The sequence below is a fragment of the Toxorhynchites rutilus genome, chromosome 2 (assembly GCF_029784135.1).
Source record: "Toxorhynchites rutilus septentrionalis strain SRP chromosome 2, ASM2978413v1, whole genome shotgun sequence".
Lineage (NCBI taxonomy): Eukaryota > Metazoa > Arthropoda > Insecta > Diptera > Culicidae > Toxorhynchites > Toxorhynchites rutilus.
Window position 1 is genome coordinate 226,226,130 of NC_073745.1, and position 123,955 is coordinate 226,350,084.

The 123,955-nt window shown below is 39.6% G+C and overlaps 6 protein-coding genes, 1 long non-coding RNA gene and 1 pseudogene across 11 annotated transcripts; 4 read left to right on the top strand and 4 right to left on the bottom strand.

The window, feature by feature from the left end:
* Positions 1 to 10,835: 10,835 nt before the first annotated feature.
* On the bottom strand, positions 10,836 to 11,991 carry LOC129768853 (uncharacterized). Of its 2 annotated transcripts, none has more exons than XR_008741745.1 (4): positions 11,860 to 11,991; positions 11,692 to 11,802; positions 11,346 to 11,630; positions 10,836 to 11,290 (listed from the first exon to the last, which is right to left on the bottom strand). XR_008741745.1 is itself a non-coding variant. In XM_055770791.1 (4 exons), the coding sequence occupies exons 3-4, from the start codon at positions 11,504 to 11,506 to the stop codon at positions 10,872 to 10,874; spliced, it is 576 nt and encodes a 191-aa protein (XP_055626766.1). In that variant the 5' UTR covers positions 11,507 to 11,630; positions 11,692 to 11,802; positions 11,860 to 11,991; the 3' UTR covers positions 10,836 to 10,871. The 2 variants fall into 2 exon arrangements, 1 of the variants encoding a protein (XP_055626766.1); XM_055770791.1 differs by having other exon boundaries at positions 11,350 to 11,630.
* A 7,840-nt stretch (positions 11,992 to 19,831) lies between these two features.
* On the top strand, positions 19,832 to 23,167 carry LOC129766709 (uncharacterized protein K02A2.6-like). Its single transcript, XM_055767308.1, has one exon. It carries the CDS (start codon positions 19,832 to 19,834, stop codon positions 23,165 to 23,167), a length of 3,336 nt encoding a protein of 1,111 aa, XP_055623283.1.
* An 18,017-nt stretch (positions 23,168 to 41,184) lies between these two features.
* On the top strand, positions 41,185 to 43,536 carry LOC129769654 (mitochondrial thiamine pyrophosphate carrier-like). Its single transcript, XM_055772039.1, has 4 exons — positions 41,185 to 41,415; positions 41,520 to 41,676; positions 41,747 to 42,825; positions 42,884 to 43,536. Exon 3 carries the CDS (start codon positions 41,894 to 41,896, stop codon positions 42,815 to 42,817), a length of 924 nt encoding a protein of 307 aa, XP_055628014.1. The 5' UTR covers positions 41,185 to 41,415; positions 41,520 to 41,676; positions 41,747 to 41,893; the 3' UTR covers positions 42,818 to 42,825; positions 42,884 to 43,536.
* Positions 43,425 to 54,798, bottom strand: LOC129769655 (calcium and integrin-binding family member 2-like). Of its 2 annotated transcripts, none has more exons than XM_055772041.1 (3): positions 54,535 to 54,798; positions 43,727 to 43,927; positions 43,425 to 43,667 (listed from the first exon to the last, which is right to left on the bottom strand). In XM_055772041.1, the coding sequence occupies exons 1-3, from the start codon at positions 54,721 to 54,723 to the stop codon at positions 43,557 to 43,559; spliced, it is 501 nt and encodes a 166-aa protein (XP_055628016.1). In that variant the 5' UTR covers positions 54,724 to 54,798; the 3' UTR covers positions 43,425 to 43,556. The 2 variants fall into 2 exon arrangements, with proteins under 2 accessions (XP_055628016.1, XP_055628015.1); XM_055772040.1 differs by having other exon boundaries at positions 43,727 to 43,984; positions 54,535 to 54,792.
* A 12,136-nt stretch (positions 54,799 to 66,934) lies between these two features.
* LOC129769382 (ATP synthase subunit alpha, mitochondrial) lies at positions 66,935 to 69,811 on the bottom strand. The gene is made up of 4 exons (XM_055771623.1): positions 69,572 to 69,811; positions 68,733 to 68,969; positions 68,336 to 68,676; positions 66,935 to 68,277 (listed from the first exon to the last, which is right to left on the bottom strand). The coding sequence occupies exons 1-4, from the start codon at positions 69,635 to 69,637 to the stop codon at positions 67,266 to 67,268; spliced, it is 1,656 nt and encodes a 551-aa protein (XP_055627598.1). The 5' UTR covers positions 69,638 to 69,811; the 3' UTR covers positions 66,935 to 67,265.
* A 6,225-nt stretch (positions 69,812 to 76,036) lies between these two features.
* On the top strand, positions 76,037 to 111,107 carry LOC129765061 (protein tamozhennic). Of its 3 annotated transcripts, none has more exons than XM_055764894.1 (8): positions 76,037 to 76,442; positions 76,790 to 77,023; positions 97,601 to 97,679; positions 97,741 to 97,861; positions 97,923 to 98,102; positions 98,165 to 98,252; positions 98,320 to 98,400; positions 108,801 to 111,107. In XM_055764894.1, exons 2-8 carry the CDS (start codon positions 76,900 to 76,902, stop codon positions 110,813 to 110,815), a joined length of 2,688 nt encoding a protein of 895 aa, XP_055620869.1. In that variant the 5' UTR covers positions 76,037 to 76,442; positions 76,790 to 76,899; the 3' UTR covers positions 110,816 to 111,107. The 3 variants fall into 3 exon arrangements, with proteins under 3 accessions (XP_055620869.1, XP_055620870.1, XP_055620871.1); XM_055764895.1 differs by having other exon boundaries at positions 108,804 to 111,107; XM_055764896.1 differs by having other exon boundaries at positions 109,248 to 111,107.
* An 830-nt stretch (positions 111,108 to 111,937) lies between these two features.
* Positions 111,938 to 112,611, bottom strand: LOC129765062 (uncharacterized). The gene is made up of 2 exons (XR_008741345.1): positions 112,487 to 112,611; positions 111,938 to 112,431 (listed from the first exon to the last, which is right to left on the bottom strand). It is a non-coding gene; the product is annotated as an uncharacterized LOC129765062 (long non-coding RNA).
* Positions 112,612 to 116,007: 3,396 nt separating this feature from the next.
* LOC129772273 (U4 spliceosomal RNA) lies at positions 116,008 to 116,088 on the top strand (annotated as a pseudogene).
* Positions 116,089 to 123,955: the final 7,867 nt, after the last annotated feature.

The window sequence follows — 123,955 nt, forward strand, 5'->3', positions numbered from 1 at the left end:
CTTGGACAGCTGACAACTTCCAGAAATAGTTATATGGGTCTACCCCAAGGCTCATGTCTCAGCCCCCTTCTTTATAATTTTTATGTGAAAGATATTGACAGTTGTTTGGCAGAACAATGCACGCTAAGACAACTTGCAGATGATGGTGTGGTGTCCGTCAGAGGTCCCCATGCCTAAAACTTGCAAAGACCATTGCAAAATTCCCTAGATAACTTGTCTTCTTGGGCAAGGAACTTAGGGATAGAATTCTTGCCGCAGAAAACAGAATTGGTAGTGTTTACTCGAAAGCGGTCCCCAGCCCAATTGCAACTTAAGCTTTTGGGGAGAAACATTACCCAATCATTGACCTTCAAGTACCTTGGTGTCTGGTTTGATTCAAAATGCACTTGGAATACCCACATTACGTATTTGAAGCAAAAATGTCAAAAAAGAGTCAACTTTCTCCGCTCGATTTGCGGCACGTGGTGGGGAGCTCATCCGGGAGATCTCATAACGCTTTATAAAACAACTATTCTATCTATTCTGGAGTATGGCTCTTTCTGCTTTCTCTCAGCAGCTAAAAGTCACCTTCTAAAATTGGAACGAATTCAATATCATTGTCTGCGTATAGCTCTCGGCTGTATGCACTCAACGCATAACATGAGTCTCGAGGTTCTGGCAGGAGTAACTCCTCTACAGAACCGATTCTGGGAACTTTCTCTCAGAATACTGGTGAAATGCGGTATCACGAACACACTTGTGATTGAAAACTTTGATAAAATGCTTCATCTAAATATACAATCTCGGTTTATGAGAATTTATCATCACTATATTTCATCAGATATTTGTCTTCCATCGTTTACTCCAGACCGTGCTCACTTCACCATCAGCAGTTCCTCAATTGAATACGATCTGTCGATGAAACAAGCAATACTTGGGATTTCAGATCAGCTTCGACCAACTTTCATTCCCCGTATTTTTAACCGAAAGTACCAAAAAGTCAATTGCATGAAAAGATACTTCACTGATGGGTCTCGCCTCAATGGATCCACTGGCTTCGGTGTTTTCAATGAAAATTCAAGCGCCTTCCGTAAACTGCAGGAACCTTGTTCCGTTTATGTTGCTGAGCTGGCAGCAATCGACTTCGCATTGGGGATGATCTCCAACAAGCCTGCAGACCATTACTTCATTTTCTCGGATAGTCTCAGTTCGCTTGAGGCTCTCCAGTCGATGAAAACTAGTAGGCACCCATCTTATTTCCTCACAAAAGTGAGACAGCAGATGAGTGCACTGATCGAAAGATCTTATAAGTTAACCTTTGTTTGGGTCCCCTCTCATTGCTCAATTCCTGGCAATGAGAAGGCGGACACTCTCGCAAAGGTGGGTGCCCAGGAAGGCGAATTGTTTGATAGACAGATTTCATACGATGAATTTTTCCAATTACTGCGTCAGAGTTCCCTCTTGAGTTGGCAAACCGATTGGGACACTGGAAGTCTTGGGCGGTGGTTATATTCAATTATTCCAAAGGTTTCTTCGAGAGCGTGGTTCAAAGGTTTGGACTTAAGTCGTGACTTCATTCGTGTAATGAGTAGACTTATGTCCAACCACTACTCGCTAGATGTGCATCTCCACAGAATAAATCTTGTTCAAAGCAACGTCTGTCGGTGTGGAAACGGTTACGATGACATCGATCACGCAGTTTGCCAATGTACGGATAATTACGCAGCCAGAGAGTACCTTTTGAATGCCCTTGAGGTCCAAGGAAGACAACCCTATGTTCCTGTTAGAGACGTGTTGGGAACTCGCGACATCTGCTATATGCAGTTGATCTATATGTTTGTGAAACGGTCTAGTATAAGTATTTAATGCTTTTGTGTTTTTCTTTTTCGTTATTAGTTTGTTTGTCTTGTCCTCCCATCTCACCGTCGCCCACCCTCGACAGCTAGTCGAACACCAGATGCTATCCCTGGTCATTATGCACAATGCTACAGTGCGTGCGGCAACCCTCGGTTGAGACAACGATACCTCATATCCATATCCCCAACCTGACCCGTCCCACAAAAATGTTGCCCTTTTAACCTCGAGTAAACCGCGAGTATTCGGTCGAATCCTACTAAACATAGAAATTAGTTGAAACTTTGTATAAACAAACCTTGAATTAGCGGCTCCGCAAAGCTTATGCGATTGAGCCTTACAAATAAATGAACTGGATAAAAAAAAATAGTATTAGGTGTTGATAGTCCAATTAAAATTCGCATTGGGTTGAATGAACACTCAGAAAGTAAAAACTATAAAACAAAATTAATATTTCCATTTCAGATATGTTTTCTCTATATTAAAGTAACATGTTTTTACTAATGAGAAAAATTGATAATTGTGTTCGGTATTGGTAATTATATTATATTACATTGGTGAGCTTTTTTTTCTTTATTTCATCTATACATAACACAGGAGGCATCTCGTACATGGTCACAGAGGGCGGTTTTCATCATATCTCATTCTACTTCGGCTTCTTCTATCTGATACGCATCACCCAACGACTGTTTATCATCCTTCTGTCATCATCACTCGGTAAACACTGGTGGAGTGAACAAACAATACCCAACAACCAAACAAAATTGCCCTTTTCAGGGTCACCAAATCATTATCAATGAGTTTAACGATGAAATTCTTCAAACATATCCCAAATCAACAGATAGCCTAACAGAATCCTACGTCAACTTTGCGGTCGTGTCCCGGACACAACCCTCCTGTGACTTTTTTCGTTATATCTTTTATGCTTTTTCATGCTGTGTTTTCTTGGTTTCAGAATTTCGTCATGGTTACCCTTCTTATAATCATCCCTTTGTTTCCCTTCACTATTATTCTTAGATCTTTTAGATGACAACCCAACGATCTTCGAAGCCTCCCGCGTATTCAATTTAGCTTCTATATAAAATCGAAAATACAAATGAATCAATCTCGTTTTGAACGGGGGCAAATCAACTCGTTTGGTTTTATTATTCTCTAATTTATATTGTATTTCGGCAATTTTTTCTTTTAATTTCAGATATTCATTCCCGCATTCTTCCTGAGAATTACACATAGTTACTTCAAACTCATTAGATTGCCTCTGTTCTTTCAGAATTGTTCGCAGTTTTCTTTTCTTCACATCACGGGATTCAGCTTCAGTGAATGGAACCTGACGCACTTGTAGCTCATGCTCAATTTCATCGACTAGCAAATGATCCACATTCATCGATCGATATTGCAGTAAATACTCGGAATTCATTATAACACTCAATTAGAACTTGATCAGCAATAGAATTAAATTAGAATAAAAATAATTTCAACACATTTATATAAAAATTCAAAATTATAGGACACTATTACGTCACAAACATTTACCAGCACAAAACATTTTCAAAAACGCGATTATATAAATTAATCAAAAATATGTATTATATACAATCACTAGTTTTAAGTCTGAATAGTTTTAGTTGTTGTCGTGAATTAAAATGGAGTTTGGCTGTTCTTGTGTTTCAATGGCTTTTCAGATTTTCAGCGATCAATTGTCGAATTATTTCTTCCTATTATGCTTTTGTGTCGGTCGGTTGTTCTTTGAACAAAATTTAACTGCTTTGTTCCGTGCTTTTTCACAATAGTTTTTCTTTCGCACTTTCATGAACCGATTAAAATTCAGCAATTGTCTCTTAAGTTCTTTGAAAGTAATTACTCGACACTGATTGATGAAGAACAATGTCGGGAACTTGCACAATTGGATGAAATCCGATTGTGCACTCTCCCGCCGCCTGGAACTAAAATCGTTAGATTTTTATGCTACTCGATCCTCCAATTACCTTTCGTGTGTTATTGTTGGGCGCCAAATGTTACTGAACTACTGTCTGTGTCCCGGAAAGTCTCAGTAGCAAGAGACCCCTCGAACTGTGTCTCAGGATCGGCTTACTACTGGGTAATTGGAGGGGCTTCGCGGATCAAATAAATGATTTTCTCACCTTCTTTTACCTTTTTTTATACATCTTACAGTTCTGGTTTTTGGCGAGCAGTTCCTTGGTGGCGAGAGGGTAGCGGGTTGATATCTAGTCTTCAAAAATGGGTCTTCTATTTTGTCCGTCAGTCTCTAAAGTCCACGGCCAGTCGTCACGTGGAAGGTTGACCTGTGACCGGCGTCTTCCCTCTTTGACACAATCGACAGGCCCAGGACGATACCGGAAAGACACTGCCGAGAGGGACCCTCCTTTATGATTATGGCCAATCTAGCCAAAGGGTGAATCGCTCCTTAGCGATTGGGCGTAGCTCGGTCCCGCTAGCCAATGTGTGCGATGGTCAACCACGAGGTTCGTCGATTCAAACTTTCGACCGAACTTCGGACAAACGTCCGTTACACACCACGCCTGGATTCAAAAAGCCTCGAGCTTCATGGCGGATGCTCTCAACAGCATTTTTCATTTTCCACTCTCTTGTGCCTCCATCATATTGCTGACCCTCTCTTCATAAAATCTTCTGCTATACCGACTCGCCGTTTCGCCTTATTTTTACATACAAGTTTATCATACACATTAATTCGATTTATTCCCTACTTGACATTAATGATTCCCTACTTCATAATATTAAAAAGGTGACAATTCTTAAATACACAAATTTAAATTAAAAACAGGAAGTGGGTTATATCTATGGTATACCCGCAAGGGTGACGTAGGACTATCGTTGATTTAGAGATCATTTGTATGAAGTTGAATCTGAATTCATTCTGAATGAATGAATATTTGGAGAACTTCGAAAACGAGAGCGTTACGTTGGAGGCACAAGGTTTTATGCATCCAATATTGGATACGGAAATATCCTACTGATGGGGAAGAATAATCTTCAGAAGCTATCCTGTTGATTGCAATTGATTGAAAAACCACAAAACCAAATGTATTTGGTCACAGTGTTACATGGATAGAAAACATTCAATTAAACTCTTTCACATGAATATATTTTGAAAATTCCCAAAGGAACTGGCAGATTATTTTCAGTAACGATCAGATATTTCCACATTTTCCTCGATACTGGAAGCCTACCAGTGGTTAATGCCAACTCGATAACCACCTGTTAATAGCACTTGATTGAAACATATTTGGTCACAGTGTTACATGGATAGAAAACATTCAATTAAACTCTTTCACATGAATATATTTTGAAAATTCCCAGAGGAACTGGCAGATTATTTTCAGTAACGATTAGTTATTTCCACATTTTCCTCGATACTGGAAGCCCACCAGTGGTTAATACCAACTCGATAACCACCTGTTAATAGCACTTGATTGAAACATATTTGGTCACAGTGTTACATGGATAGAAAACATTCAATTAAACTCTTTCACATGAATATATTTTGAAAATTCCCAAAGGAACTGGCAGATTATTCTCCAGCAATGATTAGATCTTTCCGGAACTTTCTCGATGCTGAATGGCATCCTAACGGAAATAGTTCTGCGCGTGTATGTGTCGATCCTTCGCCGTCCACCTCCTCCAGCACGTTAGGCAACGATGTTGTCTTGTCGATGTCCTCACGAAAAATGAATGTGTCTCACCACCAGAATATCGCTTAAGTATGCTTTTTGTGTGTGATTGAATCGAGAGAAGGTGTGGTTTATGATGGCAATTTGGAAGGCAAACTAGAGGGGAAAGAACTTTCTCGGAACATTCGGCGACTGAGCAATAATCGATTGCGGGCGCATACAATATTGGATACGGAAATATCCTACTGATGGGGAAGAATAATCTTCAGAAGCTATCCTGTTAATTGCGATTGATTGAAAAACCACAAAACCAAATGTATTTGGTCACAGTGTTACATGGATAGAAAACATTCAAATAAACTCTTTCACATGAATGTAATTTTAAATTCCCAGAGGAACTGGCAGATTATTTTCAGTAACGATCCACATTTTCCTCGATACTGGAAGCCCACCAGTGGTTAATGCCAACTCGATAACCACCTGTTAATAGCACTTGATTGAAACATATTTGGTCACAGTGTAACATGGATAGAAAACATTCAATTAAACTCTTTCACATGAATATATTTTGAAAATTCCCAGAGGAACTGGCAGATTATTTTCAGTAACAATTAGATATTTCCACATTTTCCTCGATACTGGAAGCCCACCAGTGGTTAATGCCAACTCGATAACCACCTGTTAATAGCCGCGTGTGTATGTGTGTGTAGCGATGTCTTCCCAGGGAACCGTTTGTGGCATCACTCTCCTCCTGATAGATTCCCTTCTGGCCTAGGGTGCACAAACAGGCTCTTGGTGACACCGTTCATCCGCGCTTTCATGATAAATAAAGAGCTTCACCGCAACAGCGACAACATGCTCCAATCGCTGTTCAATTAGAACTGAGAGGATTTCCGAGCGCCGCTCGCTTATATACCGATTGGTGATTTCAATAGCCTGTTTTGAAAGCAATTTTAAGACTATTGAAACAAGTTTTTGGATCAAAAAGTAACAAGTATATAACGCGTAGACATTTTATCTTTCGAATGAAGTGTTTATCATACCATTTCGTTCAGTTGTTTAGGAGCTATTAACGCTCAAAATCTCGGTCTCCGGCGTAACGCTTTCGTTTTCGAAACTTTGATTTTACACCCTGGTATAGAAATGAAAGACGTAGTCCTACATCAAAACTGTAACCGGTAGTTCCAAAATAGAGCGTGTGACTCTGTCACACTTTTTTATAGGACACTTGAAGGACGACCAAAATCTAACTCTCCGCACGATGTTCAGTTTCCCGCACCTTCTAGTCTCTCACTTCATCACTCACTCTCGGCGTATGACAGTTGCCGTTCACCCGAGAAGGTCTTCCATGGATCGGGTAGGGATGAAGGCACTCGCGAGTAGGATCCAACACATAAATACCGAAAAGCTCGGGTTTTCTAGATTAATAAGGTTGATTGTCGACCTCTTGCTCGGCGTGTTAGCAGGAGTCAACGGAGTTCTATCCTGACTACACTAGAGAGCAGTTAGTGCGCGCCATGATTAAATTGGGTAAGTGGCCGAAAGGGCCAAGAGAAGTAAAAAGTGATTTTTACTAACGTCATGCCTGGTTTCTTCCGTAGGTTGACGGTGAGGAAAAGAACCACTTTTGGACGAATGAAAACTGTGTGTTAGTAGGTTTGATATTCGCTTTATAACTATCTCAAAGTGTGCAACGTACAGTCACACTTTATGTGAGAAAAAGGTAAATCTTTGAATATATTCATATACATATGTAGGATTGTGAAAAAGCGGGAAGATGCGGTCCGTTGCGGTTTCGGGGCACCACAATGTGGCGATTGTGACTAATCATGGCGGTTAGGTCCAACAAAGGGCCTTTTTCTTTGTATTACATACAGTTATTCGCCAGGATCAAAGACGCCATTGTGTTCCTCGGCGCGATCAGGATTGAATAACCAACAATAGAACTGGTGTTGTAGAAAGTCTCCGTGGCTAAGCAATCTGGAAATATACTATACCACATCCATCCAAGGGAAACAGTCGCACCTCCACTCTCAGCAGTCGAGAAAGGTGCGTGTTGTCTGTCGGTGCTCTGCAGATTGAGGAGAGGTTGCAGGTTGCACGGTTGGAAGGAAACTGCATGAACCAGAAACAGAATTGAAATCATCGTACCACTCGCACCGCAGATATCACGTCATCGCCACCCACCCTGATCCGTCGCCGTGAGCCACATAAACCTTATAAACTTCATAAAACCGCAAGTAGAAGCATGTGACGTCACATTTAGATTTAAAATAAGTATACAGAAGAACCTTACATAGGATAGTTAATTTATTCCAAAAGATTATTATATTGTTGTTTGTTGTTCCAAGTAAAGATGTTAAGAATGAGAATAGTTTGAAGCCGTTCATGGTGTTGAAAAATCACTACATTTCACTATTTGTTGCGTTTTTCGGACACGAAAGGTGTCTTCATGCCTCCCTCACTGTGCGGTTCGGCATAGAACAGTTGACCCTGTGGCCTTTGAGCATTAGAAACCTTAATCCGCTCGCAGTTTTAACCTCCTTGTTCGGTTCAGGATTGTTGCCAGATCCTATGTGAATTACATCTGACAGAATAATATGGATAAGTGTGAGACCTTTGTTCTTATTTACGACCCTGTAGATCCTAGTTTCCACTGAGCAGTAGGCGAAGGGTTATAAAACCTAACGCTTCTGTAACAAACGTAACACATATATATATATATATATATATATATATATATATATATATATATATATATATATATATATATATATATATATATATATATATATATATGAATAAATGAATAAATGAAGAGAGAGAGAGAGAGAGAGATTGTTCTTCTGACCGACGCTGCTGACCAGTTTCTGTTTTAATAATTGAATCAAACTTCAGGTCCCATATATATCAACGTACACGAGAATGGGAAGGATAACAAGATTAAACTTCAATATCCCCTACGGGAGTAGCACAAATTTGTAGAAATGGTTCTTAAAAAATTATTCTAACCTTGACCTACACTAAATACTTCTCACTATTCAAACGAGTGAGACAGAGCTAAGAACAAGAGTATGTGAGATGTCGATTGTTAAACCTAATAGTCATGTTTTACCTCTAGAGTAATTTATGGAAAGAGAAAATAAAATTACATTCCCATATGTTGAACAACTACATTATTCACGAACAATCAAGTATTCCTCCTCATCTTTGAACTAGCATTTCATTCAGAAAACTATCGCACCAAGCAAATGAATCATGGGTGAGTCCTAAAAGTTGGCATTGAGATACTGAATCATCGAGATATAATAGCAAACTTGTCATTCTAAAACATACGCTAAATCAAATGAAATATTCTCTGAAACACTGTATTAATTTTACCTACATAACGTTTAAACGTCCGAAATTATGCTACCGACATAACGTTCAAACGCCCGAAATTATGCAACCGACATGTCTCTTATAAACTGGAATGAACTCTTTCACTTCACGCATTTGTCCGTGATAATTAAAAAATATAAAAGATTAAGTGAAGTGTAAGTGACGTGATAGCGTATGTGGCAGTTATGTTCGTGATCAAGCCCTATGTCTTCTATGCCGGAATATGGATAACTGTTCGATACTGTTACCACAATAATGGTGTATGGTCCATGTGGTGATTCGAAACCTTTATCGCCTTGCATGGTAGATGGAATATGTATAAAGCGTTTTCCTAGAGATTTCACCAACGACACGATCGCAAGCGTAGCGAATATCTAAAGGCCGTTTTATATTATCAGGCACGTAGCGTAAACGGCACGTACCGACACCGGCAGACAAATACATGATGTATTCATATCATCAGGCCTAGCAACTTCTCTGTACGGACCGGCAGCGCAGACGGAGCGGAGAAATGCTACTGGTGATTGAACCGATGTCGTACCGAAGAGCGACGAACGCACCCACACCACGAACTTCGACGTTGGGTTTGTATGTATGGTGCTACTCGCCCATGTAGTTCGTGCCCGGCACCGGTAAAATATTCTTTTCGAGAATTCCTTCATGCATTTGTCTGAAGCGTGCTGTGTATGCCCGGAGCCGTTCCGCTATATATACGCATACACATTTGAAACACACGCAATAATATTTGTCTTGCATGAAACGTGCCGTGCCGGTTACGCTACGTACCTGATAATATAATATTACCTTAATACTTATGACAGACATACAGCTGTACTTGCGTTGTACCAAGATGCTAAACTATAGGTGTTTCGTTCTTGACACTTTCATGACAATACCTGAGACGAGTAGCGAGACGTAGCTTTCTGAATTATTTACTTTTTGTTTGGTTGTGTGGTTATGGTTTCATATCAACTCGCTGAGGAAAACAACTGAAGGAAGAAATAAACAAATATATATTCGTGAAAAATAGTGTACTATAGCTGCAATAAGGTATTTATATTATATATTATAACCGCTCCATGTAATGTAATTAAACATACACATACTCTTTACAGATACACAGGTCGAAGGCCACTGATCATTTAACAAGAGCCAAAGGTTGTACCGCTCATGGCAACTCTACACGAGTTGAAGATTGTACCGTCCAGTGACCATTCTACCCTGGATTCCTCGAGTCAAGAGAGACGCACCACGATTGATATGAGGTACAGATTAGGGGGGTGTCGCTGATCAATGGTCAGTTATACTCCAATAGGAAGTATCCCGTGTCGGCCACACATACATAGTACTGGAGACTGCAACATCCCAATTATGAGATCTATGTAATACTAACCTCGAGCCAACCGCGAGTAATCGGTTACATATTACTAACACAGTTGTAAGACAAAAATAGTTAAAATATTGGACTCCCGGCCCCGTCAAGCTACGTGCCTTAATAAAATATATATTTTGGGAAAAAAAAATTATATATTATTCAATATTTTTGGGGGACAGTGAGGATTTGATGAGCTTGTGAATGTGATAAAAGTGCTATAAGTCTAAGAAATCTGTTGTCCAACTCCTCCACAGATAATCGTTCATCTCGCGGTTCTCTATCATGCCAAAATTATATTGTGAATATTTTATTTACTTCAGATGCCGTATTATTGTGCAGTAAAAGGATGTGGAAACAAGGTTCTCATAACGAAAAATAACCCGGACATTGTTTACCACACTTTTCTCCGAGATGGAGATAAAAATCAAAAATCAAATCATATGCTCACGTCATTTCCATAGAAGCAGTTACGATGACCGACATCAAATGCGCCCTGAACTTAATGGTACGAGGAAATATAGGATGTTGAATTCCAAAGTTAAACCTTTTTTCTGCCTTATATGTATCAGCCATTCCATGTCTAACCGATATAGTGGTTCTCCGATTTTCGTGGAAAGTGGTAGATTTGTTCTTTATTGTAAAATATTAGACCCGTCTTTTCTTGTTTTTTTTATTAGGGCTGTGTGGTATACGTTGCAAATCGTGAATATTGTCACCGGATTAAGGGGATTGTAGTGATGTAGAACGTTGAACTTTTGACTAGTCTGAAATCGATCCACCGCCGCAACAATAAGAAATTTCTCACCGTGCAATTTTTCGAAATGACTGGTATACTCATCGGCAGTGCGGAAATACTCTCGGCATACAAAGCAGCAGCGCAAAGAGGGGTCCAAATTGTGTTTCAGCATACGTTCCACCGTAGTCACATAACGAATTTCCGATAGAAGTCGATTCGCCGCTACCATCTCTTTAATTTCCTTCAAAACTTTGTCGTTTTGTAAAATTGCATCCAGCATACGCAGGAATTTGTTTTGCTTTTTGGAAGTTAACTCTGAAAAATCAACAAATATAATCATTCTTTAGCGGAATAAATATATCAAACCGACCTACCAGCGTGATTGTTCTGTTCTTGCTGCTCCAGTAGGTTTCGCAACCGCTCCATGTTCAATTTAAAATGATTTGGTCCATTACCATTGGCATGCTGTTGGATTGGCTCATTACGTGTTATCAAATTGTGGTTCATCAGCACCCAGCCCAACTCGTCCATTTTGACACGAGTGTTGCGGCGCAGTTTTATTTTTCGCGTAGTTTCCGTTTGATGATGCCTCCGTCCTTGATCAGATTGTGCCGATAAATTCGTACCACGTACGATTCTATTTCATGCTTTTGCCCTGGTGATAAAACAAAAAAAAAATTAACACTCTCTTTTAAATGCTCAATAAAACCACATACGAAAAACGCTGCTTGCTTGGAAAGAAAAGCATTGATTGCGCGGCTAGAAGGTAAAATATACTCAAAACATCCTTCTGCACTGTTTTTAATTCGACCGCTGATTGTAGATATCTGAAAAAGTAGAAGCAATTATGAGAAATTGTTATACGAAAAAATCCAGAAAATTACCTGCCTACAGTGAAGCGCGAGCAGCTATTTTGCCTACGAATGCATTTGTCACCAAAAGATATGATTTGCTTTGTAAACAAATTTGTTTTTTCACGAGCAATGGCCGAACAGCAATTTTGACATTGCGGTCCACCTTTAGTATAACGACTTGCGTTGTACTTCGAAAATTGTATGTCTGTCACCATGTACAGCGCTAGAACCATGCAAGCAACTCGGTACAATCGCTGTACCTGTACCGACCTGTTTTACCGCTGTACATGGCTACAGTTGTACTGTGCGCAGCGCCATAGACGGTTAGTGGTGGGTAGCATGAACAAAACGAATCAAAACATTTGGTATACATTCTTTTCAATGACTTTCTCTTGAGTTAATAACTCAGATTGGATACATATTTGTTGTGTTCGATAGTTTAGACGCTAAATAAAAACCTTTTTCATTGAAATATTGGTGAAAATACAATGCAATAAATTCAAACTTCTGATTGTCAGTCTGACATGCGGTACAATGTACAACTAAAGTATGTGTGTCATGCTATCGTGGTACCTGTACAACGCTGTACACGTACAGCGCTAGTACAGTTGTATGTCTGTCCATGGTATAATATATCAACGAATAAATACTGATAATATCATTCAAAAATATCAACAACGCAGACATTGAAATTGAAAATCGTAGAGTAGTACCATATTCGCCTCAGCTGAGCAAAGAGCAATTAATACATTTGCAAGTATTAATTGGAAGTGGCAATATGGCTGTGGTTCTGAAATAGAATACTGCTGTGAATGCTCCTCGATTGAATGACCACAACGAAGTAATGCGGTTCCAAATAAGAACGATACATCAGCTCCATTGTTGTCTGTCGTATCGTTGGTTTCCCTATTCATAAACGAGACCCAGCAGTTATAAATTCAGCCGTGCATATTGAAAAAAAGAATCGCGTTTTTTCCTCCAACGAGACAGCATTTGAACGATATGAAACCCCGAACCAACCGCGAGTAATCGGTAACATATTACTAACATAGTCATAAGGCAAAAATTGTCGAAATATTGAACTCCTGGCCCCGTGAGGCTAATGCCATATGAGCTTTAATAAAAATATATATTTTGGAAAAAAAAACATAACAGTTACATTGTTGAAATACATCATGAAACATCATACTAACTTCCGTTGAAATCGTTTCATTCGTTTTTTAATTGATCACATTCGAATAATTTTATAGATCGTTGAAACATTGAAATTCGCTTAAAATACATCAGTTATGTTTTTAACACTTAAAATATTCTCTAGAAATAATTTAAATGGCAGAACAACGTTTGCCGGGTCAGCTAGTTTTTCTTCTATTTTTTTCCTTCAATATTAATGAAAAAAACCTGCGAAAACATAATCTAATACATTTTTTAATTAATTTCCTCATGGAGAAATTGGAAATTTTGTGCGGCCAAATTCTAAAGAGAACGGACTTTATGCATCTGATTAACTCTAATTCTTGGCTTCACCTCAGGTTTTTCGTTCAACTTAAGGGGGTAGTACAACATGAACATCATAAAAAGTATGTGATTTTTGCGATTTTTTTCAACGAGAAAATTAATTACTATGCTTAATCTGATACCATAGTTTTATTAGGTATATATTACTTAACAAACAAAAAAATTATTGATGTCAATTGGACTGTCCCCTGAATAGCCACAATCGGTTTGTTGACCCCTTGCAGCCAAAACCTTGTAAACTGGTGGGATTTTTTTTCTAGTGGACCGATTTCAACCGATGATATTTTTACGTAATCTTGGATATATTTCCTGTCATCCTACGTAGGATTTTTTCAAAATATTGATTTTTGACGAAATAGCGACATTTTTTTTGTAAAAAAATTGCCTTTTTGCCTCTAAAATCGAGACAAAAATATTCACCAAAAATTTTATTTTTCAAAATATCAAAAACATCTTACGTACGATGACAGGAAATTTAGTGGAGAATCTGGGAGAAACTTTTGACGTAGGACTACGTCTTTCATTTCTATACCGGGGTGTAAAATCAAAGTTTCGAAAACGAAAGCGTTACGCCGGAGACCGAGATTTTGAGCGTTAATAGCTCCTAAACAACTGAACGAAATGGTATGATAAACACTTCATTCGAAAGATAAAATGTCTACGCGTTATATACTTGTTACTTTTTGATCCAAAAACTTGTTTCAATAGTCTTAAAATTGCTTTCAAAACAGGCTATTGAAATCACCAATCGGTATATAAGCGAGCGGCGCTCGGAAATCCACTCAGTTCTAATTGAACAGCGATTGGAGCATGTTGTCGCTGTTGCGGTGAAGCTCTTTATTTATCATGAAAGCGCGGATGAACGGTGTCACCAAGAGCCTGTTTGTGCACCCTAGGCCAGAAGGGAATCTATCAGGAGGAGAGTGATGCCACAAACGGTTCCCTGGGAAGACATCGCTACACACACATACACGCGCGGCTATTAACAGGTGGTTATCGAGTTGGCATTAACCACTGGTGGGCTTCCAGTATCGAGGAAAATGTGGAAATATCTAATCGTTACTGAAAATAATTTGCCAGTTCCTTTGGGAATTTTCAAAATATATTCATGTGAAAGAGTTTAATTGAATGTTTTCTATCCATGTAACACTGTGACCAAATATGTTTCAATCAAGTGCTATTAACAGGTGGTTATCGAGTTGGCATTAACCACTGGTGGGCTTCCAGTATCGAGGAAAATATGGAAATATCTAATCGTTACTGAAAATAATCTGCCAGTTCCTTTGGGAATTTTCAAAATATATTCATGTGAAAGAGTTTAATTGAATGTTTTCTATCCATGTAACACTGTGACCAAATACATTTGGTTTTGTGGTTTTTCAATCAATCGCAATTAACAGGATAGCTTCAGAAGATTATTCTTCCCCATCAGTAGGATATTTCCGTATCCAATATTGTATGCGCCCGCAATCGATTATTGCTCAGTCGCCGAAAGTTCCAAGCTCAGAGAGTTCATTCCCCTCTAGTTTGCCTTCCAAATTGCCATCGTAAACCACACCTTCTCTCGATTCAATCACACACAAAAAGCATACTTAAGCGATATTCTGGTGGTGAGACACATTCATTTTTCGTGAGGACATCGACAAGACAACATCGTTGCCTAACGTGCTGGAGGAGGTGGACGGCGAAGGATCGACACACACACGCGCAGAACTCTTTCCGTTAGGATGCCATTCAGCATCGAGAAAGTTCCGGAAAGATCTAATCATTGCTGGAAAATAATCTGGCAGTTCCTTTGGGAATTTTCAAAATATATTCATGTGAAAGAGTTTAATTGAAGTTTTCTATCCATGTTACACTGTGACCAAATATGTTTCAATCAAGTGCTATTAACAGGTGGTTATCGAGTTGGCATTAACCACTGGTGGGCTTCCAGTATCGAGGAAAATGTGGAAATATCTAATCGTTACTGAATATAATCTGCCAGTTCCTTTGGGAATTTTCAAAATATATTCATGTGAAAGAGTTTAATTGAATGTTTTCTATCCATGTTACACTGTGACCAAATATGTTTCAATCAAGTGCTATTAACAGGTGGTTATCGAGTTAGCATTAACCACTGGTGGGCTTCCAGTATCGAGGAAAATGTGGAAATAACTAATCGTTACTGAAAATAATCTGCCAGTTCCTTTGGGAATTTTCAAAATATATTCATGTGAAAGAGTTTAATTGAATGTTTTCTATCCATGTAACACTGTGACCAAATACATTTGGTTTTGTGGTTTTTCAATCAATCGCAATTAACAGGATAGCTTCAGAAGATTATTCTTCCCCATCAGTAGGATATTTCCGTATCCAATATTGTATGCGCCCGCAATCGATTATTGCTCAGTCGCCGAAAGTTCCGAGCTCAGAGAGTTCATTCCCCTCTAGTTTGCCTTCCAAATTGCCATCGTAAACCACACCTTCTCTCGATTCAATCACACACAAGAAGCATACTGAGGCGATATTCTGGTGGTGAGACACATTCATTTTTCGTGAGGACATCGACAAGACAACATCGTTGCCTAACGTGCTGGAGGAGGTGGACGGCGAAGGATCGACACATAAACGCGCAGAACTCTTTCCGTTAGGATGCCATTCAGCATCGGAAAAGTTCCGGAAAGATCTAATCATTGCTGGAAAATAATCTGCCAGTTCCTCTGGGAATTTTCAAAATATATTCATGTGAAAGAGTTTAATTGAATGTTTTCTATCCATGTTACACTGTGACCAAATATGTTTCAATCAAGTGCTATTAACAGGTGGTTATCGAGTTGGCATTAACCACTGGTATCCTGGTATAACTGGTTAACCACAGTATCGAGGAAAATGTGGAAATATCTAATCGTTACTGAAAATAATCTGCCAGTTCCTTTGGGAATTTTCAAAATATATTCATGTGAAAGAGTTTAATTGAATGTTTTCTATCCATGTAACACTGTGACCAAATACATTTGGTTTTGTGGTTTTTCAATCAATCGCAATTAACAGGATAGCTTCAGAAGATTATTCTTCCCCATCAGTAGGATATTTCCGTATCCAATATTGTATGCGCCCGCAATCGATTATTGCTCAGTCGCCGAAAGTTCCGAGCTCAGAGAGTTCATTCCCCTCTAGTTTGCCTTCCAAATTGCCATCGTAAACCACACCTTCTCTCGATTCAATCACACACAAAAAGCATACTTAAGCGATATTCTGGTGGTGAGACACATTCATTTTTCGTGAGGACATCGACAAGACAACATCGTTGCCTAACGTGCTGGAGGAGGTGGACGGCGAAGGATCGACACATACACGCGCAGAACTCTTTCCGTTAGGATGCCATTCAGCATCAGGAAAGTTCCGGAAAGATCTAATCATTGCTGGAAAATAATCTGCCAGTTCCTCTGGGAATTTTCAAAATATATTCATGTGAAAGAGTTTAATTGAATGTTTTCTATCCATGTTACACTGTGACCAAATATGTTTCAATCAAGTGCTATTAACAGGTGGTTATCGAGTTGGCATTAACCACTGGTGGGCTTCCAGTATCGAGGAAAATGTGGAAATATCTAATCGTTACTGAAAATAATCTGCCAGTTCCTTTGGGAATTTTCAAAATATATTCATGTGAAAGAGTTTAATTGAATGTTTTCTATCCATGTAACACTGTGACCAAATACATTTGGTTTTGTGGTTTTTCAATCAATCGCAATTAACAGGATAGCTTCAGAAGATTATTCTTCCCCATCAGTAGGATATTTCCGTATCCAATATTGTATGCGCCCGCAAGCGATTATTGCTCAGTCGCCGAAAGTTCCGAGCTCAGAGAGTTCATTCCCCTCTAGTTTGCCTTCCAAATTGCCATCGTAAACCACACCTTCTCTCGATTCAATCACACACAAAAAGCATACTTAAGCGATATTCTGGTGGTGAGACACATTCATTTTTCGTGAGGACATCGACAAGGCAACATCGTTGCCTAACGTGCTGGAGGAGGTGGACGGCAAAGGATCGACACATACACGCGCAGAACTCTTTCCGTTAGGATGCCATTCAGCATCGGGAAAGTTCCGGAAAGATCTAATCATTGCTGGAAAATAATCTGCCAGTTCCTCTGGGAATTTTCAAAATATATTCATGTGAAAGAGTTTAATTGAATGTTTTCTATCCATGTTACACTGTGACCAAATATGTTTCAATCAAGTGCTATTAACAGGTGGTTATCGAGTTGGCATTAACCACTGGTGGGCTTCCAGTATCGAGGAAAATGTGGAAATAACTAATCGTTACTGAAAATAATCTGCCAGTTCCTCTGGGAATTTTCAAAATATATTCATGTGAAAGAGTTTAATTGAATGTTTTCTATCCATGTAACACTGTGACCAAATATGTTTCAATCAAGTGCTATTAACAGATGGTTATCGAGTTAGCATTAACCACTGGTGGGCTTCCAGTATCGAGGAAAATGTGGAAATATCTAATCGTTACTGAAAATAATCTGCCAGTTCCTCTGGGAATTTAAAATTACATTCATGTGAAAGAGTTTATTTTAATGTTTTCTATCCAAGAAACACTGTGACCAAATACATTTGGTTTTGTGATTTTTCAATCAATCGCAATTAACAGGATAGCTTCTGAAGATTATTCTTCCCCATCAGTAGGATATTTCCGTATCCAATATTGGATGCATAAAACCTTGTGGCTCCAACGTAACGCTCTCGTTTTCGAAGTTCTCCAAATATTCATTCATTCAGAATGAATTCAGATTCAACTTCAAACAAATGATCTCTAAATCAACGATAGTCCTACGTCACCCTTGCGGTTATACCATAGATATAACCCACTTCCTGTTTTTCCTCAGGGTAGAACTTCTACCAGTTTGCAAAACTTAGTTTCGAGAAAAACGCGTTTTAGATTTTGAATCCGCGCTTCTTACGCAAATAGTTAGGTCCACTAATTGACTTGTAACTTTGGAACGGATCATCGGACGAACCTGGGACAAAAACTACAATAAAGTAGACATTCCAGAGAATTTTTAATAGTTTTTATAGTTTCCCCCCTCAAAATAAATCAGTAAGACACGTAGCAAATACTTTTGTTCGTTCAACGATTCATGAAAAACACGAATACGATTATTGGCTGTAATGAAGCTAGTCAGTTGAATAATTGTCAAGAAATAGCATTGAGTGCTTAATAATACTTAAGGCGTTTTTAAGCTCATATAAATGAGAAGTGTTTGATTAAATAGACCTGCACTCTGTAAACTGGTTGAACCCCAAATATTTCTAATTACAAGACAGCCGGGGTTTTGAAGGATTCAGACGATGCCAGTCAGCGCTCTAGTTGAAGTATCCAGTGAACAGAGAACAGACACTCTGTTCAAATTACTTGTACCAGTATCGAACAAGTAATTGGCCTCTAACTTGAACAGAGTGTCTGTTCTCTATTCACTGGATACTTCAACTAGAGCGCTGACTGGCATCGTCTAAATCAGCCTTAAGTGAACCGATGAGGTCAATCATTACATGGGGTTGCACACGGAGCATATGGCACATTCAATTCCTGTAATTTCTTCCTAATGGAAACGCACCCAAAGTAGCGAGAAAACAAAATTGTTCTAAGGTGACGAGGAAGCCATAGTTGAAATGGTTCACACTGAGGCTGATGTCTATTCCAGTTAACAAAACACTCTTCAGAATCTACCGATCATTTCCAAAACGGTACGAGAAGCCAGTGTTAAGCCTGGTTTAGAGTTCCCGTGAACGTGAACTTGAACAGGTGGTGGAATAGTACGATAATTTCACGGTGAACTACATTGCGAACAAACAACTCAAAAAATCGTGGTGAATAGAACGTTTTTGTTCACGTTCACGTTCATATTAAAAGTTCGGCAGTAAACGTGAAGTAAATAAACATCGAGCTTCAATGAAGTAATTCGGATAAAATATACAGTTGTTCACAAATCAACCCGAAGCAACGAAGTTTTTCAACCCGTGAATGAATGAAATTGCATCCATATCAAATTTTTTATTGAAAACTTGAGAATTGCTAAACATATCCTTTTACAGTTCACGGTGAAATAATTTTCAGAATGCCTTGGGACATTCGAACGTGAACATGAACGAGGAAACATTTTGACGCTATATTCACCACCGTTTCTGTTGTATATGCAAACAGTGTTAGATTATCCTAAAATCGTTCTGGCGCCACTGCCTGCAGTTAAAAAAATATAGATCGAATAAAAGCTACACACGGTTCTCTTTATCCCGATTTCTAAAAATTGTTATTCGCTTAAATTAATACAGTATTTCAATAAAAGTAGTAACATATCTTCGTATATGTGGTTAACACTTCTGTGATTCCTGAATATGTAACATTTTGGTGTCAGAAGTGGGATACAGCAGTAAAAGTTTTTCGGTCGAAAAAAAGTCGCGTACGCTTCGATTCCACGAAAAGCAAAATGGCTTCCCAAGACCCGAATGCAGAGCTAATGCAATCTCTCACAAAAATGATAGCCGACGCCCTGAAGTCATCCATCCAATCCACTTTGGGGCAAATGAATCCTGCCGGAGATGCAATGGTGCCACCCGTGAAACCACCTTCGTTTTCTGCTCCCGAATACCGTATTTCGGACAACACATCCGTTACTGACTATTTCAAGCGCTTTGAATGGTCTCTGCAATTGAGTAAGATTCCGGCAGAACAATACCCACACTATGCTCGAGTGCATATGGGTACAGAATTGAATAACGCCATCAAATTCCTGATAAGTCCTCGCGATCCAGCGGACATCTCGTTCGACGAACTTCGATCGGCACTAGTAAATCACATCGACCAGCCAAAGAATAAATACGTTGAGAGTATAAAGTTTCGGGAGATCATGCAACAGAGCGACGAATCCGTGTCCAGTTTCGTTCTCCGGCTCAGACAAGGTGCTGCGCATTGTGAATATGGAGAATTCCTTGATAGAATGTTGATCGAACAGCTCTTACACGGTCTCGATTCACGCGAACTGTGCGACGAAATTATAGCAAAGAAACCGGCGACATTCAATGACGCTTTCGAGATTGCGCACACAATTGAAGCTACCCGTAATACAGCTAAAGAAGTGAGAACGGTAAGACCATCGCTAGTTCCAGAGGGAACCAACAAGTTAGGTTATGAGCCACCGAAGACACGGAGGGGAAATCCAAATGACGTATCTTCGTCACACCTATACAAGGGTAGTGGGAAACTAACATACGACTCTAGAGTATGCAGTGGCTGTGGTGGTCAACATACACGTAGTCAGTGTAAGTTCCGCAATGCAACTTGTTTCACCTGTGAGAAAAAAGGGCACATTGCCAAAGCTTGTAGGTCCAGTAAATATCAATCACAGGATCGCTCCACGTCTCAAGTGCAATTGGAGAATCCTTCTGAAGAAGTCGACGAAGTAATGCGGTTGAGCAAAATTCATTCAGTCGCTGCGTGCCAGAAAAAGGTAGTCAGTGTCAAAATAGACGGTCGCCTCCTGGAAATGGAGGTTGATACCGGAGCCCCGTGCGGCATCATTAGCGAGAAAAAGCTACGAACGATCAAACCCACGTTTACACTAAAGGGCACAGATCGGCAATTCTCCAGTTACACCGGACACAAAATTATGTGCATGGGTCTTCTTCCAGTGAATGTCAGCGTCGGAGCAACTACACACAAACTGAACTTGTACGTTGTGTCCGGGGACTATGACGCCCTTTTTGGAAGGGAATGGATTTCGCAATTCATGAAAGAGGTAAATCTAAACGAGCTGTTCTCAAAAACTGATCCGATACATTCACTAGTATCTACAAAATCGACGTGTGCAGTAGAACGAGAGGCTCTTTCGCAGTTGCTGGTGAACTTCGAGGATGTTTTCAGTGACACCCCTGGTAAGCTGATTGGGCCTCCCGCATCAGTGCATTTGAAACCTGGAACAACTCCCATTTTCGTAAAAGCTCGAGACGTACCACTTGCATTGAAAAGCCAATATGCCGAAGAAATTGATAAAAAATTAGCATCTGGTGCCTATGAGAGAGTGGATTACTCTGAATGGGCCTCCCCCACACACATTGTGGTCAAGAAGAACGGAAAACTACGCATCACCGGCAATTACAAACCAACGGTAAACCCTCGAATGATTATCGACGAACATCCGATCCCCAAAATCGAATACATTTTCAACCAAATGAATGGAGCCAGTTTGTTCTGTCATCTGGATGTTACGGACGCTTACACACACCTTCCTATTGACGCAGAGTTCCAACATGTTCTAACTCTCAATACACCAACACATGGACTGGTACGCCCTACAAGAGCAGTCTACGGGGCGGCAAACATTCCAGCGATCTGGCAACGTCGTATGGAAACGGTATTTCAAGGTCTATCCAATGTCATCAACTTTTATGACGATATTATATTTTATGCAGACGGGTACGAAAACCTCATCTCAGCCCTCACATCGGTTTTTGAAAGATTAAGGCACCATGGTTTACGTTTAAACCGATCCAAATGTATTTTCGCCTCGCCGGTACTTGAATGTCTGGGTCACAAAATAAATGCACACGTGTTGCACAAATCAGACAAACACATTGAAGCCATACGGGATGCACCCCGTCCTTCAAACAAAGAGGAGCTACAACTGTTTTTAGGAAAAGCCACGTACTATAATTCGTTTATTCCTAATCTCTCAACACGATCTCGTTATCTGCGTGATATGCTACAAGACGAAGCTTTCGAGTGGAAGCCGGAACGAGTGACAGCTTATGAAGACATTAAATCAATACTAATTTCACCACAAGTATTAATGCAGTATAACCCGGCTCTTCCTTTGTTGCTAGCAACAGACGCTAGCAAAACCGGTTTAGGAGCTGTCCTATCACATCGCCTGGCGAATGGCTTGGAACGACCGATTGCTTACGCAAGCTGCTCAATGTCTCCTACTGAGCAGCGCTATCCGCAGATTGACAAAGAGGCTCTCGCTATCGTGTGGGCGATCAAAAAGTTTTTTCACTTCCTCTACGCTCGCCGATTAACTCTAATCACCGACCACAAACCGTTGACGCAAATTCTTCACCCTACTAAATCGCTCCCAAATTTGTGCATCAGTAGAATGGCCAATTATGCTGATTATTTGGCACATTTCAATTACGACGTTGTGTACAAATCAACGAAGGAGAACGTAAATGCAGACTACTGTTCTCGTATCACACGACCACCAACAAAGGAACAAGTAAACAAACTTTCACTTCGTGAGGGAAGAGACATCGGTGAAGACGAGTTCGACGTATTTGCTCTTCGTCAAATTGCACAACTACCCATACGCGCAGATCACATCGCTCGAGAGACACGCAAAGATTCTAGTCTTGGTAAAATCACTCAACTTTTGGAAGCCGGTTCTGATTTGTCACGATTTGGCTATAAAGCTCCGGAGGTGAAATCTTCGCTGGCTGCAGGTTGTTTAGTGTTCGAACACAGAGTTGTAGTGCCGCCAGTGCTGCGACAGTTTGTGTTAAAAGACCTCCATGTAGCACATATTGGGATTGTGAAAATGAAGGGCCTCGCTCGCTCGTTTGTTTATTGGCCAGGAATAGATGCTGACATCGAAAACACAGCAAAATCGTGCCCTGAGTGTGCTCGTCAAGCACACGCTCCCCCGAAGTTTAGTGAACACCACTGGCAGTATCCCAAAGGCCCCTGGGAAAGAATACATATAGATTATGCGGGTCCAGTGGCAGGCTCAATGTTACTGATTATTGTAGACGCGTACAGTAAATGGTTTTAGGTGAAGGTCACCAATACCACCACGACAGCATCAACGATTAGTATTATGGATGAGTTGTTTTCGAGATATGGAGTACCAATAACCGTTGTGTCGGACAATGGCCCCCAATTCACTGCAGCAGAGTTTAAAGAGTTTTTACAGAAAAGTGGAGTCAAATTTCACAAGTTAACGGCTCCTTATCACCCCGCAACAAACGGCCAAGCCGAACGATACGTGCAAACTACTAAAGATGCTCTGAAGGCCATGGGAACTACAGCGTCGACGTTGCACATAAATCTCAATAAGTTTCTACAGCTATACCGTCTAGCACCACACGCAACTACCGGTGAATCACCTTCTAAATTATTCCTTGGTCGGAGTATTCGAACGCGATTTGATCTATTGAGGCCCGAAGACGTACAAATGAGAGTTACGAACAAGCAGCAATCTCGTTTTGAACCATCATTCCGTGAATTCGTCCTAAATCAACAGATCTATTTCTTATCCGGCAACCCTCGTATGGAAAAATGGATTCCCGGAGTTATTACGGCTCGACTTGGAGATCTACATTATGAGATCGCCTATGAAGGTAAACGGTTCAAGCGTCACGTCGACCAGATTCAGTCGAGAAACAGTTTCAAGTGTCCACAGCTAATCGAACCAACTGATGCAGAGGATTCTAGTCAACAAGAGGCTCCAAGGCGCATCCATTTCTACGAGAACCGTTCAACTTTTCCGGAGAATTCTTCTACACCAATCAGTGCGAGAAGTGCTCCTGTCCATCCCGATTCTCCAGAGTTCCGAACACCAACTGGTAGCCCAACTCCTACTATCATGCGGCGTTCTATAAGAAATCATCGCCCTCCGAACAGATACTCTCCGTAAACGATTCAATAAGAAAGAAGGGAAGAAATGTTGTATATGCAAACAGTGTTAGATTATCCTAAAATCGTTCTGGCGCCACTGCCTGCAGTTAAAAAAATATAGATCGAATAAAAGCTACACACGGTTCTCTTTATCCCGATTTCTAAAAATTGTTATTCGCTTAAATTAATACAGTATTTCAATAAAAGTAGTAACATATCTTCGTATATGTGGTTAACACTTCTGTGATTCCTGAATATGTAACAGTTTCCACGTTCACGTTCACCGAAGTCGGTGAACTATGGTGAGTTCACCAACATCTCGATTAGAGATGGGCAAAACGGTTCACTTTAAAGAACCGTTCAGTGACCAACCGTTCACTTAAGTGAACTAGTTCTTTTGAGCAGTTCACTCACTCTTTTGTACATTAGAGGGATATGCCAAAGCAAGTATAAAAAAGTGTGAGATGTTATGTAGGACTGTTCTTTTCATTCATAAAATGCTGTTTATTAGCAATAATTATATGTCCGAATTTTGTTAAAAAATTCTTAGCAGAATAGAAAATAAAACTATGATTTTGAAATTTTGATTTAGTATGAGCCGCGATTCGTTCTTTTCAGCACAAACTAGCGTTGCGCTGCTTTTTTTCATGGTTTTGCAATAACTGCTACAGCAAAACTGTACCAAAACGCGAAAGATTTTCTCGAAATTATCACGGACAATATGATATAATATGAAAACACTTCATATCAGCTACGCAAATTTTTATTTACTGTTGAAAAAAACTGTTTGAATCGTTTGGAATCGAAACGATATTTTTTGTGAGGTAGATTCGCATATCTTACTTAAATATTTACCCTCAACTTAAAAATATGAGATTAAAATTTTATTTGATAAATAATCGAGCAATCCAATTTAAGAAATATTGAAATATTGCGATTTATTATGAAAACGACAATACCAATATCTTATTTTTGTTATTTCATGAAGCTATCTTTTGTTCCCATTCGTTAATTTGAGGACTATTTAAGTGCGATTCACATACAACATACACGTCACGTTCACGTCCCGTCACGTCACGATACGTCAATGATTCTACCATGCAATTCTCATGAAAACATTCACATACACCAGCAACGTAACGACCCGTCAGCATACGTTCAACGAAAACGACCGGCAGGGTTTGTAGAAAAGAATAATTGACGGAGACGGACGGCTCGTTTGGTTTTTGTCTGGGCTTTGTGTCTCGGCTTTTGTTTTGATTTGGTTGTACAGTAATTTACATCTACATCGACATTAAGCTAATTGAACAGATCTGTGATGCAACACGTTTAATTAGACATTTTTACCTCTAGTTGGACATTTTTGTAAACCTTGAGTTCGGGGCCCAAGTTATGGCCCCACATTGAAAGTCGCCACCAGTCGCAAATGTGCAATTACTGGTCAAAACCGACTCCAATGCGACACTGAGTGGTGCCTCAGCATATCGCTTTATAAGTAACTTACTGTACTTTTTATGCCAACATATCTCTTATACCAGGGACAGACATACAGCTGTACTTGCGTTGTAATATCATGGACAGACATACAGCTGTACTAGCGTTGTACGTGTACAGCGTTGTACAGGTACCATCGTACGATGACAGACATACTTTGGTTGTACATTGTACCGTATGTCAAACTGACAATCAGAATTTTTCCAATTTTCACCACATATTTCAATGAAACATGTGTTCTATTTAGCGTCTAAACTATCAAACACAACAAATATGTTTCCAATTTGAGTTATTAACTCAAGAGAAAGTCAGTGAAAAGAATGTTTGCCAAGTGTTTTGATTCGATTGTTCATGCTACCCACCACTAACCGTCTATGGCGCTGCGCACAGTACAACTGTAGCCATGTACAGTGGTAAAACAGGTCGGTACAGGTACAGCGATTGTACCGAGTTGCTTGCATGGTTCTAGCGCTGTACATGGTGACAGACATACAATTTTCGAAGTACAACGCTAGTACAGCTGTATGTCTGTCAAAAGTATAAGAGTACAGCGTTGTACAGATACTATCGTACCATGACAGACATACTTTGGTTGTACATTGTACCGTATGTCAAACTGACAATCAGAATTTTTCCAATTTTCACCACATATTTCAATGAAAAAGGTTTTTATTTAGCGTCTAAACTATCAAACACAACAAGCAAAATTTCCAGTCTGAGTTATTAACTCAAGAGAAAGTCAGTGAAAAGAATGTTTGCCAAGTGTTTTGATTCGATTTGTTCATGCTACCCACCACTAACCGTCTATGGCGCTGCGCACAGTACAACTGTAGCCATGTACAGTGGTAAAATAGGTCGGTACAGGTACAACGATTGTACCGAGTTGCTTGCATGGTTCTAGCGCTGTACATAGTGACAGACATACAATTTTCGAAGTACAACGCTAGTACAGTTGTATGTCTGTCATAAGTATTAGCTCCAAATTTCGGAGTGAAAATCATTCGCGACTAGTTGAAAGAATTATTCTATTTATTATTATTGCTGCATAAGGGTCGGACTACGGGGTTTAAGCATTTAAATAATTGAATTCAATGATTCTCATTGAATTTTTCAAAATTTAGAATTGATTCTAGGCATGCTGATTTGAAAGAGGGCATTGCAATTTAAAATTGTTGTAGGTGGCGACACCATGAATAAAATTAAATAAATCATTCGTATGGCATTTGACGTGACGGTGCTGGTGGAAGCATTGACTGAATGTGTGAATTGGTGGAGACGTTGACGGAATGTAGACGTTCTTCTCCGTAACGTGCTATGTGAATCGCACATTACTTTGCAACAGCATTCGCCTATCACGCTCTCCTTCCTCTCAAGACGGGTCTATGGTACTAGGTGAGGCCGTTTCGTCACTAAGTTGGTTAGGGGAGCGGTATATGAAAACAGTACGGAAGAAAGCAGAAGGGGAATTATTTCCTTGAAGCGTGAAAGAGACAGACTGATCACGAGCGAGCTTGGGCACAAGCGTATTGTGTATTGTTTACAAACAAAACACAGTAGACTTCCAAGATGGCTAAAGAGTGGTTTTAGCAAGTTGGCCCACCTTAGGATATACTTCTACGCGCCTTGTTTCCTCTTATACACCGAACACCATACACAGTTCGTTCTGAACGAACACAGTTCAGCCAGCGGTCAGTTCGTTCTGAACTGTATACACAGTTCCACCAGCGTTCGTTTTGAACTGGTCCTGAACTGCATACACATTTCCTCGTTCACCGTACACAGTTCTTTCTGAATTGAACTGTATACACAGTTCAGCCAGCGGTCTTCGTACACAGTTCGCTCTGAACTGGGCAAACAGTTCATGTGAACTGTTGCCCAGTAAAAAAGAACGACCGTTCGTTCACTCTTTCTGGAACTGTCTTTCTTTCTGTCTTTTGGACAGTTCATGAACGGTTTGCCCATCTCTAATCTCGATTCCACGGTGGAAATTCAGAATCGTCGTGAAATATTGAATCAATCCACTTTTATCAATATGAATTGCGTTTAAACATGTTTTTCTACTAGAAAATGTTTCTTCCTATCATTTCAAAATGTTTTCCTTCATATATAAAATGAACTTAAATTATTAACCAAAAAGTGTTTGTCCGCGTTCACGTTCACGGGAACTCTAAACCTACATTTACAATACATTTACATTTACAAATACCATACGACAAGTGAAGCGATGTTATATCTGCCTGTTAGGCATCAAACGAAACACAATTGGCGATCTAACGTACAAATCTACACCTAGGCTGCACTGCGGTGAAAGTGATGATGGTTTTAAATTTTGCCATGTGAGCTTATGGAAGGTTTGTTGTTCTTTCCATAAATTACAATGTTATAATCATAAAAGATTATTTGATTGCGATGAGTTTTTAAGAAATTTAATTATGCGCATTTATATATATATACTAGCTAACCCGGCAAACTTCGTCCCGCCCATTTACTTGATTAATTCTCGAGTAATGCAGAAATTTGTGTTTTATTTGTATGGCAGCCACCCCTAAGAGAGGGGGGAGGGGTATCTAACCACCATAGAAACATTCATTGCACCCTAAAGTTTCCATATGCATAATTTGGTTTAATTTGCATGATTAATTCTCGGGTAATGCAAAAATTTGTGTTTCATTTGTACGGCAGCCCCCTCTAAGAGAGGGGGAAGGAGTATCTTAACACCATAGAAACATTTATTGCATCCTAAAACCTCCACATGCCAAATTTGGTTTCATTTGCTTGATTAATTCTCGAGCAATGCAGAAATTTGTGTTTCATTTGTATGGCAGCCCCCCCCTTTGAGTGGGGGAAGGACTGTCTAACCATCATAGAAACATTTATTGCACCCTAAAACTATCACATGCCAACTTTGGTTTCGTTTGATTGATTAATTTCCGAGTAATGCAAAAAATTGTGTTTCATTTGTATGGCAGCCCCCTCTAAGAGAGGGGGAAGGAGTATCTTATCACCATAGAAACATTTATTGCATCCTAAAACCTCCACATGCCAAATTTGGTTTCATTTGCTTGATTAATTCTCGAGTAATGCAGAAATTTGTGTTTCATTTGTATGGCAGCCCCCCCTTTGAGTGGGGGAAGGACTGTCTAACCATCATAGAAACATATATTGCACCCTAAAACTTTCACATGCCAACTTTGGTTTCGTTTGCTTGGTTAATTTCCGAGTAATGCAAAAATTTGTGTTTCATTTGTATGGCAACCCCCCCTTAGAGAGGGGGGAGGGGTCTCAAAATATCACGAAAACCTTCCCCGGCCCCAAAAACCCCTACATACCAATTTTCATGTCGATCGGTTCAGTAGTTTCTGAGTCTATAAGAATCAGACAGACAGACCGACATCACTCCATTTTTATATATATAGATAGATAGATAGATAGATAGATAGATAGATAGATAGATAGATAGCCGTGGAGCTGCCGGCCTAGAATAGCACTTCGGGTCTTGGTCCCTGTCCCTGTCGTAGAAGGCGACTAATCGGGTGACAACGCGAGTAAGGGCGCGGTAAAGCCTATGGAGATTGCACGGGGGAAATACCGTGTACAGGAGCAACGTAGGGAGTGCCGAGCACATCAGGGTTGACGCCAGTAAGATCCTGATTACGACATACTGGTACGACACGGAAAACGGACATGTTAAGGATGAGAACTACTTTCGACGCTAAAGGCTGACAATCGTGCTATCCTGTTCCCTGAGTAAGGAAGGGTGACACCTTCCTGAAACGGCGTGTGGGCTAATAGCGCGGTTGCCCCCGTCCCGGTAATAACTTGGCAAGTCTTCGGGTACGTTCGATGCTCGTCTAGGCTCAGGCACTAGGTACTAGGCGTCAGATGTCACATTCCTGACTTGCGCTGATCTGGCTCTGAACACGGTCCCCATGAAGGACCGTGTCAACCCCCTGCATGGCCTCACTGCTTGCATAGATAACCATGGGATCACTGATAGCGACTATGTGCAACGAGCGGAGATAGCGGCCCGGAGTTGGGACCCAACAACAAAAATGAGTTTCCAAACAAATTCAACAGAAATCGAGAGCGAAATCGAAGAGGTAGGCATCTTTGCCAGAAGGGGACAGGTGATGAGATCTCCGCCGCTGAGCCAACCACCAGCACCAAAATCCACAAGCGATAAATACATCGGAGAGCAGCCAAACCTGCAACACGAGAAAACTAAGCTGGGTGAGGCCAAAAGGGCATCTGATGAACTCTACGAGTACATTAAGCCTCGCAGTAACGTTCACGCCGTCATAAGGACCTTGACGATTAAAATCAAATCGGCGCTTGCAGCAGCCGAACGCGAGCAACAATTCTGGAGAGCAAAAGCTGAAAAGGCGGAGAACGCACTGAAAGAGAATGTGCAGAGTAAGCCGATAGAAGCGATCTCGACACCAATGAGTGACAGTACCCCGTTAACCGCGAAAAGGAAAAGACTAACTCCTGAAGAGAAAAGGGCAGCAAAGAAACAGAAAGATGGTAGCGAAGTGGCTAATGATGAAAGCAAACAGAACAACGAAGAGATAAATGAGTGGAAAAAGATCGAAAGAAAGAAAAAAGAAGAGAAGAAGAAAGAAAAATTAAAGCCTAGGCTGGAGAGGCCAAAGCCGGACGCTCTGATTGTGGCTACAGCGGGCGCTGCAACATATGCTGAGATCTTGCGGAAAGTAAAAGAGGATCCGTCCCTGAAAAATCTCGGAGAAAACGTGGCCAAAGTAAGGCGAACTCAAAATGGACAATTGCTGTTCGAATTAAAGAAGGACCCAACGATTAAAAGCTCAACTTATAAAGAGCTTGTCGAGAAATCGTTGGGCGAAACAGCGAAAGTGAAAGCTCTGTCCCAAGAAACAGTGGTAGAATGTAGAAACCTGGATGAGATCACTACAGATACCGAATTGAAAGAAGCCCTGAATGAACAGTTTAAGCTGGGAGAAGTCCCCATATCAATCAGGTTGAGGAAAGCATTTGGAAATACCCAAATAGCAACCTTAAGACTGCCAAGAACCGCAGCCAGCAAGCTGTTGGAGGCTGGTAAGATGAAAGTCGGATGGACGGTGTGCTCCCTGAGAGCTATCCAGCAAGTATCTAGGTGTTTCAAATGCATGGACTTTGGCCACCAAGCAAAGTACTGTAAAGGACCTGACAGATCGGAGCTCTGTATAAGATGCGGCGACAAGGGGCATTTGGCAAAGAATTGTACGAAGCCCCCAAGGTGCTTGCTCTGCACGACTGAGGAAGAGAAGGACCACGCTACAGGGGGACCGAGATGCCCGGTCTTTAAAAGGGCGATGGCAGCAATAACCAAATGGAGGTAACCCAGATAAACCTGAATCACTGCGACACGGCGCAACAATTGCTATGGCAAGCCGCATCAGAAACCAAATGCGATGTAGCGATCATAGCAGAGCCGTATCAAGTACCTCCAGATAACGGAAACTGGGTGACCGACAAAGCTAGAATAGCTGCAGTGAAGACAACGGGAAGATACCCCATCCAGGAAGTGGTATCCAACGCATATGAAGGGTTCGTGATAGCCAAAATAAATGGAATCTTCGTATGTAGCTGCTATGCCCCCCCGAGATGGACGATAGAGCAGTTTGATCAGATGCCCTACAATCTAACCGAAGATCTCGTAGGAAGGAGCCCTATAGTCATCGGCGGTGACTTCAATGCCTGGGCAGTGGAATGGGGTAGCAGATTTACCAACACGAGGGGCTTTAGTCTGCTGGAAGCTCTGGCAAAGCTGAATGTGAGACTGGCCAATGAAGGTTGCACCAGCACCTTCCATAGAGATGGTCGAGAATCAATTATTGATGTCACATTTTGCAGTCCGACACTGGCATCAAACATTAATTGGAGAGTGTGTGATGATTATACTCACAGCGACCACCAAGCAATTCGCTATACCGTCGGCAGCCAGAACTTAGTAAAAAGACGAATAATGAGAACAGAGGGTCGAAGATGGAAGTCGAAGGAATTCGACAAAAATCTCTTCCTGGAAGCACTCCGAGAGGAACGATCAGTCAATAACACGAGCGCCAGTGAATTGACAAGTATAATGGTGAGAGCATGTGACGTCGCCATGCCGAGAAAAAGAACACCGAAAAACGAACGCTGCCCAGTTTATTGGTGGAACGAGGTGATTAACTCCCTTCGCTCGGACTGTCTCCGAGCGAGAAGGAGAATGCAGAGGGCTAGAACTACTAGCGAAAGAATAGAGCGTAGAGAATTATTCAAAACGGCAAAAGCCGCCCTTAAGCACGAAATCAGATCCAGCAAGAGAAACTGCTTCAAAGAGTTATGTCGCGATGCCGATGCGAACCCTTGGGGCACAGCATATAGGGTAGTGATGGCCAAAATCAGAGGCCCATCGATGCCCCGTGAAAGCTGTCCGGATAAGCTGAAGAAAATCGTAGAAGGTCTCTTCCCGAAGCATGATCCGATTACCTGGCCAGCAACGCCATATGGCGATGATGAAGAACGCGTCGAGAGAGTGTCAACAGAGGAGCTGATTACGGCAGCAAGAAAATTAAAAGTCAACAAAACACCTGGCCCCGACGGAATCCCAAATGTGGCGGTTAAAGCCGCAATACAAGCGAACTCTGACATTTTCAGGGCAACGCTGCAAAAGTGCCTGGATGAGGGGTACTTTCCAGACATGTGGAAGAAGCAGAGACTGGTGCTACTGCCAAAACCAGGGAAGCCACCAGGGGATCCATCCTCGTATAGACCGATTTGCCTCCTTGATACCCTTGGGAAACTGTTAGAGAAGATCATCCTCAACAGGCTGTCGATATGCACAGAAAGTGAACAAGGACTCTCGAGGATGCAGTTCGGATTTCGGAAAAATAAATCTACGGTGGATGCCATCTTGTCAGTTGTCGAAGCAGCTGAAAAAGTGTTGAAGCAGAAAAAACGTGGAAATCGATTTTGCGCAGTAATTACGGTCGACGTAAAAAATGCGTTCAACAGTGCCAGCTGGGAAGCTATCGCCGAAGCGTTGCACAGACTGACGGTACCAAACTATGTTTGTAAGATCCTGAAAAGCTATTTCGAGAACCGAGTTTTGATTTATGACACAGACATGGGACAGGAGTCATTTAACATAACAGCGGGTGTCCCACAGGGTTCCATCTTGGGTCCAACACTATGGAATGGAATGTACGATGAAGTGCTGAGGTTGAAGCTTCCGCAGGGTGTAGTGATTACCGGCTTCGCCGACGATATATCCTTGACGGTAACAGGCAAGTCCCGAGAGGAAGTAGAAATGTTGGCTACTGAGGCAATACAAACTGTTGAAGATTGGATGAACGATGCTAAACTGAGGATCGCACACCACAAAACAGAAATGGTGATAATCAGCAACCACAGAGCAGTACAGCAGGCAGAAATAACAGTTGGGGCGCATACTATCGTCTCCAAACGCGAACTTAAATACCTGGGTGTTATAATAGACGACCGACTCAATTTTAAGAGCCACGTGAAATACGCGTGTGAAAAAGCGGCTAAAGTTTCCACGGCGTTTGCTAGGATAATGCCCAATAATGCAGGGCCAAGCAGTAGTAAGAGGCGCCTTCTGGCCAGTGTAGCCACTTCGATATTGCGATACGGTGGTCCGGCTTGGACAGCAGCGCTTAAATTACAACAAAACCGTAGACTGTTGAACAGAACTTACCGGATGACGGCGATGAGAGTAGCCAGTGCCTATAAAACGATATCTGCGGAGGCGGTATGTGTCATAGCCGGATTGGTTCCTATCGAAATCACTCTGAGCGAAGATAGTGTGTGCTACAATCTGAGAACGACAAGCACACAGAGCAATAGAGAAGCTCGAGTAACAGCAAGAGCCGACTCCATGAGGAAGTGGCAGCAGGAGTGGAACAGCACCCCTAACGGTAGATGGACCCACAGACTGATCCCAAATATAATCAATTGGGTACAAAGAAAGCACGGTGAAGTCAATTTCCACTTGACGCAATTCTTATCCGGACATGGTTGCTTTAGACGGTACTTGCACAGATTCGGCCATGCAAGTTCACCGTTTTGCCCTGAGTGTGATGGAATAGAGGAAACGCCGGAGCACGTGGTTTTCTACTGTCCTCGCTTTGTCCAAGAAAGAGAACAAATGTACCGGGAGATCAGCCCAGATGTGAACGCTGGAAACGTTGTTCAACGAATGTGCGAAAAAGAGAGCACGTGGAATGCGGTTAATTCTGCTATTACTAAAATACTCACGATGCTCCAACGAAGATGGAGAGAAGAACAAAGAAGTAGCAATTCATAGAGATGAGTGCATGAGCACAGCCTCCTCCCGAAGTAATACCAAACGGTGGTTCCGGGGGGGGAAAGGCAAGGCGCATAGGAGGTGGTTTTAGTGAGTAAGAATCTCACACTACCCAGTCAACATGGCGACTGGGTGTCTATGAAGATCTCCACCTTCTTCACCAAAAAAAAAAAAAAAAAAAAGATAGATAGATAGATAGATAGATAGATAGATAGATAGATAGATATAATATATAACATGTTATTTTATTATCTCTTTCAGTAGTGAAAATTGTATAAATATTGACAATGGTTGAATCAAAGACGGAAATTCGAGAGCACCATCAAAAACAAGTAGAAAAATGCATGGTTCTTTCATGTGAGAACTACCTTGGAAAGTCCGGAAGTAAAACATACGTGATTTGTTTTTCAATTTTAGGTTATACTTATGACAGACATACAACTGTACTTGCGCTGTACTTCGAAATTTGTATGTCTGTCACTATGTACAGCGCTAGAACCATGCAAGCAACTCGGTACAATCGCTGTACCTGTACCGACCTATTGTACCGCTTTAAGTGCGATTCACATACAACATACACGCCACGTTCACGTCCCGTCACGTCACGATACGTCAATGATTCTACCATGCAATTCTCATGAAAACATTCACGTACACCAGCAACGTAACGACCCGGCAGCATACGTTCAACGAAAACGACCGGCAGGATTTGTAGAAAAGAATAATTGACGGAGACGGACGGCTCGTTTGGTTTTTGTCTGGACTTTGTGTCTCGGCTTTTGTTTTGATTTGGTTGTACAGTAATTTACATCTGAATCAACATTAAGCTGATTGAACAGATCTGTGATGCAACATGTTTAATTAGACATGTTTGCCTTTAATTGGACATTTTTGTAAATATTGAGTTCGGGGCCCAAATTATGGCCCCACATCGAAAGTCGCCACCAGTCGCTAATGTCCAATTACTGGTCAAAATCGACTCCAGTGCGACACTGAGTGGTGCCTCAGCATATCGCATTATAAGTAACTTACTGTACTTTTTATGCCAATATATCTCTTACCTCCAAATTTCGGAGTGAAAATCATTCGCGACTAGTTGAGAGAATTATTCTATTTATTATTATTGTTGAATAAGGGTCGGACTAAGGGGTTCAAGCATTTTAATTCAATGATTTTCATTGAATTTTTCAAAATTTAGGACTGATTCTAGGCATGCTGATTCGAAAGAGGGCATTGCAATTTAAAATTGTTGTAGATGGCGACACCATGAATACATTAAATAAACCATTCGTTTGACATTTGACGTGACGGGCTGGTGGAAGTATTGACTGCATGTGTGAATTGGTGGAGACGTTGACGGAACGTAGACGTTCTTCTCCGTAACGTTCTATGTGAATCGCACAGTACATGGCTACAGTTGTACTGTGCGCAGCGCCATAGACGGTTAGTGGTGGGTAGCATGAACAAATCGAATCAAAACACTTGGTAAACGTCCTTTTTGACGTAGGACTACGTCTTTCATTTCTATACCGGGGTGTAAAATCAAAGTTTCGAAAACGAAAGCGTTACGCCGGAGACCGAGATTTTGAGCGTTAATAGCTCCTAAACAACTGAACAAAATGGTATGATAAACACTTCATTCGAAAGATAAAATGTCTACGCGTTATATACTTGTTACTTTTGACGTAGGACTACGTCTAACCGGAAGATATAGGGGGTGAAATGGAAATCTAGGCACTGAACAAGTAGGAAAAAATGCAAGATTTGGAACGCTTATAACTCGAGCATTTCTCAATAGATCGCAAAGGTTTTTGCATCAATTGATAGGAAACATATCTACGCATCTATCATAACGAATAACATTTCATTTTTCTTGAGATAAATAATTGAATAATTGTGAAATATCAAGCATTGTCAAAATGCACTATGTGCCCATTTTTGATTGGTCCATTTTATGCTCCTCAAATCGTACCGAACAAAACGGGCAACCAGAGCAGCAGCGAAATAGAATGAAGCACGATTGGAAAGGAAAAAGAAAAAAAATGAGCGAAACATTGGTCGCAGTCTCACACATGCGTAATTCTCGAGCCAGCCAGTCAGCTTAAAAATCCCCGCTCCGCTGCCGTAACGATCATTCTCATTCAAACCGTACACCACATCGGTTCGCATCACAACACATCAACAAACCAACCCAAGCAGCCATGTCTGGACATGGTAAAGGAGGAAAAGTGAAGGGAAAGGCAAAATCCCGCTCGAACCGTGTTGATCTGAAGTTCCCCGCAAGGGTAGCTAGGCCGAGCGCGTTAGTACCAGTGCACCAGTCCACCTAGCCGGCGTTATATAGTTTCGGCCACCGAAGTGATCGAGTTAGCTTGCAAAGCTGCTCGCGACGATAAGAAAACCCGCATTCGGAACAGAACACATTCGGTTCGGTGGACATCAAGACAACAGGCAGTTTCAGCGAGTGGCGAGTGGCAAACGCAATCGCAAAACGGCATCAGGTAGCAGAAGAAAAAAGTTTGTTCTTTATACAAACTGCTTTGGTGGCAAATCCAGAACAAGGCGACATCAAGGGCGTTCGAAATGGTTTTTTTTCAAAACCACGAGTACTAAGTTTTCTAAATTGGAACCATTCCATAAAACAAGGCGCTTTTCAGGGCCATTAAACCTTCCAAAAAAGAGTTTAGGAAATAAAGTTCAATGCTTTCTAAAACATTATCCAAAATAATAATAAAACACAAATTCATTTTTTCATAATTTGTTTGCCAGGATCTGATGAGTATGTGAATTTGGCAGTTGTTCTGAGCTTATTGATAGTTGGGGACTTTCCTGATTATTGAAAGTACAGTAATTTACTATTAGTTCGACATTTAGGTAATTGGACATTGCATTGAAAGTCGACACTGTACCACTGTCATCGCAAATGTCCAATTACAGGTTAAAATCGCCTCCAATGCGACACTGGGTGGCGCTTCGGCACGTCGCATTGAATGTAATTTACTGTACAACATGTCACAAAGCTGGATGGGAAGAAATTTTCCAACTGTGAAAGCTGTGGCGAGTGGCAAACGCAATCGCTAAACAGAAAGGTTTAGCTAAACAAGATGGGGATATCGAGTGACAACAAAACAATAAACTCTTTAGATTGAAGATAGATTTGTGATCCTGAAAAGGACCCTTTTTAGCTTGCATCTGAATCCAACGAGCGAACAAGTCGTAATGAATGTATTTTTTTGCCATCGCTCCCTTTTAACGCTCATTCGTTCGTCTCGTTGGACTCGCCCCTCTGGCTGAGTCTGCCGATTTGTCTCTATCCTGTGAGTGTGTACCGCTAGAGTATAAAACGCGCGGACCCCAAAAAATATCTTATTTTCTTTCAAACCGTAAACCCGTGTGGTTGTACGTCATCGGCATCGTGGACGTAACAAAGGAGGACAAATTAAGGGAAAGGCAAAGTCCCACTCGAACCGTGCAGGTGTGCAGTTCTTTGTAGGTGTATCCGCCAATTGCTTAGCAAGGGTAGCTAGGCCGAGCGCGTTAGTATCAGTGCACCAGCCGGCGTTATATAGTTTCGGCCGCCGAAATGATCGAGTTGGCTGGTAAAGCTGCTCGCGACGATACGAAAAACCGCATTCAGAACAGAACACATCAAGACAACAACAGGCAGTTGCAGCGAGTGGCGAGTGGCAAACGCAATCGCAAAACGGCATCAAGTAGCAGACGAAAAAAGTTTGTTCTTTATACAAACTGCTTTGGTGGCAAATCCAGAACAAGGCGGCATCGAGGGCGTTCGAAATGGTTTTTTTCAAAACCACGAGTACTAAGTTTTCTAAATTGGAACCATTCCATAAAACAAGGCGCTTTTCAGGGCCATTAAACCTTCCAAAAAAGAGTTTAGGAAATACAGTTCAATGCTTTCTAAAACAATATCCAAAATAATAATAAAACACAAATTGATTTTTTCATAATTTGTTCGCCAGGATATGATGGGTATGTGAATTTGGCAATTGTTCTGAGCTTATTGATTTTCACCAATTCTGAAATTGCTTCTAGATTGAAAGTACAGTAATTTACACTTATCTCGACATTTAGCTAATTGGACGGACCTATAATGCGACATATTTAGTTGGACATTTTTGTAAACATAGAGTTCGGAGTCCAAATTATGACCCCACATTGAAAGTCGACACTGTACCACTGTCATCACAAATGTTCAATTACAGGTTAAAATTACCTCCAATCCGACACTGAGTGGTGGTAATGCGACGTGCCATTGAATGTAATTTACTGTACAATATGTCACAAGCTGGATGGGAAGAAATTTTCCAACTGTGAAAGCTGTGGCGAGTGGCAAACGCAATAGCTAAACAGGAAGGTTTAACCGAACAAGATAGGAATATCGAGTGATAACAAAAACACAACACCAAAGGTTCTTTTCAGAACCATCAACATGTTCATAAAGAGTAAACAGTAAACTAATCCATTTTTCAGGTAGATAGGTAGGTATTCACGTAGGAGAAGAAAATCAAACAATAAATTTAAAATATATATTTAACAAAAGCTGTCCCCTTTGTATAGTCCTACGTCACTCCGGTTATGTCCCCGACATTACCCACCCGTCTTTTTTTGATTCAAAAACTTGTTTCAATAGTCTTAAAATTGCTTTCAAAACAGGCTATTGAAATCACAAATCGGTATATAAGCGAGCGGCGCTCGGAAATCCACTCAGTTCTAATTGAACAGCGATTGGAGCATGTTGTCGCTGTTGCGGTGAAGCTCTTTATTTATCATGAAAGCGCGGATGAACGGTGTCACCAAGAGCCTGTTTGTGCACCCTAGGCCAGAAGGGAATCTATCAGGAGGAGAGTGATGCCACAAACGGTTCCCTGGGAAGACATCGCTACACACACATACACGCGCGGCTATTAACAGGTGGTTATCGAGTTGGCATTAACCACTGGTGGGCTTCCAGTATCGAGGAAAATGTGGAAATATCTAATCGTTACTGAAAATAATCTGCCAGTTCCTCTGGGAGTTTTCAAAATATATTCATGTGAAAGAGTTTAATTGAATGTTTTCTATCCATGTAACACTGTGACCAAATATGTTTCAATCAAGTGCTATTAACAGGTGGTTATCGAGTTGGCATTAACCACTGGTGGGCTTCCAGTATCGAGGAAAATGTGGAAATATCTAATCGTTAGTGAAAATAATCTGCCAGTTCTTTTGAGAATTTTCAAAATATATTCATGTGAAAGAGTTTAATTGAATGTTTTCTATCCATGTAACACTGTGACCAAATACATTTGGTTTTGTGGTTTTTCAATCAATCGCAATTAACAGGATAGCTTCAGAAGATTATTCTTCCCCATCAGTAGGATATTTCCGTATCCAATATTGTATGCGCCCGCAATCGATTATTGCTCAGTCGCCGAAAGTTCCGAGCTCAGAGAGTTCATTCCCCTCTAGTTTGCCTTCCAAATTGCCATCGTAAACCACACCTTCTCTCGATTCAATCACACACAAAAAGCATACTTAAGCGATATTCTGGTGGTGAGACACATTCATTTTTCGTGAGGACATCGACAAGACAACATCGTTGCCTAACGTGCTGGAGGAGGTGGACGGCGAAGGATCGACACATACACGCGCAGAACTCTTTCCGTTAGGATGCTATTCAGCATCGAGAAAGTTCCGGAAAGATCTAATCATTGCTGGAAAATAATCTGCCAGTTCCTTTGGGAATTTTCAAAATATATTCATGTGAAAGAGTTTAATTGAATGTTTTCTATCCATGTAACACTGTGACCAAATATGTTTCAATCAAGTGCTATTAACAGATGGTTATCGAGTTAGCATTAACCACTGGTGGGCTTCCAGTATCGAGGAAAATGTGGAAATATCTAATCGTTACTGAAAATAATCTGCCAGTTCCTCTGGGAATTTAAAATTACATTCATGTGAAAGAGTTTATTTTAATGTTTTCTATCCATGAAACACTGTGACCAAATACATTTGGTTTTGTGATTTTTCAATCAATCGCAATTAACTGGATAGCTTCTGAAGATTATTCTTCCCCATCAGTAGGATATTTCCGTATCCAATATTGGATGCATAAAACCTTGTGCCTCCAACGTAACACTCTCGTTTTCGAAGTTCTCCAAATATTCATTCATTCAGAATGAATTCAGATTCAACTTCAAACAAATGATCTCTTGTGAGACACAACAGCTAGTTCGATTGAAACCGGCCCAGCGTATGTATATGTTGGTGTGGACCGCTATGCAAGGCGCGTAGAAGTATATCCTAAGGTGGGCCAACTTGCTAAAACCACTCTTCAGCCATCTTGGAAGTCTACTGTGTTTTGTTTGTAAACAAAACACAATACGCTAGTGCCAAAGCTCGTTCCTGATCAGTCTGTCTCTTTCACGCACAATACGCTAGGGCCGAAGCTCGCTCGTGATCAGTCTGTCTCTTTCACGCTACAAGCAAATAATTCCCCTTCTGCTTTCTTTCGTACTGTTTTCATATACCGCTCCCCTAACCAATTTAGTGACGAAACGGCCTCACCTAGTACCATAGACCCGTCTTGCTTGGTACAACCAAAGTATGTCTGTCATGGTACGATGGTACCTGTACAACGCTGTACACGTACAATGCTAGTACAGCTGTATGTCTGTCCATGATTTTACCTTTTCATCATTTTCTTAGTTCAAAAACAGAATCCAGATGTCTCACCGATCGTTCACGATTTTCGTTAGATCGCCAATCGGAATTTCGAAGCCGAATCTTCCGTTGATGCCATGGTGTATTCAAGAAATGAAGAACTTCAGAATAAAGTGAGTGTCTCACTTTAGGTGCAGAATAACATATTCAGTACAGGACCCTCAGAAGATGTAATCCATCGAGGGTATAAATTTATGCAACGGCCAAATGAGTATGTATGTCTGTCGCCATCTGTTGGGAAAATCCGCATAGAGTCAATGCATGTTGTTTTCAGTACAACAATAAACCAGGGGTTAGACATCAATTGAATATAGGCTACCCTAAATCAAAATCAATATGGCGTCATTTGTTTATCAACATATCATTTACGAGGATTGAAATCGAAAAATGCGCTGCTTTATTCTAACTGCATGAGCGATTTTCATATTTCGGTTTCACATGGAGGTGTTCACATTTAACATGGAGTTTAAAGTTAGCCACTATTCGACTATATAACCGGACCGAGTTGTAAACAACAGTAATTGATTGAACCAAAATGTCAGTAAACCGCAGCAATATTGGGTACACTGGCAATATGAGGGATTTGACGTTTTAGTCGTACCCCTGCAACAAACAGAGAGGCTTCTGTGACAGTTTTGTTGCACTTTCATTCGTTCCTCAATCTGTTTTTCATCTGTCATATAAAGATAAAAACACATGAATGAAAACACTTCTGGTGATATCTTGATGTGTTGGTCAGCTGTAGTTTGTTGGTATTTTCCTTCGGTACCCACTTTCAAAATTGCTAGTCAAAACAAACCATGCGCACTTCAAGTTCTATCTGATTTATATAAACGTATAAGTTCACGTAATAGGTAAGTTACAACTGTTATAAGAAATACTGATTTAGATTCTCATTACTGCATCTAATAAAACATGTTTGTCATAAGAAATTAGTGAATATAACCTTTGTTTCTAGTTTACAATAAAGAAAAGGGCTATTCTATCGCCTTGTAAGTGGTCAAAATACGAAAAAGTTTCGATGGAATCATGCATATGTTGGAAGGATACCACAATAGTGCGGGAAGATTGACAATAACTTGCTTGTCGATAACAAAGTAGTATTCAAAAATAACGTACGTATAGTCAAGAAGTATAAAGAGCGTTTGCATTGTCGCAAATCAACCGAACATCCACTGTTCGCAGCTATTGATCTCAAACGAAACAATACCAACAGAGAAGGTTGTGATATAACGTGAAAACCGAACGAAAAATCCTGGAGTGTCTTTCTACTAGAGCAATTGACATCCGTGACACTGAAAAGATTCGTTCTTCTTTTGGGAACAGCGTACAATGGATCGTGATTCAGACGACAAGTCTTATAGCACGGGAATTGCCGGTGGATTTGCTGGCTGTATCACCCGGTTTATATGTCAACCGTTGGATGTACTGAAGATTCGCTTCCAATTGCAAGTAGAGCCACTCAGTGAGGATCATATGACATCGAAGTATCGTACCATTACGCAATCGACGAGATTAGTCTACAAGGAAGAAGGTTTGCGAGCCTTCTGGAAGGGACACAATCCAGCGCAGGTGCTTTCGATAATTTACGGTGTTTGTCAGTTTTCCTCCTATGAGCATTGTAACCATCTCCTTAAAAAGCTTAAAACATTCGAGAATCACCAGAACGCGCGAAATTTCATTTGCGGAGCTCTAAGTGGTACCGTAGCAACTGTGATAACACTTCCGTTAGATGTGGTTCGGACAAGGCTTATCTCGCAAGACACCAATCGAGGATATAAAAATTCCGTGCAAGGATTGAGAATGATCTACATACAGGAAGGAGTCAAAGGAATGTATCGAGGTTTGAGCCCTAGTGTGTTGCAAATAGCTCCGCTAACAGGCGGTCAATTTATGTTTTACAATATTTTTGGAAGTATGTTTCGTCAGTATTTTAATATAAGTGCAAATGAAACTCTCCCAGCGATCGAATTATTTATTTGTGGAGGACTAGCAGGATTGTGCACAAAACTACTTGTGTATCCATTGGACCTGGCTAAAAAGCGTCTGCAGATTCAGGGTTTCGCGAAAAGTCGGCAAACGTATGGGCGACATTTTGTATGTGATAATATGTTCAACTGTATGTATACCATAGTAAAACAGGAGGGTTTCGTCGGACTGTACAAAGGACTATGTCCAGCCCTTCTGAAAGCGTGTTTTATGTCAGCATTCTATTTCGCGATATATGACGAAATGGTATGGATTTTGAATCACTGATGAATAAGGTTTGTATATTATGATAATATGGGAAAATTGATCCAAAATACATGTGGTTTTTTGTAGATCTCAGATCCAGCTATACGAAATTCGCAAATGGAACGTTACTGGTAAAAATAAAACAGTTCCTCGCCATGACAGATTGTATGCAGCAATTCTGTTCTACACTACATGCTCCAAAATATCAACATGACGATAAACCAATCGTGCTACAGAAATACATAAAACGGCAAGCTACATCATCAACGATACTTGAACTTGTGGCGCAACTCTCTATTCATGCTTATTATGTTTCACGCAATTTTTGCTATGCTCGTCTTTTGTTGTTAAAGAATGTTCTCATAGTGTTTACAGTTTTAAGGTAAAACCAAACGAAACTAAAGTATGTATAATGTGTATGATTTCCCAAGCGATTACATTTGGGCAGCAAAAACGACAAAGTATGCAACTGTTAGATTAGAAGCGCCTATATTTATTTGCGACTACATCTAAAGTAAGTAATGTAACAGTAATCCACCAGACTTCCATTATAGCGATAAGTAAGCGACATTAGTCATTGTAATGTAAATGAAAAGTCTTTAAGGCACAAAACGATAAGACACACAAATTGAGGAAGAATGAAAACGAACATATTAGAATACCAATAAGTCCAACAGTGATGTAGTATTTGAAACAATTGTATTGACAATACAGGATTATAAAAAAACAAATTCACTCTAGTTTAAACATGGTTGAAGATTTACGGCCGGAATGAGAAAGAATTATGGAATTCTGGCACCTTCGAAATAGCTTTGATGAACTCAAACTGACCAAGACTGCCGTTGTTCTGAAGATCCATTTCCATGATTATCTACGGCATTCGAATACGTTAAATTATTTAACCACTATCGATCTATGTCAATTACATACCACATCTGCAATATTTTCCATCTCGTCCTGCTGTAGCTGGTAGTTATTCGTTAGTCGATCGCAGGTGTTGACGATGTCCTCCTTTGTAATCATGTCATCGTTGTCCAAGTCAAATACACGAAAGGCCCACGCTGCTTTTACGTCATGGGGACAACTTTTTGACATCACACTGAACATGTCCAAAATGTCTTCGAAAGAACACTGAGTGTCGTGTGCAGAAGAAAATACGTGAAATAGCCGATCATGGAAGGGATTGTACTGCAATGGAACTTACTTTTATCGAAACTGGAGGTGTTAAATAAGTTTTTAACAATAGTGGACATTTAGGAACTCAAAATTATGTGTTTAGATTACATGAATTAAATTTTCTAATGATGGATTTTCCAATGAACCAAATAAAGAATAATATGGGTGACGGGTTTTCGAGAAACAGCTGTTCCAGAAAAGTCATTCAAATTGGTCGACTGGTCTTGAAGTATTCATAGGCTTTATTTTTTTGATTCCAGAAAATAGAGAAATAGTTTGGAGATTAATCTCTTTAGTGGTTCACTGCTAATAGCAGTAATCGTTATTTACTTGGGTAGACAGATGTAGTAATTTTCATTCTTTGTTCTGACTTTGACCAGAACGCAAGTGTTTTTTACACTCACAAGTGGTTATGTGCCCAGACTGGACAAAGTCTGAAAGTTCCGAGAAGTCATACGAGAAGATCAAGATTAATTTCGAAGTGATGATTCCAAGAGGTAACACGGTCCAGAACACGGTCATTAGCAGTCAATATGAGTGAGAGTACAAGGGCCTCAAAAGTGGCGCAGGTGGTGATGGCCTGTGGTCCGGAGTTGTTGTACGTGCTATTGGAAAACCTGTGAACCTATCAAACATGGAGAAGCTGCGCGGACGTGGATTGATCCTGCTATGAATGATCGGGCATTAGCTGCAATTTGCCTTAGCTTGGAGAAGAATGACTACAGCCTTGTGAAGAATCTCGAAACGGCAAAAGACGCGTAGAAGGAATAACCGAGGTTCAAAACATGGTTCTTTTTCCTGATCTGGCAACTAATTCGTTATCAATCAGCAAAACTTGTAAGAATGGTTCGGATGTTCTCTTCACGGCAACGAAATGTGAATTTCTGGATGACGATGGCGATGGATATTAGTGATGGAACGGATAGTACTTTGGCCGGATACCGGATACCGGATATCCGGCAAGCTTCGAGGCCGAATGGTCGGATATTCGGTTCATGAAACAAATAAAGGATTACATTTTAGGGAGTAATAAACACATTTTTACATGAAACTAATGAACTATGATTGAATTTTCTGTGTAGAATGAATATGCTTTGATAGAGTATCAAGTTTTCAGCAAAGAATATTGAACAGATAAATTATTTTCATTCATCAATTATTATTTTCATTCAAGATTACATAACATCACTGTCAGGGATGATAATCTGAGAGAGGGAACACTTACTTCACCACAAATCAAATTAAACGAAGCAAAAGAGAAGAAACTGAATTGAACCTTACACACGAAGCCCACGACACCTTTTGTGACAGTTTCAAGGAAGTGGCAAATGAAACGCGACGCTGACGTTCAGGAAAAAAACCCATTGCTGACGAAATCGACTGTTATGCGAAAACATTTCGAATCGATCGCAATCACGTTCCTTACGTTTGGTGGTCATTGAACTCCAAGCTGTACCCTCGATTGACAAGGTTTGCTAGAGTTTATCATTCAGCTCCTTGTCGTTCGCGGTGAAAGACTGTTGTCTGAAGTTTGCCTGGTGTACGAAGCAAAGCATAATCGTTTTTTTTATATCTCATTTGTTTATTTCTGGCTCATTAGCATATTAGCTGTAACAGAGCCGAATTTTAATCGTGTACATGTCACATGTGTATCATATCTATAATTAGCACATTACACAGTTGCCATTTTTCAGCGTAAGAGAATTTCTTCTATATCATTGCATATGGTACATTTACACAGTAGCCATTTAGGCGTAAGAGTATTCTTTCTGTTCTTCCATTATCCAGTAAAACCATCGGACAGCGGAGACAGTTGATATGATCATTATTGAGTTATTAATAGAACAGCAGCCCGATGTGTCTTGCAGAGTAGAGCAGTTGTATGGATGAATCGATCTTATTTCGACCGTGGATCGATCTCCATAGCTGGTGATTGTTGCGTGGACGTAGTTATTCTGTAACAACACAAAGATGGTCAATGAGGGCCCTGAGTTTTGAACTCACGATCGATCGCTTACTAAGCGAACGCGCAACCAATGTGGCTACGGAGACCCCCTATCATCATAATCGGTTGGTATAAAAAATTATGATAAAATAATAGTGTTAATTGGTGGAACAAAAAACTTGAAAGGCTTAGAAAATTGTCTAGAAAACTCTTCAACAAAGCAAATCACCTCTGATTGGACAGATTACAAAAACTGTCTAACGGAATATAACAACGAAATCCGTAAATCTAAGAGAAGGGATTGGAAGTGCATCTGTGAACAAATAGAAAGGATACCTGTTGTAGCGAGACTTCATAAAACCCTTTCTAAGGATCACACCAACGGACTAGGTAGTCTGAAAAAAAGGAAACGGTCAATATACAACCAACTCCCAGGAAATACTTAGTATCATGATGGAAACACACTTCCCAGGCTCAATCCAATTGACTTCCGGACACGCACAGGTCTTCAAGCAGCTCAACCTTTTCCAATCAAAGACGAGAATAGAGCTAATGAAATGGCCAGGGCGGTCTTTACGAAGTCAAGGGTTGAGTGGGCAGTTGATTCCTTACAGTCCTTTAAATCTCCAGGATCAGATGGGATTTATCCAGTGCTGTTACAAAAGGCAAGGATATCACTGTCCCTCTTCTGACGAAGATGTTGAGAGCTAGTATGCTACATTCCTATTAAATGGCGAGAAGTCCGGGTTATAATAATTCCCAAGGCTGATAAACGTGACAGGACGACTCCCAAAGCGTATAGACCAATTAGTATAACACCTGTCATCTTAAATATGATGGAAAAGATCATTGATCTCCACATAAAATCATCATATTTGAACAGTAGACCATCGAACAAATTTCAATTTACCTACCAAGAAATAAATCAACTGAAACAGCGCTTCACACGTTAATTTCAAAAATAGAGAAGTCTTTTCATGCTAAGGAAATCGCACAGCTTTTCTTGATATTAAGGGAGCGTTTGACAATGCATCACACAACTCTATAAACAAAGCTATGAAAAAATGTAATTCTGACATGTGCATCTACCCGACCAATCTATAACCAACCGACTCATAACAGCTAAATTAGGAGGATCTACTCTAACAACGAAACCAACTAGAGGTTGCCCTCAAGGAGGAGTTCTGTCTCCTCTGTTGTGGTCTTTAGTTGTCGACGATCTTCTTAATAACCTAGCTAATTTAGGATACGAAGTCATTGGTTTTGCTGATGACATAACCATCTGAGTGAGGGGTAAATGTGAGTATACTATTTCCAATAGAATGCAAACAGCCCTTAACTATACACTCAAATGGTGTGTCTTGGAAGGACTTAGTGTGAATCCTTCAAAAACAGTCATTATTCCATTTACCAGAAAAAGAAAGTTTAAGATTCCACCTCTTAGATTGGGAGGTGTACAATTTGACCTTTCAAAACGAACCAAATATTTATCTAAAGTCCAGACTGCATTCTGGGCTTGTAGTAGTATATTCGGGAAAAAGTGGGTACTAAAACCGAAAATGATTCACTTGATTTACTCTGCAATTGTGAGACCCAACCTAACATATGCTTCGCTAGTGTGGTGGCCTAAAACTGCACAAATATCAGCTCAGAGAAAACTCGATAAGCTACAACGTTTGGCATGCTTATCAATAACTGGAGCAATGCCCAGCACACCCTCCAAAACCCCAGATACTCTTTTATACTTTATACCCTTGCACAAATATGTGCAACTTGAAGCGGAAAAAGGTGCTCTTAGGCCGAAACGTATAAAACGTTTTCTAGAAGGATATCTCACAGGGCATGTACAAATCCTGAAATATTTTAAACTGAACACTATAGTAAGCATGAATGAAGACTGGATGGAAACAAATACTAACTTCAGTGTTCTCTTCAAAGTGATTGAATTCAATCGCAACGAATGGAAAGAAGGTGGTCTCAAAACTCGTCCAGGATCACTCGTGTTTTATACCGATGGATCTAAAATTGGTAAATCTACGGGAGCTGGGATTACTGGACCAGGAATCGACATGTCAATTCTAATGGGACAGTGGTCTACCGTTTTTCAAGCAGAAATACAAGCTATTCTAACATGTACAAATATTTGTTTGGCTAGAAAATACAGGTATGCCAATATCTGTATCTTCTCAGATAGTCAAGCAGCTCTTAATGCAGTAAAAGTATACACAAGTCAGTCAAAGCTAGTTAGGGAATGTATTCTATCCCTGAAATAACTAACTGCTACTAACGAAACAAATCTATACCGGGTGCCTGGTCACTGCGGTATAGAAGGTAATGAAAAAAACCGATCTCTTAGCGAGGTTAGGATCTGCAACTAAATTCGTCTGGCCTGAGCCATTTTGTGTAAAGGGTGTGTCACATCAAATTGCATCACGGAAAAAACGCTGTAGAAATTTAATTTTTAGGAATTATATCTTCAGCTTTCGCTTATAATCAGATAAGAGTGTAGAGATCACGTTGGCCATGCTTCACTGTCAATTTTTCGTAAATTTGGAAAAATGTCGTCGAACGAAAAAGAGCGTCGTGAATTAATCCTGTGCACTCATTTCGAGAATCCGGAGTTGTCACATCGGGACATCGGTAAGATGCTGGGAATCGTCCAATCCACGGTCAGCAGAGTACTAAAACGATACTTCGAGAACCTAACCATCGACCGGAAAGTGAAGAACGGCAAAAATGGATGCTCCGTCAGTGAAAAAGATCACAAGCGCGTAGTTAAGCAGTTTAGACGTGATCCGAGAAGTTCGGTCCGGGATGTCGCCAATAAGCTGAATTTGTCAAGTTCATTCGTCCAGCGGACCAAGCAGCGGGAGGGCCTGCGTACATACAAGGTTCAGAAGGCTCCTAACCGCGACGAAAGGCAAAACATGGTGGGGAAGACGCGAGCCCGGAAGCTGTACACCGAAATGCTGACGAAGCCGCATTGCCTGGTAATGGACGACGAAACCTACGTCGAAGCGGACTTTCGTCAGCTGCCGGGCCTGTTGTTCTTCTCCGCAGAGGACAAATTCAGCGTTCCGGAGGAGATTCGCAAGCAGAAAATATCCAAGTTTGCCAAAAAGTACATGGTGTGGCAAGCGATCTGCTCTTGTGGAAAGCGGAGCCCCCTTCGTGATGACCGGCACGGTAAACGGGCAGGTTTATCTTAAGGAGTGCCTACAGAAGTGCTTACTACCACTATTGAAGCAGCACGAGGGCCCGACCATCTTCTGGCCGGATCTCGCTTCGTGCCACTATTCAAAGGACGTGTTGGAGTGGTACGAAGCCAACGGGGTCACCTTCGTGCCAAAGGAAATGAACCCGCCCAACGTGCCGGAGCTTCGCCCAATAGAGGATTATTGGGAAGGCCCTCCGGAAGAACCCAAAAGTTGTCAAATCGGAGGCGGACTTCAAGAGAAAATGAATTTCTGTTCAAAAAAAACTACAACCTGACGTTGTACAGAACCTTATGGACGGGGTAAAGAGGAAGGTGCGAGCATACGGGCTTGGGCTCGAAGTATGAATAAAAAGAGTTTAATAGTTTTTATTTTACTATCTAAAATTTTCAAAAGGATCGGTCTACTGGGCGAATTTCTACAGCGTTTTTTCCGTGATGCAATTTGATGTGACACACCCTTTATTATCTACATCATGCATGAAATCTGAGCTCAAAACCTGGGAAATATCGATGGTTGAAGCCAATTAGAGGGCTCTATCAACACCAAGGCAATTCAAACTATTCATCACACCTTGTAACAGAATAACACGCAACCTACTCAGCTTGAATAAGGCAGATTTGAGCAGGTACCACTTTATAAAAATCGTAAAAAAGCCGCTCAAATGTGCCGGATAGTTTCAATGAACGAGCCCCTCTGAGCCGCTCACTGAAATGAACCATTTTGCCCACCTCTAATATAGACGAGATTCTCAAGAGATTCGACATGAAGAATTTTAAACCTGTTGAAACGCCTGATATGAAGCTTGACAGATCAATTTGTCCCAATACCTAAGAGAAAGTAGAAGAGATGATGAAGGTCCCGTTTAAGGGGGCAGTCGGATCGTTGCTGCAACAGCAGCAACAGCTGTATACATCTACAAGACCGGACATAGCGTTTGTAGTCAACTTGGTGAGTCCGTTCTCTATGAATCCTGGAAGGAAGACCGGAAAACCAGCTCACCGGTTATAACGATGTGGATTGGGGAGGAGATCCTGAAAATGACGATTGGCTATGTGTTCAAGAAGATAAGAGGAGTCATTTCGTGGAAGGCGAAGTGGCAGCAGTGCGTGGCTTTATCAACATGTGAATCGGAGTTCGTAAACTGTGGAAGGTTTTCGTCGGTTCGGCTGATCAACTGTACTACTATTGAAGAGTATGTGGATGACGAAATGACCACGAGCCACAAGCGAAGCTTTCGCTGATGAGTCTTCCTGGGTAGTACGAGCCCATGATCATGGGGCTGGAAGCCTCAGGAACTGCTTCGACAGGGGCTGTCAATTCAATAGGGATTCCATTTGGATGTCACTTCCTTCTTCTTAAATGGCACTCACGTTCCTAGAGGAACTTCGCCGTCTAAACGAAGCATTAATTGCGTCATTTTTATTAGTACTTAGGCGTCATGCACAAAATATGTAACGTGATAAGGGGGGGGGGGGGGGGGGAGGTGGGTCGAAGTTGCGTTACTTTCTGTGCATTAGAGATAGGAAATTGCGTTACGTACGGTCCAAAATCCGGATTTTTAGCGTTACGTTATTTGTGCACGACGCCTTAGTTGAGATTTCTATGCCAAATAAAACGCCTTGAATGCATTCTGAGTGGCAAGCTCTAGAATACGCGTGAGCACAGTTCAAGTTCACGGAAATCTCTTGACGAAAAATTCCCCCGACCAGAACGGGAATCGAACCCGAACCCCCGGTATGTTAGGTGTGACGCTATCCACTCGGCCATGGGACCACCATGGATGTGACCTACGTGGTGGAAACAACGTAGGGTTCACGGCGAATTAATTCGAAGCCAGGAATGCAAGCGGAGAGCTCGACATTACCGGTGTAGGGAAAGGTGGTCTGTAACCCATTAGCTGGTCGAAAAAATCGTTTTTGGTCATCAGCGTTAAATATGGTACAGACGCCACGGCCATTCAAATGTGGGCAGTTTGAAGAAACCCAAAGGAATGGTCAATGAATTAACGAAGAAGAACGAAACAGACACAATTTTCATTTCCTTTCAGTGACTCAGGAGCAGAAGAACTGCTAGAGCTGGTGAATTTCGAACTATGCGGATGCGTGGATGTGCCATCGCTTGTAGGAAATCGCTATTTCATTACGTTTGTGGATGATGCCAGTAAGGCAGGCGTGTACATTCTCTAGTGGAAGAACCAACGTTGGAAGCCCTCCGGAAATTCAAAGGGAGAGCTGAGACACAAAGCGCAAGATAGTGTGTCGATGTACCGATGTACCGATGTACCTAGGGCTCACGCATTGTTTATTGTTTGAAGTCAATATTGATGCAAATATGTTCAGCATTTGCGATGGCATGTAGCCAATGTTTGGACAGTTCTTAGATGTTATTTTGCGATTTGCGATTAAAATACTGCAGCAAGATCGTACGAAGCACTTTATTTTTAATTTTTGGTTATGATTTTTATGCTCATGATTTTCTACCCAACCTACAAAAAAAAGGCCGCTTAGCAACCCTTTGGGGGAAACGCATGGAGCTACGACATGAAGATTTTTTTTGTATCACGCAGCACGGCGGATTCCACAAGACACTGTCGTTGATCTAATTTTGGACGATGAGAATGCTGACAATACCCTCCGTAATGATGATGAGGAAATTGAAGAGGTTGCAAATGCAGTTGAACAAGCGCTACCCTCGCATCTCGATAGGCCAGCTGAATTGAAGCAAGTTATTTAGGTGTTAGTTAGGTGTTCAAAACTAAGCACGAACATAATGGAACCATTCAACGGTACAAAGCTTGTCTCGTCGCAGAAAACAGGTCTGGATTACGACGAGATGCACTCTCCCGTGGAACGGTATGCGATGATCCGTCATCTTATGGCGCTGACAGTCGGATTCGATCTGGACATCGATTAGATGGACGCCGTAGCGGCATTTTCGCAAGATGGAATGTATGGGAATCAACCAACGAAATGGAATGGTGTGCCGATTGAAGAAAGCACTCTTTGACTTGAACCAGTCGAGCCAAGTATGGAGCTCGCAGCAGGGTAGCGTTCTTCAGAAGTTTGAACTGGTTGTTCTTCAGTAGATCTTTGTTTGTACTGGATGATACGTGGGTAAAGGGTGTGTCACATCAAATTGCATCACGGAAAAAACGCTGTAGAAATTTAATTTTTAGGAATTATATCTTCAGCTTTCGCTTATAATCAGATAAGAGTGTATAGATCACGTTGGCCATGCTTCACTGTCAATTTTTCGTAAATTTGGAAAAATGTCGTCGAACGAAAAAGAGCGTCGTGAATTAATCCTGCGCACTCATTTCGAGAATCCGGAGTTGTCACATCGGGACATCGGTAAGATGCTGGGAATCGTCCAATCCACGGTCAGCAGAGTACTAAAACGATACTTCGAGAACCTAACCATCGACCGGAAGGTGAAGAACGACAAAAATGGTTGCTCCGTTAGTGAAAAAGATCATAAGCGCGTAGTTAAGCAGTTTAGACGTGATCCGAGAAGTTCGGTCCGGGATGTCGCCAATAAGCTGAATTTGTCAAGTTCATTCGTCCAGCGGACCAAGCAGCGGGAGGGCCTGCGTACATACAAGGTTCAGAAGGCTCCTAACCGCGACGAAAGGCAAAACATGGTGGGGAAGACGCGAGCCCGGAAGCTGTACACCGAAACGCTGACGAAGCCGCATTGCCTGGTAATGGACGACGAAACCTACGTCAAAGCGGACTTTCGTCAGCTGCCGGGCCTGTTGTTCTTCTCCGCAGAGGACAAATTCAACGTTCCGGAAGAGATTCGCAAGCAGAAGCTATCCAAGTTTGCCAAAAAGTACATGGTGTGGCAAGCGATCTGCTCTTGCGGGAAGCGAAGCGCCCCCTTCGTGATGACCGGCACGGTAAACGGGCAGGTTTACCTTAAGGAGTGCCTACAGAAGCGCTTACTACCACTATTGAAGCAGCACGAGGGCCCGACCATCTTCTGGCCGGATCTCGCTTCGGGCCACTATTCAAAGGACGTGTTGGAGTGGTACGAAGCCAACGGGGTCACCTTCGTGCCAAAGGAAATGAACCCCTCCGGAAGAACCCAAAAGTTGTCAAATCGGAGGCGGACTTCAAGAGAAAATGGATTTCTGTTAAAAAAAAACTACAACCTGACGTTGTACAGAACCTTATGGACGGGGTAAAGAGGAAGGTGCGAGCATACGGGCTTGGGCTCGAAGTAAGAATAAAAAGAAAATGCCAAAAGTTGTTCAATAGTTTTTATTTTACTGTCTAAAATTTTCAAAAGGATCGGTCTACTGGGCGAATTTCTACAGCGTTTTTTCCGTGATGCAATTTGATGTGACACACCCTTTATTAGCTGATGTTTGTCACCATTTTCGTTGATGGTTTCTTAATCTTCACCAATGATCGGAATCTAAAACGAAAACTGATGAAGTATTTGTACCAGCAGTTCAAGATGAAGGATCTCGGTGAAGCCATGTTTTGTTTGGGTATCCGGATAACGAGAGGTCAAGCAGAAGGAAAGCTGTAGATCGTGCAATCGTACGTAGAGGATATCATCGAACGTTTAGGCATGAATGTAGCGCACTCTGTATCAAATTCCAGTGTACGAGTGGACAAATCGATGGGACAAAGGAATCCTAGAGAAGTTAAGTATATGGAGAATGTTCCTTCCAATGAAGGTTTCGGATGTCTGTATTTCGTTGCCCAGGTGACTCGCTCGGACATTTACATTGTTGGCCAGTTCAATGCCGGTCCAGGTCGTTAACATTGACAAGCCGCAATGAAGATTATTAGCTATTCGAAGTGACAATAGACGGACAGCTGAAGTATTCCAAACGTGGGTCAACGTAGCTAGTAGACTATAGCGATGCCGATTAGGGAGTAGATCCAGATAACCGAAAATCAACGACGGGCTACTTGTTTACGTTACAAGGAAGAGCCATATCGTGGATCGTTAAAGAGCAGCCAACCTTTGCGCTGTCATTCTATGAAGCAGAGCAGAGCTATGGTTTTCCCGCACAATTCAAGAGGCCATGTGGTGGAAACAAGCGCTATAAGCGTCTTTGCTCAGTCCAGGTGGTGCTCGGGACGTAAAACATACTGCTGTTTTCTGAGATAATGTTTCAGCGAAATAATGGGCTTTGCCGCAGGCTTTCAAGCCGCATCACAAATCAAACAGACGATACACAAACAAAATATTGTGAATCAGGTCAAATATTGAAACATAAATAAACTTACGGCGAATAAATCTTGTGATTTAACAGTAACAGTAGAAAGTAAAACGGTAAAAACGGAATGCTTCTATAAGTCGTTTGAATAGTTCATAATTCATTGAAACATTCTTAACTGAGTTTTAAGTTAGCGACACCAAACACCCCAAACATACCATACCTTTAATTGAGGGAAAATGTCCATAATTTGATTGTGTGGGAATCTTTGGTGGAGGTCTCTTGTTATCCCTTCTGGTGCCAGTCCTAGAAACTTCTCCAGTATTAGCAGAATTTCCCACCTAGTAAGGTAGGTTAATTCTACATATTCATCCAGTTGTTCCGAAGTTAATATACTCTTCTTCGCCCCCATTTGAAAAGTTAGATAAAAAAGCAAGGACTAGAAACTAACTGCTGCTGATAGTAAGCGAATGATACAGTCACTGAAAGCAAAACGCTCGAAACGCTTCAATACATTGAATTCGTCGAACATTTGTACATTTTGTGCCACACGACATAATCATGAAGTACTCAATGGGGTAATAACTTTTTTTCTATATACATTTTATTAATCACCTCCAGCACTGCCATTCAAAATGATTAGTACCACTTGAAGATTAATGAATCACAACGGTTATTCCGATATAGAAAAGTACATTACAAATGAAACTTATGCTATCGAGAGTGAAAGTCATGTACACATTTTGGCGTTCTAATAATCAGTTGATTGGCTAATGAACTTGATAGAAATTCACATTTCTATGTATGTCGATAACGAACGGTCGATTCTCGGTGTGACTTCTCCAATATCCGAATCAATATCAACTGATAAGAGCGTGATTTTTGCATTCAAACTGTGTGTTCTGAGCTATATAGTTCCCTTGTATGCATTTACTATGTGATTGGGAATATTTCCTATCATATTAATGAATCAGCTGTACGTCTTATTTTGCATGGACATGGAAAATAGTGTTGCCGATACAATCCCGAAAGCAAGTGCCAAAGTTGTAGTATACACGCGCCAAGATGACCCCACCTAGAAGAAACTATTTGGAAATGTGATAATAGAATCGTAGAAAATATTATGAGTCATTTTCTACGATTCTATTATCACATCAGAAGTCACGTCAGACTTTTTTTTATTTTCAGACGGTGCAATCTCGAGTTTTAAGAAAAACAATTCCACATATTTCATTCCTAAACCTTATTTCGAAAGGCACATTTAAGTGAACACATGTCACTTTAACAATATATTGACAATATGAATTTAGGCTTCCTAGACTGGGGGCAGCGTGTCCGTTTACTAACCGAAAGATCGGCGGAATAATGGGCAGGCTTTGCAAGCCACACCACAAATAAAACAACCAACCCAACCAACAGACGATACATAAACAAAACATTGTGAATCAGGTCAAATATTGGAACATAAATAAAGGCGTGGTGCACAAATTACGTAACGCTAAAAAGGCGGTTTTTGGACCCCTCCCTACCCCTATGTAACAAGCAGTAACGCAAAACAAACCCTCCTCCCCCATTTGAAACATTTTCGTAACATTTTAGATTTTATGAAGGTGAAGGTGGAAGCAAGCCTTTGTAGTAGTATAGGTAAAACAACGTGTAAAAATGGGGTAATAGTGTTTGTGAGAGAAGAGTATTTTTCGTTTCGTTTGTTTTGATCTTTGTACGTAAATAAATCAATTCACTTATCAGACTGTGTGGCGCTTCACTGACACGAGTCTTAGAATACATTCGAAAAAAATAACAATTCAATACTGAAGTTGAATGTATGAACAATTGCAAATATAAATATATATATTAGGCTGTCAAAAAAGTCCTACGGTTTTTTTTTTGAATTTTCATTTGTTCATAAAATGATTTACAATCATCTGTTTTAAGTCAAATATGCGCCGTTTTGTTCGATGACTTGTTCCCAACGAGATGCCAACTTCATAATACCCCTGTTATAGAAGCTCGCTTCCTTATTGGCGAAAAACTCGGATAGCCAATTTTAACAGGCCTCTTTTGTGGCTAACTTCTGACTACCTACCTCGTTCGCCATGGACAAAAACAGGTGGTAGTCACTTGATGCGATGTCCGGACTATACGGCGGATGCAAAAGAATCTCCCATCCGAGCTCCCGGAGCTTCTGGCGCGTCACCAAAGAAGTGTGTGGCCTGGCGTTGTCCTGATGGAAGACAATGCAATTTGCTCTTTATTTTGCTCCATATTTGCGACACTATAACTCACGAACGACTTAACCAAACAAAACACTGTCAAGGACGCGCAAAAATACCTTTCCAACAAGCTATAGTATGACTCGATACAATGAATACAACTAGAACTACGCGCTTACAACGACACCTCGCGGAAATACCGCAGGACTTTTTTGACACCCTATATATATATATATATATATATATATATATATATATATATATATATATATATATATATATATATATATATATATATATCAATCTCTATATATATATATATATATATATATATATATATATATATATATATATATATATATATATATATATATATATATATATATATATATATATATATATATTTTCATTTCATATTTCATATTTATTCTTATTTTGCAACGTAAGACCAAGTCTTTTTTATGTTACATTGAGTTGTTCCTAGTAGAAAGTGCCATTTATCAATTTGGATTTACGAGTTTTAAGTTATACAAAATATTAAAAATTTCTTATCAAAAAATGCTCTTTACAATACACAAATATACTAACTTAACTGAAATACTCTTTACATCCTCGTTTGAAAGCTAAGAATGATTTTTGATTGGAAAGATATACAGGTAATGAATTCCAATGTACGACACCTCGAACAAAAAATTAGTTCCCGTACTTGGTTGTACGATACCGCGGTAATATGTATTTTTTGTAACGATTGCTTCTCATAATTTGAAGTTTACTGTGCAAATAATTCGGTTGTTTTGTACTCTCGATGTTATGCAAAAGAAAGCAACAACGAAGTTTGCTGAAATGTATTAATCGACATCCAATAAGTATATGCTGCAGATGTGAAACGCTAGAATACCGACTTAAATTAAAAACGTAGCGTATACATGAGTTTGAGGCGACCTTTAATTTATTGAAGGTCGCCACATAAATAGAGTCAAGTAAAAAATCGCATGCTATAAAATACGGGAGAATTAAACTTTTAAATAGCATCAGTTTTGTAGCAGTGGATAAGAATGAAGAAGTTCTGGAAAGAGTTCGCAAACAGGCATATATTTTTCCACATTGTGACATTACATGATTGTCCCATTCGAAGTTTGATTCGATACGTATACCTAAACTGATTGCGCTGTCGACGAATTGAACAATCTCATTGTTCAACAACAAAACCGGTTTTAGTGAATCGTTTAAAGAACCACCAATAAAAATTGCATTTGTTTTATTAGCATTCAGTGCTAGTTTATTTTTGCACGCCCATTCATAAATTCTCACTATGTCTTCATTAATTTCCTGAGATATTTTAATTGCACATTTTCCTAAACAATTGTAATATATTTGCGCATCATCGGCGAAGAGGTGGATTTCGCAATTTTGAATTACACAAGGGAGGTCATTTATGTATAAGGAGAATAAAATGGGTCCTAATATTGAGCCCTGAGGAACTCCTGATGTTATGGAAAGAAATGACGAAAAAACTCCATTATTGAAAACCACCTGCGATCTTGAACACAGATACGATTTAATTAGGTTAACTGCATGATCTGATATATATTCGTTTGGCAACCGAAAAACCGATATCAGAGAGCGACAGTGAACGTGAGCGAAGATACCGAGAGTAGAAGTCGTTACGCTGGACAGTGATGGCAAATTGTATCAGGATCGTATACACGCTTCCAGCCGTTAGCATTCCCTTGGAGAGTGTACGGATATCGACGAGCGGATAATTTGTCTCAGTATAGCCGAACGTTTTGCACCATGTGTGAAAATATGATAACAGGTTTTCTCCGTCCACATACGGGACTCCGCTCACCACAAGATCGTTTATTCGAGCAGATCTATCCAATGCCAGCGATGTTTCCTTCTTTGCGGCATCGATTGACGAAGTTAACTTGTTAACTTGTATATATATATACAGGGTAACTTCGATATAACGTACATTTTACTTTCGAAATTGTACGTTGTATCGAATTGCCTGTGCTGCCAACAACTGGACCGCTTGAAGGTAGCACTCATGAAGAGGCCATCTTTGATAAACAGAGGCCGCATTGTCTTCCATCAGGACAACGCCAGGCCACACACTTCTTTGGTGACGCGCCAGAACCTCCGGGAGCTCGGATGGGAGGTTCTTTTGCATCCGCCGTATAGTCCGGACATTGCATCAAGTGATTACCACCTGTTTTTGTCCATGGCGAACGAGGTAGGTAGTCAGAAGTTAGCCACAGAAGAGGCCTGTAAAAATTGGCTATCCGAGTTTTTTGCCAATAAGGAAGCGAGCTTCTATAACAGGGGTATTATGAAGTTGGCATCTCGTTGGGAACAAGTCATCGAACAAAACGGCGCATATTTGACTTAAAACAGATTATTGTAACTAATTTTATGAACAAATGAAAATTCAAAAAAATACCGTAGGACTTTTTTGACAGTCTAATATTTTCTAGTAAATAAATGAGTATTTTTTCATATTTCATGATTTTTGTCTACAATGAATAATTCCGATGGCACAGATTTTTTGATGAAAAAGTAGAGATGAGAAAGATTTTTTTCCCTTCTGTTACAAATGAAAATGTGGCAACACTGCTTGGGACCACTGTATCCAACTGCTTCAGCACGACCAAAGTTCCTTCCCAGCAAACATTAAATCGTATAATTTTTCACGTGCCAAGTCTTACAAGAAATCTGAATAAATCATAATCGCATATAATATCAATCAAAGTATGTATCGTGTATATTTAAAATCGCATAAAATGTAAAAACTCGATTATATATACCATTATCAAATTAAGTCGCATATCGGTATAATAAACATAAATTTTATGATGTACATTGTCGTAAAATATATTTAATCCGCAGTTTGTGTGTCGTATAAGCGTATAATTCAAATCGATTCAGTACTGTAGTAAATCGTGTTGCATGCTGAAGAAAATCATGAAACAGTAAATCATATTAGATCCTAATAAAGAACATATTACATCATATTGAAATGTCAATGAAATGCTGATGCACTCGAAAGTTTTAACCGCTGTTGAATTAAATTTCAGATAGCCGCGCGAGATAGCTGGTGAATCCAGACGACATCGGAGCAGTTTTCACCAAACATCAATCTGTGCCATTTTAAACATTCATATTCCACTCCCAACACAAGTAAATCAAACAATTATTATTTCTACAAACATAAATACTTATATATAAAAATGACGATTCGGTAGGCTATAATAAACATTTCACGAAAATATTTTACGCCATTTGTTGTTTTTTTCCATGTCTGTAATAAATCGTTTATGAGTATGGCAAAAGTCGTATTTGGTGCTTTGACAATTCATGAATATATTCATATTAGATCGCAATTCAATTTCAACATAATCGCTATTATAGCCGGTCAAAGTTGCATATTCATCCAAACAAATTCGGTAAGCATTTGCCATGTATGTATATGGCCTCCACTTTAGCATGCCTATGCCAGTTAGGCGTATTATATGCCTACCAAATTTTAGGGCATATGATGTTATATATACGCTTGTTATGCGATTTAATGTTTGCTGGGTTAGGTGGCGATGACACTGGATGCAGAAAAGTGGTCGTACAAATTGTATGCAATAGTGAGAGAAAACAACCACATTGAGTTGTATTGGTGTGGTTACATTGCTTTCCCTTTGCTTCGTTCGAATTCGGCAGCTTCTATCAAACAAAATTGTTTGTTTCTATTCGTACAATCAAATTTTCATGCGTACTCCGAGTCAATGTCACCTTACCCTAACGCGATATTCGAGATGCATTAAGTGCGATTCACATACAACATCCAACATCCATCCACACTATATCATGGACAGAGATACAGCTGTACTAGCGTTGTACGTGTACAGCGTTGTACAGGTATCATCGTACTATGACAGACATACTTTGGTTGTACCTTGTACCGTATGTCAAACTAACAATCAGAAATTTGACCAATTTCACTACATATTTCAATGAAAAAGATTTTTATTTAGTGTCTAAACTATCACAACAACAAACAAGTTTCCAACCTGAGTTATGACCTCAAGAGAAAGTTCATGAAAAGAACGTTTACCAAGTGTTTTGATTCGGTTTGCTACACACCACTACCGTATGTCAAACTGACAATAAGAAATTTGACCATTTTTTACCACATATTTAAATGAAAAAGGTTTTCATTTGCCGTATAAACTATCAAACACAACAAACAAGCTTCAAATCTGAGTTATTAACTCAATAGAAAGGCAATAAAAAGAGTTTGAAATTTTCATTTTTTTTCTTTTAATTCTTTTAAGTCTAATACTTATGACAGACATACAGCTGTACTACCGTTGTACTTCGAAAATTGTATGTCTGTCACCATGTACAGCGCTAGAACCATGCAAGCAACTCGGAACAATCGCTGTACCTGTACCGACCTATTTTACCGCTGTACATGGCTACAGTTGTACTGTGCGCAGCGCCACAAATGGTTAGTGGTGGGTAGCATGAACAAACTGAATCAAAACACTTGGTAAATATTCTTTTCATTGACTTTCTCTTGAGTTAATAACTCAGATTGGAAACTTGTTTGTTGTGTTTGATAGTTTAGACACTAAATAAAAACCTTTTTCATTGAAATATGTGGTGGAAATTGGAAAAATATCTGATTGTCAGTTTGACATACGGTACAATGTACAACCAAAGTATGTCTGTCATGGTACGATGGTACCTGTACAACGCTGTACACGTACAACGCAAGTACAGCTGTATGTCTGTCCCTGGTATAACATTTTTCCTCGCTGCACTAGAAATATTGTTATGACTTTTGCATAACCAAAGGCGCAATAAAATGATTTTACAAGGCAGGGCCAAATAGTGTCAAGGATTATGAACGGATCTGTGGATTCTGACAGAAGAAAAGAAGAGTGGAGTTTTTGGAAGTCTAGACTGGTTGAGTGGAATTGTGGTTAGAGTAGAAATGAACCCCATATTGACCGTGATAAACTCTACAGAACTCCTTTATGAACATTTGATTCCGATCTGGGCAGATATCTGATTTTTAAATTGATATTCTCATTATTCAATTAATTATGAAAATTTTTCAAAGGACTTCGATTTTTTGCACAGATAATGGGCCCTTTTGTTGAAATCGAATCGAGTAGTCACACTGAACAAAATTTTGTATTTTGTAAAACGAGATAATTTTTGACGTAGGACTACGACTAACCGGAAGATATAAGAGTAAAAATGAAAATCTAGGCACCGAACATGTTGGAAAAATGAAAGATTTGGACCCCATATAATTCGAGCATTTCTTAATAGAACGAAAAGATGTTTACATTATTTTTTTTTATCCCAACAGTTTATTTTATTAGGCTCATTTAGCAATTCAACTGTAGCAGAGCCGAAATTCATTCGTGTACATTTTTTTATCTTAAGATAACTTTTGTTGTATATTCCATTTTGAGGCGTAAGAGTATCGCTATCTCTCGATAAACATTTGTTTTATCTATAACACAATAGCCGTTTAGGCGCAAGAAAATTCCTATTCTATCGAGGCACAACACATGTCGCCTTTTTTCGGCGTAAGAATATTGCTATTGTTCGAATCTTCACAGTTGTGCTTTTCACAGCGGGACTGTTGAAATGAGGCTTCCTTTGTTGCGTTATTAATAGTGCTAATTACCGATGGTCAGTTGAGGGGCCCTGAGTTATGAGCTCATGATCGTTCGCTTAGTAGCGGACACGCTACCAATTAGGCTACGAAGACCCCCTATGTTTACATTAATTGATAGGAAGTATTTCTACGCATCTATCATAATGAATAACATTTTATTTTTCTTGAGATAAATAATAAAATAAATATATTATATATTAATAGAGATAAAAAGATAAAGAATAATTGTGAAAAGTCAAGCATTGTCACGCACTATGTGCCCCGCTTTGATTGGTCCAATTTGAGCTCTTCAAAAAATTCCCACCAAAAGGAGTCCTACGTCTCTTCGGTTATGTCCCCAACATTACCCACCCGTCATTTTACCGAGCTCGAACTTCATGTGTTGCAAATTGCATGTATTTGAGCGTTTCTGAAACGTTTCTCAAAGAAAAAATATCAGTTGCGCAACCCAAAACAAAATAATTATCTGAAGATATGCAACAAGCGAACCAAACAAAAGTGCCACCCGGCACTTTTTACAAGCTTTATCATAGATTCGTTATTATTCAAGATTTTGTTAAAATTAATTTTGGTACTTACCTATTAGCGTCACCAGATCCGAAATACAATAGAATTTGCGGTATTTACGTATAAACGCCACCAGAGCGCAATTTTCATCATTTTATGACGTAGAACTACGTCTTTAATCAATGGTGCCAAATCAGAAAAAAGGTGCCAAATCAGAAGAAAGGCGATTTATATACCAAACGAATCAGAAATTTCCTAAGATTTGTTTAAACTAAAATATTTCGTTATACATTTGCTCTGCTCATTTGTGAGCTTCCCAGCCCGTGCCGTCAATAACAAGCAACTAATCGGTGAGCAGCGAAGGGGAATGATTCAAAGTCTCCGTGAACATAGAAAAGAAGAAAAAGAAGAACGAAGGGGAATATTTGTCTAGAGCATACATATTGGATATCGCTGCGGCAAACTTTCAGTATCGTTCTAGATACGAAGCAATGAATATCGCTTGTTCTTCCTTGGTTTGCGTTATTACATGTCTCAGTTTGGGATTGAGCTGTGGACGCTACCAAATTACTTACTCGCTGATGTCTCTGGCATTGCAATCATTACATCAAGCTAACACCATTGCCTTAAGGTTCTGAACTACACAATTGTGTGGGGAATCATCAAACTAGGCTATCATCTGCTCATCAAGAAAATAATTGTTCGGGAATTTTGTGTGTGTGATTTGGTTTCGCAAGACAGTAGCAAAACTATCCCCACCAAGGATGACAGCTAAGCTAATCGATACCGGAAATATTAATAGAAAGGGTTTTTGTTGAGAAGAGCGCAAAGCGGAGATAAGTGTGTGTATATTTAGTTGCTTCAAGCCATCGATATATGGTTTTGTGTGCGTACGTGCGTGCTTCATAACTCGCATGTACAAATAGCATCTTTGCTGCGCTGCAACCCCTTTTGTATCTGTTCCCGTGTGCTCTGGCACTGTCGCGATGCAACAATCACCTAATATTTTGATGATATGATGGACGATTGTTTGGAGGTGCAAATTATGCAGCCGCGATAATAAATATAAACAAAAAGAGAGATAGCGGAAGAGGAATATTTGCGCTAGGATATGAATAATGGATCTCTGCTGAGACAAATATTCAGACTTTTTCTACATTCGAAACAGTTAACTTCGCTTATTTTCCGTCATCATAGGGGCTTCATTAGTGCCTTTGACATTGCATCAATACATCGAACTGACGCTATGGCGAAGCAGACGTTAAGCTTGTACGCCACAACTATTTGAGGAATACGAAGCTATCACACCGAACACAATTTCGTACAATGGAACCCCGATAATCCGCGGAATAGTCGGGCTAGCTCACCGCGGATCACGAAAAACGCGGATAACACAACAAATGACTAAAAATGAGGTGCAAACAAAAAAACAGTAATTTCAGTATGAAAACAATGTTTTATCAATACAGCAATCATTGAACTATCCATCTGTAAGGTTGTGTACACCAGTAGTCAAATAATGTGAAAGTCATGATCAAAACAGAAGAACAAAAACCTACCACTCATTGTCAAATTTAGGGTAGGTTCATAGAATTACTATGGAACTCGCTTTCGCGGATAAACCGCACCTCTCGCGGATAATGGGGGTTCTACTGTATTTTGTAAATCGAGATTATCTCATACCGAAAATATCAGAGACGCAAATCAAAACAAAATAATTCTCTGAAGGTATGCGATAAGCAAACCAAACTCGAGAAATTCTGAAGAATGAATTTATTGCTATCACTCGCTCGATGCTATCGATTGCTATCGAGCAAAATTCTTATCGCCTCGATTTCTATAATAGGGCCCAATATTAAATAACATGTAGCATGATATTTGATACTTGCAAACAGAGATGCCAACCTTCCTGATTTTCAGGATTTCCAAGACTTTTTGGCACGCTCCCTGATATCCTGACAAACACTCAATATTCCCTGATTTTTATAAAATGATCCTGATTTTTCCTGATTTCTTACTTTTTGCTAAATCAGAAAAAAAATCCACATAAATCTACTGGGAGTTTTACTGGTTGTTTATGAGAACTGTCATAATAGTCTACATTAAAAAGCTTTCCGGTCCGCGTTTATATAATGCTTACTCTTTCTTTCGATTATACTCTATCTGTTCGCATATTCGAAGGTACAGTGTCGACATTTTAATTTTAATTTTGAAGTTAACGTGAAAGAAATGTAATCTATAAGAATCATATGCCCGAAGGTTCTCGTAATTCAATCTCAATTAAACAAAGATAAGAAACAGAATAGGAACGGAAACGATGAAAGAAATATTAACGACAAAAAATTATGTACAGTAAAATAAAAACGATACAGGTTTCATTACATTTTCGCAGCAAATAACATCTAAGTATAACATCTTTTTTATTGAACTGTAATTATTATTAAAAAGTGTTTTATTTCTTGAAGAATAGATATTAAATTGTTTGTGAAGCAAGAAGTTGCAAGAATGATCCGTGAGACACGATAAATAAATTAGCAGGTTCACTACATATGTTTAAAATATCCATTCATGTGTATCAGTTGAAACATGGTTACGTAAATCGTTAGGATTTGTGCGTTTCATCTATGCGTCGATTTTTTTAAAGCAAATCGTGGCGGGTGATGAAAAAGGGCCATTTGAAACAATTCGACTGACCCGGTCTTACCCTGAAAAAAAATGTTCTGGTTCAGGTGGTATTAGAGAGAAATTCTGTATTGGAAGCTTCTACCAAGCAACCAGTCGATACATTCCTACAAATACTGCTCGCAACTGGACAAATTAGCTTCCGTAATTAGTTAATGTTTAGAATTGTTAGGCTACCTGAAAAATTTCAGAACTTCCTGAATTGATTGCAAAACAACACTGTGCATATAAAATTAAAAAACTAATACTTTTGTTTTCTCAAAAATTGGTGGAAAGTTCATACCAATTATGAGCTTTTTTCATTCTCCCTGATTTTTCAAAAAAATAGTTGGCAACCCTGCTTGCAAGTATTGCCATTGTTGTTGTTTCCATGCGATGCCAAAGAAAGATTGATGTAGTTATGCGATGTGAAATAATGGTGCTGGTGCAACAAATATGCAAACGCCTATAGCCGAGTGTATGTCAATTGCGAGAAAGGCCACCAGAATAGTGTTCGAGGTAAATTTTCAATGCATTGACTGGAAACAAAATGCTACATGCAATCAGCTTGTGTATTGTTCTGGGAGGACAAGGATGAATCAACAATCAATTATCGTCAACTGATTCTTCAATAATTTAAAAAAAACCATTTCAGGGCGACCCAACCATTCCACTAAACAGTTATTCCTAAAATTTCGTAGCATTCTAAAATAATATTCTAATATATAAACCCTTTGCGGTCATTTGTCTGCTCTCAGCCACCACAGCAAAAAACTTTACTAAATACTTTATTCAACGATGACATAGTTTACATTATTTCTAAACGAATTTTAATGTCTAGTGAGCTTTTTCACGAATGTATACGAAGTTTCTGTGAATAATACGTAACGGTACTCGGTATAAACACAATATCATTAGCATGGAAAGATACGAGGATCTCTTTCAAAGGAAATTAATTCCGACCGCAAAGGGTTAAAAAACGACTTGAATAAAATAACAGCCCGCTTCTACGTCAACAATGTGGTCGTGTCTTGCACACAACCTACTATAATTTTTCATAATGAAATCTATTCTGACGGCAATGTAATGGAGAGTGGGATAATTTTCGAAACATTTTCCAATATGCAACTGAACTGATAATCGTTAACCAAATGACGTAACATGCTTTCACCCGACATGACAGGCGAATGGATTTTCAAGATTGAAGCCTCTATAAAATAAACAAATTGAATATAAAAGCATCCCGAAACCCGCCAGCAAATTAAAATCACATAAATGGGGCTCCGGCCATCAGTGTTCTCTAATATATTCAATGCGCATCAAATATCATACAATAAGACGGAAACTGTAGCTGACTACTCAGGACTGTAATTCCCGGTGAAAGTCCAACTAAAAAAAACCATTATCATTTACTTCATTGGAATTTTGAGCAGCTTTTTTAGTCAGTTTTCCATTAGAATTTGCATATTTGTGGCCCAATGTGGAATGTCAGAATATTTCCGTGATAACGGAAACGGAATGTCAGAATAGATAGTGAAAAGCACCACACATAATCAGTTTTTGAAATTGTATTTCGGTACTTAGATGTACTCCTTCAATAGCTCAGCTTATACAATTTGACGAGCCGCAATTTGCTGCAATATTTGTCCTTCAATTCTGCTCAATTTTTTGTTACTACCTTTCTCGGTCTTGGAATCGCATTATACTATTTTATCGGATCGTTGTTTCGCTCGGATATTATACTTCTTCACTGTTCTTAATGACATACTTTGAAAACATCATCAGGCTACTGAATAAATACTAGCCACCTGATAATGACGCAGCTTGACCCCCGCCGGTGTTCAACCTTCGCACCTCTACAAACTATGATGAAAAGCAAGTTTCTTAAGCGCTGAATGTGGCCATGAAGTTGGTAACGATATTCTTCAGCTTGGCTTCAGTCTCGTCCGAGATCTTTCCCTCAGAAGCAATCTGGCTAAGTAAAGCTTTCTCGTTGGTTTTCACGTGAGCCAAGAACTCTTTCTCGAACGCGGTGATCTTGCTGGGGTCCATCTTGTCCAAGAAACCACGTACACCGCAATAGATAACAGCAACCTGTTCTTCAATAGCCATTGGGACATACTGACCCTGCTTCAACAGTTCGGTGAGACGCACGCCACGATTCAGGAGCTGCTGGGTGGCAGCATCAAGATCGGAACCGAACTGCGCGAAAGCAGCAACTTCACGGTACTGGGCCAATTCCAGCTTCATAGAACCGGCAACCTGCTTCATAGCCTTGGTCTGAGCAGCGGATCCGACACGTGACACAGACAGACCAACGTTAATGGCTGGTCGAATACCTTTGTAGAACAACTCGGTTTCCAAGAAAATCTGTCCATCGGTGATCGAAATGACGTTTGTTGGAATGTACGCGGACACATCACCAGCCTGAGTCTCAATAACTGGCAAGGCAGTTAGTGATCCACCTCCCAGGGTTGGATTCATTTTAGCCGCTCGCTCCAGAAGACGCGAATGGAGATAGAATACATCTCCAGGGTAGGCTTCACGGCCTGGTGGACGACGCAGCAGCAAAGACATTTGACGATAAGCAACAGCCTGCTTGGACAAATCGTCATAGATGATAAGAGCGTGCTTTCCGTTATCACGGAAATATTCACCCATGGCACATCCGGAGTATGGTGCCAGATACTGCAATGGAGCAGCATCAGAAGCGGTAGCAGAAACGATAATGGTGTAGTTCATGGCACCAGCATCAGTCAAGCGTTTTACGATCTGAGCCACAGTCGAACGCTTCTGACCGATAGCAACATAGATACAGTACAGCTTCTTCAATTCATCTTGGCCGTCGTTGAAGCGTTTCTGGTTAATAATTGTATCGATAGCCAGAGCGGTTTTGCTGTGGAATAAACATTGAGTTGATCAAACGATACCAATTCTTCATCAATATTTCATACCCAGTCTGTCTGTCACCGATGATCAGCTCACGCTGACCACGACCAATTGGTACCAGAGAGTCGACGGCTTTGATACCAGTCTGCATAGGTTCACGCACAGACACACGTGGAATGATACCGGGAGCTTTGATACCAACTCGGAAACGTTGAGGAGGCTTGATTTCGCCTTTGCCGTCGATGGCATTACCCAAAGCATCAACAACACGTCCGAGCAGTTCATCACCAACAGGAACGTCGACAATAGCACCGGTACGCTTGACAATATCACCTTCCTTGATCAACTTATCATTACCGAAAACGACGACACCAACATTGTCAGGCTCCAAGTTAAGGGCCATACCCTGTAATTCACATAATATTGATCAATAGGAAACAGCCTCGTCAAATCCAAATTTACCTTAAGCCCGGAAGAAAATTCCACCATTTCATCGGCCTGAATATTCTTTAGACCGTACACACGAGCGATACCATCACCGATGCTCAACACGCGTCCAGTTTCCTCCAAGTCAGCCTTGGGTGCCGAACCAAGGATCCTCTCCTCTAAGATAGCGGAAATTTCCGCACCGCGGTTTGGGGTTGAAACATGGAGATTGCGGACAGCTACAGTTACTGCTGGCACAGCAATTTTGGCGACCTAAAATTAGATAACAATTTGTTTAACTTTTTGGGGAATTCGTTATATTCATATCAGCTGAACTTCTTCAACAAACATAAACTCATGTTGTTTTTATAGGATTTACACAAATAAGAAGAGTATCGAAGTAATTAAAAGGGTTTTATTAAAAACATAAACTTTAATTAGTCCAAATTAATTTTCAGTCCCTATTCTTTTTTCTTATTTGTCTGCCCTCTGAATTAGGAAAAAAATCAATAACAATAATTTCACTACTTATATCACATACTGGGAATACATAAAAGTTAATACATCTCGATGATTAACAAAAAAAAATCTTTAGAACTTCTCACTGTCAGCACCAAAAAAAATTGCACATCAAACCGAGGGTTACATAACAACCGTCCGGCTTTGCAGAGAAATTCACAGCAAATCATATTATTGCATAACAATTATGATTCGTTTAATATCACACGTAGCTCCAGATTTCACTGTCCGTGGAATTGATCCGCCCTTTATCGAAGATTTACTCTTCCCGGATTCGATTATGTCACCATTTTCAGCTCGACTCCATTACATCGGCGTAGACGGATCGAAGAACGAAAATCCAAATTTTATCTCACCTGACTGGCGGTTCTGGGCAGCTGACGAGCCACCTGAGCGGCCAAACGAGCAGAAAGCATCGACATTTTCGATTACGGCGATTCCTTACTGATGTAGAACTAGGGATCGATCTGATAATACCGAAGGAACAGTAGTAAAACTTTTCTTCTGCAACGATTCGGAAAGATGGATGTCGCGGTCGAATCGAGCGAATGAGTATGGGAGCTTTGCTGTGCAGTTCACTTCTGGCAGCAAATAACTCCTGGTTTCAAACCATAAGAGCAAAAGAGAAACAAACACTTTTGCGTAACGTGACGGTACTCTTCACGTTACGCGTACCGGAAACTGAAAACGCAAAGTTTGACATTTCGGGCGATGTTGGTTTCCTAAACAGGGACGTTCACACTCAAAAAAATAATCATGTCAAAGTTACGTGAAAATATACATGAATATTATCCATCGATCAATTCATGCCAAAATTACAGGATTTACATGTGGATGCATAGCAGACGATAACAATATATAAATATAGTGATTCGTATGTGACATTCCAGTAATATATAATGCTAGACGCATAACATTCACATGGCAAAACGTATAATGGTTATCCAGGTTATTGCAGATGAATCACATATATTTCAAATTTTTTTCAGAAAAAAGGAAAAAGTAACATCAGTGGCGATTTGAATTTATGTTTACATTTTTGTTTTATCAAAACAAATTCCTAATCCTAAATCCTAACATATTTTTTCTATTAATTCCGGCATTTATTATATAAATATAAATGTTTGACTTTCGTATGGTTATTCGCTAAATATAACGTATATTCGCATATACACACTTGTGAAAGAATTTCACTTGTGGTAGAATTGTAAACAGTAAACTAGAAACTAATCGATGGCTTATGGTTTTCAACAGTTACAGTTTCGGGGATTATTTTTTATAATGGACAATATCGACAAGAAAATAAGTAAAAGAAAAGGAAGTTCCTAGAAATCCTTTTATATCATCTTTTAATGCACCATCTAAAAAAAAGCATTATATCTTAGTTTGCCAAGAATACAGAGACAAAGAATAATAGAAATATGCAAACTTTATATTCCAGAACCTTTATCATTTGGTAATTATCTTGAAAGTCGATATACATTCTTCTCTTCGATAAAAGACCCGAAAAACACGCAACAACTGCATGAAATGTAAAAAATATGTTTCTTTCGAGCGTGCAGTTATGCTATGTTCTGATCTTTACTCCAATGAAACCACAATCGATTAATACGTTTTTTTGTTGTTTTATAGCTCTTTATACTTCCAAGAATTATATTCAGTTGTTAACTTTTAATTAATAACAGTGAAAAATTTTAAATTCGTTATTGGTGCTGGAGTATCAAAAATTACTCTGTTTTGAGGAGGCTAAATTAGATGACTACTAAAACTGAATGAAGATGAAGAAAACATATTTTATGGAGTTTTACCATTTAATTATACCCTATTCTTTAAATAAATGCTAATAAAGCCTGAAAAATACACAATGACTACATTACAGAGAAGTTCAATTTTCGGTCTGTGACACCGTGCGCGAGTATACGTGTTATGATTTTGCACGCGAGTACAGGAGGGTTAAATGATTCCACTTGCCATACTTGTAAAATTAGATAAATTGTTTCTTTGTGAGACATTATTTCAATAATTTCAAATAGTTGTGGTATATCAAAACTATACTCTGCTACGAATTGCCCTGTTTTATAATTTATGCCCTTATACATCACCGAATTTGAAAGCATTATCTATATTTAAAGGCTGAATCAATCTATGAAAATAGTTACGAAATCTCAAATCTGACATATGAAAGTTCCTATTTTTAAAAGGTTTAAAAATACTTTTATTAAGTAGGTCAGTTGAAAATTGTAAATACGACTTAAGACACAAAGTGTAACAAATATTTTTTCTTGATGTCATAATGTGAGCATACTGCTTGAAACCTTTATGCTTAGCTTCATTACAGAAGCACATCATATTTTGTATAGGTCCTGACGAAATAATTGTGCTCGGGTAGTGAATCACAAAATGGTGTTTTGATTTAAAGTGCTTTTTGAATAATGTTACATATAAAGTGTGATGAGAATCAATCAACTTTTCTAGCTTTTTAATATTTTCTACTGAGAAAGAACGATTAAGGGATAAATCTACCAATTGTATCAACAGCAGAATGTAATTCCACGTAATACCACGTCATTCACTGGGACATATTGACTAAAACTAAAATAGTAAAATAGAAAAATGATGACAAAAAATGCGCATTTCGCTAGATGTTGTTTTAAAGCAAACCGATTTACGCTTCTCTTTACTAAAATATGTTTCCGTAATATCAGGCATTCGTGTTTTGCATGTCTTTAATGTCTTCTTTTTTTAAGCATTCCAGCAACAAAAATATTACTCAATCTAGCCGCGTATTCTGCGGGAATTGTCGGAAAATTATAATAAATCCCGCATACAGAGTGCCTATTACTGTGCGAACTTTGGGCATCATTTACTTTAAATTCATCTGTATAAAGCCAAACAGGAATGACGATGCAATCTTAATATTTTTCTTTTATTTTTTGCCAATTGGAACCATTAACAAAATTTGAAATTAATGTTGATTTTTCTAGCCGTTCCGGGTTTGCCATTGTTTGGGTAAAAATATCTTCACAATCAAAAAAAGATTTTATTTGGTTCGAAATAGGCAGTAATATTAAATAATTTCTATTCATTTCTTCATCGGCTAAATCCTGAATCGAGGAGACAATTCTCCTATCTCTTTCCACTGTTATAATTGAAGGGAGTTGTAAACCGGTTGTTGTACTTAAGTACTTGAATAGTTTGAAATCGGAGTTCATGTCTTTAAATAAGGATTTCATTTTATACATTGCACTCTTAAACATAAAATCAGTTTCTGAATCCGGTATAACTAAATTTAAACTTTCAATGTAGGTAGAAATTTTAGTTAACATTGCTGTAACATCTTTTTGACAATGGTACACATCTTTTCTTGTAAGATTGTTTTTCGCGTGTAGACCTAACGTAAAATCTAGAGCAGATTTATCAAATATATTTAAACTATTTCTGGTAATATTTCCGATGCTGTGTTATGTGCAAAATTATACGATTTAATGTTTGCTGGGCAATGTCTGAACACATACGAAAGAATAAAATAATTAAATTTAAAAATAGTGGATCTTATATGGCTCGGGAGCCAGGAATGACTGATCCTACTGCATAGAATGTAATAGGTTATATCATATCGAATCATATGTATGAGTTTTAACCGCTGTTGAATTAAATTTCAGATAGCCGCGCGAGATAGCTGGTGGATGATAATCCAGACGACAGGAGTTCGAACCCACATCGGATCAGTTTTCACCAATGTAAATCTAGGGAATGTGAACTCCCTAGATGCTTGCAATTAAAGCAAGACTTTTCGCTCGTCCTCTCTCGAGCGCTTCGTGATTAATCTAGGGAACTTATTTCCCTAGATGTCGGCAATTGAGGCCTAAGAATCACGGATTTAATTAAAGGCAACGAAGCCAGGGAGCCTATTTTCCTGGACTTGTTTTGATCTCTTACGAGCTATGCCCCTTCCAAAATTCCCGTAATCGCGAATACGTTTCAGTATCAGACGGCTCCAGATTGGTCCGTCCGAGTGAAACTCGCAACTACTTTTCGGTGGGGGAAATTTTGGGTGTGTGTGTGTGTGTGTTATACCTTTACTCGAGCTCCTTCCTTGTTAGGAGCTCTGGCCTGGTGCGTGGCGCCTGGTTGCCAATTTGGGGGTATCCGGATTCTGATGCGTGACGCCTGGTTGTCAACGCTTAGTGGGTTTTCGGATTCGGATATTTTTAACTTGAACTATTTTACTTGATTGAACTTTCCGTTTTTATTTGAACTGATGCTTGAACTTTGAACTGAACTTAAATTGAATCTTGACTGAACTGAAATTGAACGGGAATTGAACTGACTTCCTAGGCCAGAATCCCGAGTATATATACCCAAGAATTCATTCCTAGGCGTTAAAACTATAAAGGAGAGAAAAGATCTCTCTTTCCTTCTCAGACAACCGAGCCCATATCGATTGTCTGCCTGCTATTTCCCTACATGTAATTTCTACCCGCTTATCTCTGCGGACCTCTGTCGCTCTCGCTAGAGGGGTACAATTTAGAAAGTTTATTACTCATCGTTGGCCTAAAATGTTATTTTTGTTTATAGCCCTTCGTATATTCGATAATGGGCGAGGCCAGGCTTATTGCCAGCAATAATCATCTTTCGCCTGGTGCCTTGTTGTCTTTGTGTATTCCAGGCGCCTTATCTGTCTATGCTGCCTGCTCACGGTCCCAAATGAACACGTGATTTCCTATCTTGTATGCCTGCGCTACACTATGAGTAATACGATCTATTCAGAGGATCGTGCGGGTCACAAATTTGTTTATTTATTTATCCCTACTTTCTGGTGCGTCATGCACCGCTTGTCTGAAGCTATACAAAAGGAAAAGAAAAATAAAAAAGGGATGAATCACATGGCCGTATCTGGTGATTCATTGGGCTATAAATTTTCTATGCGCTCGTTTGCGCTTCAATAACATTATTTTGTTTATTGGCCGGCCTTGCTATCTAAATTGGGTCCGTAACAACCAAACATCAATCTGTGCCATTTTATACATTTATATTCCACTCCCAACACAAGTAAATTTAATAATTATTATTTATACAAATATAAATACTCATATATAAAAATGGCGATTCGTGAGGCTATAATAAACATTTTACGGAAATATTTTGCTCCATTTGCTTTTTTTTCTATATCTGTAATAAATCGTATATGAGTATGGCAAAAGTCATATTAGGTGCGTTGACAATTCATGATTAGATCGCAATTCAATTTCAACATAATCGCTATTAAAGTCGGTCAAAATAGCATAATCATCCAAACTAATTCGCCATGTATGTATATGGCCTCCACTTTTGCATACATATGCCAGTTAGGCGCATTATATGCCAACCAAAATTTAGGGCATATGATGTTATATATACGCTTGTTATGCGATTCAATGTTTGCTGGGTAACCACCGTGAAAACATTTATTGCACCCTTAAACCTCCATATGACAAATGTGGTTTTATTTGCTTGATTTATTCTCGAGTTATGCAGACATTTGTGTTTGATTTGTATGGGGCTGCAGGCAGGCAGGCAGGTGGTGTGTCTACCATATTAACATTTATTGAACCCTAAAACCTCCATATGCCTAATTTGGTTTCGTTTGCTTGATCAATTCAACTCATTGACGGAATGGCTCTCCACCAGTACACTCCGAAGATAGGAAAACCGTTCAACCGTTCATGAACTGTTCAAAAGAACTAGTTCTCCAAAAATAGTAAACAAACGGTTGTTCTTTTTCACTGGGACACTGTTCATATGAATCAAGGTATATATATATATATATATATATATATATATATATATATATATATATATATATATATATATATATATATATATATATATATATATATATATATATATATATATATATATATATATATATATATATATATATATATATATTGTATATTCATATTTATATACACCTTGATATGAATTGTATACCCAGTTCAGAAAGAAACGTGGACGGTGAACCAAATATATAAACACAATACGCTTGTGCCCAAGCTCCCTCGTGATCAGTCTGTCTCTTTAACGTTTCAAGGAACTAATTCCCCTTCTGTTTCTTTCGGTACTGTTTTCATATACCGCTCCCCTAACCAACTTAGTGACGAAACGGCCTCACCTAGTACCATAGACCTGTCTTGCGGTGAACGATGAACTGTTAACACCAAGAGATTGCTAAGATGGCCGCCTTTTTGTAGCCAGCATAGAAAATCATGAGCATAGAAATCATAAACTAAAATTAAAAACGAAGTGCTCCGTGCGATTCTCCAGCAGTGATTTCAATTGCAAATAACCAAGAAATCTTCCGGATGGGTTTCCAAACATCGCTTGCCAAAGGAAACTATCCAACTCAATCAAATTTTAACACATATGACTCCAAACATTATACAATACGTGAGCCCCCTAAGCGCGAGCCCTGTTTTATACTGCCTACGCTCAATTTGCATTGGTTGGGATATGTTTTGCCAGAGCCCCGATTAATACAGTTCAGATCAAAAAAAAAAGATGTCGACGTAGAAAACTCTAAATAGATAACTAAACAAAATGCCACATTTCCGGTCAGAAACAATGGGGCTTTCATTTATCTTTGCACCAGTTTTGAAAAGCCGAAAACACATGTCTTCACATATTTTCAAGTGTGCTCAAATTTTCTTCACTATCAAATGTGTCAAAAGAAGTATGTCTTCTTTTTTGGCACCTCTGCCATGGATGTCACATGTTTTGTTTTCAGAAAAAGGGTCTTCACAAAAAAATACTGGCATCTCTGCTGGCAAAATAGCAAATGTCAATTGTCATCGAAGAAGAGATATTAGAAACTGTAAATGGTGGACCCTGAAGGAATTTTGTTACGAGCTCTGCGCAAAAAGAAGAATTTCCCTTCGAATGCTAGATAACAACAACCGGTGCGCGGAAAGTGTAGAATAAAGGGCACGGAATCAATTATTTCCAGATTATCAGTGCTGAGGGACAACAACTGCAACGCCAGTTTTCGAAGAAATCTATATGGTTACAAAACAACTCCTGTTATTTGATATATTTGTGGCGAATCCTTTAAATTTTATTGTTAGCCGTGTTGGAGAAGGATAGTAATCATATCCCAGTTGTATCGAAAGAATAAAAACTGAATTAGAGCACAGGCACTTATGCAGATCTTTTAATAGATTTAATCATGCCATCTACTGTCGGAGACTGGTGAGTAAAGTTATGATATTTATAGTAATACGAGAGAATGCGAAAATACTGAGGCTCACAGTGACGAAAAAATAAACCGATGAGTGCAGAAATTAAATAAGTCGAACAGCGATTACTATAACAAAGTACACCAACGACAAGTGGTACATAAACATTTGATGCATCCGATCTCCAACATGTAAATGTCAATATTTTTGAAATAGGGGATTGATTACGTATTTTTTTTACAATATTTGTGAGATTTGTATGTTGAGCGTGTATTTTATGAAATCATTAGCTTACCTCAGGAAGAAGGCTTTGTTTTGTTGATTCATCTGAACATTCATATTGAATTTGATTGTTTGCAGGGTTGAGTGACGAAACAAGTGGTAGAGCACGGTACGAACGCAGAACAAGATCAAAATAAGAGAAACGAAGCTGATAACGTAAATATTCTACAAACGACAATCTCCCCACGATGGCATCTGTATATGAACAGAACGATGTCGTTAAGCTTTGGAACGATATAATGAATGTACACTGGAAATTCCTCGATGCAGAGGAAACAATGGAGAAAATAGAATTGAGGAGGCAGTTGGAAGGTGAGTATGGCTTTCTTGGTCATATTGGAAGGGGCAGAAAAATGTGCGATTTAAAAGTAACCGTATTCTATGCTATAATCACTGTAACGGAGTACTAAATTCCATGGACTCCTAGATTGAGTATCCTTTTTATATTTTTTATTTGAAGACTAGGTGATTTCGTCCCGCTCAAAATTGTTTTTTTATGAATACCTACTCTCAAACATTCACGATTCCTTATTAAGCGAACTATCGTAGTTCCAATCGCAGAACTTTTCATTGATTGATTACCCTTTGATCCTTTTCAATTTCCCAAACTAGTCATTATAATATAAACCATTTTTAGATACAATTCTCGTTCATTATCGCTTGCAAACAGCAGCGTAGTGTGCTTTTCCTTTCATTGTTTTCTCAGTGATGAAAAGCTTTGTCTTCTCTCCACAACTACAGATCCCTTGCCAAATCATCAACTTACGGCATATGTATCTGCGTAAACAAATTCGAACCTACCCGCGAAATCCCTTTACGCTTCACAAGGTAAAATTTGTTACCGGCTATTTGTCTGAATTCCATTTTCACGTAGGGTAGATAGGGGCAATATGGCCCCCCTAAGAATGAAACGTCCTAAATCATGTAGGAACATTTATAAATTATGCTACACACTTATATCTCACGATTTGAAACCTTATTGATCGATGTACATACGGTCGGTGTTAAGTCAGAGGAGATCAAGTCGCAAAATTGAAAATTTTATGTTATTGATTACATTCGGTTAAGCACTATGTAAACTATATAACACATTTATCAGATTTGGAAAATACACGCATACTGCAGAAATAATTTATCGAAATTGTTATGATTGATCAACGAAAACCCCTCATAGTATGCAGTCAGAGCGGATCATGTACCATTTACCATGGCGAAATAGCTCTATATCATGTGCAGACAGAGTGGACCATGTATCAATCATTTGTATATTTGAGCTTTGAGCTTGGGTAGACTGTACAATTCGTAGTTGCTCTCCGTGATTGACCTGAACGAACTAAATTGCACAAAGAACACACAGAAAGACGCTTGGGACTAGCAAATCATTCTCCTTGTGCAATGTTCGGTGATTCGAGCTTTAAATGGTCAATAACGACGCCGGCCACGTCCTTACAGTCACCAGGGGAAGAGAAGGAATGTTAGTATGATATTCGCCGCCCGAAGGCCAGAAGGGTCGCCTCTATAGCGTGGTTCCCTAGCGAATATCATGGGACGGACAGTTGTTAGTGGGGAGGGGTGAGAGTCAGGATTCACTGAGGTATGTGATGTGATTACGTAAACGCGAACTATCGACCAATTGACAAATTTAAATTCCGAAATTTTTATACGTAAAAACACAGATTATCTCTAGGTAACCTGACAAGGAAAACCAGTAAAATTTATTGGGCCGTCTAAATATTCTTTAATATTCTAAATCTAAATCTAAATATTCTTTCACAAGTACTTTTATCGAAAATCAATCGCAACGGCGAAGAGTTAACTGAGGGAAACCTGAGAAGGTAACCTAGAGAACATCAGTAAAACCAATAAGATCGGCGATATATTCCGTTATTAGTCGTGTGCATTGTTTATCGAACTACAATTGCGATGACGAAGAGTTATATCTGGGAAACCTGGGAAGGTAACCGAGAGAGCTCCGGAGGTATCAGAGCTTTCTTTTTATAGAATTCCAATCGCGACGCGTACCTCTCATACCAATGAATACTCATACCAATAATGATACTAAACTAAAAGTAACATTTGTAGGTTAATGTTTTCAATTCGTTAACAGGAATTTCTGAAACCATTCTACACACATAAACCCGAACACACGAAAGAAAACGAACGATCTGTCTTTACATGTCTTTACAGTAAGTCCTACAGAATGAAGCACCCCACGACGCATCGCCTGCTATATTTCGTCGGTGGATGCCCGGAAATGCAACACAATACAAAACACTTTTGTAGTTCTTTAAACCACAAAAATGTCCCACACTGCATCACATCACCAAGCATCCACCCCCGAGCTACAAGAGATTCATCGTACGCACCTCATTCTGCAGACTCACCGCAAAGACATGGCAAAATAAGTGAAGACATTTGCAGACTTCCCGTGTGGAAAACATATAATAGTTTTAAACAAAATCATCTGGCATCTCTGAACAATAATCACACGCACCCATACACTTATGGGGTAGAAACCAATGTGTAAACAAAAACACACACACTTATAGCGAATTCGTTTTTAAAACTGAGTCAGTGCCAAACTGACTCTGTAATAAAAAAACGTTTTCAGTTTCACGAATGCGTTGGTTTGTTGGTGTACGTTATATAGTCTGATTTGTTTATATTTACGACGGCAAATGTACAGTGTCGACGTCTGGTGGTGATATTAGTGCTTGGGAGGTAAATTGTTCTCCATCAGATCAGAAGGGCCAAGTGCAGTGTAAACATATAAAAGTTTGAATAAAAATTTGTACTTCATATTGTTCGATTACCTAACACATGTAGTTCTGACACTCACTTAACCATTTGTCGATGCATTTCCTGTTTGTTCCACAAATAATTACTATTATAATATAAAATCATCATTAGACACAGTTTTCGTTCAATATGTTTCTGCGATATCGGAAAAATCCTCTTATTTAATCACATAAAATAAATATTCGATACGTTAAAGTAAATTTTCATTCAATATTTTGATTTTGAAATTTATTCCACCTGAATATCCATCATTATTTTCACCTCCCAATGAAAGCACACGTAGCTTAATGCCGTCTACTCGAATATACTCTTCAAAATCAGAATCCGAATCGGATTACGCTTCCAATAATACAAAAGCAAAAGCAACAGGTTTTCCATTTTCATAGTCTTTATTTTTAGATTTTCCAAAATAATATTCGGAACTTGACAGTTCAGTATAGTTGTATTGGTGAACCCGAGTGCCAACCCGTGAAACATCTCAGTGCGAAACTAACAGTTTTCGGGGCGAACTAGTGCGACACTGAGTGCGAAACTGAGTGAATAAAAAAACGTTTTGACAGCAGTTAGTGCGGCACTGGGGTTGAAACTGAACAAAAACGAATTCGCTATTACTTTGTATCCCAAAATACCAATACAAACCATCTTATGTATGTGAGAATGAAAGGGAAATTTTTTGCCATGCAAGTAGTTCTTCCGACCTAAACACAACAAAAAAACAGGTGGTTTATATCTTGGTATAACCGCAAGGGTGACGTATTTGGGGGACTTCGAAAACGAGAGCGTTACGTGGAGGCACAAGGTTTTATGCATCCAATATTGGATACGGAAATATCCTACTGATGGGGAAGAATAATCTTCAGAAGCTATCCTGTTAATTGCGATTGATTGAAAAATCACAAAATCAAATGTATTTGGTCACAGTGTTACATGGATAGAAAACATTAAAATAAACTTTTTCACATGAATGTAATTTTAAATTCCCAGAGGAACTGGCAGATTATTTTCAGTAACGATTAGATATTTCCACATTTTCCTCGATACTGGAAGCCCACTAGTGGTTTATGCTAACTCGATAACCATCTGTTAATAGCACTTGATTGAAACATATTTGGTCACAGTGTTACATGGATAGAAAACATACAAATAAACTCTTTCACATGAATGTATTTTTAAATTCCCAAAGGAACTGGTAGATTATTTTCCGGATCTTTCTCGATGCTGAATGGCATCCAAACGGGAAGAATTCCGCGCGTGTATGTGTGTGTGTGTGTGTGTGTGTAGCGGCTGCTTCGAGATCTTCCCGGGGAACCGTTTGTGGCATCACTCTCCTCCTGATGGATTCCCTTCTGGCCTAAGGTAAACAAACAGGCTGTTGGTGACACCGTTCATCCGCGCTTTCATGATAAACGAAGAGCTTCATCACAACAGCGACAACATGCTCCAATCGCTGTTCAATTTGAACTGAGTGGATTTCCGAGCGGCGCTCGCTTATATACCGATTAGTGATTTCAATAGCCTGTTTTGAAAGCAATTTTAAGACTATTGAAACAAGTTTTTGGATCAGAAAGTAACAAGTTTAGAACGCGTAGACATTTTATCTTTCGAATGAAGTGTTTATCATACCATTTCGTTCAGTTGTTTAGGAGCTATTAACGCTCAAAATCTCGGTCTCCGGCGTAACGCTTTCGTTTTCGAAACTTTGATTTTACACCCTGGTATAGAAATGAAAGACGTAGTCCTACGTCAAAAACCTTCAAATACATGCAGGACACAGCGATACCGTCACACCGCTCTCCTTTTTTTAAGATAAAGTCACCAGATAAGATGTCACCGCGACACGCATGTCAACACAAGAAACACCAACTATCCACAAAACAAAAACTCATAAACACAACAAACATGAAAAAAAAACTGTTTAACAGAATCAAAATAGGAACTTAGCTTCCGATGTAACCTGCTCATCATGTCTGCAGATTCTCTCATGGTGATATATTCACTGCGACATATGCACACACCCTTCGGGATAAACATGAAGGAAGGAAAAAATCACGCAAACATGTTTGAGCCTGACTAACACACTGTTACTTCGAATGAAATACTTGATTATGACATGCACAAACACTTGCAAAGGAATCGAAAAAGCGCGAGCTTTGTATTGAAAAATGAACACCATAAGAGGGAAAAAAGGAACCAAACACTTTAGCCTTTCCAAACATCGCTTTTCTCGGAGACACTCCATTCCGCACTACAATGATTGCAACCGAAAACTAATTTACTATATCGACACAAACCAGGAACACGTTAGTTCGTGTTGAACTATAACGAGGAGGTGTATAAGGGTGTGTCACATCAAATTGCATCACGGAAAAAACGCTGTAGAAATTTAATTTTTAGGAATTATATCTTCAGCTTTCGTTTATAATCAGATAAGAGTGTATAGATCACGTTGGCCATGCTTCACTGTAAATTTTTCGTAAATTTGGAAAAATGTCGTCGAACGAAAAAGAGCGTCGTGAATTAATCCTGTGCACTCATTTCGAGAATCCGGAGTTGTCACATCGGGACATCGGTAAGATGCTGGGAATCGTCCAATCCACGGTCAGCAGAGTACTAAAACGATACTTCGAGAACCTAACCTTCGACCGGAAGGTGAAGAACGGCAAAAATGGATGCTCCGTCAGTGAAAAAGATCACAAGCGCGTAGTTAAGCAGTTTAGACGTGATCCGAGAGGTTCGGTCCGGGATGTCGCCAATAAGCTGAATTTGTCAAGTTCATTCGTCCAGCGGACCAAGCAGCGGGAGGGCCTGCGTACATACAAGGTTCAGAAGGCTCCTAACCGCGACGAAAGGCAAAACATGGTGGGGAAGACGCGAGCCCGGAAGCTGTACACCGAAATGCTGACGAAGCCGCATTGCCTGGTAATGGACGACGAAACCTACGTCAAAGCGGACTTTCGTCAGCTGCCGGGCCTGTTGTTCTTCTCCGCAGAGGACAAATTCAACGTTCCGGAGGAGATTCGCAAGCAGAAACTATCCAAGTTTGCCAAAAAGTACATGGTGTGGCAAGCGATCTGCTCTTGCGGAAAGCGAAGCGCCCCCTTCGTGATGACCGGCACGGTAAACGGGCAGGTTTACCTTAAGGAGTGCCTACAGAAGCGCTTACTACCACTATTGAAGCAGAACGAGGGCCCGACTATCTTCTGGCCGGATCTCGCTTCGTGCCACTATTCAAAGGACGTGTTGGAGTGGTACGAAGCCAACGGGGTCACCTTCGTGCGAAAGGAAATGAACCCCCTCAACGCGCCGGAGCTTCGCCCAATAGAGAAATATTGGGCGATTATGAAGCAGGCCCTCCGGAAGAACCCAAAAGTTGTCAAATCGGAGGCGGACTTCAAGAGAAAATGAATTTCTGTTCAATAAAAAACTACAACCTGACGTAGACGGGGTAAAGAGGAAGGTGCGAGCATACGGGCTTGGGCTCGAAGTATGAATAAAAAGAAAATGCCAAAATTTGTTTAATAGTTTTTATTTTACTGTCTAAAATTTTCAATAGGATCGGTCTACTGGGCGAATTTCTACAGCGTTTTTTCCGTGATGCAATTTGATGTGACACACCCTTTAAAAAGCACGGAGCAAACGAAAAAGCGTCTGCACTCGATGACTGCCCAATCGACTCTCTGTATCAATCATTTGTATATTGAACTAGCTAACCCGGCAAACTTCGTCCCGCCCATTTACTTGATTAATTCTCGAGTAATGCAGAAATTTGTGTTTTATTTGTATGGCAGCCACCCCTAAGAGAGGGGGGAGGGGTATCTAACCACCATAGAAACATTCATTGCACCCTAAAGTTTCCATATGCCTAATTTGGTTTTATTTGCTTGATTAATTCTCGGGTAATGCAAAAATTTGTGTTTCATTTGTACGGCAGCCCCCTCTAAGAGAGGGGGAAGGAGTATCTTAACACCATAGAAACATTTATTGCATCCTAAAACCTCCACATGCCAAATTTGGTTTCATTTACTTGATTAATTCTCGAGTAATGCAGAAATTTGTGTTTCATTTGTATGGCAGCCCCCCCTTTGAGTGGGGGAAGGACTGTCTAACCATCATAGAAACATTTATTGCGCCCTAAAACTTTCACATGCCAACTTTGGTTTCGTTTGATTGATTAATTTCCGAGTAATGCAAAAAATTGTGTTTCATTTGTATGGCAGCCCCCTCTAAGAAAGGGGGAAGGAGTATCTTATCACCATAGAAACATTTATTGCATCCTAAAACCTCCACATGCCGAATTTGGTTTCATTTGCTTGATTAATTCTCGAGTAATGCAGAAATTTGTGTTTCATTTGTATGGCAGCCCCCCCTTTGAGTGGGGGAAGGACTGTCTAACCATCATAGAAACAATTATTGCACCCTAAAACTTTCACATGCCAACTTTGGTTTCGTTTGCTTGGTTAATTTCCGAGTAATGCAGAAATTTGTGTTTCATTTGTATGGCAGCCCCCCCTTAGAGAGGGGGAGGGGTCTCAAAATATCACGAAAACCTTCCCCGGCCCCAAAAACCTCTACATACCAATTTTCATGTCGATCTGTTCAGTAGTTTCCGAGTCTATAAGAATCAGACAGACAGACAGACATCACTCCATTTATATATATATATATATATATATATATATATATATATATATATATATATATATATATATATATATATATATATATATATATATATATATATATATATATATATATATATATATATATATATATATATATATATATATATATATAGATTTAAACAAATTCCATGCGTCGAATTCAAACCAACAACACTTTTTCTTGAAGCTAATAGGTACCTTGTAGAAATGTGCTTGAACCCGTTAGTGTAGAATGTGCATATTCTGGGTATATTAAAAAATAAACTTGGTCCACTCTGATTGAATGGATCAGTGAAAAACGCTGGTCTTCAGTGTGAATGATCGCAAAATCTACTATTTCAGAGTGCGATTTAGACTGTAGCGATGACAATGAATTCGAATTTGACGATTCTATAGACGAATATCTAAGATGATTGAAAATGGGAAGTCTATGCTTTAACATGTCTACCGTGCAATCATATTCATGCTTGTAATAGATGGCAGAGGTATTATGCGTACGCAACCAAATGTTGACGCAGTTCCTACCTCACACTACTTCTCGCTCTAATTTTAATAACAGAATGGCACACTTTGAGTCACAATTGTTAATTGATTGAGAAATATTTCGAAATTGCCAAAATCTTAAAACCAAATCTTAAAAAATGCTTCATTTGGTTCAGTCAGAGTGGACTATGTACGTAGAGGAAGACAAATAAATTCCTTTTTGGCATGATACTTGATGTTTTTTACAATTATCATACATCAAAGCATTGCTAGAGAGGAGCTAACATTTCTGAGTACAATATTGAGCGAAAAAATTAAATGCTTTGAAAATTGCAGAGCAGTGAGCTTCAAGTTCGTTTTTCTCGATATCATGCTATTATTTAATAAAATAAATAAATAAATAAATAAATCTTAAAAATGTCACATGGTCCGGTCTGACTTAACACCAACCATATGTGCTTCAAAATAGATTTATGTGGGAAATTTTACACTTTTAAAATTTTGTTTCATTTCCGTCAATCGAGAGCGCTACGGGGCAAAATGGGACACCATGCGGGGCAATATGACCATGTTAGTTGATTCAATCTTTCGTGCATGTTCTCGCTAGGAAATAACGTAACAAGTTCAAAAAAGGAAAGTTCATTCTATTTTGCAACTACAACGTATATTTTACAGGCTTTTTAAAGTTTGCATGTACAAAAATAACAATGTGATTGGACCCCGTGATTGGACTGCAATTTTACGTTACTCAAAGCAGAAACAGAGAATATCTGCGCAGCTATATTCCATCCATTGCCGCCTGCAGAGGAACTGTAGCAACATAGGGTGTCATCTGGATTCTATCATCGTTATTCCGTGTTCAGCACCCAGCGCTCAGATGATGCTATAGCGCCAATCTACCTTTTTCCCCGCATTGCTAGGATTTTGTAATTGTTTGGTCTGCACATGTTGAATAAAGATGATAATTTTAGTTTAGTCCTATTGATAAAAAATAGTTACTGGGATCACTGATGTCTCATCGACGTTGAATTGTCTTGCTGGTGGAATGTTGTATTTCTGCTATATATCCTCCAGTAAATCGTAGAATTTTCTGACTGCAGCGCGATTGAATCCTTGTGTCCTGGCGGCGGAGGTTGCTTCTAGTGTCCGAAGTGAGAGTTGCGGGTGGCGCTTTACGAAAATCGCACAACTAATCCATCCCAGTTAATTGCTTTTTGGCTATTGGTAAGGTGAGAAATATCATTTCTTTCGGTTAAATCATACACCAGTTTCTGGATTTTTTTCGTCGTAACACCGTAGAACCGTTGTTCCCTAGAAAGAATAGAATCTACAAACCCGTTCTCTTTCTCCGTCGTAAAAACAATACTCAATGATCCGAGCAGCTGGAGCTGCAACGGATCTGCACAACGTAAATAACGGTTAGGTTTTTTTCGCTGGACACAATGCACTAAGGCTGCATGTCCCTCTGACGTACTACTCTTCACTGCTTGGATGCCCGGGTTTGAACAGGTCTATGACCACTTTTTACGATCGGATGTTCTGGTTTAATTTCGCACCATGATTCCACATCTAGCAATTTCCAAATATGTTTACAAATTTTGACAGCTGTAGTTACAGGTTATGTTGAAAAAATACCTGGTCATACTGCCCCAAGCAGGTATGTCAATTCCACCCCGTAAATTCACGCTCAATAAAAATGTTCTAATCCTTTACATGAATGGTAAATCAGCGCAATAAATCAGTTGAATCAGTGTTCAGAAACAATACCAGTACAAATTGATATAAAGAGCAGAGTCATAAATTTCAGTATAAAGCGTACAGAGCTTATTTTGTTGACTGCTCTTCTGATAAGAATTTTGTGATAACCAGTCAATGTGAGATTTCTTCCAATATCTTCATCAAACAATTGAATTTGAATACGGTTTTCACGGAGATACTTAATAAGAGTATTTCTAACACAATTGTTGTATTGTGTTATTGGTTGAATAACAAGCCCAAACGAAGGGTGGCCCATATTGCCTCTATCTACCCTATATTTCATCGACCTTCAAAACGCACCCTTTGTACTTGGTGAACACTTGTTCGTACAACTTTCTTGCACGGGTTTCAGCAACCAGGTTTTGTTTCAACGACCTGGTGGGGTGTTTGCTGGGACGATACGACCGCAAGCCTTCATGCATACTAATTCGCCTAAGAGCAATTCCAAATGAAATCGACAAATGACAAAACATGAGTATTTTTGATTCGAATGAAAGTTTGTATTCCGTTTGGGTTGAAGGAAATATGGGATTTCCACAGCAATTGGGATTTTTTTGACTCAAGCGTAACTTTTGAAAAGGGCGTATCGATTTTAGTAGGAGAAATCTTTGATAATTTATATCTCAAAAACTGTGAGTCGTACCGAAATAGTGTCTTAGAAAGAGTTATAGAGTATTGATGTCTAAACATGAAAAAATATATACTGAGAAAAAGAGTACCAACTCTTTTCTTGTAAATAATTACAAAAAAAACTTTAATTTGCAATATCCAAAATACATATTTTTTAATTTTTTTTAATTTTTTCATATAAAATAGAAATCATGTAGAAAATTTAAAAAATGGGTCCAAGATGGTAAAACTATTTTTGACGAACTTTGTGGAACATCGAATTTTTATGAATTTCCGAAACATCGAATTTTTGTATGTTAACAATCATTTTTAGCCATGATTCCTGATGTGATTTAAAACAAAAAAGTTCATTATAAATCTCCTTTTAAAGGCAGCCATTCTCGAGATATTTTGAAACATATTTCTAATTTATTGTCTTTTTTATAGTAAATATTCCTTTTTAATATGTTTGTCGTGTTATACCGTCATGTTCATGAAATTCTATGAATTTGCTTATAATTTCCAACAACTTTTCCAAATACATCATCATGGTAAATGGTTTCCAAATACATCATGCATCATCATGGTAAAAATATATGTTTAGGAGTTACGTTGAAAATCATTTGAACACATGTGGGTTAATATAAAACGTAGCGATATTAAAAAAATTTTTTTATCTTAATACAAACTTTTAACATGTTATACATGTTGCGCCAACAGAACCAACATTTATAAAAGGAAAAATATATAATTCTCTACAATTTGGTCAAATAATTCCTATATTTATCGGAGTTTAAGAGATACTAATAATAATACAAGAAATTTTAGCATTTATTTTTCATCAACATTTATTTTTATCAACTAACAATTTTGGTGTATATAATTTAATTTTTTCATTTTTTTTTTATATTTCTATACACTTTATGATAACTTGCTGCATCGTCGTTAGAGTACAACTTTGTTGCTACTTCATTGTCAGATACAGGTACAAAAGAATGATACTTTTGGGTACCTGGAATTTGTTTAGTGTTATCGTACATGCTACTCAACTCTTCCACACCCTGATTATATTCTTCTTGTGACGTATATGGAAATGACAAATTTGTAAGATAGTCTTCTTTTCGCTTGCTAGCCTAGTCAAATAACGTTTTTGCACTCGTAATCGGATGTTCATGCTGCCTAGCCAAACTAGCTCTTGTTGCCATCCGTTTTAATGTACCACCAATTGCATCACAAGGTCCTTTGCCGTGTGATTCTGCAAAAATGGGCGTCAGCGTCAATGTCGTATTTCGATTTAAACTGACATAAACTCGCATTTTTATACTGGGATGCAGCACCATCCGACATGAATTTTATTCTTTTTACCTGCATTTGATCCTTTTTCATCTCTATAATAAACAACGAATGGATGGATTATTGCTTGATCATTGTTCCAGTGATGACTTTGAACTTCATCTTGAAGCACAAATGAATAATGTTCGGAAAAATCGCCAATCACAACAACCTCATTTTCTTGCAAATTAGCTTTTATATTGTTAAGAAATGTGGACTGTTGTGTTTTAATGTAATCATGAGTAAGTAATTTTTCTATTTTTTCGCAAAAATACGATACAAATTCTTCCACCGGTTTTACAAGAGCTTCTATGTCGCATAGATCAGTAGAAATCCATTGTGCATAAGTGATTTCAATTAAATTGCGTTCCTGAAGCTAATCGAGAAATCAGTTTCCAAACTCGTCCATTGTTGGGCATTTTTTACATTCATGAAGGTAACAGTATTTTGATCTATTTGATATGTTACATAGTATTTTTTCCAAATATTCTTTGCATTCAATGTTAAAGGAATATTTTTTGAGACTATGAAGCATAAGATTTACATTTTCATGGAATGTACAAACACAAACGTTATGATTTCCTGAACTACTCAGCAATTTGCAATGCTTCGGACGCATTGATGCAAAAGAGCTAAATCCAATTTTGCAATTTGGATTAAGTTCCTTAAATCTGTTGAAAGTTTCCCGCAATGATGTTATTAATAACCTTTTTTGGATGTGTTGACGCTTCCCATCTTTGGCTACAGAAACATAGTCTCTTTCTCCAGGTAATGATTGACTGATATCGTCGTCATTATAAAATTCCGAAACATGATATTTAACATCTTCACTTAAACTTGGTCCATATTTGCTATGTGGTGTCGACAATACACCTTTTTCATTTGCCAGTTTTTTGGTTTGAATTGCCATATATTTATTAACGCCAAATTCTTCTTCCATTTTTTGCACGGACCAAGGCTTAGGCAAAACTGTTAAAATTCTGATCTTGTTGTCTCTGTGTGGTCAAATTTCTCTTTGAGCTGATTAATAATCTCATCAAACTCTTTTGCCTTTTGTTTAAAGTTCGACTCTTCGTCTTCTTCATGTGAAAAGGAAAATAGAATTCTTTTAATACCTTTAGACGGGGGTCTTCGAAGCCACTTGGTTACGCGTTCACTTACTAAGCGATCGATCGTGAGTTCAAACTCGGACCCTCAATTTGACCATCTTTGTGTTGTTATAGAATAACTACGTCCACGCAACCATCATCAGCTATGGAGATCGATCCACGGTGGAACAAAGATGGATACATCCATACAACTGCTCTGCTCTGCAAGAAACATCGGGCTGCTGTTCTATAAATAACCCAACAATGATCAATATCAACTGTTTCCGCTGTCCGGTCTGATGAACAATGGAAGAACAGATAGAATACCATTACGCCTAAATGGCTACTACAGTGTAATTTACCATAATGTAATGGAACAGAAAACCTAACGCCTAAATGGCTACTACTTCTACTGTGTAATTTACAATTTATAGAAACATAACCATATGTACATGTACACGATAAAAACCCGGCTCTGTTACAGATAAAATGCTAATGAGCCTGATAAATAAAATTAAAAAAAATACCTTTAGAAATTTCTTTGAATTTTTGTTCGGGGTACTTCGTCACTATTGGTGAAACGTTAATACCGGCGATTCCCTTGTTGAATAGCTCAATGTTGGAATACTCTGGTATATTGCTGTTTTGGGAATCTTGCGAAGATGCTGAAACGACTGAAACTATTGATGGTACTTCTTCTAAAGTATTTCCTACTGCTGTACTGATCTGCTCCTCAGTATTACACTGCTTTGGTTTGGAAGAGTATACAGTATATACATTGCATCTCATTGACTTAACCCTCTACAGCCCAAGCCCGCCTTTAGACGGGCTTCGCGGATTCTCTTTTCAAATTATTCGGACATTATTTTCAATGTTTACCCCCACGAGAACGTCTTTAGAATATTTTCATGTATCACACATACACATTGTTTTTATGCTGGCAGCTTTCTGCTAGGAGTATTTTATGTTAAAAGACGGAAATTCGAGATAAAAGTGGAGTAGGATTTTTTAGATAAATAAAAAACTTGGGCGGTAGAGGGTTAAGTAAGTAAACGTTTCGGTTAAGAAACGTTTTTCAGATGAACATTTTTTACCGTTTTTCGGAAACGGTCTACAACACGAAAAAAAATTTTGAAGTCCATTGTGGTTTACTGTTATTCACTCTATAAGAACGATTGTTCGACTGATGAACGATGTTTGAATATGAGTAACTTTATATACATTACAGAGGTACCTTAAAGGTACCTGACTTTATATACCTGTACAGAGGAAGCTTTAAGATATTCATCTTTGTTCATCTTTGTTCGTAGTTCGTGTTCGTGTTCATGTTCGTGTTCGTAGATTCCGGTCATGTGTTCCATCTTTACGTCGGATTGATTGAAGAAAATTGAAGAAAATAATATATGTCATGAAACTAACTATCGAACAATTAAAAAATCTCCACCCCTATCCTAACGGAAATACCCATTTCTGATTGGTCGAAATTAACGACACATGTGGCGGGTCCCTAACAGAGACATCAAAACCAAGCTGTCTGGGGGAAATCAACATTGCAAATCCGGAGACGAATGAATCACTAGATTTGAAGTCTCCGTAAACGAAGGAAAAAAGAAGAACATTGCAAATACATGAAAGTAGGAGGAATTTTTGTTCCTGCCGAAATGTGTTCCTTAACAGAGACATTAAAACCAAATCACTACCAAAGTGATTAACGATAGAATTCTTCAAACATTTCCAAAATCAACAGATAGCCTAACGGAATCCTACGTCAACTATGCGGTCGTGTCTCGGACACAACCTTCATGTGACTTTTTTCCGTTGACGTTTCATCGTCGATAGCTTTTGAATGTGTCCTTTAATGTTGATGAAAGTTTCACTACTGAATAAACAAATCATCCGGATCGAAACGTTGTCAATAGTTTCTCGATATGACAACTAGGGGCGCTGCAGTAAATAAAAAAGCGACGAAATTCTAACTGAAATACACTTTATTGCTTAAGCTGCATTATAAGAACGTGTACTTCTAGATAATGTCTGTGTTACAGAAAGGTTTATTCTTCCTTCCTCGCACCGTGGCCAGACTGAGCATTTTTTGTTCTGGAATGAAAGACTCAGCTAGTCTGATTTACACTAAAGAAAAAAATGCACAGATCGCGCTAAAATTGATTGAAAATTATCGGCGACTCAATTATTAGATGCAATATTGGAACTTCCCAAATTTTCCCATTTGCCTTCAGAGTTTTCAATTGTCATGTTTAGTTGAAATATGTGTTTCATTCGTATGTGACTCTCTCCTTTTTTCTGCGTAGGAAGGTATATCAAACCATCATAGAAACATTTGTTGTATCCAAAAACCATTATATGCCAAATATGTCTCCATTTGCTTGATTAGCTCTCGAGTTATGCAGAAACTTGTATGACAGTAGCCTCTTAGAGAGGGGGAGGCGTGTCGAATCACCATTGAAACATATCTTGCCTTCTAAAACCATCACATGCCATCACCTGCGGGTAGAGAGCTTTAATTTGGTTGATAGAAACGTTCAAGTCTATTATGTTATGTTATGTGATGTTATGTTATGTTATGTTATTATTTTTAGTTAAAGTTACCAGCAACATAAAGCCAAAAACTCTGAAGTTTTCCACTTTCAAAATGCTACTTAAATCCATTAATTTGAATGTTTCACAACTGTATCCTGTATAATTTTTCTTAAACTTTCAAATGGAAATAACAGAATTGTCCTACGTAGCGTAATTTTTGAATTAGATTCAATTTAAGGGGAACAGAGCCCGTAACAGAGAAAAAATTCAATAACTCTGTCATTGTTGGGATTCGAACATATGCGTAAAAGGATTTTTATCATCAAATATAGCTTGACGAAAAATTGAGAGTTTATCAGGGACGCAGTTTTGATAAACGGATTGCTGAAATCAAATCGTTTTGAAATCTATTTCACGAGTTCAATATAGAACATAAAAAATGGAATTGAAGGTCAGTTTCTTAGCTGCATCCAATACTTTTACAGCTTCTTCTCGATACCAACGTAAACATCATCAGGCTTCATCAGAAAGTCTTCAAAATCTTTCACATCAAGGTCAGCGTCAGCGAATCATTGCACGTAGCTCTCAAAACATAAGTTACTTAACATGATCAACAATAACATACTTGTCTCATTTTAAAGTTCGCAAAATAGAGAACTTTCTGATTGAAAATTTCAATTGACTTTATTGATTAGCGGCAGAACAAAGTTTTGGAACAGCATAATCGGTTTAGTCATAGGATCGTTTAAATGAGTAAATATACGATTGGCGGATTGTTTATGGTCATACTTAACTTGGAACGAAAAGAATAGTTTAAGCTTTTCAAATCGCTTAACAACTGCCTCCAACGAACCATCTCGTTGCGTTCACCTTTTTTATAAATCTATGTATGCGTTTTAATAAATTCAATATTTAAAATTGATTTAAAAAAAATCTGTAAATTCTGTATTTTTGCTGAAAATCTTTCAATTCTGTATATACAGATTCTGCATCTGAAATTTGGCGGAAAATTTGTATTTTTTTATTCTTTATTTGAGAGGATTTCAACCTCCTGGGCTGGTTGTCGGTATTGTCGCAAGTTTTGAGAACAAATTATTGCACATAAAATTATTACATAAAAGTTGGACTTCAAATGACACAAAAAAATAAACACATAAAAACCATTTTCAAAACATAATTTGACAAAAAAAACTTGCTGTTTGCTTGCTGTCGTGTAATACATGATTAAATAGTCTTTCAAATCTTTTCTCCAGTCTCTGCCAAGTCCGTAACTAATCTGCAATCGTTTTAGCAGTGACCTGTTTTGTCGTTCCACCAAACCGTTTTCCTGCGGCCAATATGGAGCTGAATGGTTTAGAATAATACTATGAATCTTACAATATTCCTCAAATTCTTTGCCAGTAAATTGTTTAGCATTATCCAGCGTGATGGTTTTTGGATATCCTAAGCGGGTAAAAATCTTGCTTAGGCGCTCAACAGTTTCAGAAGCAGTGATGCGATTCATGATTTCAACTTCCTTATATCTACTGAAATAGTCAATAATTACCAGTAGATGTTCACCTGAAGGAAGGGGACCCATGAAGTCAATGGCGATATCAACCCACGGCTTCGTGGGTAATTCTCTCCTGCTCATTGGTTCTGGTCGGATCGGAAAACCAACCAACTGACAACCTTCGCATGCTTTGCAGTACTCCTTTGTTTCACGATCCATTGAAGGCCACCATGCTCGATCTCGCAACCGTCGCTTCATAACAGATTCTCCGGGATGACCTTCATGTGCCAGCTGTAACATCCGTTCCCTCAATTTCTTGGGAACCACCAGTTTATTACCTCGGATCATAATATCTCCTATAAAACCTAACTCATTTTGGAATGGTCCAAACTGTTTTGTTACTGGGGTTTTCCAGATTCCAGCACGAAGACATTCTCTTACTGCAGAAATCTCTGGATCATCACGTGAAGCTTCCTCAATTTCGTTAACATCTATCGCCACAGATTCTTGAATTGCCAAAATCATGAACTTGTTGTCCTTTTCGAAGTCATCAGCACCATCCGAGCAAACCAACCGAGACAAAGAGTCTGCAATGTTCCCGCTTCCTTTACGGTACTTCACCGTGAATCTAAACGATTGTAATCTCAAGACCCATCGTTCAATTCTTGCGCACGGCGTGGATGATGGACTGAAAATTACTTCAAGTGGTTTATGATCAGTCTCCAGTTCGAATTTTCTGCCAATCAAATATTCAGAGAATTTTTCTACTGCCCATACCAAGACCAAAGCCTCTTTCTCCGTTTGGCAGTAACGTTTTTCAGTATCAGTTAAGCTTTTAGCTGATTATACGTGGAAAATCATCAGTGTGATCTGCAAATTGTACAAGAACTGCACCCAAAGCAACCGGGGAGGCATCAGCTACAACCCTTGTGCGGAAAGAATCATTAAAGAAAGCAAGAGTGCTAGCATTCGATATCAACTGTTTTAGCTTCTGAAAACTTCTTTGATGTTAATCCGTCCATTTAAATGGTTTGTTAACGCAGATTAGTTCTCGCAATGGAGCAGTGATTGTTGCTAAATCAGGTATGAATTTTCCAACATATGTAGCTAAACCAAGAAAGCTTCTCACTTCGTCTGAGGTACGAGGTTCACGAAACTTTTTTAAAGCTTGAATTTTCTGATCAGTTGGTCGTATTCCTTCAGATGAAATAACATGACCAAGAAACTCGAGTTTTTGGACTTTGAATATACATTTATCTTGATTCAGCATAATGTTATTATCTTTTAATACGGATAGGACTTTGGCTAGAGCAATATTATGCTCTTCTTCTTTCTCCGAAAATGAAATTATCGTCATATATTGACGATGACATTTTTACACCCGGCCAAAATTTGCTCCATAGTTTTTTTGGAACATTTCTGGAGCGCAAGAAATGCCAAACATAAGTCTTTTGTATCTATACAACCCTTTGTGGCATATGAAGGTTGTAATAAAACGTGATTTTTCAGCTAACTCAATCTGGTGAAATGCATCCTTGATGTCAAGCCGACTGAAGTATTTGGATGTCTTCAAACTTGGAAGGAAGCTTTCAAACGTGGGCATCATATGATGTTCTCTCATGATAGCCTGATTGGCACGCCGCATATCTACGCAAAGACGAAGATCTCCATTATCTTTGACAATGGTTACCAACGGTGAAACCCACGGCGCTGCTCCTGACACAGGTTCGATGATATCTGCTACGAGTAATTGGTCCAGCTTCTCTTCGATTCGACTCACGAGTGCAATCGGAGGACGTCTGACTCGCTGAGCTATTGGAGCAACGTCTCTGTTGATTGGAATAATCAGCTGAACATTTTTTATCTTCGGAAAACGTCTCGCTCCAACTGACACAATGCTGTTTACGGACAAGTTTGGTTCTTGCAGTCCGATTTTTAAAACGCCAAGGTGTTTTGCGGTGTCCTTCCCCAACAGCGGTTGAGAACCTCCATCGACGACGTAGAAAATAGCTGTTTCCTTTCGCTGATCGTTTTCATTCCCAACAACAAATGTTCTCTCAAGAACATGTGACACAACTAAGGGTTTCGTGTTACGGCCATACGCACGCAGAATCGTATTTGGAACTTGTTTCGGTTTCCAGCTTTTAACTCCTTGCTCAAGCATGCTTTGCCAAGTGTCGTCATCGAGTATGTTCTTGCTGCTACCGGAATCAATTAGCATCTTAATAAGTACACCTCCAACGTTAACCCAAAGGAATTCATCTCCATCACCAATATTGTGAATGAAGCTCGAAATATGTTCATTCTCTGTTGTTGATATCGCTCGTACATTATCTGTTTTTACTTTCTTACGAGCTGGATATGGAATTGGATCTTCATACCTACGTTACGTCGTTGACCGACACACTCGAGCGAAATGTCCAAACTTACGACATTTTTCGCATTGCTTATTACGAGCTGGGCACTGTTGATCATTTCCGTAATGGTTCCTTTGTCCACATCGATAACAACATCCATTCGTTGGCTTGCCACTTCCATATATACGATTCACGTTGTCTTGACTCATACGTTGAACTGTCATTACATCACCGTTACCATTTCCAGCAATTGCTTGAACTTGCTGCTTAATCGATTCAAACGAAGTCACAATCCTGGATACTTGCGACAGCGTAAGCGTTTCTTCGTGGAGTAATCGTTCTCTCAACTCTGCCGGTGCGTGGTAAATTATTTTGTCGATAACACGCAAATCTCGACCTTCTGCTTCTGTTTTCCCAAAATCGCATCTTTTCGCTTTTTCGGTACATCGCATCAAAAACTTGGTCAATGGCTCACTCTTTCCCTCCGGAGTTATCGTTGGAACCATTTTACAAAACTCGTTCCGTTCGAACGAATCGTGCTGTTTCGGCGAGAAATGTCCGTCTAGCTTTCCAATAGCTGTTTTAAAAGGGTCTATTCCCTTTTCAGCATCTTCTTCAACGTCTGCGCCATCGATCGAGTAAAACAAGTCCTGCAATTCGAGTCCGCCTTTCGCCAGTAAAAAGTTTTTCAATTTGGTAGCATTTTTCTCTTCACTAGCAGCGACGATTACTTCGAAATTTCTTTTCCATCGCAACCATTCTTTACGAACTTGCGAATCTGGAAGATGACTGAATTTGAAGGGATTGATGATCCAACTCTCCATCAGAAACGCTCAGTAGGCGACGTATTGTATGCTGAAAATTGTTTTTTTTTATGTTAATTATGTGACCATAGCAACGCAAAAACAACCTCAACGTTTTTTTTACCTTTCCGTTCCTATTCAAATCGACGGCTTGAGCCTATTTCTACTTCAGGTAGCGGCTTCACGCCTTTCCTTGCTCACGTGCAACGGATTCTGTTCTTTTCTGCTCACATGCAGCGGCTAACACGCCTTTTTTTTTTCTGCCTTTACGCAGCGGCTAATGCCTTGATTTCAAGCAGCGGCTCGACGCCTGTCCCTGCTCTACAGCAGCGGAAATAACCTTTTTCTGCTTATTGCAGCGGCTGTTGCCTATTTTCTGTTACCACAAATTTTTAACAGAATCTTAAAAACTGTCACTTTGTATTTTAATATGTGCTCGCTCATACCTTTAAAGTGCGAAGAGTACGTTTCCGCTCCTCATCGCTAGATGTGGTAATCCCGATTCGGATAAGGTATAATATTCGGAGATTTGGTTTCCCAATCACTGAACACGTCTTACACTTCCGGAACTATCTTTATTCTCCTTTCTTTTTTACAATTCATCTCAAAGCCTACTAATATTTTATAATGAATAGCACATCCTGTATATGTGCAAACCTTTTTATGATTATGAGGGAATGAATCAAAAATTATATTCTTCTTTTATATTCAGAAAACGAAAAATATGTGTTTATCAACAGTGATAAAAAGCGGAGACCGCGCTGTACTTCAAGTGATTTGTAGGAAAGTTTTATGATTGTTTAATGTTAGGAATATAACTACCTTAGGCGAGAACTTTGCTAAACTCAATATTTTTGACAATGAACCTCTTTGTATCACTTCACAAAATATTGATACAAAATGATTATACAATTGGGTGATTTAGAAAAATACGATTTCGTCGCTTACTAAATACTTGATATTTTCTAGATCTGATTGTCCAGTTCTTATGTAACGTACCACATGATCGGAAGTTTTTTCTTCCCCCAACTGAGCAGGTACTCAAAAGGTGCGTATTGGAAATAAAATTGCTACAAGAATGAATCAATATATAAGATCTCACTTTTTAGTTCCATCGCTTCGTTAGAAGATTTCTCTGCATACAAAGCGTCAATTGGATTTGAAGCGATTAGTCAGTACGCGAATAATTTGTTTACTAAACCATGGCGAAAGGAGTATAAGATAATTAAGGTAAGGTTATTATGTCCATTACAACTAACAAGAAAAATGACTACTGGACGTGTAATTTCAGATGTACTCGGGATTTTACCAGCATGAGATTGCAGCCAATTTAATTGGCGCGCAAGTGTTATTCGAGCAGATGGGTTATCGGATGTTGCCAAATCAAACCCTAGTTCTGGATGGGCCTATCTGCCCTGATCGAGTTACCAATGTTTCAAAAGATGCCATCACAGCGAACGTAGAATGCCAGGTATACTGCAAATGCAAAGATTTCTGTTCTGCATTCCTTTATCTTGATCACCTAAATTTCAGATAATGAAGGACATATATCGTGAACTAACTGAAATGACGTTAGCTGTTGATTGGAGCGATATATATAGTTTCAGAGAATGCAACACAAGTACGAGTGGAAATGGAAATAATTCGCCTTATAATTGAGTATCCTTATGTTTTCTTCTTTCCTGCAGTGGATGTGAGGCAATCTGTGCAACAAATGGCTGAATTGATCAAGGAGAAGCACCACAAAAATCAACAAGCTCGACGAAAAGGTATTCTGTTCAATTATAGTAGATACTTCCTCCCATTGTATGACTATCCTAAGTAGAAATAACTGTTCATGTATAATGTTTAAATCACACATTAAAGTAGCAACAGCTTCTTTTGATTCATCAGTGTTAATGTCTAATATTGTTATTTAATTGCAATTGTAGCGCTACTAACTTTGATTCGTATTAGTTTGCTTTAGATGTGCAATATACCATAATAAACTCATTTCACCTCACTAATGACCTGTCATATTTTTTGGTTTTCACCGATTCCCATCAATATGGTGGATCAAACCTCGTGTTATACTTCGCTGGAGATGGTAGAAATTTAAAAGACATAAGCAATCACCCCTTCTTTGTCCCGCTTATTGCTAAACCAAAGTGAATCAGCTATCTCAGAGAATAATTCGAGAATACGTGTGTAACGGCGCGATTCGGAAGAAATTTTATATGGTTTCGAAAAAATCTTCCGTCACACTGGCGGCGTATTATTTTTATCGTATAGTTATCGACGGCTGTTCAAGAAGTTCACAATCTAACTAAACATGAACTATGCAAACATATATGGGATGGAAATAGCGATAAATTTAAAAATAATAAAGTTCCGAAACGCGGAATATTGAAGTTCCTGAATAGTGAATATTGGGTTAACCTTCATCACGCCAAGGGAGCAAGCAGTGTCCTCTGCAAAAAGTTAACTCGCGAAATTATACACTGTGTCGTACATATGCTCACATGGTGCAACTGCACCCATCATGCGCTATCATACGTAGGCCACTCTATTATCTATCGTATGCCCGAGACCGTCATGCAGGCTTATGAGTCTGTGCTCCGCCTTGCGTTACACCATTCGGTGAACGCATCGCATGCAGCCTTTATGCGTGCTATCGTACATCCCTTATGAAGGCCACTCGGTACCGTACCGTATGTGCGTTATCGTATGCCCCTCTTGCGCAGGTTGCAAGACTGTGCCTTGCTCTCACCACCCGTATATTGCCTTTTCAACAAGGATGACCACATTAGCTGCACCCATCATGCTCTCGTTCGTACGGAACCACCAACGCTCAGATGAGTAAAAAGTTTTGCAACGCCCTGATACTTTCAAATATGATCAATAATGGCCATCTGTCAAATGAAGAATCTCTATCTGATTGAAACATATAATGTTGAATTATAATTCTGGCGATCTTTCGATACGAAATTCAGAGATCCAAGAAAAGCTAATTTGGATAATTTTCATTCCAAACTTCAGGACAAGATGTGATGTGATGCCTTTTCAACAAGTCAAGAATTATTTCTGATTGGACAGATTACAAATGCTGTCTAACAGAATATAACAAAGAAATCCGTAAATCTAAGAGAAGAGATGGGAAGTTCACCTGTGAGCAGGTAGAAAGTTTACCTGTTATAGCAAGACTTCATGAAGCCCTTTTAAAGGATCACTTTCGAACACGCACAGGTCTTCAATACAGCTCAATCCTGTCCAATCAGAGACGAGATAAGAGCTAACGAAATGGCCAGGGCTATCTCTACGAATTCAAGGATTAAATGGACAGTGGATTTCCTAAAGCCTTTTAAATCTTCAGGACCAGATGGGATTTCTCCAGTGCTGTTACAAAAAGCAAGGATATCACTGTCCCTCTTCTGACAAAGATGTTTAGGCCAAGCATGGCTGAAAAACGTGACAGTTCGACTCCCAAAGAGTATAGACCAATTAGTCTGACATCTGTCATCTTGGAAATGTTGGAACAAATCATTGATCCCCATATCAAATCATCATACTTGAACAGAAGACAAATAGACAAATTTCAATTTGCGTACTATTTGCTTGATAAAATATTTGATCAACTGAAACAGCGCTTCATACCGTTTTTTCTCATATTCCAAACAGTCTCGAATTCCGAACACTTCATTTTTAAATGTAAATTTACTAAACTTTCATGTTATGAATAATTGAATAATGAAAACACAGACATTCTTTGAGGTAAAGGCTTCATGTTGACATCATATACAGGTATCGATACAGCCTATAATTTATAATATTACACATTTTCAAAAAAGTGACAGTCAATACCAATGATAAAATGTTTGCATTAGCAAATTCCGTAAAAACAAGCATCGTTCATTTTTCAGTTTTTGTAGTTGTTTCAACTTTTTTTTTTGTTTTCATGTTAAATGCTATAGAATGTATGAACCTTCAATAAATGGGTGAAAAAAAAATGATATTTTATGCAGAAATCTCCATTAAAATTAATATTGACTATCCTGTTTTTTCAACTATCCTGTTTGTCGTTTTCATGTTAAGTGCTAGAAATGGTAAGAATCTACAATAAATGGATGAAATAAAATTATATTTTATGCAAAAATCTCCATTAAAATTAGTGTTTGGAATATAAATCAAGTTTTTACGCATGATTCAAATTGCAAACATTTCATTTTTAAGTGTGAATTTACTGAACTCTAATGTTATAAATAATTTAATATTCAAAACCCTGACATTCTTTGGGTTATAGACTTCATTTTAACATCATCGATACCGATATAGCGCCCTTGGTCCCGAAACCATGTAAACTATAAGGAACAAATACAATCAATAATTACAAAAGCAAAATCCATTTTTTTTGTGAGCATATCATTTTTCCAAAAAAGAGATAATTGACTTTAATTTGATATATCGATCATATAAATCGGTCCAGTAGTTTAAAAGTTATGATTTTTTTTAAATGCAAAAAAGCATTTTTGCTGTTCGGAATATGAGTCAGTGACAAAAATGGTGTTCGGAATTTGAGACAAAAGTGATTAGACATATTTTTAAGTTTTTCACCATGAATATGTATTTGTAAATCAATTTTATTGTATTCAAATGAAAGACAAGGTTCTAGTGTATTTAAAAATCAAACTAATTTCGCGAAACAGTACCATCTCGAGTAATGAGACACTGTTTAATGGCCACCAAAGCTTAAGTGTTCGGACGTTAATTTCAAAAATATAGAAGTCTTTGGACGCGGAAGATACCTCACCCATAACATTTCTTAATATTGAGGAAGCATTTGACAATGCATCCCACAATTCTATAAATAAAGCTATGAAAAATGTGGTTTTGACATGTGCATCTCCAACTGGATACATACTACGCTAACCAACCGATTTATAGCAGCTAAATTAGGACGATCTACACTAACTACGAAACCAACAAGAGGTTGCCCTCGAAGAGACGTTCTGACTCCTTTGATGTGATTTCTAGTTGTCAATGATCTTCTTAGTAACCTAGCTAATTTACGATACGACGCCATTGGATTCGCTGACGACATAATCATTTTAGTGAGAGTAGATGTGAGTACACTGTTTCCAATAGAATGTGAACAGTCCATAACTACAGACTCAAATGGTGCAACTTGGAAGCGTGAATCCTTCAGAAACAGTCATAATTCCATTTACCAGAAAAAGAAAGTATAATATTGCATCTCTTAAATTGGTAGGTGTACAATTGGAGCTTTCAAAACGAACCAAATATTTAGGTGTCATGCTTGACCAAAAACTCAACTGGAACGACCAACTGTAGCAAGCAATATCTAAAGCCCATACTGCTCTCTGGATTTGTAGCAGTATATTCGGGAAAAAACAACTACAATCGAGAATGATTCACTAGATTAATTCGGTAATAGTGAGACCCAGACTAAAATATGCTTCGTTACACACTTTCATCCACTCTTTTTTCAAATCCTGGTCGTTTTTGAAGACCTTCCCTGTTTTTCGAAGCTTGCCCTTCGCTCAGAATTTTTCTATTGAGCGAAGTTGTAGCGAGTTTGGTGGATTTGCCTCCTTCAACACAAAAGCAACACCGTTGACTTCGGACCACTCTATCACCGGTTTCGCATAATGACCACGACCTGGATCCGGACAAAACAGAATGAGACCTTTGTGGGACCGGAGGAAGGGCAGCAGATGCTTCTGGAGACACTCTTCGTTATATATTTGGCCGTTGATTGTTTCGGTCGTTATGTACGGCTTGCTGAATTTTCCGCACCCTCAGATCCTCTTGGCGTCCGCTTTAACTCTTTGCGGTCGTATGTCTGCTCTCAGCCACCAGAGCAAGGAATTCTACTAAATTTAGATATAATAGTTTACACTTTTTCCTAACGAACTTTTATGTCTAGAAGCTAGAAGCTTCTTTGAATAATAGACGGCACTCAGATTAGACAAAAAATGTTTTGCGTGGAATGCTAAAAGGAACTATTCACTCACGAGACGCGACACGGAACTAGGACTCAACACTTATAATCCTTACAAACAATAATAGGGGTTAAAATTACCTTTTTCGTCGACCGGTTTCGGGCTCGATGTTGCCCAACTGGACGGTGTCCGACTGGTTACGATGGAGCACTAACACATATTCATACGGTTATCAGTACTTGTCGAAGATATATTTTGCTGAGTTATCAGCTTCGTCAGATGGAAGAGTTGAGATGATATTGGAGCATCTTCTTCATTCATAAGTGGGGAATCGCTGGTTGAGATGTACATTGATTCCCATGCATTCAACTGTGAGGCTTTTCGTACATTTCTAATCATTTTTGCCTTCTCCCAGTTTACGCAGTGGGCTTGAGTTAAAGCATGTGCTGCCACACTTGATTCGTTGGCTCGTTCATTATCCACCGCACTCTTATGTTCACGTAGGCGGATTTTGAATTTCCGACGAGTTTGACCGATGGAAACACTAGTACAGTCTTTACAGGGAATCTGATAGATCCCTGATTTTTCATCCGGTGGAATTCTATCTTTCAGGTTGCACAAAAGGTCTTTCAGGGTGCTCCCACTTTTGTACACCACATGAAATCCGTGTTTCCGGAGTGTAGACTGGACTGCGTTGGTTATTTTGGGATGGTACGGTAGGCTGATCCTTTTGTGTTGTTCCTTCTCAGGCTCTAATGTGGTGTTGTTTTTTCTCCATTTCTTCTTCTCGTGTTTCCGAAGGATTTGGATTATAAGTGTTGTGTCCTAGTTCCGTGTCGCGTCTCGTGAGTGAATAGTGATAAATGTCCTTACGTTAGCACAACCAAAAATAAGCTAAGAAAAAAGCTCTGAAAGAGCTCTTTCAAGGGGAATTAATTCGACCTCAGAGTAAATATACGTCTCGTCGTTCATTACGATGCCTTTCGGCTGGCGCCTTCTTCACCTTGAAGACATAAAGTCCGGCTCGCTTCATTGTTGGCTGGACAGTACAACAGTACCATCTCGAGTAATGAGACACTGTTTAATGGCCACCAAAGCTTAAGTGTTCGGACGTTAATTTCAAAAATATAGAAGTCTTTGGACGCGGAAGATACCTCACCCATAACATTTCTTAATATTGAGGAAGCATTTGACAATGCATCCCACAATTCTATAAATAAAGCTATGAAAAATGTGGTTTTGACATGTGCATCTCCAACTGGATACATACTACGCTAACCAACCGATTTATAGCAGCTAAATTAGGACGATCTACACTAACTACGAAACCAACAAGAGGTTGCCCTCGAAGAGACGTTCTGACTCCTTTGATGTGATTTCTAGTTGTCAATGATCTTCTTAGTAACCTAGCTAATTTACGATACGACGCCATTGGATTCGCTGACGACATAATCATTTTAGTGAGAGTAGATGTGAGTACACTGTTTCCAATAGAATGTGAACAGTCCATAACTACAGACTCAAATGGTGCAACTTGGAAGCGTGAATCCTTCAGAAACAGTCATAATTCCATTTACCAGAAAAAGAAAGTATAATATTGCATCTCTTAAATTGGTAGGTGTACAATTGGAGCTTTCAAAACGAACCAAATATTTAGGTGTCATGCTTGACCAAAAACTCAACTGGAACGACCAACTGTAGCAAGCAATATCTAAAGCCCATACTGCTCTCTGGATTTGTAGCAGTATATTCGGGAAAAAACAACTACAATCGAGAATGATTCACTAGATTAATTCGGTAATAGTGAGACCCAGACTAAAATATGCTTCGTTACACACTTTCATCCACTCTTTTTTCAAATCCTGGTCGTTTTTGAAGACCTTCCCTGTTTTTCGAAGCTTGCCCTTCGCTCAGAATTTTTCTATTGAGCGAAGTTGTAGCGAGTTTGGTGGATTTGCCTCCTTCAACACAAAAACAACACCGTTGACTTCGGACCACTCTATCACCGGTTTCGCATAATGACCACGACCTGGATCCGGACAAAACAGAATGAGACCTTTGTGGGACCGGAGGAAGGGCAGCAGATGCTTCTGGAGACACTCTTCGTTATATATTTGGCCGTTGATTGTTTCGGTCGTTATGTACGGCTTGCTGAATTTTCCGCACCCTCAGATCCTCTTGGCGTCCGCTTTAACTCTTTGCGATCGTATGTCTGCTCTCAGCCACAAGAGCAAGGAATTCTACTAAATTTAGATATAATAGTTTACACTTTTTCCTAACGAACTTTTATGTCTAGAAGCTAGAAGCTTCTTTGAATAATAGACGGCACTCAGATTAGACAAAAAATGTTTTGCGTGGAAAGCTAAAAGGAACTATTCACTCACGAGACGCGACACGGAACTAGGACTCAACACTTATAATCCTTACAAACAATAAAAGGGGTTAAAACTACCTTTTTCGTCGACCGGTTTCGGGCTCGATGTTGCCCATCTACTGGACGGTGTCCGACTGGTTACGATGGAGCACTAACACATATTCATACGGTTATCAGTACTTGTCGAAGATATATTTTGCTGAGTTATCAGCTTTGTCAGATGGAAGAGTTGAGATGATATTGGAGCATCTTCTTCATTCATAAGTGGGGAATCGCTGGTTGAGATGTACATTGATTCCCATGCATTCAACTGTGAGGCTTTTCGTACATTTCTAATCATTTTTGCCTTCTCCCAGTTTACGCAGTGGGCTTGAGTTAAAGCATGTGCTGCCACACTTGATTCGTTGGCTCGTTCATTATCCACCGCATTCTTATGTTCACGTAGGCGGATTTTGAATTTCCGACGAGTTTGACCGATGGAAACACTAGTACAGTCTTTACAGGGAATCTGATAGATCCCTGATTTTTCATCCGGTGGAATTCTATCTTTCAGGTTGCACAAAAGGTCTTTCAGGGTGCTCCCACTTTTGTACACCACATGAAATCCGTGTTTCCGGAGTGTAGACTGGACTGCGTTGGTTATTTTGGGATGGTACGGTAGGCTGATCCTTTTGTGTTGTTCCTTCTCAGGCTCTAATGTGGTGTTGTTTTTTCTCCATTTCTTCTTCTCGTGTTTCCGAAGGATTTGGATTATAAGTGTTGTGTCCTAGTTCCGTGTCGCGTCTCGTGAGTGAATAGTGATAAATGTCCTTACGTTAGCACAACCAAAAATAAGCTAAGAAAAAAGCTCTGAAAGAGCTCTTTCAAGGGGAATTAATTCGATCTCAGAGTATATATACGTCTCGTCGTTCATTACGATGCCTTTCGGCTGGCGCCTTCTTCACCTTGAAGACATAAAGTCCGGCTCGCTTCATTGTTGGCTGGACGAACCAGACGGAAGAATTGACCTTCTAGGCCACATACCAAATCGAAAGGTTCGGACTGCGTTTGAAGTAATCTCTCACATTCCTTGCCTTCACCGAGTCGGTCATCTTCGCTTTTCTTCCGCTGGGTCGTCTGGATCTCCTTTGACAATTTTACCACACGGTTGAAAGATCAATGGAGGCGATCTGGCGTAGTGGTAACATTCATACCTCTCACGCTAAAGGTCACGAGTTCAATTCTCACTCCCGACATTCTTCAAAAAATGGAAGCAAAGTGACGAACCAGCCAAATGTTTTGAAAGTCACTAAAATACAGATAAAAAAAAAAAAAAAAAAAAGATCAATCCCCAACTAAAGGGTGTGTCACTTCAAATTGCATCACGGAAAAAACGCTGTAGAAATTCGCCCAGTAGACCGATCCTTTTGAAAATTTTAGACAGTAAAATAAAAACTAATTAACAACTTTTGGCATTTTCTTTTTATTCATACTTCGAGCCCAAGCCCGTATGCTCGCACCTTCCTCTTTACCCCGTCCATAAGGTTCTGTACAACGTCAGGTTGTAGTTTTTTTTTAACAGAAATCCATTTTCTCTTGAAGTCCGCCTCCGATTTGACAACTTTTGGGTTCTTCCGGAGGGCCTGTTTCATAATCGCCCAATATTTCTCTATTGGGCGAAGCTCCGGCGCGTTGGGCGGGTTCATTTCCTTTGGCACGAAGGTGACCCCGTTGGCTTCGTACCACTCCAACACGTCCTTTGAATAGTGGCACGAAGCGAGATCCGGCCAGAAGATGGTCGGGCCCTCGTGCTGCTTCAATAGTGGAAGTAAGCGCTTCTGTAGGCACTCTTGAGGGTAAACCTGCCCGTTTACCGTGCTGGTCATCACGAAGGGGGCGCTAAGCTTTCCGCAAGAGCAGATCGCTTGCCACACCATGTACTTTTTGGCAAACTTTGATAGTTTCTGCTTGCGAATCTCCTCCGGAACGCTGAATTTGTCCTCTGCGGAGAAGAACAACAGGCCCGGCAGCTGACGAAAGTCCGCTTTGACGTAGGTTTCGTCGTCCATTACCAGGCAATGCGGCTTCGTCAGCATTTCGGTGTACAGCTTCCGGGCTCGCGTCTTCCCCACCATGTTTTGCCTTTCGTCGCGGTTAGGAGCCTTCTGAACCTTGTATGTACGCAGGCCCTCCCGCTGCTTGGTCCGCTGGACGAATGAACTTGACAAATTTAGCTTATTGGCGACATCCCGGACCGAACTTCTCGGATCACGTCTAAACTGCTCAACTACGCGCTTGTGATCTTTTTCACTGACGGAGCATCCATTTTTGCCGTTCTTCACCTTCCGGTCGATGGTTAAGTTCTCGAAGTATCGTTTTAGTACTCTGCTGACCGTGGATTGGACGATTCCCAGCATCTTACCGATGTCCCGATGTGACAACTCCGGATACTCGAAATGAGTGCACAGGATTAATTCACGACGCTCTTTTTCGTTCGACGACATTTTTCCAAATTTACGAAAAATTGACAGTGAAGCATGGCCAACGTGATCTATACACTCTTATCTGATTATAAGCAAAAGCTGAAGATATAATTCCTAAAAATTAAATTTCTACAGCGTTTTTTCCGTGATGCAATTTGATGTGACACACCCTTCAGTTCGCGATCCACCTGTGGGACCGGCCCAGATTTTCCACGACCGTGCACATATTTTTATATCGAAACACTTCTTGCTTGGTGTAAGCCAACTCGATAACTACATGACAGATTGTGACGAAATTTTGCACATGTAAACATTACACTCTAAACTAGTTTTGTCTAAAAAAAATTCACCCATGCAATAAAAAGTTGTACACAAAAGGAAGTGTTGCTTTTTTTCGAGTACAATCATTACAATGTCATGTTTATCTGCATCATGCCTAAAATCAGAGTTCAAAACCTGGGAAATATCGATGATGGAAGCCAACTGGAGGGCTCTTCCTACATCAAGACAATCGGAACTATTCATTACACAGTGTAACAGAATCACACGCAGTCTACATAGCTTGAATAAGGTTGATTTTACGATTATCGGACATTGTTCGTGTAGGTAGTAGGTTTTGAAGCTGAAACATCAGAACATTTACTGTGTCAATGCGGTGTATTAATTTAGCGAAGACTGCGGATTCTTGGAAAGGGCATTCTTATCCCTAACGAGATTTGTTCTGTTGAACAAAAAAAATCAAGGAATTTCATGAAGGAGATCATCTCTTCTTGGGGGAAGATGGAAAGTCCTTGTGCGCGTATCACTTATTCCCTAAGTGATGGAACGAACATATATAGTAAACTGGAGTGCACTACAATAGATCAAACTAATGGTCGCAGTGGTTCAAGGCTCGTACAGAAGAAAAATGAAATACTGAATATCTCGAAATGAAATCCATAAAAATAAACACTAATGTCTATTCTGAATCCTCGCGAGGTATAACACAAGCACTAATTCACGTGAAACACTGTTGCTTGTTCCCTCATAGGGGAAACAGTTTTATTTATTAGATTTGACTCAGTGTGGGAGTATCAGTAACCTCCAAATCTCTATCTTTACGTTCTCTTGTATTTCATTTGCATTATAAGCGCGGCTTTCTGTGTTGAAATAGTTGCAACTTTTATTATTTTAGAAACAGATTCACCTTCCATCCGAGAGAAAGTTGTTCAATACACACCATGATGTACAACTTTCAAAACCCTGTACTTCTTTCCCACTGCTTCAGATCATATTATTTGCATGCAATATATCTTCATGTTATGCCCGAAATTATATAGGATAGCTATGAATTCTAGGAAATTTATTTAACGCAGATTATATTTTGTTTTCTTCTTTTTCAAATGCCTATCTAGAAGCATATGACAATCAGCTAGCGCCAGCCGATAGTTCCTGCAATTCTTGCAAACCGTATCAGTTTCATCCGCATATGCAGCAACAGCAATCGGTTCCTCCCCTTCCTCCTTTGACTGCACATCAGCAACAACAACCTCTGATACCCTTCTGTGGCCCCCAACCCATGTACAATACCGCCCCTTGCAACATTCACAACCAACATCTTGGTCTTACCTATGGTTACCATAATCACAATAGTTACCAAAGCTACCTGCCAGCACCTCCTCCATCTCATGCTCATCCCTCGAGTCAATCCTCCATGATTCCTCCACATCCACCCTCTCCCCTAGCGGCTATACCCCATTCGAAATCCCTAGACCACTATATGGACCCTGCGACCGCCATGTATAATTTGACCGCTTGCATGCAACGGCATTCCATTGACCAAGCCTTTGATTATGCCGCAGTTGCATCAGCGTCCCACTACGGTGGACCAATGGGAATGGCACCTCCGACAGGAGCGTACGATGTCGTCGATGGGTACAATCTAGCATACAACAATCATCCCTACAACGTATCCGGCAACCGGTTCCCTCTTCCATACAACTTATCAACAAATGTAGGACCCTGCATGAATGGAACTTCTGGGAAGCAGAGTGTAAACGACCCATACTATCATCAACCCAGTATTAATGGATATCAGCATATACCACCATATTACCTTCATCGAAGCACAAGCAACGGTCCTTTGTATGGTCCGCAAGGACCGATGCATAGGCATGCGAATGATATTTACATGAACCATCATTTCGATCACGCTGGAGCTCACACTAATCCTTCGATTCCAGACAAGAAGAAAACTTCCTATGATGAATACGATGTTCCTTCGACTAGACATGGTGGAGAAACTAAGCACACCAATAATGACCTGGTCTATAAAGATGCGAGGGAAGAAGCTAAAAAAGAACGGAAGAAACCCGAACGAAGTGTTCGGAACACTGAACTACTAGTGGACTACGAGTGTGATATGCTACCGGAGTCACTAGTGGAGCGACAACAGCAACTAAACCGTTATCACTACTTGCAACACCAGACTTCTAGAAATTCTCGGCAATCGGATTTTGACAGCTACGAGGACGAACAGCTACAAGCGGGGGCCTATCAGCGCGCAAATAACGTGAACAAGCGCATATCAAGCAAAAATCAAGACGGGATAGGTTCGTACGAGTCTTGGAATTATGTATTCCAAAATCTAGAAAAACAGGGATACAACAAGGATTTGGGCGAACGAGGCAATTTCCTGGTAGACAATGAGGAAGAGGAGTATCCCGCAGGTGATAATAGTCGGGGTTCTACGATCAAACGAAACAGTAATGATAAACTTAAAGCAATGAGGGCTAAATCTGCGGATAAGGTCGATGGAATACACACACCAACAGTAAGGCAGGGTCTTTCTAATGGAACCCGAAAGGATCGAGATTTTGACCGCAACGAAGCTATTGCAAGAGTTGGCCAGAAACCTACTCTAGTACAAAAAGTAACAAAACCTAGCAGCAATAATCAGACAGACAATAGCCAGAAGGCAAATCACGCAACTTATCCAGCCAGCAGCGGCAGTGTCACCATTAAAGACGGATCGAGCAGTAGAAGGAACTCCCTTACCCGGAAAAATCCAAGCTCTACTAAGGAGAACGATTCTTCCAATAATAATGCAAACGGCAGTAATACAACTGGAGGAGGAATTCTAGTGAATCACAATGGATCGAACCATTTGACGTCGTCTTCTTCCGGCAAGAAGAAAACAGCCAGCTTTGACACCGCGGCGGCCACTATCATCAACCCACAGGATGATTACGACACGAAACGTTGTACGAGCAATGGCGAATCGAATGTCAGCGAATGGAATTGTGAATTTTGTACATTTTTGAACCCTGACACCGAGCGGATCTGTGAGATGTGCGCAAAGAGTCGTGATTTCAACCTGAAATGTGGAGCAGCAACGAGCGCGAGCAATGGAACAGCTACATGTGTCTAAGACAACGTTATTGTGATCAGATGTGAAGATTTACAAACACCGAGAAGAACACATGGTTATGGTTATCATTAGAACAAAAATTCAAGAGGCCACCTTGCAGTAACTAGTCAGAGATAAAGGAAATATATGAAACTTATTAAAAATTGTTATACATTACACTATTTTTAGACTACTTAAGACAGAAAATCTTATGTCTAACATTTGTAGCAATTTCTGAACTAATAAGTATAAGCTCATGTTTCACATATAAGAATTTTAATAAAATAACTTTTCTTTGTTTGCTGTTGACAAATGAACATGCATTCGAGTTTTGCAGTTGTGGCTCCGAAATCTCCGAGACACATGGACAATTCGCGAAATCCATACTGCTGTACAGGTTTGAAAACTGTAATGCCAAACAGAGAACGTAATTTAAAGAAGTATCCTTCAAGCCTATGCTAGAAATCGGAACCAAGCGGCGTTTCTTCTCCTTGGTGGTTCTTCGTCCTCTGTGGCGGGCTGCGATATAAATGACGATGAAGGTGCTTCTAGCTTGATTCGAGAGCCGTTCGTGGTCGTGTTGAAAATGTCTTTATTCAATAAAATTCTTCCTTTAACACTTAGACGGCCATGGTGTTTTGACCAAAAAGTTCGTAAAAACCTGGAGGGTCCAATGGTTGACTCTTAGGCCATCTACACATTACGCAACCGCAACCCGATCTATGTTGGCGATGTCAATCGGATCTCCAACTCAGCTCTGCACATTGAGGCAACTCAAAGGTGATAAAATCGTTAAGTTTTCATCCGTCATCATGCATCACACGTCATTACGCTAGCTGAGATGTCATTTCTTCAATTACCCCAGGAAATCATATGGAAAGCGAATTATTAATAAAACAGTTTGTTTTCAAAAAATCTGTTTTGCTTAGATTTTTCCCTAATTCGAACGAAAAGAAATAAAATCAAAAGCATCAATATATACGTAATTTTTCAACACTCTCATTGATATAAAAACGAGCAGCTTTATAGTACAACATTTGTGTAGAAAAATGCTTCCAATTCAGTCCAATATTCATATCAACTGCATGAAACAGATAATCATCATCACTATAAATTTAGTGATTGCATGAAAAAGACAAGAAGTATAACGTGTTGCTCTTGGGCAGGCGACTTTAATAATATTTCACATAAAACAAAAACAAATGATGAAATTGAAACATTCATGTTGAACATTTTATCGCTAGCGAATTCGAATGTTTGTTAAATTCTCGCAGTAGTGCCGTACTGTTCTCATGTATCACCTCCGACATGATCTCGGTAGTGGTTAAATCAGCATCCATTGAAGCATCACCGGGACTGTGCTCAGCTATGGTTCTGTTCTCTCTCCCTCTATTTCATTCGTAGATCCGGTGTTAATTGAAGATGCATCATTCTAGTGAATTGTGTCATGCGGGTCTAGAAGGCAGGAAAGTTGCGAGTTATTTAATGAAACAATGTTTTTACCGGAGTGCTCTCTCGTAATTCACGATCTGATTCATTGTTTTTAAAGTGACCGACTACCCCGAATCCATACATACACACGAATGTATGAAGAGCGACCGCCACAATAACTGCGTCTTGCTCCGTAATATTTTCACCTGAAAACAATAAAACAATATATGAAATTGTATATCAAATGAGTAAAATCCTTACATTTCATTCGTGTTTTTGTAAACTAGTTCAATTTTGGAAACAATGTTTGGTATTGCAACTGACAAATACCGAAACTCAACGAACGCAGAAATCGAAATGTCAACATCAATTGAACGAAAAGGTTGCCAACACACATCGCGCGCGGGGCTCTGGCAACCCTATCCCATCCAATGCAAATTGAGCGTAGGCAGCATAGAACAGGGCTCGCGCTTAGCGGGCTCACGTATTGTTTAATGTTTGGAGTCATATATGTTAATATTTGATTACGTTAGATAGTTTCCTTTGGCAAGCGATGTTTGGTTACTCATCCGGAAGCATTCTTGACGATTTACAATTAAAATCACAGCTGAAGAATCGCGCGGAGCACTTCATTTTTAATTTTAGGTTATGATTTCTATGCTCATGATTTTCTATGCTGGCTACTAAAAGGCGGCCATCTTAGCAATCCCTTGATCGCGCGCGACTCGACATGCTAGGTTGAATCGAAAAAGTTGGTCCGACCAAAGTTGCCAGTTGCCTAGTGTGTATGCTCCCATTTGATTACACATGTTCTCAACTTTTTTGACAGATTCGTTAAGTTGCTTTCCAACTTAGGTTGCCTAGTGTGTAGATGGCCTTATACTAGATGGTGCCAGGAAACTATCTAGATTAAAATTTCATCCCTTTCTGTCATATAAGGGAAAAAACTACCCGTGTACTGCAGACGCGGCCCCAACTCAAAGCAACTCAATATCGATAAAATTCATTATAGAACAATTTATTTTTTCTAAATTACATTTTTTATAACATTATTTCAAACTCGTAAAATGTCTTCTATTAAAACAATTCAGACATAAAAACTTTTCGGAGCATTTCGGGCAGTGATAAAATGTAATTGGTAGAATCAAGACGGGTCTATGGTACTAGGTGAGGCCGTTTCGTCACCAAGTTGGCTGCAGAGTGCTTTTAGCAAGTTGGCCCACCTTACGACATACTTCTAGGCGCCTTGGTTTTAGCAAGTTGGCCCACCTTAGGATATACTTCTACGCACCTTGATTGTACCCAAAATAGTGGAGTTAACAGGTGGCTCGTAATTTACACTATTTAGAATAGACGTTTGAGGAATGGCAAGACGAAAAGTTTGGATTTGTTTATGTTATTACTTACGTTGGTATGGTTACATTTGATTTCGTCGAAGGTATAATAAATAAACAGTTGTCGTTGAAAATTGTAACCTAGTAACCTTTATGCATATGCTTCCGCCAGCTGGCTCGGCTAATGTGATTCAGGGAATGCTTTGATCGTGGTACCGCCACTGGCGCATAATTTGCTTTGTTTTTTGTGCTGATCCATAACGGCAATCAACCGTGCCGGCGAAACTGTAGCCAATGTTTAGTGTTGTTGGGATACCATCTAAGTAATTAAGTTCAAATTTACGGGATACGTCCGAACGGCAATTCTGACATTACGTTTTACCTTCCACTTCACTTTCCTTGATTGTACCCAAGACGCCTAGTCAACTAAGTGACGAAACGGCCTCACCTTAGGATATTCTTCTACGCGTCTTGGGGTAGAATAACAGGGATACCAGGTGATTTTTTCAAATGTCTTCACATGGTACGTAAAAATGTCTTCACATGGTACGAAAAAATGTCTTCACAGTCTTATCGAAAAAACTAAAATTCATAGCATACATGTGGACAATGTTTAATAGATCATTCAATGTTTATATTAATTGGCATTGTTATATAGCGCATTTCAGTAAACTTGCCTTGAGGTTTTGAAGTTTGTTTCAATAAATGTGAACAAAAGATATATTTCACAACTGGGAACTAAATTTCATGAGTTAAGAAATGATAATTAGCCTGATATACCGTTATTTGGGTGAATATCGCCCCGGTTTTTCCACAAAAATGGAACTGTGATAACTCAATTTGTTTATTTCAGCTTTAAAGTTTTGGTTGTAGCTCAAACTATATCCATAAAACTGATTATTGAAACGGTGTGTAACCGGAAAACCTTCGTTTTGTGAAGTGGTCGTTTGAAAGATCTAAGTTAATCTATTGTACAGGGTTTTCCATTTCGGGCTTCCGAAAGTATACAGCCCTGCGCTGACAACCGTCTGACATAGCTGTCAACCAAAGCGTCATATCGTTAGTTGAAAGTCTGCCATTTTACAATATGGATCGTTTTAGCATCGCACAACGTGTTAATTTTGTAAAATTATACTATAAAAAACCGGCAAATGTTTTTCGAGCATTACGGACGGATTTTGGTCGTCATGGACGGCCTACAGAGCACACAATCGCTAATATAGTGCGTAAATTCGAACAAACTGGATCCGTAGCGGATATTATGAAACCTGTGCATCATCGTAATGTGCGTTCGGCCGAAAATATTGCTGCTGTTGTTGCCAGTGTGGAGGATGACCCGAATGATTCGATTCCACGGCGTGCTCAGCAATTGGGCTTGTCAAACACATCATTGTGGCGAATTTTGCATTTGGACTTGCACCTACATCCATATAAAGTTCAACTGGTACAAAAATTAGAGCGTGGTGACCATGGAATGCGTCGGGCATACGTCGATTGGGTGAACGAACAACAGCAGCAAAATGTTGAATTTTCGCATCAAATTTTCTTCAGCGATGAGGCACATTTCGAGCTCGGTGGCTATGTGAACACCCAAAATTTCCGTATATGGGGCTCAGAAAATCCACACGTGATTGTTGAGAGGCCATTGCATCCGCCAAAAGTCACTGTTTGGTGCGAGTTATGGTCTGATGGAGTCATCGGGCCGTATTTCTTTGAAAATAAGGACGGCGAGACGGTAACTGTGAATGGTGAGCGCTATGGCCGCATGTTAACCGATTTTTTTTGCCACAAATTGAAGATATAGATACGGATGACATGTGGTTTCAGCAGGACGGCGCCACGTGCCACACAACACGACCGAACATGGCCATATTGCGAACGAAATTTGAGGGACGCATAATTTCGCGTTTTGGTGATGCCAATTGGCCGTCCAGATCATGCCATTTGAACCCGCTAGACTTTTTTTTTGTGGGGTTATGCGAAAGACCGTGTCTATGCCAACTCTCCGCAAACTCTTGAACATTTGAAAGACAACATTCGTGAAGTTATGACCGAGATACCGCCCCATATGTGCCGAAAAGTCATCGAAAATTACCTGTTCCGGATCAAGGTGTGCGATGAAGCCCTAGGTGGACATTTGAATGATGTTGTATTTCACACATAATGGCATAAACCAAACTTTAATTTGAAATAAAAGTTTCATCGAAATTCGAATTCTAAGTGTGTTTTATTTCAATTTTCTTTCGGAATTTAAAGTTGGAAAACCCTGTATAATATAGGTTCAAATTTATAAACATACAATGTCACAATCATTCAAATGTTCTAGTGCAAATGAACTAATGTCTTCTAGAGACATTAAAAATCCTTCGTTGTTGAATTCATTCTATATACTTGTGGATTTGCTGCTTGGAAAAGTTTGAAAAAAAGGGAGTGAATGACCCAGAGACTAGCCTTGCTCAGTGGCGATATCAAAACCATTGAGGTTTATCGGAGGTGTGATTATTGCTAGTTGAACACTGAAAACCCCGAGGCAAAAGCGATCGAATGACACTGATACAAAAGCCCTACTTTTTTCGACGATCTTTCCGGCCAATAGAAAGTTATGAAAAAAGACGGGTGGGTAATGTCAGTGACATAACCGGAGTGACGTAGGACTATACAAAGGGGACAGCTTTTGCTAAATATATATTTTAAATATATTGTTTTATTTTCTTCTCCTACGTGAATACCTACCTATCTACCTGAAAAATGGATTAGTTTACTGTTTACTCTTTATGAACATGTTGGGGGTGCTGAAAAGAACCTTTGGTGTTGTGTTTTTGCGTTTTTTTTACAAACATGATTCTTGATTTTTTTCTGAAGGCTTTGTACTTATTAAATGTTCAACGCCGGGCATCTTTCGGCGTATGCACATATCGTACAATCAAAATGATGGCTGTGATAGGGAATGCATAGGTGGTCATCAGCTCATTCACTATCATATATTTCACTATTGAGCACATTACCGTACCTTAAACTGTGGTTTCGGAGACGAATGAATTGTAAGATTTGTAGTCTCCGCAAACAAAGTAAATAAAAATGAAAAAGAACTGAGGTTTTGGAGACGAACTCTACGATCTGTCGAGAAATAAACGAGCTATAAGCGTTCTGAAAAACCAACAGTAAATACAGGGACGGATGACCTTCGGATTAAAGTCCTTTAAAATAAGAACAGAGCAGCAGGAAATACATAGCTCATCGTGTTGCTCCTTAGTTATTTCTCTATGCAATGCAGATGTAACGTCAGTCAATTTTCAACATCAGTTATCAACCAAAGGAAGCAGTTCTTGCTACCGACAAAATTCGTTAATGCCATCCTGCATACAATGTGTTGTAATTTGAAGCCACTTTTAATTCGGAAACCATACATGGGTTTGTGAAAACTGAATGATCAATTTAAAAGACCACAACCACCAATAAGTTCAAGAATAGCATAAACAAAAAAAATCAGTTTATTTTATATGTCATATTATGTCACTTTAGAATGCATTGGTAAAGGGTGTGTCACATCAAATTACATCACGGAAAAAACGCTGTAGAAATTCGCCCAGTAGACCGATCCTTTTGAAAATTTTAGACAGTAAAATAAAAACTATTAAACAACTTTTGGCATTTTCTTTTTATTCATACTTCGAGCCCAAGCCCGTATGCTCGCACCTTTCTCTTTACCCCGTCCATAAGGGGTAAAGTCAGGTTGTAGTTTTTTTTTAACAGAAATCCATTTTCTCTTGAAGTCCGCCTCCGATTTGACAACTTTTGGGTTCTTCCGGAGGGCCTGCTTCATAATCGCCCAATATTTCTTTATTGGGCGAAGCTCCGGCGCGTTGGGCGGGTTCATTTCCTTTGGCACGAAGGTGACCCCGTTGGCTTCGTACCACTCCAACACGTCCTTTGAATAGTGGCACGAAGCGAGATCCGGCCAGAAGATGGTCGGGCCCTCGTGCTGCTTCAATAGTGGTAGTAAGCGCTTCTGTAGGCACTCCTTAAGGTAAACCTGCCCGTTTACCGTGCCGGTCATCACGAAGGGGGCGCTTCGCTTTCCGCAAGAGCAGATCGCTTGCCACACCATGTACTTTTTGGCAAACTTGGATAGTTTCTGCTTGCGAATCTCCTCCGGAACGTTGAATTTGTCCTCTGCTTAGAAGAACAACAGGCCCGGCAGCTGACGAAAGTCCGCTTTGACGTAGGTTTCGTTGTCCATTACCAGGCAATGCGGCTTCGTCAGCATTTCGGTGTACAGCTTCCGGGCTCGCGTCTTCCCCACCATGTTTTGCCTTTCGTCGCGGTTAGGAGCCTTCTGAACCTTGTATGTACGCAGGCCCGCCCGCTGCTTGGTCCGCTGGACGAATGAACTTGACAAATTCAGCTTATTGGCGACATCCCGGACCGAACTTCTCGGATCACGTCTAAACTGCTTAACTACGCGCTTGTGATCTTTTTCACTGACGGAGCATCCATTTTTGCCGTTCTTCACCTTCCGGTCGATGGTTAGGTTCTCGAAGTATCGTTTTAGTACTCTGCTGACCGTGGATTGGACGATTCCCAGCATCTTACCGATGTCCCGATATGACAACTCCGGATTCTCGAAATGAGTGCGCAGGATTAATTCACGACGCTCTTTTTCGTTCGACGACATTTTTCCAAATTTACGAAAAATTGACAGTGAAGCATGGCCAACGTGATCTATACACTCTTATCTGATTATAAGCGAAAGCTGAAGATATAATTCCTAAAAATTAAATTTCTACAGCGTTTTTTCCGTGATGCAATTTGATGTGACACACCCTTTATTGTGAAAAACTTTTAATAACTCTTCTTTGAAAGGTTTAATGGCCCTGAAAAGCGCCGTGTTTTACGGTGGCTGGTTTTGCCACCAAAGCAGTCTGTATAAACAAACTTTTTCTTTCTTCTACCTGCTGCCGTTTTGCGATTGCGTTTGCCACTCGCTGAAACTAGTTGTTGCCGCGATGAGCGCCGAACCGAAGCTGCTCTGTTTTCTTGATGCGTGTTTTCTGATTGTCGTGAGCAGCTTTGCAAGCCAACTCGCGCACTCCGACGGCCGAAACTCTATAATCGCTGTTAGGTATACTGGTGCTCCCGCACGAATCCTAGTTACCCTTGCGGAGCAATCAGTGAATGCGACCAACAGGGAACTGGAGACCTGCACGGTTCGAGTGAGACTTTGCCTTTCCTTTACTTGTCCTCCTTTGTTACGTCCACACGTCCACGTTGCTGCTTATTTACTTTTTATGATGTAATGCGATGCGATGTTAAACGATGCCGTACAACCACACTGGTTTACGGTTTGAAAGAAAATGAGATATTTTTTTGAGGTCCGCGCGTTTTGTACTCTAGCGGTACACACTCACAGGATAGAGACAAATCGGCAGACTCAGCCAAAGGGGCGAGTCCAACGAGACGAACGAATGAGCGTTAAAAGGCAACGATGGCAAAAAAATACATTCATTACGATTTGTTCGCTCGTTGGATTCACATGCAGGCTAAAAAGGGTCCTTTTCAGGATCACAAAATTATCTTCAACCTAAAGAGTTTATTGTTTTGTTATCACTCGATATCCCCATCTTGTTCGGCTAAACCTTTCTGTTTAGCGATTGCGTTTGCCACTCGCCACAGCTTTCACAGTTGGAAATTTTTTTCCCATCCAGCTTGTGACATATTGTACAGTAAATTACATTCAATGGCACGTCGCATTACCACCACTCAGTGTCGGATTGGAGATAATTTTAACCTGTAATTGAACATTTGCGATGACAGTGGTACAGTGTCGACTTTCAATGTGGGGTCATAATTTGGACCCCGAACTCTATGTTTACAAAAATGTCCAACTAAATATGTCGCATTACAGGTCCGTCCAATTAGCTAAATGTCGAGATAAGTGTAAATTACTGTACTTTTAATCTAGAAGCAATTTAAGAATTGGTGAAAATCAATAAGCTCAGAACAACTGCCAAATTCACATACTCATCATGTCCTGGCAAACAAATTATGAAAAAATCAATTTGTGTTTTATTATTATTTTGGATATTGTTTTAGAAAGCATTGAACTGTATTTCCTAAACTCTTTTTTGGAAAGTTTAATGGCCCTGAAAAGCGCCTTGTTTTATGGAATGGTTACAATTTAGAAAACTTAGTACTCGTGGTTTTGAAAAAAAAAACCCATTTCGAACGCCCTCGATGCCGTCTTGTTCTGGATTTACCAGTTTGTATAAAGAACAAACTTTTTTCTTCTGCTACCTGCTGCCGTTTTGCGAATGCGTTGCGTTGCCACGAATGCCACTCGCTGCAACTGCCTGTTGTTGTCTTGATGTACACCGAACCGAATGTGTACTGTTCTGTGGGTTTTCTTATCGTCGCGAGCAGCTTTACCAGCCAACTCGATCACTTCGGCGGCCGAAACTATATAACGCCAGCTAGGTGGACTGGTGCACTGGTACTAACACGCTCGGCCTAGCTACCCTTGCGGGGAACTCCAGACCAACACGGTTCGAGCGGGATTTTACCTTTCCCTTCACTTTTCCTCCTTGCCATGTGCTGACATGGCTGCTTGTGTTGTTTTGATGATGTGATGTGATGCGAAACGATGTGGTGTACGGTTTCGATGAGAATGATCGTTACGGCAGCGGAGCGGTGATTTTTAAGCTGACTGGCTGGCTCGAGAATTACGCATGTGTGAGACTGCGACCAATGTTTCGTTCATTTTTTTCTTTTTCCTTTCCAATCGTGCTTCATTCTATTTCGCTGCTGCTCTGGTTGCCCGTTTTGGTCGGTATGATTTGAGGAGCACAAAATGGACCAATCAAAAATGGGCACATAGTGCATTTGGACAATGCTTGATATTTCACAATTATTCAATTATTTATCTCAAGAAAAATGAAATGTTATTCGTTATGATAGATGCGTAGATATATTTCCTATCAATTGGTGCAAAAACTTTTGCGATCTATTGAGAAATGCTCGAGTTATAAGCGTTCCAAATCTTGCATTTTTTCCTACTTGTTCAGTGCCTGGATTTCCATTTCACCCCCTATATCTTCCGGTTAGACGTAGTCCTACGTCAATAATATCTCATACGCTATCATACTGAAATGTCATCACATATTTCATAATGTCTTCAAAATGTCTTCACAAAATCAAATGTCTTCACAGTAAGTCAAATGTCTTCAAAGTGAAGACATGTCTTCAAACCTGGCATCCCTGTAGAATAATACAATCAGTGATGATATCGAAGTGTCCTACTATGTATCAAGACGCCTAGAAGTATATCCTAAGGTGGGCCAACTTGCTAAAAGCACTCTTTAGCCATCTTGGAAGTCTACTGTGTTTTGTTTGTAAATTTGTAATTTTTGAGTGCAGTACGGCACTCATGGCCGTCAAAGTGTTAATACAGGGGTGACATTGCGCTTTTCGAAACGAGTGATTTTTGTTCGTTTCGACCACTTTGACTTAGATTTGTTTACGAACCCAAAATTTTTACATTTTTCTACGAGACAAATTTTGCTCTAAATCTAGTACACTGAAAATAATAACTAAAATAATAATAATAATAAGAAAATAATAATAATAATAACTTTAGTATTAAAATAAAAAGATACATAATACTAAAACCAATTCGATTTGAGTTCGAGTTCTTTCGAAACGAGTTACTCGTTTCGAAATGCGCAATGCCACCCCAGGTTTCATCCCCCGCTACGAGGTAGGTAAATAGGAACACTAAAAAACGCCATTTGACCTATATAGAGGACATATAGAGGACTTCACTAGATAAGAAGATGTGTGCCATTTATTGCGAACAACTACCGTTGCTTCATGTTTTGCGTATTTCGCAATCGTCATTCCGTGATCCACTGGGAGTTATTGGATACACGCGAGACAGCGATATCAGCATCAGCTTAGCATAGAGTGTAAGAAGTTAGATAGATCTCATATATCAGCTGCTAGAAACCCGATACCTTCGTTACACGATAATTTACCCCAGCAAAGAACACGGGGACAATAGCGAAGAGGCAGAAATTAGGTTTTGAGGTGTTAGAATATCAGATTATCGCTTGCTCAGGTTTATGCACAATCGCATGAAGAATAGGGAATTTAGATCTAAAGGTAGGTTTAGAGTTCCCGTGAAAGTAAACGTGAACAAAAACTTTTTTGTTAATAATTCACCAGTCCGTATATAAAACGCGAGGAAAACATCTTGAAACGATAGGAAGAAACATTTTCTAGTTGAAAAACACATTTAAAGACAATCCATTTTGATGAAAGTGAATTGATTTAATGAGCCTGATCACGAACGTCACCTCAAGGTGAAAACGAAATGAACTGCATAGAACCTTGCATACAAATCATTTCACTTCCACCGCGAGGCGACGCTCGTGATCAGTCCCAATTTTTCACAGCGATTCTGAATTTCCACCGTGGAATTGAGATGTCTGTGAACTCACCATAGTTCACCGACTTTGGTGAACGTGAACGTGAAAACAGTGGTGAATATAGGCGTCAAAATATTTCTCTGTTCATGTTCACGTTCGAATGTCGCAAGGCATTCTGAAAATTATTTCACCGTGAACTGTTAAAGGATATATCAAGCAACTCTTGAGTTTGCAGTGAAAATTTCCATATGGATGCAATTTCATTCAATCGGATCTCTGCACGGGTCGAAAAACTTCTGTGCTTCGGGTTGCTCCGTGAACAACTGTATATTTTATCTGAATTACTTTGTTGAAGCTCGATGTTTATTTTCTTCACGTTTACTGGCGAACTTTTAATGTGAACGTGAACGTGAACTTAAACATTTTTTTACCACAAATTTATGATTTGTTTGTTCGCAATGTAGTTCACCGTGAAATGATCGTATCATTTCACCAACTGTTCATGTTCATGTTCACGGGAACTCTAAACCACGCTTAAGCAGGAGGTAATGGACTTCCTCACGGAGTATTTTAGCAGCTTTTATTTTAGTCAGATTCACTCTTTGCTAGAAGTACATACCAGCTGATGAGAAATACCGGCAATAGGAACGAAGGTACAGGATGGTAGGAATAGGGTATTAAAAGAAACAAACAAGAGAGACTTCTTAGTCAAGAAATATTCGTCTTCTCTTATTTCAAGAATTCATTCTGCATCCCAACGTATGCAGCACAGCATTACAATTGTCACTATTGAAACAAGCTAACACCGGCTGCGGTAGAAAACCACCCTGTACCCAGTACGTGTATCAACCCCCATTGGCTTCGGAAGTCATACCCCCGGGACTAGTATCAAGTCCAGTGAAAATAAGTAATTCCGGAATACCAAGGCCCAGAACAGCGAGAATGGATTCATCTCCCGCGATGTGGCTTCACTTTTTTTTATTTCTCCCCGCGCCTGGTAGTATGCAACACAGAATTATACCTGCAGCCTGACGTTACTCTGCTAAGCTTCCACCACAAACGGTCAACGCTCTGCAGAAAGCTGGTTCCACCACGCATTCCTAACATGCAATATCGTATGTCACACGCAGGCTGACGAGACGGTACTCTACCTTGCGTGGCAGCTGAACACCGATATCTTCTAGCCAAAGACCTCGTTGACTGCCTTGAATTATCCCTAACGTCATCACGGACTTGCTTAACATTTTCGATAACATATAGCACTCCAGTTTGCTATGTATGCAGTGTCAGTTCGTTCCATCACTCAGGGAATAAGTGATAGTCGCACCAGGACTTTGCATATCCCCCCACGAAGGTGTGACTTCCTTTATGAAGTTCCTTACCTGTTTTGGTTCAGCAGACCAAATCTCGTTAGGGGTTGTCCACATACCACGTGGACTGAAAAAGCACGATTTTGGACTCCCCCCTCCCCCTCCGTTGACAAGCGTGGACATTTTCATACCCCTCCTCCCCCTCCTGTTGTCCACGTGGACATTTTTCTTTATTTTATTAGAATAATTCAGGAAATAACTGAATTGCGCATAAATTAAATTTTAGTTCCACTTAAGTTTATTTTGTTTCAAATTTTACCTGCTGAACCCTGCCACGTTTGCTGTGGCTCATTGATGTTTTATGACAGAGAAATGAGTAGTAAAACAAAGCGAATATTCCATATGAGTTTAATTTTGAAATACTTGTAATACTTTGGTTTTCTATTATCTTCGAAGATATAAAGGCTATCTGGTTTGTCAACACGGAAACGCGCAATATCCAGTTGAACAATCCGCATCCGAATATAAATTACAAAATTCCAAGGATTGAGCTTGAGCAAAGCCAATCGAATAAAAATAAATGGATTTAAAATCATTTTCAAATACAATTTAAGCTCACGATTTTTCAACACATGCAAAGAATTTTGTTGCTATCACATAGAA

Bases quoted from the DNA above. Each gene is read 5' to 3' on its own strand.
- LOC129768853 (XM_055770791.1), bottom strand. From the start codon at position 11,506: ATGGACGAGTTGGGCTGGGTGCTGATGAACCACAATTTGATAACACGT. The intron at 11,291-11,349 runs GTAGGTCGGTTT...TTGATTTTTCAG, and splicing joins AGAACAGAACAATCACGCTG to AGTTAACTTCCAAAAAGCAA.
- LOC129766709 (XM_055767308.1), top strand. From the start codon at position 19,832: ATGGCTTCCCAAGACCCGAATGCAGAGCTAATGCAATCTCTCACAAAA.
- LOC129769654 (XM_055772039.1), top strand. From the start codon at position 41,894: ATGGATCGTGATTCAGACGACAAGTCTTATAGCACGGGAATTGCCGGT.
- LOC129769655 (XM_055772040.1), bottom strand. From the start codon at position 54,723: ATGGGGGCGAAGAAGAGTATATTAACTTCGGAACAACTGGATGAATAT. The intron at 43,985-54,534 runs GTATGGTATGTT...GTTCCATTGCAG, and splicing joins ACATTTTCCCTCAATTAAAG to TACAATCCCTTCCATGATCG. The intron at 43,668-43,726 runs GTATGTAATTGA...CGAATGCCGTAG, and splicing joins TGGAAAATATTGCAGATGTG to ATAATCATGGAAATGGATCT.
- LOC129769382 (XM_055771623.1), bottom strand. From the start codon at position 69,637: ATGTCGATGCTTTCTGCTCGTTTGGCCGCTCAGGTGGCTCGTCAGCTG. The intron at 68,970-69,571 runs GTGAGATAAAAT...ATCTAATTTTAG, and splicing joins TGCCCAGAACCGCCAGTCAG to GTCGCCAAAATTGCTGTGCC. The intron at 68,677-68,732 runs GTAAATTTGGAT...TGTGAATTACAG, and splicing joins AATTTTCTTCCGGGCTTAAG to GGTATGGCCCTTAACTTGGA.
- LOC129765061 (XM_055764894.1), top strand. From the start codon at position 76,900: ATGGCATCTGTATATGAACAGAACGATGTCGTTAAGCTTTGGAACGAT. The intron at 97,680-97,740 runs GTGCGTATTGGA...CTCACTTTTTAG, and splicing joins ACTGAGCAGGTACTCAAAAG to TTCCATCGCTTCGTTAGAAG. The intron at 98,103-98,164 runs GTATACTGCAAA...CCTAAATTTCAG, and splicing joins CAGCGAACGTAGAATGCCAG to ATAATGAAGGACATATATCG.